The 144,179-nt window shown below is 40.8% G+C and overlaps 6 protein-coding genes across 9 annotated transcripts; 1 reads left to right on the top strand and 5 right to left on the bottom strand.

Moving 5' to 3' along the window:
- Positions 1 to 44,976: 44,976 nt before the first annotated feature.
- Positions 44,977 to 51,477, bottom strand: dus3l (dihydrouridine synthase 3-like). 2 transcript variants are annotated; one of them, XM_080045038.1, is made up of 16 exons: positions 51,401 to 51,477; positions 51,067 to 51,187; positions 49,959 to 50,229; positions 49,516 to 49,867; positions 48,703 to 48,770; positions 48,521 to 48,616; positions 48,358 to 48,399; positions 48,012 to 48,164; positions 47,789 to 47,905; positions 47,373 to 47,438; positions 47,101 to 47,211; positions 46,747 to 46,843; positions 46,486 to 46,561; positions 45,935 to 46,123; positions 45,339 to 45,467; positions 44,977 to 45,235 (listed from the first exon to the last, which is right to left on the bottom strand). In XM_080045038.1, exons 2-16 carry the CDS (start codon positions 51,171 to 51,173, stop codon positions 45,163 to 45,165), a joined length of 1,947 nt encoding a protein of 648 aa, XP_079901164.1. In that variant the 5' UTR covers positions 51,174 to 51,187; positions 51,401 to 51,477; the 3' UTR covers positions 44,977 to 45,162. The 2 variants fall into 2 exon arrangements, with proteins under 2 accessions (XP_079901164.1, XP_079901165.1); XM_080045039.1 differs by lacking the exon at positions 51,067 to 51,187 and having other exon boundaries at positions 51,401 to 51,457.
- Positions 51,478 to 51,824: 347 nt separating this feature from the next.
- mterf1 (mitochondrial transcription termination factor 1) lies at positions 51,825 to 54,401 on the bottom strand. Its single transcript, XM_080045065.1, has 2 exons — positions 54,333 to 54,401; positions 51,825 to 53,480 (listed from the first exon to the last, which is right to left on the bottom strand). Exon 2 carries the CDS (start codon positions 53,432 to 53,434, stop codon positions 52,274 to 52,276), a length of 1,161 nt encoding a protein of 386 aa, XP_079901191.1. The 5' UTR covers positions 53,435 to 53,480; positions 54,333 to 54,401; the 3' UTR covers positions 51,825 to 52,273.
- Positions 54,402 to 58,618: 4,217 nt separating this feature from the next.
- On the top strand, positions 58,619 to 124,183 carry akap9 (A kinase (PRKA) anchor protein 9). 3 transcript variants are annotated; one of them, XM_080046072.1, is made up of 55 exons: positions 58,619 to 58,811; positions 65,559 to 65,774; positions 68,351 to 68,395; positions 69,508 to 69,564; positions 71,897 to 72,046; positions 73,952 to 74,107; positions 75,368 to 75,565; positions 76,717 to 79,626; positions 80,928 to 80,993; positions 83,729 to 83,876; positions 84,087 to 84,157; positions 84,256 to 84,376; positions 84,600 to 84,697; positions 84,937 to 85,042; positions 85,457 to 85,691; positions 86,547 to 86,601; positions 87,520 to 87,828; positions 88,298 to 88,576; positions 90,472 to 90,584; positions 90,882 to 91,078; positions 92,773 to 92,981; positions 97,401 to 97,563; positions 99,790 to 99,884; positions 100,312 to 100,429; positions 101,333 to 101,371; positions 102,292 to 102,524; positions 106,778 to 106,897; positions 109,797 to 109,973; positions 110,491 to 110,595; positions 110,962 to 111,114; positions 111,695 to 111,781; positions 112,234 to 113,262; positions 113,516 to 113,650; positions 113,739 to 113,783; positions 113,871 to 114,011; positions 114,219 to 114,263; positions 114,434 to 115,231; positions 115,912 to 115,969; positions 117,400 to 117,521; positions 117,682 to 117,870; positions 117,962 to 118,129; positions 118,420 to 118,525; positions 118,646 to 118,817; positions 119,091 to 119,241; positions 119,505 to 119,825; positions 120,247 to 120,546; positions 120,645 to 120,844; positions 120,970 to 121,075; positions 121,325 to 121,519; positions 121,666 to 121,869; positions 122,119 to 122,351; positions 122,440 to 122,534; positions 122,630 to 122,789; positions 122,978 to 123,108; positions 123,655 to 124,183. In XM_080046072.1, the coding sequence occupies exons 1-55, from the start codon at positions 58,764 to 58,766 to the stop codon at positions 123,696 to 123,698; spliced, it is 12,225 nt and encodes a 4,074-aa protein (XP_079902198.1). In that variant the 5' UTR covers positions 58,619 to 58,763; the 3' UTR covers positions 123,699 to 124,183. The 3 variants fall into 3 exon arrangements, with proteins under 3 accessions (XP_079902198.1, XP_079902199.1, XP_079902200.1); XM_080046073.1 differs by lacking the exon at positions 101,333 to 101,371; XM_080046074.1 differs by lacking the exon at positions 111,695 to 111,781.
- A 602-nt stretch (positions 124,184 to 124,785) lies between these two features.
- On the bottom strand, positions 124,786 to 129,216 carry cyp51 (cytochrome P450, family 51). The gene is made up of 10 exons (XM_080045045.1): positions 128,930 to 129,216; positions 128,733 to 128,831; positions 128,306 to 128,482; positions 128,023 to 128,149; positions 127,687 to 127,861; positions 127,462 to 127,581; positions 126,967 to 127,162; positions 126,348 to 126,443; positions 126,034 to 126,202; positions 124,786 to 125,629 (listed from the first exon to the last, which is right to left on the bottom strand). The coding sequence occupies exons 1-10, from the start codon at positions 129,092 to 129,094 to the stop codon at positions 125,451 to 125,453; spliced, it is 1,503 nt and encodes a 500-aa protein (XP_079901171.1). The 5' UTR covers positions 129,095 to 129,216; the 3' UTR covers positions 124,786 to 125,450.
- Positions 129,217 to 130,320: 1,104 nt separating this feature from the next.
- Positions 130,321 to 137,840, bottom strand: krit1 (KRIT1 ankyrin repeat containing). Its single transcript, XM_080045138.1, has 17 exons — positions 137,690 to 137,840; positions 136,372 to 136,541; positions 136,091 to 136,244; positions 135,816 to 135,908; positions 135,568 to 135,697; positions 135,246 to 135,489; positions 134,591 to 134,706; positions 134,256 to 134,399; positions 134,011 to 134,167; positions 133,683 to 133,790; positions 132,669 to 132,825; positions 132,232 to 132,383; positions 131,966 to 132,132; positions 131,727 to 131,814; positions 131,399 to 131,605; positions 130,782 to 130,898; positions 130,321 to 130,599 (listed from the first exon to the last, which is right to left on the bottom strand). The coding sequence occupies exons 2-17, from the start codon at positions 136,471 to 136,473 to the stop codon at positions 130,510 to 130,512; spliced, it is 2,226 nt and encodes a 741-aa protein (XP_079901264.1). The 5' UTR covers positions 136,474 to 136,541; positions 137,690 to 137,840; the 3' UTR covers positions 130,321 to 130,509.
- Positions 137,841 to 138,462: 622 nt separating this feature from the next.
- Positions 138,463 to 140,813, bottom strand: rpz2 (rapunzel 2). The gene is made up of 2 exons (XM_080044986.1): positions 140,731 to 140,813; positions 138,463 to 139,552 (listed from the first exon to the last, which is right to left on the bottom strand). Exon 2 carries the CDS (start codon positions 139,497 to 139,499, stop codon positions 138,813 to 138,815), a length of 687 nt encoding a protein of 228 aa, XP_079901112.1. The 5' UTR covers positions 139,500 to 139,552; positions 140,731 to 140,813; the 3' UTR covers positions 138,463 to 138,812.
- Positions 140,814 to 144,179: the final 3,366 nt, after the last annotated feature.

The raw sequence follows: 144,179 nt of genomic DNA, 5'->3' as shown, positions 1-144,179 counted from the left end.
TGCATAATGTGCCTGGGTTATAGAGTAGTGGAAGTTGCTCTACCCACTTGTCCCACACTGTCCCAACAGCTGCCAGCTTGTCTCTCTCCCATATACCAACCCTTGTCTCTCGATTATCAAATCTGATTATCTACGTTACATACGCATACGGATACGGATGGAGCCTTCTGTCCGTACTCTGCGTACTTTACGTCCATATTTCTGCACGTATCCTGCAAGCTTACGGATGCGTACCAAACGGACAGAACGGAGCATTACTACCGAAGATCACGGGGGGCACATAGCCAACAGTTCACTTTCACTTACTGTACATTTGTTTACAAACAAACACAAAAGAAAGACATAATACTTTAGAAAATGTCTTAACTTTTGAGGAGAGGTTTTTGTGAGTTGGTACGAAATTACATACACATTTATCTATCTATGTTGTAGTTACACGGCCGGGGCACAGGGACATAGCCTACAACTACAACAGAGCAGCATGAGCGGGGATCGCACGGGGAAGAATGTCAGCTAGACAGCAGGCTGACGGCAGCAATAGAGAAGTGCCGGAGGTCCGTGCGAGACTAGTTTGTTTGACATGTTGTGATTAATGTCCTCACAGACCCCCGCTGTCTATAATATAGCCTCTAGTTTAGCCTCTTACATCGCTACGGTAGTAGGCCTATAAGCCTATATCGCTAAAGCTGTTTCTTCCATGGACCTATTATAAAATATTTATTCCAGTTAATTCCATGAATTCACTGTTTGACTCTTCTTCTTCCTATTTGAGTAACATTTTACTCTGAGCGGCGCTGCTGCCTACTAATGGTTGATTTACGTAATGTCGATTCCAACATAAGGGACGCATGGAAGTATGAGGGCAGTGACGGATATAACGTTGTAAACGTACGTCTCTATTTACGCACGGAATTGGAGCATAAATGAGCCTTTACTCTGTAGAAAATTTGAAAAGTTTCAAGAGACATTGTGGCTTGAAATATAGCCCTGCCTGTCTCTGCATCCCACAGACTGGCTGTTAATTCATCATTCGACTTATAGACCCCAGCCAGGATGAAGAGCCCCAAATCTAAATGTGTTTTGTCCAGCTCCTTCCACTTCTCCCATTAAAACACGCCTCCCTTCTACATTAGGCATTTCCAGAATACTTTTCTCCCCCACCATGCCAACAGCTGCCCGAAAAAAATTCAAAATAAAATGTAAAAAATAAATAAATAAAATATTTATTATTATCATTATTTATTTATTTTTTGTCTGCGCGGCGCGATGCGCGTGTGCATACGGAGCGCACATGTCAAACAGGGAAACAGACGAGAAAGAACCTTCCTTTATAGGTCCATCGCATACACTGGAGATATTTAGGACTCAGTAACAGGGAGTTGAACAGGAAAAAGTACTGAGCAAAGCTTAGAAAGTTAAAGTCGCTACGTCGCCATTTTTTCTTTTTTGTGCTACCTAACACATAGGGTTTTTTTTGTGTGTTACCTACTACATAGGTTTTTTTGTGCTATTTTTTGTGTTACCTACTACATAGGGTTTTTTTTGTGCTACCTAACACAGGTTTTTTTTGTGCTACCTTTGTGTGAGGTAGCACAAAAAAAACCCTATGTAGTAGGTAACACACAAAAAACCTATGTGTTAGGTAGCACAAAAAAAACAATGTAGTAGGTAACACAAAAAAACCTATGTAGTAGTAGGTAACACAAAAAAAACCTATGTGTTAGGTAGCACAAAAAAACTGTGTTAGGTAGCACAAAAAAAACCTATGTAGTAGGTAACACAAAAAAAACCTATGTAGTAGGTAACACAAAAAAAAACCTATGTAGTAGGTAACACAAAAAAAACCCTATGTGTTAGGTAGCACAAAAAAAACCTAGCTATGTGTTAGGTAGCACAAAAAAAACCCTATGTAGTAGGTAACACAAAGAAAAACCTATGTAGTAGGTAACACATATCTATGTAGTAGGTATGTAGTAGCTACTACAATTTTGTGTACCTTATTGTAAAGTGTTACCGATCTACGTTTAATTGCAAGGCTACATATTTTAAGTATCCTGCCATACACTGTCAGGTCTTTTGAAACTGATGTTTGGATATGATTTTTGGCTGGTTATGTTTTGCTACTTTAATCAATTAAACTATATGCAATAACATACTGTATAGCAGTGGTTCTCAAAGTGCGAAACATATCTGGCGGCCCGCATTGAATTATGATTTTTTTTTTTTTTTTTTTTTTTTTTTATTATTGAAACGCACGGAGGGGATGCGTCCCCCGTAACAATAGAGGGGTCAAAACACTTAAATATCCCTCCTAATTGTTTATATTCCTTCCATAATTATTAATAATAACACCCCTACAGTGTGGACCGTACCATCTTAAACTTGCGAAGTTCGGCTGGCCTCTGCCTCTCATTGCAGACGGCTGGTCAGCCTCCCGCAGTGCAGCAGGCAGTGTAGTGGTCCCAATGTAAGTTGTTAGATAGTGAGCTTGTCAAGCCCAATACGATGCACTTTCTCACCTTCTAGGTGAATTAGATTAGGTGTCTAAGGATGGATGCTAACATTATCTGGTTTCTAACTCTTTTGCCTAAAGTTTAGCTAACAAGCTAACGTTAGCTAGCTGCTGATAGCCATGGAACTATCTGCCTAGTTGACTGCTGATAGCCCACCCTGTTTATTTCCAATGTATAGTGTCATAATAGTCAACACTGCTGCTGCATCATGAGTAGTGAGTACTACAAAAAAACACTCCAAAAGGTGATACGTTTTCAATGTGCAGAAAGTTTTGAACAATAAAGTAGAATAAATATTTGAATGCAATACAGAATGCCTCAGTGCCTTGATTTATATTCCATTAGATGTGTGTCAATGGGAGCTAGTTTTCTTTTCCTTAACATGTCCACCATAAATAAATACAGAAGACACAAATTAGGCTACTGCATAAAAATTAACCAAAATGCACAAAATGAAGTGTTCGAACCTCAAATTTTTCAGGGGGACAACCCCCAGACCCCCGCTTTTAATGTCCCCCCCCAATGTTGAAATGAAACCTAGCCCTTCATTTATTAATTTAAATGTGTTAATTACACATTACTTGATGCAGACCAAAACATGTAAACTGTAAAGACGCAAAGACGCTGGCCATTGAAATGATTTCAGTTTTTTCAATTTTTTTCCTTTGGCGGCCCTCAGTCCAATGTTGGGTTCCTAAATTGACCCTCAGCTATCAAAAGTTTGAGAACCCCTGCTGTATAGGCTATAGAACTTTTCTTAACAATCTAAACAGGCAGGCAGAATAAGCATAGTAGGTGAATACAGAATCATTTAAAACAATAAAATGAAGATAAGAAATAGAAAAGAAACATTTAAGTAAAAGTAAAAGCACAATGACGTGAGAAATAAAAGGGTCAGTAGTTCAAAATATAATTAAACATTTAAATTAGAGAACAGTAGATTTTATGCTAAATGGTGTCAAGAATAAGATCAGAATCATCTTTATATGGCCACATATGTAAACAGAATTGTACTGCTGCTCTAGGTAGCTCTCAATGTACATGTGCACACCAGCATTAAAAGCCCAAACGTATGGCTTCTACAGGAACCCAAAAAAGGGTTTAATAACTGACAGTTAACAGAAACCATGAATTTTTTAACTTCATCTCACATGCCTAAATAGAATCTACTTCAATAGTTTCCATTCAAGCCATCCTTTTTGAACCATCAAACTGTCTCATGTAGAAACAGCCTTGGGGGAATTTAGATATAAACGTTCACATCAGCACATCATTGCCAACTTCCAGCCATGAAGCAATCTGGTAGTAGAATATGGCACATTAACAACCCTTGCATAGTTTGAGCTTGTAGCCATTTCAAAATTCTATATTTAAGTTAGATATTTTATTATTGTAGTTTTAATTGAATTCACAACCCTTAAAATGCTAGCCACTCTATGCAACAAATATACAACTCAAATTAGTGGAATAATTGATCAGATGTCAGAATCAGAATCAGAAAAAGCTTTATTTATCCCAAGAAGGGCAATTTAGTTTACAGTTCCAGTTTGCAGTAAAAAAAATCATTTGAATAAATACTATAAAAAGCAGTACGAGGTAGAAAATAACATAAATAGACAAACAGCAGTCCAACACACAAATTCAACTCACATTCATTTCAACTCAACCCGTCAGAACAACCACCCAGCTACCCTGGTGCTCTCCACCTACTCCTGACCCTTGTGATCATTCAGTAACCTGATGGCTGCAGGAATAAATGAGTGCGAGTACCTCACTGTTCTTGCCCTGATTGAAAGATAGCGCCGCCTGGAGGGCAATAGTGTGAATTCCTCACTGAGGACATGGTCAGGCTGACTCATAATGCATTTGGCTTTCTGGACGGCATGTTTGTTCCACAATGAACGTATGCTCTTCAGCTGGATTCCAGTGATCTTTGAACAGATCTTTACAATGTTATTTAAACTGTTCTGGTCCTTCACTGACAGACAGTTAAACCAGCATGTAAATGAAAAAGTTAAAAGACTCTCAATGAAAGACTGATAAAAAGTTCTCAAAATAACTTTGGAGACACTGATCTCACTTGTGTACTCAAGATCCCAGTAGGATGCATTTTTGTTACTTACTCTTGCAGTTTCAGATGTTTTCTAAATATCTGAAAACCTAATGTCACTTGCTCACAAGCAATGATCGTTCACTTTCCATTCCCTGAAAAACATGGGTCTTGTGGTTCCTAGCCAGAATAACTCAATGTACAGGCGGCATAATTTACTTTTCTGAACAAGTTCAGTACAATCCTTTAACATCCGTTTTAATCAGGTATTTAAATGTTCTCATAGTTGAAGAATAACTTTTGTATATGCACTAGGGCTGTCAAATTAACGTGTTAATTTTGATTAATTAATCACAGAAAAATTAACGCAGATTAATCGCACTTCTATAATGCCCTTTGACCCGGTGCAAAAGTGGTGCGTAGCTGCACCGAGCTGCACCTGAAGCAGACACAGCCCGCGCGGGTGAAAGGGAGAGAGAAGCAGGGGGCCGAGGGCTCTATAGACGGTTTAATTAAGCATGAAGGTAGGAAGACATCTTACTTTATTCTCTCTGTGCATTATTGATTTAGTGGGTGCAACAATGTAGGCTAGGTTCAAAACTCTGTCTGTCTGTCTGCCTGCCTGCCAATATTTTTGCCTATGAGTACTGCCTATGGCAGTGCAGCGCTGTCTGTTGTGGAGACAGAAGTTACGAGAGACGGAGAGAGAGCGAGAGCGAGACTAGCAGGCTATTTAGCCGTTTATAAACAGGTATAAAAGTCATAAAAGTATGCGATTAATTTAGATTAATTAATCACAGAGCCTGTAATTAATTAGATTAATATATTCGCTTGACAGCCCTAATATGCACATAAGCCATTTGTGTCCATATACACATTAGGAAACTTCACATCCATACAATGTAGTCAGGTGTGGACCGCAAGATGACTATGGCATCAGCTATTGGGGATATTATATGGGGGCCTGAGCTTTAAACAACTAAAAGTGGTTCAGAAAGGTACCCTTGTAGCACCATAACACTTCACATTTTAACAAACCCAAGACATCACTGTATTGTAAAAACATTCCTTTATTTCTCATTTAATCATCTTCTTAGTAAGTCTTGGGCTGCCAATCTTCATGCCTAGAAACAGAATAAATGATTAGACATGAGAAAAAAAGTTGTGCAAACATTTGCAAGGTTTAGATCCTTACCTGTCCAAAGCACCATTCTTCACAGTGGCGTTTTGTTTTCAAACAAAGCTCTGTAGAGCACATGAAATAGATCTGTGGGGGGGGGGGGGTGAACCAGGTAAGTGTTCAGTTCAATCTTTTGGTGACAATTTGCCTCTACAAATCTCAAGGCAATTCAAACTGACACTTGGGTTTCTGAACACTTACTTCTTCATCAAGGTACTTGTGAGTCTTTGGATCCAGAAACTGGAAGGCATCGACCTTGAAGCGCCTCCGTCTACCATTGTCAGAGTCAGCGACTTGGAGGATGTGCACAGTTGGGTCATGGGGATTGGCACACCTGAGGCAAACCAAACACATGGATGAGTTGACAGAACAGATCATTTTTTAGCATATTGTTTTCAGACAGTAGTCACTTACCCTTCATAAATGAGGACCAGCACATCAGTTGCTGAGCGAGGGTAAGCTATACAGTAGTTTACAATAATTACTAGTCCTGGTTTTGACACCTCCAGGTACAGTTCAAGAAACACTGGCTGGCCAAGGAGCCGTCTCAAGGGCTGATGGTAAGTGGGATGGAAGCTTAAATATGTGTGATCTGTAGGGAATAGAAAAGGAGCAAACTCACTGTAATGTTCCCTCTGTACAATCTCACCAGCCAAAATTAGAGTATACTATATAAAACTGACCTGTGGCAATTCTCAGTTGAACACCAGTCTTGGAACTGGAATGGACCTTTGAGGGCAAGCTGGACATCGGGGTCTTGACCATGTAGCCAATACTGGCCAGTGCTTGCTTTACAGGGCCCGTTTTGTCATAGCGGCATTCAATCAGGAACCTACGAAATACATGTTGACAGGTGTCTTACCCGTTAACAAGCCACAACTCTCCAGCAGGATCAGATAAATAGCACCATGGGCCTTTACAAGAAACCAGTGCTAAAGTGTGCCCAACCGTATTGTATAAACCACTAACCTGTTTGGTTCACTTCTTGTGATTATGCCATACTTTAGGCTCAGAGCTTTGACAATAGTCTGCACTTCAGCCAGGTAGATCTTAGTTCCACCAACAACCTATCAAGAAACGTCAACTTCTCAGACATGTTGCATTCAAATGAATACTTTGAGATTAATGCAAGCACATTGAAGAGTCAAGTAAAGGACACAACTCACGTAAGAATGTGTGCCACAGTCAGTAATCTTGAACATAAAGATGGCAGCATTGTCATTGACAATGAGTGGGTAACAGTGTGAACCAGGAATGACAAGCTTGGCAGGGTCCACATGGACAGCTGAAGAGTCGGTGCGAATGGCAAAAACAAAATGTTCATCCACAGTGCACACTAAAGTGAGGGGGGGAAAACCATTAGCAGACATTCAAAACAGTTTATAGAAGCTGATTTTACGCTACAGTAAAAAGCAAGCTTTACCTTCCAGGGGGTAGTAGCAGTGGGAGTCACAACTCACACAGCATCCCCACTTCTCACACTCCGAGGGAGATATTCTGGCACCACCACAAGCAATCCTCTCGCCCTGGCTGATGGCACAATCTGAAATGACAGTGACATTTTGAATTTTCTGACATCCCATCTGCAATATAAAAACCCTGAAAGTTATTTTAAATATGCTTAGCTGTATACAGTTACCCACTTGGTGATTTTGACAGCGATGCAGACACTGCAGTGATTGGGTTACTGCACACCAATGTGCGCTTAGGTTGACCGTTTAAGCGAGGTTGACCACTTAAGCGAGGGGACAAATCTGACTTGGGACCGTCCTCACAAGATGGGGTAGCAACTTGCGTTTGACCGAACTCATCAACGTACAACAGCTGCAGGCTGAAGTCTTTCTTCTGGAATAAAGCATTGGGGTTAGACATAACTAAATTCCTTGCAAACAACCACAATCGTTAGTGCATATTGCTCTTGATAACCTACTCGTTTCACGTGGCACCCAGTGAAGGGTATAATCACGGTTTTGTTGAGAGAGTGCACTTCATAACCACAAGACTCTGGTGCATCCATGACCGACAGTGTATCCGCAGAGCCTGGAGGGAAAATAAATAATCATGCACCGAGGAAAAACCAAGACTTTAATTAATCTAGAAAGTCCAAGTACATACCTAAAACTCTCACTTGACTTAGTGAACCTGTCAGCAGAGTTATCTGAAAGCCAACTGAGCTGCAAACAACATCTATCCCAGTGGAACTCTGACTGGTACCGCTGGCTAAATTTCCATAACCTGCGTCACCATCTTCAGCAAGAGGCTCAGAGTCGTCACCGTCGGCTTCAAATTCATCACCGTCGTCAGCTTCCAGAAATTCATTTTCGTCTTCGTCGCTGCTCTCATCTGGAGGAGATAGGGGTAGTAGTTACCCAACACAGATATCTGCAGTCACAAAGCTTCAGCCATTTACTCAAGTTTAGTTTCTTAGGTCTTTGTGGATATGCAGTTGCCAGTGTGGACCAAAACCCTCTCCTGTAGGACCACTTGTCCAGCTCGTTTTAGATATTTTCCATAGGTGATCCAAGTGATCAGCAGCGTGTTATCAAGCTGCTTGGAGTTTATAGTTGATTATTTGAATCAGCTGCATATGAGCAGGGAGAGATCTAAAAAGGACCAAATCGGGCAGGACTGAACACTGGACTAGACAAAGCTCAAAATTAAATGTTTTAAAATAAATCTTGCCAAGCGTACCCAAGTAGGCTAGCCATAACATGCGTTTTGAGCTTAACTTTACATATTCTATAATGCCTTTGTTATTCATCATACCCAACCAAGTAAGGGTACTTTTCTACAGTAGGCCTACCGCTGTGTGACTTACCCATTCCGAAGTCCACTTCGAAACGTCGAGGCTGAAGTTCACTGACGGACTCCCATGCCCGGACTGAAACCAGCAGCAGAGCCCAAGTTAGGAGCACCAATGGAAGCAGCCGCACAACCCTGACACCAGCCATGATCCTGGTTACCGTCTTCCTGCAGGAGCTGGACAACTGAATGCCGACAAGCGCTATAAGTAGGCCTGCTGATTTGCGGTTAATTGATCGCACCTGGCAGCTGTCAATGGGCACCTAACGCTCATTAACGTGTCAAGTGTGCACGTTAGAGAAGCCCTGTTTCTTTCGGCAGGGGGATCTCCTCTCCAGAGTTAAGCTGAACGCACAAACAACCGTACTTTGAGTAAATGTAATATGTAAACTGTATTTAATATCGAACTTGTATTTTATATTGTGTTTTATGTGTAACTGTGTTCTGCTGTCCATCTTGGCCAGGTCTCTCTTGAAAAAGAGATTTTAATCTCAATGAGACTAACCTGGTTAAATAAAGGAAAAATAAAAAAAAAATTAAGATTTAGAAAGGGATGATGAGGGGAATAACAAACTGAGACTAACTTAAAAAGTGCAACAGAGACACTCAGACCTTCTGTGTTCCATCTCCAGTGTTTCCCCTACCATTATAGCCTACAGGCCTGGCGGGCCCACCAGTGATGCCAGGACCTGGACATAAATCAGGGTACCAGAAAAGAAAGGAAAAAAAAGACGGAACTTTCAAGGGCTTTAGACCCCCGGAAAATTCCTTAATATCAGTATTTCTGCCAGCAGAAGTGGATTTTCAATTCAGAGATACTGTGATATTTCATCAAGTTTTGAGGTGTCTTTGTGAGGGTGTTCTGCAAATTATTCTGTATATTTTATCTATTATTTTCTAAGAACATTTGAAAATTACATATTTAGCCTTTAAATGAAGGTGGCAGATGGTTGTTATACTGGTGAGGAAAGCTTCTGGTAGCAGTGCTATCATGGTTACCCCCCCTACAGCATTGGTGTGTCTAAAAGCTTACATTACAGTAAATGTTACAGTAAATGTGTCAAAAAGCAGGTGCAGAGATCTTGCAAGGGAAAAAAAATTCCGCTCGCGCCCTGCACGCACTCGCATCGTCGGTATCTCTGCCCACTATTATTTCCAGTAGCCCACCCTAATCTAACTGGCTAGAACCGGCCCTGTGTACAGGTATGTGTTTATGTAGGAATAAGCGCATCATGCACATTGATACAAGTTCAGTATGAGTAAAGGGGGCCCAATGACAGGACCTTTTCAGGGGCCCAATCATTTGTCTGGGCAGGCCTGCCCACCGGGTGCCACTCCTGTCAGCTAAAAACAGGAAACTAAGGCTACAATTCTCACAGGATCACCAATATTGGACAATAGAAGATTGGAAAATCATGCCTGGTCTGATGAGTCTCGATTTCAGTTACGACATTCAGATGGCAGGTTCAGAATTTGGCGTAAACAACATGAAAGTGTGGATCCATCCTGCCGTGCACCATCAACCATGCCATGTTCAAAGTCACTTAAACACCCTTTCTTCACCATTCTGATGCTCGGTTTAACTTCAGTACATTGTCTGGACCACGTCTACATGCTTAAATGCGTAACATTGCTGCCATGTGATTGGCTGATTAGGTTTTTGTTTTTATAAGCCATTGAAAAGGTGTACTTAACCTTCGATCACACCTAGACACATTTATGTGTTTTGGGATTATAATTTCTAGCATATCTTTTGCATTTGTTGCTTATATTGTTAATAATTTGGCCAGTTTGTGCATTTTTGAGTGTTCTCAATTTTTTTCATTTATACTTTATGTTCTGCCTTTTTTGAACACCCGTACTGCAATTACTCACACCTTCACACCTAAGCACAAAAGTGTGTCCCATTGAAACCCATTCAAATCCTTTGAAATCACAAATTTTGATCCTGCTTGAATAACAAGTATAAAACATGCAATGTCTCATTTCTCCACTTCATTCGAGGCCTGGGGCTTTAAGTGTGTGCTCCGAGGGATTTCCTTGGAGATGACGTCATTTTTACTATATGTGGCAAATGGAGAAATTGGGCGCTTGCACTCTATGCCTCTCCTACTCTCATTACACAAGTTATAAGGCATTATTCTTGTTTTGGTGAGCGAGTAGGTGTGTGTGGGGATGAATGCACGTCAAAGTTTGTGTATGTGCACGCGGGCGCCTTCAGCCTGCACACTTCATTACCGTATGAGCGAATGCATTGAAGCGCAGGTGGCTTTCAAATCGCCTTTATCCATACCATTCCATTCATGTGCATTTTTTTATGCAAAAGTTCAAAGCACCACTATTTTTTTTGTTATAAAATACTTAAAACAGACATCTACCCCTGGCCCTTGCACAACTTTGAAATAAATGAAACTCAGGTCCTTTTTCCGGAACATGAAAGTTACTGCCGCCGTGAGAATCAAAATAGACGCAGAATTTGTTTAGACAGGTGCACAATGCTCCTCTCTACATTAGTAGAGAAGAGAAAAGCTTCTCATTTCGTACCTGGCATCATGGCGAGACGATATAATACCGAGGAAGCGCGGGTAATACTAATCGACACTGACCAAGAGCCCGAGGAGCCCGATCGAGCTCAGCAGCGGACAGAAGAAAAAGCTGCAGATCATTCTGAACTAAAACCGCTGCAAAGGAAGAGTCGGCACAATGGACAAGGTATGTAAAAATTATAGTATTTCATATATTTTTTAGATCTATTCGATTGCTTTTTCTTTTCTTTTTACCTATTTTACTTCTGTGTTTTCTTTGCGTTTTATTAGGGCCCGAGCACCGACCGGTGCGAAGCCCTATTGAAACCGCCAGGATTTTTATTCTTTTTATTTGTAGTCATGTTTGGCACTTTTCACCCCCTTCCCGTCATGCATAACTTTAAAATGTGTTGCGCACCCATCAGACCTGCAAAAAATTGCACATAAATGCAATTTTATGTCATTAGCCAAAATCAACAGGAAGTCGGCCATTTTGGATTTAGTGCCTAAAATCGCCATAATACAAATTTTCACATATCGACGAACTCGTCCCAGAGTTTTTACACCAGGAACGTCGAACCACTTCTCAAATACTCAAGACGCTTGCCCGATGTTAAATTGTGAAAAGATTTCAAAATCACAATAGTACCAGGGAGCTAATGGGGATCAAAGTTGACGTAAACATCATAAATAACGAACCTCATGAAACTTTAATTCATCATAACTTAGGCTGTGTTATACCTAGCTGCACCAAATTTAAACCCCAAATGTATCTTTGCAGGTCCCACAAAAAAGCCTCTTGAAGCCCCGCCCCCAAATCAACAGGAAGTCTTTTAATTTGAAATATGTGAATTTCTGACTCGAAAATCATCACAATGTTAAAAAATGAATAACTCCTAGAAGGATCATATTTAGCAAAACAAAAACTCTAGGGACACTCATCAGACATGGAAGATATACCAAAAAGAAATGTGTTTGATACCGAATAATTATGACGAGATGGAGGCCGATATTCTACAAAATTCCGTCATATGTCATAACTCCACATTACTCTGCAGGATTGCACTTAGATGCACCAAATTTTATACAGCAATGTACAATCCCAGGACAAACAAAAAAGCCTCTTGAAGCCCCGCCCCAAAATCTACAGGAAGTCTTTTAATTTGAAATATTCGCCAAAAAAACAGGAAGTTGGCCTAACTCCACCATACTCCGATCTTCTCAACATTTGATATGCTTAATGAGACCCAAGGCCTAAGTAAGCCCACACAATAATATTAAGAAAAAGTGAGTGCGCCAACTGCTGGGTGTTGTGTTCACTACTGCATTGAATTACTCATACAGTTATTTCAGTTACATTGTACAGCCTCTAGGTGGCGTAGTGAGTCAGACGGTATGAGATAGGGCTAGTTGAGGAGAGAAGAAGAATGTAATGTATGTTGATACAAGAACGGAGATAAAGATGTTGACTGGAAAGTAACGCGTTCGTGTTGGTTATTACTACACACCCAACATAACAAGTGGCGACAAGGATAAAGAAATACAAGAATGGCTTTACTCGGTTTACAACCGCCCTCTGCGTTCCTGGAGTGCCCGGGAGAGCCGAAGATTACGTTCGAGGCTTGGAGGAAGCTATTCGACAACTACTTGCTAGCTATCGGAGGTCAAGAATTTTCCACGGGGAGGAAAAGAGCCCTGCTGATTCACTGTCTGGGAACAGAAGGACAAAGGTTGTACAATACCTTGCCGCTTACTGAGGATACCTACGGTGGTAGCTTACTGGCTTTGCAAACCATTTTCACCCCGAAAGTCAACGTGGTCGCGGAGAGGTACCGTTTTCGGCAGCGCGCTCAAGCTATGGGTGAGTCAACGGATCACTATGTGGCAGCGCTGTGTGAGCTAGTGAAAACGTGCAATTTCAGTGCAATGGAAAATGAAATGCTACTTGATCAGATAGTGGAGAAAACGTGTGTGCCTCGTATACGTGAAAGACTGTTGTTGGAACCTGAGCTAACTCTTGACAAGGCACTTACACTAGCCAGACGAATTGAAATCGCCGTTGCTGATGCAAAAACGTTCATAGAGAGTGGAACGAAACTAGTCTCTGCAGTCTACAGACAGGGAAATAAGAAGGCGGGAAACCCCAAAGACAAGTATAAGCACAAAGGGGGAAAACGGAATGATGCCAGTCAACAATGTTACACATGTGGCTCTGCTGATCACCTTGCTAACGACCAGTCATGCCCAGCTAAAGAAGGTAAATGCAAAACATGTGGGAAGATAGGCCACTATTCCAGAGTGTGCAAATCCTCTGCTAAGTCAGTCAATGAAGTGAGTTTGCCTGAAGTGACTGTCCTAAATGTTGGCAAGAAGACTGATGTCCGAGGAAAATTAATTGGAACTTTCACTCTGGCTACATCAGCTACAAGTACACATACAAGTGACATGTTAGTTGACACAGGATCTGCTGTTTCAATACTACCCGAAAAACTGTACAGAGACAACTTCAGCACAAGTACACTAAGCCCACCTACAGTAAAACTGTTGACATACTCAAGACAGAACCTAAAAGTTTTTGGACGTCTTAAAGCGACAGTAACATACCAACAGAGGACTGCAACTGGATTTTTCAACATTGTAAAGTCTGGTACACCCCTCATTGGGCTGGATCTATGTGAAGACCTCAACATAGAGATTAAAGGAGGAAAGTTGGTGGAACCAACAGTGGACTGTGCCATGCTTTCACAGTTACCTAAGCTCCCTGAAACTACAACCATTTTGGACATTGGACATGCCAAAGGCTTTGTGCATAAGGTGCAGATACGCACAGATGTAAAACCAGTGCAACAAAAACTCAGACGCCTGCCACTTTCTGTACGTGATACCGTCACTGCAGAGCTGAATGAACTGGAAAAGCAGGGAATCATAGAGGGAGTTGATTCATCCGAATGGGTTTCCCCTATTGTAGTCACTAGGAGGAAGAACGGGAAAATCCGCATGTGTGTGGATATGAGAGAACCTAACAAGGCAGTGGTCCCCGACAGCCACCCATTACCACTGATCGAGGACGTACTAACTGCACTGCGTGGGTCAAGGATGTACTCTACCTTGGATCTGAAAAGCGCCTACCATTAACTGGAACTGCATGAGGAGAGCAGAGGTCTCACTGCTTTCATTACACATGAAGGATTGTACAGATACCGCAGAGTTCCTTATGGACTAAGTTCAGCCCCTGCAGCATTCCAGAAAATTATGACAACAATACTCAGTGGATTAAAGGGGGTTAAGTGTTACCTAGATGATGTCATAATCTATGGGCCCTCACAGGAAGAACATGATGCTAACCTGAAAGCTGTAATGAAGCGTATCCAGGAAGCGGGTCTGCAGCTCAACAAGGAAAAATGCCTCTTCAGTCAGACTACACTGACATTCCTGGGCCACAGACTCTCACCTGAAGGCTTACAGCCAAGCGATGGCCATGTGACTGCAATCCTGAATGCGCCTGCTCCTACTGATGCAGCCACCCTGCGCTCATTCCTGGGCCTAAGTGCATGGTATAGCAAATTTATACCTAACTACGCCAGCCTGGTCGAGCCAATGAGAGCTCTGTTGCGGAAGAATACGACATTCAAGTGGAATGATGAAGCACAAAAGAGCTTTGATCAAGTCAAGAACATGGTTGTCAACAGCCCAGCACTGAAACTGTTTGACCCAAACAAACCAACAGTGGTCTCAACTGACGCTTCTGATTACGGACTTGGAGCTGTTTTGACACAGGTAAATGAGGCCGGAGAGGAAGACACAATCGCTTTCGCCTCCCGCAGTTTATCAGATGCTGAAAGAAAGTACTCGATTGTTGAAAAAGAGGCTCTCGCATGTGTCTGGGCTGCTGAAAAGTGGCGTGTGTGGCTCTGGGGAAGGAAGTTCCTGTTACGCACTGACCATCAAGCTCTAACTACACTCCTGACTATCAAGGGAAATAATCGAGCTGGACTTCGAGTTGCCCGGTGGTCTGCTCGCTTAATGGAGTTTGACTATGAGGTCCAGTACAGAGCTGGAACACTGAACAGCATCGCCGACTGCTTATCCAGACTACCACTTCCTGCGACAAACATGGATTATACCGAGACCGTGGAGTCAGTCGCAACAATACTGTACGACATTCAAGCAGTCACTCAGGCGGACTTCAAAGCAGAGAGTAACTCGTGCCCTGTGCTGACCAAACTTCGAGCACAGCTACAAAAGCCTTGGCCAAGACAAAAAAAAGTGCTTGACCATGACCTACAGCCATACTACCTGATACGTGATGAACTGGCAATTTTGGATGACTGCGTGGTCAGAGGCACTCACCGCCTCGTGGTTCCAGGGTCACTGCAGAAAAGGCTCATAGACATTGCACATGAGACTCATCAGGGCATTGTCAGAACAAAACAACGCCTCAGAGAACTTTACTGGTGGCCTAAAATGGACGCGCAAGTTGAATCACTCATCAAAGACTGTACTACATGCAGACAAAATGACATGTCAGTTACTACCTACAATGCCCCACTCCAACCTGTGCCTTTGCCTGATGCCGCATGGGAAAAAGTGTCAATCGACATCGTTGGTCCTTTTGAATCTGCATCAAGAGACTGCAGATATGCCGTAACGCTTGTGGACTACTTCAGCAAATGGCCGGAAGTAGCTTTTGTGGCACAGATTGACATTGCAACAATCATTCAGTTCCTCATAGCAACCTTTTCACGGGAAGGTAATCCAAAGGAGTTAGTGAGTGACAATGGTACTCAGTTCACATCAGCTGAATTCACAAATTTCCTAAAACAAAGAGGAATTGTGCACCTGAAATCATCTCTATATTATCCCCGTGCGAATGGAGAAGTTGAAAGGTTCAACAGAGTGCTCAAAGACTGCCTCCAGACTGCGTCAATCCAAGGGACACCCTGGAAGCCATTCACAAGGTCCTTCCTTATGGATTACAGAGCTACTCCACACTCAACCACTGGAGTGAGCCCCTCACAGCTGCTTCATGGAAGACAAATGAGAACAAAACTCCAAATCATGGATATGACTCATGTCCACGTAAACGAGAATGTGGTGCGTGAACGAGTTAAAAAGATACAGGAATACTCAAAACAGTACACAGACAGGAAGAGGAGTGCAAAGAAGACATCCTTCAACCCTGGTGATCAGGTCAGGATTCGGAAGCCATGGAAGGTAAAGAAAGGAGAACAAAAGTTCACAAAGCCAAGAACTGTGGTGCGGAAGAAAAGCCCATACACCTACCTGTTGGATGATGGCAGAATCTGGAACACATCACACCTTTCTGTACTACCTGAAATGACCACTATGGACAATGACACTGAACAGACCGAACCTGAACGAGAGACAAATGTGTACAGTAGGCCTGAGAGGTGTAGGCAACCGCCTAACTGGGCTAGGGACTATGTCATGTTCTAAAGAAGTTGCATAAACATGCATTTTATTAGTCATTAAAGAAAAGAAAAGAATGCATGCATGAAAATGTTTGGTATGCAATTTACATACTTTTAAATGTTGCTGTAATGGTTGATTGGTTGTCATTTTATTACTTTAAAATGTTATAGGCATCGTGTTACTTGAATCCCATTACAAAAGTAATTTCAAGTTTTGTTATGAAGGAATTTGCCTTTATTGAAAGGGGGAGATGTTGTGTTCACTACTGCATTGAATTACTCATACAGTTATTTCAGTTACATTGTACAGCCTCTAGGTGGCGTAGTGAGTCAGACGGTATGAGATAGGGCTAGTTGAGGAGAGAAGAAGAATGTAATGTATGTTGATACAAGAACGGAGATAAAGATGTTGACTGGAAAGTAACGCGTTCGTGTTGGTTATTACTACACACCCAACATAACACTGGATCAAGTAAATATTGCATGCTACTTATTTACCTCCACGTCCTACACACTTGATCAAATCAACCTCAAAGCAGCTCAGGGAGGTCTGGAGACAGCCACCATGATAACACGGGGAGCTGGTTCAATCGGCTGAGATGCTTTTGCCATAACTTGTTTTCTTCGCCACAAAACATGAAGCACTCTAACTCCTCTATACTCATTCTTCTTTAACAACACTCTAGGATAAACTACACCTTTTAAATTATGAAGCATTGCAGAAAGTTATAATATTAGGGGAGACCAGGGTAAGTAGGCACACTTTTTACTCTAGTGAGAATTGCTCATCACCTAAACATCTTTCAATAGTCATTCCTACATTAAATTGAAGCTTAAGGTGTTGGCTTGAAATGTGAACCCCTCAGTTTTTCTAACTTATTGTAATAAAGAGGAAAATTTACCATCAAAGACACTCTAACACATTGTGACAACCAACCCCATCAAGGGGTCAGTTGTCACACACTATGGGGTTGTTTGTCACAATGTTATCTTTATGGGAAAAATCTTAAAAAGAAGGCAAGAAAGCAGAACTACATTTGAAAGTTTGATTTCATTGTCAAGTTGAAAAATAGGCCTACATAACTTTATACATCTTAACACAAAATGAGCAAGGAATATTAAGACCAACCTACTGTATGTAACAACATAAAGAACAAAACAAATAGGTCTAACAATAATAGCCTACTCAACTAGGATAAACACATTCACTATCTGAGTTACAGTGATGGCAAATGTAGGGTCTGCTCACTTTAACTAAGCAGAGATTGTGTGCCCACTGGTTGCGCATACAACACTTCTCCCTTACCTCCCCTGAATGGGTGCTGGAGAACGTTTCCATACAAACCAAACACAAACTATCCTCTTCATCTGATGAAGATTCCTCCTCCTATCTCTTTCTCTTCTGTTTCATCTTCCCCAGCTGGGGTGGGGTGCAGTAGCCTTGGCAACTGGTCTAGTTTGGGATGCACTGGGTCGTTTTGATTTTGTTGCCCTTTTTCTCTTTTGCATGCTAGCTGCCTTTCCTGCTCAATTCTCTCCTCCTCTGGAGTGTCAGTGAGGATACAGCTTGACATTTTCTTTTGTTATTGGGTTCCTTTCCTGGCTGCACCCTTTGGATAACATGTGACAACCAACCCCCCAAAAAATGTGACGACCAACCCCTACTGGAATTTATTGCTAGCATCAAGGCCAACAACCATCTGACAACTAATTAGCTTGCTAAAAACAATCTAAACTATAGCTTACCCTTCACACTTTGTTAGGGTAACAAGTGTTTTGTTATAAACCCATTTTGTAAACGCCTAGAAGAAAAATACTGAGGAGCTAAATATTTTCAATTTGACATGAAAAACACTAACAGTCCTCTCACCTCAAATGCAGCAGTCTAACTCCAAGGAAGACTATGTAGGTGACCTCCCAGTTGTAGATATTTACATACCAAAATTTAACAGACAGCGCCTTCTGGTTCCGAGATATAACGATTGTGACAACCTACCCGTGTGACAAATTACCCCGCCCTCCCCTATAACACAATGTATGCTTATATAGAGTCTGTACAATTACAAATAAAATCATTTTCATGTTGTCACCTCTATCCACAGAATGTCTGCTATCTTTCAACTTTTCTCTACTTATTTACAGGCTCACTAGATGGCAGTATTGCATTACAAATAGAGGGACTGAAGACTTCGCTTTCATGCTATGTTGGGTAATGGTTAATGCAATGGGACTTTATTTCTCTAACAGTGGAGATAAGCCAAACGTCTTCTAATATTTTATTTAATTGTTTTATTAAATAAAAGTCTTTAGCTACATGTCAGACAAACTTTGATCAAAACAACCTCAAAGCAGCTAAGGGAGGTCTAGAGACAATGATAACACGGGAAGCCAGTTCTATCGGCTCCGTGGCCTTCGTAGTTTCTCGGCGTCATCGCCACGAAACAGGAAGTCGCTGTAATTTCGCTCTGCACTGTTCCATGTGCTCCAAACTTCACCCGCCTGGTAAGAGCCCAGGCCTGAGGACTTCCTCGCATCCATATCAAGCGCGTCGCGGCAACTTCCACACTTCTGGTGACAGGTATTACTGTGCCGCGTGCTGCGAAGAGGAATAGACTGCGGCGCGTTCTCTCACGCGGTCGCCCGGTGCGCCGACGCCGTCCAGGTTTGAGGGCCCGGTCATCACTGCTCGCAGCTTTAATAAGTTATCCTTGTAATTGTCATCGCCAGTGTGCATGAGGAAACCTCAGTGTCTCATGAGTTAAAATAAAGGTTATTGTATTGTATTTTTACAAAATTGTCTCCATTGTCTCTGGTCCCTTTTTGCAGATGATCGCGGCATACAGCCAGGCCTGCCCAGACAAATGACTGGGCCCCTGAAAAGGTCCAGTCATTGGGCCCCCTTTACTCATACTGAACTTGTATCAATGTGCATGATGCGCTTATTCCTACATAAACACATACCTGTACACAGGGCCGGTTCTAGCCAGTTTGATTAAGGTGGGCTACTGGAAATAATAGTGGGCAGAGACAGCGACGATGCGAGCGCGCGCAGGGCGCGAGGGGAAATTTTCTGCTCTTGCAAGATCTCTGCACCTGCTTTTTGGCACATTTACTGTAACATTTCCTGTAATGTAAGCATTTATTACACCAATGCTGTGGGGGGGTTTACCATGATAGCACTGCTACCAGAAGCTTTCCTCATCAGTATAACAACCATCTGCCACCTTCAATTAAAGGCTAAATATGTAATTTAAAATTTTTCTTAGAAAATAATAGATAAAATATACAGAATGATTTCAAAGACACCTCAAAACTTGATGAAATATCACAGTATCTCTGAATTGAAAATGCACTTCTGCTAGCAGAAATACTGATATTAAGGAATTTTCCGGGGGTCTAAAGCCCTTGAAAGTTCCCTTTTTTTTCCTTTCTTTTCTGGTACCCTGATTTATGTCCAGGTCCTGGCATCACTGAGCTTGCTAGGTTAGCTTGCTCATCATCAATGCATGCAACGGTTATGAGGGGGAAAAAACGACCCATGATACTTTTAGTTTTTCAATCCAGTTCTAGCCAGTTTGATTAAGGTGGGCTACTGGATATAATAGTGGGCAGAGACAGCGACGATGCGAGCGCGCACAGGGCGCGAGGGGACATTTTCTGCTCTTGCAGGATCTCTGCACCTGCTTTTTGGCACATTTACTGTAACATTTCCTGTAATGTAAGCTTTTAGACACACCAATGCTGTGGGGGGGTTACCATGATAGCACTGCTACCAGAAGCTTTCCTCATCAGTATAACAACCATCTGCCACCTTCATTTAAAGGCTAAATATGTCATTATAAAATTTTCTTAGAAAATAATAGATAAAATATACAGAATAATTTCAAAGACACCTCAAAACTTGATGAAATATCACAGTATCTCTGAATTGAAAATACACTTCTGCTAGCAGAAATACTGATATTAAGGAATTTTCCGGGGGTCTAAAGCCCTTGAAAGTTCCCTTTTTTTCCTTTCTTTTCTGGTACCCTGATTTATGTCCAGGTCCTGGCATCACTGAGCTTGCTAGGTTAGCTTGCTCATCATCAATGCATGCAACGGTTTTGAGGGGGAAAAAACGACCCATGATACCTTTAGTTTTTCAATATAAAATGTGATATATTTTACCCAAGTAACAATGAATAAAATGTTTTCTTTTATAGAAAGTTCTCGCGTGAATATAGCGTTCATAATAAAGGTTGGCTAAGTTAGGTAAGCTGCAAAAAAAAAAAAAAACATTTAGAAAGCCCTAGAAAGCTTTCCCACTTTCTACCCCGACGGTGGCCCTTGGCACTGTTCTTCAACATCCTGGACATCAGTGCGCTGAACGCTTACATCACATGGATGGCTATTGATCCGGCATGGCACCAGGGGAAATCTCACAAGCGCAGGCTTTTCCTTGTGGAGCTGGGGAAGAGCTTTGTAGGCCCACAGATGGCCCGAAGACAGCGCATCCCACGTGCACCATGGGCCGCCAGCCTGGTTCGAGGGGCTCATGTCAATTAAAGGGTTAATTGAAAAAATACATTTAATATTTGATATATATGGTCAGTTCTGATGTTGGTCTAAAATAAAATGTGTTTTTTTTTTAATAAAAACAATAATTTATTTCATTTTTATAGGCTTATTTATTATGCGCACATAAATGTGCTTTGGTGTGAAAGTGTGATTATTTTATGAAAAGTGACACTGCAAAAATATAGAAAATGCATACAAATAAATGTTGCTGCTAATATTTCACACACACTAGCCTGCAATAACCAAACCATAAATAGTCCAGTTTATATAAAGTTTTTTGAAAATAAATCATATTTTGCATATTTTAAACCAAAAAAAGGAGGTTTTCAATGTCAACTCATGTCAATTAAAGCAGTGGTTTTCAAACTGTGGGGCGCGGGGTTATGGCAGGGGGGCGGGGATGAATATGTGAAATTTAATTTTTTTTTATATTAAGATCACGGCATAGCTGGACAAGAGTTCTTCTGCTTCATTCCTCTCACTGCATTTAAATGCATTCGTTATATTACAGAGAAATAGGTCTAGTTAAAGAAAAAGAGCACCAAGCCCAACCCAGAGGACCCTGCATAAATTTTTAATTTTAAATTAATATTTTTATGGAAAATCCATGTCTTTCTTCAATAGCTTCTAATTCATCAGACCCAGTGTCTCCAAATTATTTGTTCACACAAAATTCCTCATATTTAGCCACTTAATTTTCCTCTCAAAGTGCACCAGATTCATGCATTTCACTTTAAAAAGGTGAAAAAAAATCTCCCGGGGGGACATACCCCCGGACCCCCCTACGAGGGCCTGGTTCTCCACTGGCTACTATTTTCCTCCAGCAGAACATTGGAGGCACTAGCGAAAAAACACTGGGTGTGTGAATGACATTTAACTAGTCAATAATTTGGCCAAGTCTGTCTGCCTATCTTTCTCACTCCGCTGCACACTCAGTCACTACTATTCATGCTTGAAGGAAGCAGGATTAAAACACTGGATTAAGATGTTAAAATGTATTAAAAAATGTGAATTAGAAAAAAAAAATTGGGGGGGGCTCCGCTGAAATTTGTTCTCTGAGGGGGGGCTCACTCTCTCACACTTTGAAAACCCCTGAATTAAAGAATTAAAGGGTTAATTAGAAAAAATACATTAGTATTTGATACGTATGGTTAGTTCTGATGCTGGTCTAAAATAACATGTAATTCTTTTTTTATAAAAACAATTTATTTCATTTTTATAGGCTTATTTCTTATGCGCACAAAAATGTGCTTAGTTGTGAAGATGTGATTATTTTATGAAAAGTGACACTGCATAAATATAGAAAATGCATACAAATAAATGTTGCTGCTAATTTTCACACACACTAGCCTGCAATAACCAAACCATAAAGTCCAGTTTACATAACGTTTATTGAAAAATCATATTTTGCATATTTTAAACCAAAAAAAATGAGGTTTTCAATGTCAACTCATTTCAATTAAAGGGTTATTTAAGAAAACAAATAGTATTTGATATGTATGGTTAGTTCTGATGCTTTTTTTTTGACAATTTATCCTTTTTGAACCATCAAACTTTCCACGTCATGTAAAAAGGGGAATTTAGATATAAACGTTCACATCAGCACATCATTGCCAACTTCCAGCCATGAAGCAATCTGGTAGTAGAATATGGCAGATTAACAACCCTTGCATAGTTTGAGCTTGTAGCCATTTCAAAATTCCATATTTAAGTTAGATATTTTATTATTGTAGTTTTAATTGAATTCACAACCCTTAAAATGCTAGCCACTCTATGCAACAAAGATACAACTCAAATTAGTGGAATAATTGATCAGATGTGTACTCAAGATCCCAGTAAGATTTATCTTTGTAACTTACTCTTGCAGTTTCAGATGTTTTCTAATCATAAATCAACCTAATGTCACTTGCTCACAAGCAATGATCGTTCACTTTCCATTCCCTGAAAAACATGGGTCTTGTGGTTCCTAGCCAGAATAACTCAATGTACAGGCGGCATAATTTACTTTTCTGAACAAATTCAGTACAATCCTTTAACATCCGTTTTAATCAGGTATTTAAATGTTCTCATAGTTGAAGAATAACCTTTGTATATGCACATAAGTATATGCACATAAGCCATTTGTTTTAATTAGGCTATTGTTCTGTTTTATTCAATTGATCTGAATGTTTTAATTGTTGTTGTCTCTTTGTAAGCTTGTTGTGTATTCTCATTGTATATTTTGTATCTGTCTCGACGTCATTGTAAAAGAGGGTAACCCTCAATTGATCTTTCGAGAATAAATAAAGGAAAATGAAAATTTGTGTCCATATACAGGTCCTTCTCATATAATTAGCATATTGTGATAGTTGATTATTTTCCATAATGTAATGATAATTGAACTTTCATATATTTTAGAATCATTGCACAACTGAAATATTTCAGGTCTTTTGTTGTTTTAATACTGATGATTTTGGCATACAGCTCATGAAAACCCCAAATTGCTATCTCAAAATTTGCATATCATGAAAAGGTACTCTAAACGAGCTCTTAACCTAATCATCTGAATCAACTAATTAACTCTAAACACCTGCAAAAGATTCCTGAGGCTTTTAAAAACTCCCAGCCTGGTTCATTACTCAAAACCGCAATCATGGGTAAGACTGCCGACCTGACTGCTGTCCAGAAGGCCATCATTGACACCCTCAAGCAAGAGGGTAAGACCCAGAAAGAAATTTCTGAGCGAATAGGCTGTTCCCAGAGTGCTGTATCAAGGCACCTCAGTGGGAAGGAAAAAGTGTGGCAGAAAACGCTGCACAACCAGAAGAGATTACCGGACCCTGAGGAGGATTGTGGAGAAGGGCCGATTCCAGACCTTGGGGGACCTGCGGAAGCAGTGGACTGAGTCTGGAGTAGAAACATCCAGAGCCACCGTGCACAGGCGTGTGCAGGAAATGCGCTACAGGTGCCGCATTCCCCAGGTCAAGCCACTTTTGAACCAGAAACAGCGGCAGAAGCGCCTGACCTGGGCTACAGAGAAGCAGCACTGGACTGTTGCGCAGTGGTCTAAAGTACTTTTTTCAAATGAAAGCAAATTTTGCATGTCATTCGGAAATCAAGGTGCCAGAGTCTGGAGGAAGACTGGGGAGAAGGAAATGCCAAAATGCCTGAAGTCCAGTGTCAAGTACCCACAGTCAGTGATGCCATGTCAGCTGCTGGTGTTGTTCCACTGTGTTTTATCAAAGGCAGGGTCAATGCAGCTAGCTATCAGGAGATTTTGTAGCACTTCATGCTTCCATCTGCTGAAAAGCTTTATGGAGATTTCATTTTTCCACAAGACCTGGCACCTGCTCACAGTGCCAAAACCACTGGTAAATGGTTTACTGACCATGGTATTACTGTGCTCAATTGGCCTGCCAACTCTCCTGACCTGAACCCCATAGAGAATCTGTGGGATATTGTGAAGAGGAAGTTGAGAGACACCAGACCCAACACTGTGGATGAGCTTAAGGCCGCTATCGAAGCATCCTGGGCCTCCATAACACCTCAGCAGTGCCACAGGCTGATTGCCTCCATGCCACGCCGCATTGAAGCTTTCATTTCTGCGAAAGGATTCCCGACCAAGTATTGAGTGCATAACTGAACATAATTATTTGAAGGTTGACTTTTTTGTATTAAAAACACTTTTCTTTTTAACTTTATCACAATATGCACATTTTTTGAGAAGGACCTGTACACATTAGGAAATTTCACATCCATACAATGTAGTCAGGTGTGGACCGCAAGATGACTATGGCATCAGCTATTGGGGATATTATATGGGGGCCTGAGCTTTAAACAACTAAAAGTGGTTCAGAAAGGTACCCTTGTAGCACCATAACACTTCACATTTTAACAAAAACCCAAGACATCACTGTATTGTAAAAACATTCCTTTAATCATCTTCTTAGTAAGTCTTGGGCTGCCAATCTTCATGCCTAGAAACAGAATAAATGATTAGACATGAGAAAAAAAGTTGTACAAACATTTGCAAGGTTTAGATCCTTACCTGTCCAAAGCACCATTCCTCACAGTGGCGTTTTGTTTTCAAACAAAGCTCCGTAGAGCACATGAAATAGATCTGTGGGGTGGGGGGGAGAGGGGTGAACCAGGTAAGTATTAAGTTCAATCTTTTTATGTCAAATTGCCTCTACAAATCTCAAGGCAATTCAAACTGACACTTGGGTTTCTGAACACTTACTTCTTCATCAAGGTACTTGTGAGTCTTTGGATCCAGAAACTGGAAGGCATCGACCTTGAAGCGCCTCCGTCTACCATTGTCAGAGTCAGCGACTTGGAGGATGTGCACAGTTGGGTCATGGGGATTGGCACACCTAAGGCAAACCAAACATATGGATGAGTTGACAGAACAGATCATTTTTTAGCATATTGTTTTTAGACAGTAGTCACTTACCCTTCATAAATGAGGACCAGCACATCAGTTGCTGAGCGAGGGTAAGCTATACAGTAGTTTACAATAATTACTAGTCCTGGTTTTGACACCTCCAGGTACAGTTCAAGAAACACTGGCTGGCCAAGGAGCCGTCTCAAGGGCTGATGGTAAGTGGGATGGAAGCTTAAATATGTGTGATCTGTAGGGAATAGACAAGGAGCAAACTCACTGTAATGTTACTTCTGTACAATCTCACCAGCCAAAATTAGAGTATACAATATAAAACTGACCTGTGGCAATTCTCAGTTGAACACCAGTCTTGGAACTGGAATGGACCTTTGAGGGCAAGCTGGACATCGGGGTCTTGACCATGTAGCCAATACTGGCCAGTGCTTGCTTTACAGGGCCCGTTTTGTCATAGCGGCATTCAATCAGGAACCTACGAAATACATGTTAACAGGTGTCTTACCCGTTAACAAGCCGCAACTCTCCAGCAGGATCAGATAAATAGCACCATAGGCCTTTACAAGAAACCAGTGCTAAAGTGTGCCCAACTGTATTGTATAAACCACTAACCTGTTTGGTTCACTTCTTGTGATTATGCCATACTTAAGCCTCAGAGCTTTGACAACAGTCTGCACTTCAGCCAGGTAGATCTTAGTTCCACCAACAACCTATCAAGAAACATCAACTTCTCAGACATGTTGCATTCAAATGAATACTGAGATTAATGCAAGCACATTGAAGAGTCAAGTAAAGGACACAACTCACGTAAGAATGTGTGCCACAGTCAGTAATCTTGAACATAAAGATGGCAGCATTGTCATTGACAATGAGTGGGTAACAGTGTGAACCAGGAATGACAAGCTTGGCAGGGTCCACATTGACAGGTGAAGAGTCAGTGCGAATGGCAAAAACAAAATGTTCATCCACAGTGCACACTAAAGTGAGGGGGGGGGGAACCGTTAGCAGACATTCAAAACAGTTTTTAGAAGCTGATTTTACACCACAGTAAAAAGAAAGCTTTACCGTCCACGGGGTAGTAGCAGTGGGAGTCACAACTCACACAGCAGCCCCACTTCTCACACTCTGCGGGAGATATTCCAGCACCACCACAAGCAATCCTCTCGCCCTGGCTGATGGCACAATCTGAAATGACAGTGACATTTTGAATTTTCTGACATCCCATCTGCAATATAAAAACCCTGAAAGTTATTTTAAATATGCTTAGCTGTATACAGTTACCCACTTGGTGATTTTGACAGCGATGCAGACACTGCAGTGATTGGGTTACTGCACACCAATGTGCGCTTAGGTTGACCGTTTAAGCGAGGTTGACCACTTAAGCGAGGGGACAAATCTGACTTGGGACTGTCCTCACAAGATGGGGTAGCAACTTGCGTTTGACCGAACTCATCAACGTACAACAGCTGCAGGCTGAAGTCTTCATTCTGGAATAAATCATTGGGGTTAGACATAACTAAATTCCTTGCAAACGACAATGGTTAGTGCATACGGCTCTTGATCACCTACTTGTTTCACGTGGCACCCAGTGAAGGGTATAATCACGGTTTTGTTGAGAGAGTACACTTCATAACCACAAGACTCTGGTGCATCCATGACCGACAGTATATCCGCAGAGCCTGGAGGGAAAATATATAATCATGCACTGAGGAAAACCAAGACTTTAATTAATCTAGAAAGTCCAAGTACATACCTAAAACTCTCACTTGACTTAGTGAACCTGTCAGCAGAGTTATCTGAAAGCCAACTGAGCTGCAAACAACATCTATCCCAGTGGAACTCTGACTGGTACCGCTGGCTAAATTTCCATAACCTGCGTCACCATCTTCAGCAAGAGGCTCAGAGTCGTCACCGTCAGCTTCAAATTCATCACCGTCAGCTTCCAGAAATTCATTTTCGTCTTCTTCGCTGCTCTCATCTGGAGGAGAGAGGGGTAGTAGTTACCCAACACAGATATCTGCAGTCACAAAGCTTCAGCCATTTACTCAAGTTTAGTTTCTTAGGTCTTTGTGGATATGCAGTTGCTAGTGTGGACCAAAACCCTCTCCTGTAGGACCACTTGTCCAGCTCGTTTTAGATATTTTCCATAGGTGATCCAAGTGATCAGCAGCTTGTTATCAAGCTGCTTGGAGTTTATAGTTGATTATTTGAATCAGCTGCATATGAGCAGGGAGAGATCTAAAAAGGACCAAATCAGGCAGGACTGAACACTGGACTAGACCAAGCTAAAAATTCAATGTTTTAAAATAAATCTTGCCAAGCGTACCCAAGTAGGCTAGCCATAACGTGTTTTGAGCTTAACTTTACATATTCTATAATGCCTTTGTTATTCATCATACCCAACCAAGTAAGGGTACTTTTCTGCAGTAGGCCTACCGCTGTGTGACTTACCCATTCCGAAGTCCACTTTGAAACGTCGAGGCTGAAGTTCACTGACGGACTCCCATGCCCAGACTGAAACCAGCAGCAGAGCCCAAGTTAGGAGCACCAATGGAAGCAGCAGCACAACCCTGACACCAGCCATGATCCTGGTTACCTTCTTCCTGCAGGAGCTGGACAACTGAATGCCGACAAAGCCTCCTGCCGCGCTATAAGTAGGCCTGCTGATTTGCGGTTAATTGATCGCACCTGGCAGCTGTCAATGGGCACCTAACGCTCATTAACGTGTCGAGTGTGCACGTTAGAGAAGCCCTGTTTCTTTCGGCAGGGGGATCTCCTCTCCAGAGGTAAGCTGCACGCACAAACAACTGTACTTTGAGTAAATGTAATATGTAAACTGTATTTAATATCGAACTTGTATTTTGTATTGTGTTTTATGTGTAACTGTGTTCTGCTGTCCATCTTGACCAGGTCTCTCTTGAAAAAGAGATTTTAATCTCAATGAGACTAACCTGGTTAAATAAAGGATAAATAATTAAAAAAAATTTTTTTAAGATTTAGAAAGGGATGATGAGGGGAATAACAAACTGAGACTAACTTAAAAAGTGCAACAGAGACACAAATAAAAAAATAAAATATATATTTTTTTTATTATTATTATTTTGTTGTCTGTGCGCCGCGGCGCGATGCACGTGTGCATACGGAGTGCACATGTCAAACAGGGAAACTGACGAGAAAGAACCTTCCTTTATAGGTCCATGGCATACACTGGAGATATTTAGGACTCAGTAACAGGGAGTTGTGCTGAGCAAAACTTAGAAAGTTAAAGTCGCTACGTCGCCGTGGCAACCAATCTGTATCAACAGCTGAGATAGAGCAGCAAGTTATCTTGAAAACAGCAGGCTACAAGCTTTATTTTTTGGTATTTTCAATGCTACTTTATTTTTATGTTTTAAAGTGAGAACTAGGCTACATGAAATATAATGGTCGGAATACGAAATTTAGCTTATTTTGCACACATTTTGATTGATTGCTAATCATGATAGGCCTATGTAGCCTAGGTAAATTCATTTATTTTAAATGAATATTTGATAAATTAAAGAAAATGTTTCATGATCCAGATTATTCCAGAAATTAATACTAGACAGGACTGACCTGTCTATATTAGGTAATAGTGTTAATTGTATTTTATTTTCATATCCATGTGTTTTTTTTCAATAGTTTATATGGCTTGTGTCTCCAAATTATTCCAGAAAATTGGAAAGGCAGGACATATATGACAGCTGTTTACAGAGCAAAAAAATAAAATCAGATTTAGCTTCTCAAAGTGCACCAGATTGATGCATTTAACTTTAAAAACGTAAAGGTTTTCTTCTGCAAGGGCATGCCCCAAGACCCCACAAGGTCCATTCTCCCCCAGCAGTCTCAAAAAATCCTGAGGGAAACACAAAGTGTACAAACGTACCTAATTTGAAGGCATAACCCTATGCATTAATTTGTAGCGGGCTGTCAAAAGAGGCTCATCCATAATAAGGTTAGTTTTGGTCAATTTCTACTAGAAATTTGGTATGCACGCCGCGCGCATACTCTTTATCAGCTCTTACCACTGGCCCTAAAAAAGATTCTAGGGGAAACACTGATCTCCTCTGTTCCCCCAAGCCTCTCAATGTCCTTGGCTGCCATTTCCATCATTTTCTTGATCTCACCGCGCTTCTCCGGCCAAGCAGACACACTCTGGACTTCCACCCAGTCTGCAAGGCGCTAAAACAAAATCACATAAATGTTACTTTATACACTCACCGGCCACTTTATTAGGTACAGCGGTTCATTTTCTTCTTAACACATATAACTTATCAGCCAATCACAAGGCAGAAACGTAATGCATTTAGGCATGTAGACATGGAAGGGACAACTTATTGAGGTTAAAACCGAGCAACAGAATGAGGAAGAAAGGGGGTTTAAGTGACTTTGAACATGGCAATGTTGATGGTGCCAGAAGGGCTGGTCTGAGTATTTCAGATACTGCTGATCTACTGGGATTTTCACTCTAAACCATCTCTAGGGTTTACAGAGAATGGTCCGAAAAAGAGAAAATATCTTGTGAGCGGCAGTTGTGTGGACGTAAATTGCCTTGTTGAAGTCAGAGGTCAGTGGAGGATGGGCAGACTGATTTGTGATGATAGAAAGGCAACAATAACTCAAATAACCACTCGTTACAACCAGGGTATGCAGGATACCTAGCCTGGCATTCCCAGACCTGCCACTAGGCGCTGGCAAATTAAATTTGCTGCGCGTGTTGGTCTGGACACGCTCCGTTGAAGCTTATCAAGAAAGCCAGAAATCTGGCGGGCGCGCCAGAGCCCCTTATATGGTACTCTGGGGAGGACGTAGCCGGATGACGACAGTGACGTGCATGCGACGTCGAAGCCGTGATAGTAAACATCAGAGATGGCTGCGGATATGTTGTGTGAGTTTGAGACTGCTTTGGCCTCGACCCTTTACGATATGGAAGACGGCACTCAAATCTTTCATTAGCAAGTAAGTGGAATGTTCTATTTTGCCGACCGACAAAGGCAAACGTTTAATTTAACAGTTTAACAGCTGTTCGCTAAACGAAAGGGGCTTACGTCGCCTTGTGCATCGCTCTGATTGGTTGTAGTGCTATCCAACTGCGTGCAGTGGCATTTGAAATGCATGAGTAGGAGCCGCCCCTTGAGTTGGAAATTAGCCTACTATTGATCGTCGCCAGACCCTCTATCGTTCAAGATATCAGGGTCTGGATTTCCAGGCTACAGGATAAGAAAAACACGACCAACCTTGAAGCAGATGGGCTACAGCAGTGGTTCTCAAAGTGCGGGAAGCATATCTGGCGGCCCGCGGCCCGCATTGAATTATGAATTATTTAAAAAAAAAAAAAATTATCATATTTTTTTTTTTATTTTTTTTTTTTTAAACGCACGGAGGGGATGCGTCCCCCGTAACAGTAAAAACAGTACAGGGGTCGAAACACTTATCCCTCCTAATTGTTTGTATTCATTCCCCACTTATTAAACTTGCGAAGTTCGGCTGGCCTCTGCCTCTCGTTGCAGACGGCTGGTCAGCCTCCCGCAGTGCAGCAGGCAGTGTAGTGGTCGCAATGTAAGTTGTTAGATAGTGAGCTTGTCAAGCCCAATACGATGCACTTTCTCACATTCAAGGTGAATTAGATTAGGTCAAGTGTCTAAGGATGGATGCTAACATTATCTGGTTTCTAACTCTTTTGCCTAAAGTTTAGCTAACAAACTAACGTTAGCTAGCTGCTGATAGCCATGGAACTATCTGCCTAGTTGACTGCTGATAGCCCACCCTGTTTATTTCCAATGTATAGTGTCATAATAGTTAACACTGCTGCTGCATCATGAGTAGTGAGTCCTACAAAAAAACACTCCAAAAGGTGATACGTTTTCAATGTGTAGAAAGTTTTGAACAATAAAGTAGAATAAATATTTGAATGCAATACAGAATGCCTCAGTGCCTTGATTTATATTCCATTAGATGTGTGTCAATGGGAGCGAGTTGTCTTTTCCTTAACATTTCCACCATAAATAAATACAGAAGACACAAATTACTGCATAAAAATTAACCAAAATGCACAAAATGAAGTGATCGAACCTCAAATTTTTCTGGGGGACAACCCCCAGACCCCCGCTTTTAATGTGTGTTTCCCAATGTTGAAATGAGACCTAGCCCTTCATTTATTACTTTAAATGTGTTAATTACACAGTATTGGATGCTGACCAATACATGTAAACTGTAAAGACGCAAAGACGCTGGCCATTGAAATTATTTCAGTTTTATAATTTTTTTTCCTTCGGCGGCCCTCGGTCCAATGTTGGGTTCCTAAATTGGCCCTCAGCTATCAAAAGTTTGAGAACCCCTGGGCTACAGCAACAGAAGACCCCACCGGCAGGGCCGCCCATAAGGGGTAGAAAGTGGTAAAGCTTTCTCGGGCCCAGCCACCAGGGGGGGCCCAGAGAGATAAGGAAGGAAAAAAAAGACGGAACTTTCAAGGGCTTTAGACCCCCGGAAAATTCCTTAATATCAGTATTTCTGCCAGCAGAAGTGGATTTTCAATTCAGAGATACTGTGATATTTCATCAAGTTTTGAGGTGTCTTTGTGAGGGTGTTCTGCAAATTATTCTGTATATTTTATCTATTATTTTCTAAGAACATTTGAAAATTACATATTTAGCCTTTAAACGAAGGTGGCAGATGGTTGTTATACTGATGAGGAAAGCTTCTGGTAGCAGTGCTATCATGGTTAACCCTCCCCCCCCCCCCCCCCCCCTACAGCATTGGTGTGTCTAAAAGCTTACATTACAGTAAATGTTACAGTAAATGTGTCAAAAAGCAGGTGCAGAGATCTTGCAAGGGAAAAAAAATTCCGCTCGCGCCCTGCGCGCACACGCATCGTCGGTATCTCTGCCCACTATTTTTTCTAGTAGCCCACCCTAATCTAACTGGCTATAACCGGCCCTGTGTACAGGTATGTGTTTATGTAGGAATAAGCGCATCATGCACATTGATACAAGTTCAGTATGAGTAAAGGGGGCCCAATGACTGGACCTTTTCAGGGGCCCAGTCATTTGTCTGGGCAGGCCTGCCTACCGGGTGCCACTCCTGTCAGCTAAAAACAGGAAACTAAGGCTACAATTCTCACAGGATCACCAATATTGGACAATAGAAGATTGGAAAATCATGCCTGGTCTGATGAGTCTCGATTTCAGTTACGACATTCAGATGGCAGGTTCAGAATTTGGCGTAAACAACATGAAAGTATGGATCCATCCTGCCGTGCACCATCAACCATGCCATGTTCAAAGTCACTTAAACACCCTTTCTTCACCATTCTGATGCTCGGTTTAACTTCAGTACATTGTCTTGACCACGTCTACATGCTTAAATGCGTTAAATTGCTGCCATGTGATTGGCTGATTAGGTTTTTGTTTTTATAAGCCATTGAAAAGGTGAACTTAACCTTCGATCACACCTAGACACATTTATGTGTTTTGGGATTATAATTTCTAGCATATCTTTTTCATTTGCTGCTTATATTGTTAATAATTTGGCCAGTTTGTGCATTTTTGAGTGTTCTCAATTTTTTTCATTTATACTTTATGTTCTGCCTTTTTTGAACACCCGTACTGCAATTACTCACACCTTCACACCTAAGCACAAAAGTGTGTCCCATTGAAACCCATTCAAATCCTTTGAAATCACAAATTTTGATCCTGCTTGAATAACAAGTATAAAACATGCAATGTCTCATTTCTCCACTTCATTCGAGGCCTGGGGCTTTAAGTGTGTGCTCCGAGGGATTTCCTTGGAGATGACGTCATTTTTACTATATGTGGCAAATGGAGAAATTGGGCGCTCGCACTCTATGCCTCTCCTACTCTCGTTACACAAGTTATAAGGCATTATTCTTGTTTTGGTGAGCGAGTAGGTGTGTGTGGGGATGAATGCACGTCAACGTTTGTGTATGTGCACGCGCGCGCCTTCAGCCTACACACTTCATTACCGTATGAGCGAATGCATTGAAGCGCAGGTGACTTTCAAATCGCCTTTATCCATACCATTCCATTCATGTGCATTTTTTTATGCAAAAGTTCAAAGCACCACTATTTTCTTTGTTATAAAATACTTAAAACAGACATCTACCCCTGGCCCTTGCACAACTTTGAAATAAATGAAACTCAGGTCCTTTTCCGGAACATGAAAGTTACTGCCGCCGTGAGCAGTGTTGCCAACTCTTCAGTAAGGAAAGTAGCTATTGGCTGTCCAAAAAGTCGCTAGAAGTCGCCAGATGACGTCATCACCTAATTTGCATATTCGTAGATGACGTCATCGCCTAATTTGCATATTTGTAGACAGGGGGTTTTATACAGTAATATTTGAATAGATGAGGTTCTAGTGTTATGAACGTGACAATCGCATAAACAACCAACGTGGTAATGTTAAGTCTAGCAGTAATCATACATGCTCCTGGTTAGAAAAGCACTGCATAACATTTTGAATTGCACTACTCGTAGACCGTAGAAGAGGTGGGAAAAGCTGCTAACTGCTAATAGTGATGCTAACGGAACACGAGCGGAGAGGTGTATCTCCTGCTCTGACCGCAGCTGGGAGGGGCTGCTGCGCAAGGACCGGGCCGTCTGTCAATGCTCTGTGACGGGGGACGGGCCAGGAGGCTCCCGCTGCTCGTTGAGAAGCGTTAAAAGTGATATTTGCTTCGGCGAAAAAGTCACCAATAACTCCAGAAAAGAAGCTAGATTTGTCGCTTGTCGCTTTTTTGAAAAAAAGTCGCCAAAGGGGTCTGAAAAGTCGCTAAATCTAGCGACAAAGTCGCTAAGTTGGCAACACTGGCCGTGAGAATCAAAATAGACGCAGAATTTGTTTAGACAGGTGCACAATGCTCCTCTCTACATTAGTAGAGAAGAGAAAAGCTTCTCATTTCGTACGTGGCATCATGGCGAGACGATATAATACCGAGGAAGCGCGGGTAATACTAATGGACACAGACCAAGAGCCCGAGGAGCCCGATCGAGCATCGGACTCCGATATGGAGAGGGGGGATAAGGAGCGGACGCTGCCGGGCAGATACGCGTTGAATGCGTTTTGAAAACAGCGTATGCATGGAGGGTGTCAGTCTACACCGGACGAACAGCTGGTGAGCCCGAAGCAGTGACGGAGGGTCGTGCTGGAGCAGACGGAGGACTTGCGACAGGGGCGGTTTTACAGGAGGGCAAGGGGGGGCAGTCTGCGACAACTTTTTTTCCTCATATGGGCTAGCAGAGGAGCTGCTCCAGAGAAGGCTGGCTGTTTGCTTTTACACAGACGCACACTTTGGTGTTGCACGTCCCAAAGCGGGGCTAAAACGTCCTTCTGCTCAGCAGCGGACAGAAGAAAAAGCTGCAGATCATTCTGAACTAAAACCGCTGCAAAGGAAGAGTATGTAAAAATTATAGTATTTCATATATTTTTTAGATCTATTCGATTGCTTTTTCTTTTTTTTTTACCTATTTTACTTCTTTGTTTTCTTTGCGTATTATTAGGGCCCGAGCACCGACCGGTGCGAAGCCCTATTGAAACCGCCAGGATTTTTATTCTTTTTATTTGTAGTCATGTTTGGCACTTTTCACCCCCTTCCCGTCATGCATAACTTGAAAATGTGTTGCGTACCCATCAGACCTGCAAAAAATTGCACATAAATGCAATTTTATGTCATTAGCCAAAATCAACAGGAAGTCGGACATTTTGGATTTAGTGCCTAAAATCGCCATAATACAAATTTTCACATATCGACGAACTCGTCCCAGAGTTTTTACACCAGGAACGTCGAACCACTTCTCAAATACTCAAGAAGCTTGCCCGATGTTAAATTGCGAAAAGATTTCAAAATCACAATAGTACCAGGGAGCTAATGGGGGTCAAAGTTGACATAAACATCATAAATAACGAACCTCATGAAACTTTAATTCATCATAACTTAGGCTGTGTTATACCTAGCTGCACCAAATTTAAACCCCCAATGTATCTTTGCAGGCCCCATAAAAAAGCCTCTTGAAGCCCCGCCCCAAAATCAACAGGAAGTCTTTTAATTTGAAATATGTGAATTTCTGACTCGAAAATCATCACAATGTTAAAAAATTAATAACTCCTAGCAGGAACATATTTAGCAAAACGGAAACTCTAGGGACACTCATCAGACATGGAAGATATAACAAAAAAAAGTTGTTTGATACCGAATAATTATGACGAGATGGAGGCCGATATTCTCCAAAATTCCGTCATATGTCATAACTCCACATTACTCTGCAGGATTGCAGAGTAAAGTGCACACATAACAACTTTTTGTGCAAAAAAAAATATGATAGGGTATGTCCTCCGACATGGAAGATGATATACCCGAAAGCTCGTTTTAATCGGAACCACCGTCTTGCAGCACCGGCACCTCATTCGCCAAAAAACATCAAAAACGGACGCCATGAACCCTTTCCTTGATCATAACTCAGGCTGTGTTACACTTAGATGCACCAAATTTTATACAGCAATGTACAATCCCAGGACAAACAAAAAAGCCTCTTGAAGCCCTGCCCCAAAATCTACAGGAAGTCTTTTAATTTGAAATATTCGCCAAAAAAACAGGAAGTTGGCCTAACTCCACCATACTCTGATCTTCTCAACATTTGATATGCTTAATGAGACCCAAGGCCTGAGTAAGCCAACACAATAATATTAAGAAAAAGTGAGTGCGCCAACTGCTGGGTCAAGTAAATATTGCATGCTACTTGTTTACCGCCACGTCCTACACACTTGATCAAATCAACCTCAAAGCAGCTCAGGGAGGTCTGGAGACAGCCACCATGATAACACGGGAAGCTGGTTCAATCGGCTGAGATGCTTTCGCCATAACTTGGTTTCTTCGCCACAAAACATGAAGACACTCTAACTCCTCTATACTCATTCTTCTTTAACAACACTCTAGGATAAACTACACCTTTTAAATTATGAAGCATTGCAGAAAGTTATAATATTAGGGGAGACTGGGGTAAGTAGGCACACTTTTTACTCTAGTGAGAATTGCTCATCACCTAAACATCTTTCAATAGTCATTCCTACATTAAATTGAAGCTTAAGGTGTTGGCTTGAAATGTGAACCCCTCACTTTTTCTAACTTATTGTAATAAAGAAGAAATGTACCATCAAAGACACTCTAACACATTGTGATTGCATGCTAGCTGCCTTTCCTGCTCAATTCTCTCCTCCTCTGGGGTGTCAGTGAGGATACAGCTTGACATTTTCTTTTGTTATTGGGTTCCTTTCCTGGCTGCACCCTTTGGATAACATGTGACAACCAACCCCCCAAAAAATGTGACGACCAACCCCAACTGGAATTTATTGCTAGCATCAAGGCCAACAACCTAACAACTAATTAGCTTGCTAAAAACAATCTAAACTATAGCTTACCCTTCACACTTTGTTATGGTAACAAGTGTTTTGTTATAAACCCATTGTGTAAAAGCCTAGAAGAAAAATACTGAGGAGCTAAATATTTTCAATTTGACATGAAAAACACTAACAGTCCTCTCACCTCAAATGCAGCAGTCTAACTCCAAGGAAGACTATGTAGGTGACCTCTGATCCCAGTTGTAGATATTTACATACCAAAATTTAACAGACAGCGCCTTCTGGTTCCGAGATATAACGATTGTGACAACCTACCCGTGTGACAAATTACCCCGTTCTCCCCTATAACACAATGTATGCTTATATAGAGTCTGTACAATTACAAATAAAATCATTTTCATGTTGTCACCTCTATCCACAGGATGTCTGCTATCTTTCAACTTTTCTCCACTTATATACAGGCTCACTAGATGGCAGTATTGCATTACAAATAGAGGGACTGAAGACTTCTCTTTCATGCTATGTTGGGTAATGGTTAATGCAATGGGACTTTATTTCTCTAACAGTGGAGATAAGCCAAACGCCTTCTAATATTTTATTTAATTGTTTTATTAAATAAAAGTCTTTAGCTACATGTCAGACAAACTTTGATCAAAACAACCTCAAAGCAGCTAAGGGAGGTCTAGAGACAATGATAACACGGGAAGCCAGATCTATCGGCTCCGTGGCCATCGTTGTTTCTCGGCGTCATCGCCACGAAACAGGAAGTCGCTGTAATTTCGCTATGCACTGTTCCATGTGCTCCAAACTTCACCCGCCTGGTAAGGACTTCCTCGCATCCATATCAAGCGCGTCGCGGCAACTTCCACACTTCTGGTGACAGGTATTACTGTGCCGCATGCTGCGAAGAGGAAGAGACTGCGGCGCGTTCTCTCACGCGGTCGCCCGGAGCGCCGACGCCGGCCAGGTGCGAGGGCCCGGTCATCACTGCTCGCAGTTTTAATAAGTTATCCTTGTAATGGTCATCGCCAGTGTGCATGAGGAAACCTCAGTGTCTCATGAGTTAAAATAAAGGTTATTGTATTGTATTTTTACAAAATTGTCTCTGGTCACTTTTTGCAGATGATCGCGGCATACAGCCAGGCCTGCCCAGACAAATGACTGGGCCCCTGAAAAGGTCCAGTCATTGGGCCCCCTTTACTCATACTGAACTTGTATCAATGTGCATGATGCACTTATTCCTACATAAACACATACCTGTACACAGGGCCGGTTCTAGCCAGTTTGATTAAGGTGGGCTACTGGAAATAATAGTGGGCAGAGAGAGCGACGATGCGAGCGCGCGCAGGGCGCGAGGGGAAATTTTCTGCTCTTGCAAGATCTCTGCACCTGCTTTTTGGCACGTTTACTGTAACATTTCCTGTAATGTAAGCTTTTAGACACACCAATGCTGTGGGGGGGTTTATCATGATAGCACTGCTACCAGAAGCTTTCCTCATCAGTATAACAACCATCTGCCACCTTCATTTAAAGGCTAAATATGTCATTTTAAAATTTTCTTAGAAAATAATAGATAAAATATACAGAATAATTTCAAAGACACTTCAAAACTTGATGAAATATCAGAGTATCTCTGAATTGAAAATACACTTCTGCTAGCAGAAATACTGATATTAAGGAATTTTCCGGGGGTCTAAAGCCCTTGAAAGTTCCCTTTTTTTTCCTTTCTTTTCTGGTACCCTGATTTATGTCCAGGTCCTGGCATCACTGAGCTTGCTAGGTTAGCTTGCTCATCATCAATGCATGCAACGGTTTTGAGGGGGAAAAAACGACCCATGATACTTTTAGTTTTTCAATATAAAATGTGATATATTTTACCCAAGTAACAATGAATAAAATGTTTTCTTTTATAGAAAGTTCTCGTGTGAATATAGCGTTCATAATAAAGGTTGGCTAAGTTAGGTAAGCTGCAAAAAAAAAAAAAATCTAAAATAAAATGTCTTTTTTTGTGCTTTGGTGTGAAAGTGTGATTATTTTATGAAAAGTGACACTGCAAAAATATAGAAAATGCATACAAATAAATGTTGCTGCTAATATTTCACACACACTAGCCTGCAATAACCAAACCATAAATAGTCCAGTTTACATAACGTTTTTTGAAAATAAATCATATTTTGCATATTTTAAACCAAAAAAAGGAGGTTTTCAATGTCAACTCATGTCAATTAAAGCAGTGGTTTTCAAACTGTGGGGCGCCCCCCCCCCCCCTCCCTGGGGGTCGCGGGGTTATGGCAGGGGGGGGGGCGCGGATGGATATGTGAAAAAAGAAACTAAAAAAAATATATATATATTTTTTTTTTATATTAAGATCACGGCATAGCTGGACAAGAGTTCTTCTGCTTCGTTCCTCTCACTGCATTTAAATGCATTCATTATATTACAGAGAAATAGGTCTCGTTAAAGAAAAAGAGCACCAAGCCCAACCCAGAGGACCCTGCATAAATTTTTTAATTTTAAATTAATATTTTTATGGAAAATCCATGTCTTTCTTCAATAGCTTCTAATTCATCAGACCCAGTGTCTCCAAATTATTTGTTCACACAAAATTCCTCATATTTAGCCACTTAATTTTCCTCTCAAAGTGCACCAGATTCATGCATTTCACTTTAAAAAGGTGAAAAAAAATCTCCCAGGAGGGCCTGGTTCTCCACTGGCTACTATTTTCCTCCAGCAGGACATTGGAGGCACTAGCAAAAAAACACTGGGTGTGTGAATGACATTTAACTAGTCAATAATTTGGCCAAGTCTGTCTGCCTATCTTTCTCACTCCGCTGCACACTCAGTCACTACTATTCATGCTTGAAGGAAGCAGGATTAAAACACTGGATTAAGATGTTAAAATGTATTAAAAAATGTGAATTAGAAAAAAAAAATTGGGGGGGCTCCGCTGAAATTTGTTCTCTGAGGGGGGGCTCACTCTCTCACACTTTGAAAACCCCTGAATTAAAGGGTTAATTAAAAAATATATATTTGATACGTATGGTTAGTTCTGATGCTGGTCTAGAATAACATGTAATTTTTTTATAAAAACTATTTATTTTATTTTTATAGGCTTATTTCTTATGCACACAAAAATGTGCTTAGTTGTGAAGATGTGATTATTTTATGAAAAGTGACACTGCATAAATATAAATGTTGCTGCTAATATTTCACACACTAGCCTGCAATAACCAAACCATAATGTCCAGTTTACATAACGTTTTTTGAAAATAAATCATATTTTAAACCAAAAAAAAAAAAAAAAAAAAGTTTTCAATGTCAACTCATGTCAATTAAAGGGTTATTTCAAAAAAAAAACATTAGTATTTGATATGTATGGTTAGTTCTGATGCTGGTCTACAACAATTTTTTTTTTTTTTTTTTTTTTTAAACAATTTATCCTTTTTGAACCATCAAACTTTCCACGTCATGTAGAAACAGCCTTGGGGGAATTTAGATCTAAACATTCACATCAGCACATCATTGCCAACTTCCAGCCATGAAGCAATCTGGTAGTAGAATATGGCACATTAACAACCCTTGCATAGTTTGAGCTTGTAGCCATTTCAAAATTCCATATTTAAGTTAGATATTTTATTATTGTAGTTTTAATTGAATTCACAACCCTTAAAATGCTAGCCACTCTATGCAACTTAAATTAGTGGAATAATTGATCAGATGTTTACTCAAGATCCCAGTAGGATGCATGTTTGTTACTTACTCTTGCAGTTTCAGATGTTTTCTAAATATCATAAAACCTAATGTCACTTGCTCACAAGCAATGATCGTTCACTTTCCATTCCCTGAAAAACATGGGTCTTGTGGTTCCTAGCCAGAATAACTCAATGTACAGGCGGCATAATTTACTTTTCTGAACAAGTTCAGTACAATCCTTTAACATCTGTTTTAGTCCGGTATATAAAATGTTCTCATAGTTGAAGAATAACTTTTGTATATGCACATAAGCCATTTGTGTCCATATACACATTAGGAAATTTCACATCCATACAATGTAGTCAGGTGTGGACCGCAAGATGACTATGGCATCAGCTATTGGGGATATTATATGGGGGCCTGAGCTTTAAACAACTAAAAGTGGTTCAGAAAGGTACCCTTGTAGCACCATAACACTTCACATTTTAACAAAAACCCAAGACATCACTGTATTGTAAAACCTTCCTTTATTTCTCATTTAATCATCTTCTTAGTAAGTCTTGGGCTGCCAATCTTCATGCCTAGAAACAGAATAAATGATTAGACATGAGAAAAAGAATTGTACAAACATTTGCAAGGTTTAGATCCTTACCTGTCCAAAGCACCATTCCTCACAGTGGCGTTTTGTTTTCAAACAAAGCTCCGTAGAGCACATGAAATAGATCTGTGTTTGGGGGGGGGGGGGGTGAACCAGGTAAGTATTAAGTTCAATCTTTTTATGTCAAATTGCCTCTACAAATCTCAAGGCAATTCAAACTGACACTTGGGTTTCTGAACACTTACTTCTTCATCAAGGTACTTGTGAGTCTTTGGATCCAGAAACTGGAAGGCATCGACCTTGAAGCGCCTCCGTCTACCATTGTCAGAGTCAGCGACTTGGAGGATGTGCACAGTTGGGTCATGGGGATTGGCACACCTGAGGCAAACCAAACATATGGATGAGTTGACAGAACAGATCATTTTTTAGCATATCGTTTTCAGACAGTAGTCACTTACCCTTCATAAATGAGGACCAGCACATCAGTTGCTGAGCGAGGGTAAGCTATACAGTAGTTTACAATAATTACTAGTCCTGGTTTTGACACCTCCAGGTACAGTTCAAGAAACACTGGCTGGCCAAGGAGCCGTCTCAAGGGCTGATGGTAAGTGGGATGGAAGCTTAAATATGTGTGATCTGTAGGGAATAGACAAGGAGCAAACTCACTGTAATGTTACTTCTGTACAATCTCACCAGCCAAAATTAGAGTATACAATATAAAACTGACCTGTGGCAATTCTCAGTTGAACACCAGTCTTGGAACTGGAATGGACCTTTGAGGGCAAGCTGGACATCGGGGTCTTGACCATGTAGCCAATACTGGCCAGTGCTTGCTTTACAGGGCCCGTTTTGTCATAGCGGCATTCAATCAGGAACCTACGAAATACATGTTAACAGGTGTCTTACCCGTTAACAAGCCGCAACTCTCCAGCAGGATCAGATAAATAGCACCATAGGCCTTTACAAGAAACCAGTGCTAAAGTGTGCCCAACTGTATTGTATAAACCACTAACCTGTTTGGTTCACTTCTTGTGATTATGCCATACTTAAGCCTCAGAGCTTTGACAACAGTCTGCACTTCAGCCAGGTAGATCTTAGTTCCACCAACAACCTATCAAGAAACATCAACTTCTCAGACATGTTGCATTCAAATGAATACTGAGATTAATGCAAGCACATTGAAGAGTCAAGTAAAGGACACAACTCACGTAAGAATGTGTGCCACAGTCAGTAATCTTGAACATAAAGATGGCAGCATTGTCATTGACAATGACTGGGTAACAGTGTGAACCAGGAATGACAAGCTTGGCAGGGTCCACATGGACAGCTGAAGAGTCGGTGCGAATGGCAAAAACAAAATGTTCATCCACAGTGCACACTAAAGTGAGGGGGGGAAAACCGTTAGCAGACATTCAAAACAGTTTATAGAAGCTGATTTTACGCTACAGTAAAAAGCAAGCTTTACCTTCCAGGGGGTAGTAGCAGTGGGAGTCACAACTCACACAGCAGCCCCACTTCTCACACTCCGAGGGAGATATTCCAGCACCACCACAAGCAATCCTCTCGCCCTGGCTGATGGCACAATCTGAAATGACAGTGACATTTTGAATTTTCTGACATCCCCATCTGCAAAAAAAAAAAAAAAAAAAAAAAAACCCTGAAAGTTATTTTAAATATGCTTAGCTGTATACAGTTACCCACTTGGTGATTTTGACAGCGATGCAGACACTGCAGTGATTGGGTTACTGCACACCAATGTGCGCTTAGGTTGACCGTTTAAGCGAGGTTGACCACTTAAGCGAGGGGACAAATCTGACTTGGGACCGTCCTCACAAGATGGGGTAGCAACTTGCGTTTGACCGAACTCATCAACGTACAACAGCTGCAGGCTGAAGTCTTTATTCTGGAATAAAGCATTGGGGTTAGACATAACTAAATTCCTTGCAAACAACCACAATCGTTAGTGCATATTGCTCTTGATAACCTACTCGTTTCACGTGGCACCCAGTGAAGGGTATAATCACGGTTTTGTTGAGAGAGTACACTTCATAACCACAAGACTCTGGTGCATCCATGACCAACAGTGTATCCGTAGAGCCTGGAGGGAAAATAAATAAACATCATGCACCGAGGAAAAACAAAGACTTTAATTAATCTAGAAAGTCCAAGTACATACCTAAAACTCTCACTTGACTTAGTGAACCTGTCAGCAGAGTTATCTGAAAGCCAACTGAGCTGCAAACAACATCTATCCCAGTGGAACTCTGACTGGTACCGCTGGCTAAATTTCCATAACCTGCGTCACCATCTTCAGCAAGAGGCTCAGAGTCGTCACCGGCGGCTTCAAATTCATCACCGTCGTCAGCTTCCAGAAATTCATTTTCGTCTTCTTCGCTGCTCTCATCTGGAGGAGAGAGGGGTAGTAGTTACCCAACACAGATATCTGCAGTCACAAAGCTTCAGCCATTTACTCAAGTTTAGTTTCTTAGGTCTATGTGGATATGCAGTTGCTAGTGTGGACCAAAACCCTCTCCTGTAGGACCACTTGTCCAGCTCGTTTTAGATATGTTCCATAGGTGATCCAAGTGATCAGCAGCTTGTTATCAAGCTGCTTGGAGTTTATAGTTGATTATTTGAATCAGCTGCATATGAGCAGGGAGAGATCTAAAAAGGACCAAATCAGGCAGGACTGAACACTGGACTAGACCAAGCTAAAAATTCAATGTTTTAAAATAAATCTTGCCAAGCGTACCCATTACAAGTAGGCTAGCCATAACATGCGTTTTGAGCTTAAATTTACATATTCTATAATGCCTTTGTTATTCATCATACCCAACCAAGTAAGGGTACTTTTCTGCAGTAGGCCTACCGCTGTGTGACTTACCCATTCCAAAGTCCACTTCGAAACGTCGAGGCTGAAGTTCAGTGACAGGCTCCCATGCCCGGACTGAAACCAGCAGCAGAGCCCACGTTAGGAGCACTAATGGAAGCAGCAGCACAACCCTGACACCAGCCATGATCCTGGTTACCGTCTTCCTGCAGGAGCTGGACAACTGAATGATGACAAAGCCTCCTGCCGAGCTATAAGTAGGCCTGCTGATTTGCGGTTAATTGATCGCAGCTGTCAATGGGCACCTAACGCTCATTAACGTGTCGAGTGTGCACGTTAGAGAAGCCCTATTTCTCTCTTTTATATTGGTAGTTTTTAAGTAAATTAACCATTATTTTAATTTAAATGTTTCGAATCTTGAACATCAATTTGGATACATAAAATACAATTTAGACTTAAATCAATAGAGATTCTGTAGCCTATGTGCGAATACAGTTTTGGACACTTTGAACACTTGAAACATAGGTCTATACTGTGGAATAACTAGAATATATTTTTTTAGACATGACTTTGAAATAATAAAGAAAATTTTAATTTGACAGTTTCTACTTTTTAGAAACTTGTTGCAGTCATGTTATGATTTAATCATTCTACTGTAAAATGGATTTTCCTTCACAGATTTAATCAACACTGGGGTTTCCTGCATGCACTGCAATATATTTAGAGGACATCCTCACTAAATCAAACATTAAATTAGATTTATTTTTAATACGCAACCATCTAGGCCTACTCCTTTTACTGACACAGATATTGTAGCTCTTTACACTGGGAACTGGCGGTATGGGGTCTTAACATTTGAATTATTTCCACTGATTTTTGTGTCAACTTTTCCACACAATTATTAAACTCAGTTATGTTTTTCAGCAGCATATATATATATTTTGCATAACACCAATGGATTTCTTATCATATATCAGTTAATGATAACTTGAATGATAAATCACAAAGACACAGATATTTCATAGTGTGACAAACAACTTTATTGCATATAGTTCTCAAACTTCCATGTATACTACTACTGCACCACAGGTAAAAATAATGAGACTATTCAATAGTCTATATCATTTTAAACACAAAATTGTCTTATTCTCTCGAGCCAAAAAAATAAAAATAAAAGCCTGGATGTTGTTTTGTTTTTTAGTAGTCAGACAAAGAGAAATCACTTGTAGGCGTTGGCTTTGTGTTTCGGCAAAAAGATGAAATTCTTCGGTACAGGTCCGAGCAGCATTTCACTGGAAAGGGAGACAAATAAGAAGTCATAAGGGCATAATTTTAAAAGATGATTCTAGTGTTGCATAATTTCTAATCACCAATTTAGACCATTTTGTTGCTCACCTTATCCTGACCCAGTCCCCAACGTGTTGACTGGCCATCAATGACTCTAGGTAGTTTCGGCCCATGTAGTACGGAGGTCGCTCATTGATCTTCTGAGGCACTCGCTCCAACAGGCCTACTGGAATATACCTGAGAGAGACACACGATATGTAAGTTATCTGCACTACGCTTGTTATGAAGTATTCAACTTGAAAACCAAATTATGTTCAATGGGGTTTGCCGTTTCATTAATTTTTTCAAAATTGGCCTAATTCACTGAGTGAGGCTGTGCAAGAAGAGCATCCAGTCTTCCCTTACAGGGTTTCCACAGATTTAAATAGATGTGACTATTTACAGTCACATCTTGCAGCCATTTTGAGCCTGTAGTATACGGAGTCACCTATGCTTGAAAATTGCTAAAGTTTATTACTTACAAACAATTTTTTTTTGAAAGGCATCCATTGCCCGACGGGTTTAAACTCTGTTGAGCTGACTTATAACACCATGACTGATACTGTGGCACTACCTTCCAGTACTAGCAGTATTTACGAAATGAGACTGTTTCTGTATCAGATGACAAACAGTGAGGATTATTGCAGTGCGTGTTGTTTGCCAACCTGCACATGAAGGAGAGCCACTCCAGCATGAAGGTGCGGGTCTTCTCCACACCGCGCGTGTCGGAGCCCCAGTGCTCCAGACCAAAGTTGCTGAAATCCCTGAGGACGTCCAGCCGCTCACCGGACGAGATGTCCCAGTGTCTGCTCTCTTTTATTTCAGTGAAGATCCAGGGCTTAATGAGAGCACCTCTGAGGGGAGACAACCACAGCAAAAGTCAAAGGACAATACTGATTCAACATGTTATTCAACTGTCAGATTACACAGATTTACTATCTTCTTACTTATGCAATGCACCAGAGAATCACCACGTAAAAAAACAAATCTAAATCACCATAACACATGCTGGCTGTGATGCATCTACAGTTTATAGCTGACTTTGACTGCCAATTAGCTCCATGGGTCAACCTTCAGGGGTCTGACAATTCACACGCTTATTTATGGGTTTTGTACAAATATAAAGGTGAACATTGCTTACAAATTGTTAAAAAAAAAATTGTCTGTCAGACAATGTGCCTACTTGACAAATATATGCTTGTTATGATGCACTAACCTTGCGATCATTATACCAGAAACTCCAGTCTCTCTGGCTTTCATGGCATCTTCATAAGACAGAATGTCTCCATTACCTGCAAGTACACAGGCAACCTTATTTCATTACATCACCAGCAAGAAATTAACGTTCATAAATGATTAAAAACATTAAGATTTCCAAATTGTACATTAGAGGAGCTTGTTTTTCTAGTGTGTCTTTGCTAAAATTTTGCTAATAGCTGCACTATATGCAGCTGCAATCTTCACTAAATCCACATACCAAACAGTGGGACAGGACTGGCCAGTTTGGAGCAGGTGTTGATATAATCCCAGTCAGCTAACCTGGTGTAGCGCTGCTCTCTGGATCGGCCATGCAACTGCAAAGAAAGCAACAACCTCAGTGGTGCATCAAAACGCTGTAATGCCGGCACTGTGTTTTATTTATTTAAGAATGACCACACAGAAAAACAGACGGAGAAAACAGATCATGTGTGACTGATAAATGGCATTAGTCATGAACTGAATAAAGAAGAAAATAAAGAAAAAATATCAGAACAAATGCCATGCTGCAAAAACCCACCTCTCTCTATTTACGCTTTTCCACGTTTGTCAGTGTTTCGTCTGCAAGACTTACCGTTATCATGGAGACGTCCCATTTCTTCAGCTCAGGGATGAGTTTGTGAGCTATGTTACACTTCTCCTGAACACCAGTGCGGATCTTGACTGTCAAAGGGATGTCAAGGACCTGCGAGGAACAAGAATGTTTGAAATTTCAAGTTTTCATTGAGCCTTTTCATTGGTTTTAATCATGTCTTGTTGAATAGCGTAAATTATTCTCAAACAGAAAACTTTAATCAAAAAAACAAATATGAAGCTTAATATCAGGCACAAAAGATAAACACTTACATAGTTCATTCCCTTGACTATCTGTTCAAACTTTCTGGTGCGTGTCATCAAACCGCAGCCTCCGCCCTAATGAGAGAAAGTGTCACATTGATATCTAAATCCGGGCAAATTCCAGCATCAGTGCTTTGTACACTGGATCATAAAAACAAAGCGCTCACCATGGTATCATGTTAGTTCATCTTACCTGTCCTGCAATATTTTCTTTAATGATTCTATCTTAACCACAGTAGAAGGGTTCTTGCAGAATATTTCTAAGCTTTTATTTTGGAAATAAGATAGGGTGCACTATGATTGGTCCTAATTGAACTGAAGAGGGCACAGAAAGGTAAAAAAAATCTCACACTGTAGCACATGGGTAAACAACATTGGAATTCCTTTAATCTGAATGGGACTACTTGGTTACATAGGGGGTTTACCTTCTTGTAGACAAGGTCAATGGGGCATCCAGAGTTGATGTCCACAAAGTCAACATCAGCGTTGTTGTTGATTAGCTCCGCACACCTCGTCATGGTGTCGGGGAAGCAGCCCTCCACCTGGAGACACAATCTGAACTTGAGAACTGAGGCCACTCTACAAAAATGTCTGAAGTCTACAAGCCATGGCAACAAAGTCATCCTCAACACACTATAATGACAGCACCTGGACGCCAAACACATCTTCACTTTCGTGCCGTTTCAGGAGCGCCCACTCCGACTGCTGGCCCTGCAGCAGGTTTGTGCACATGGCCATCTCCCCACAAGTGATGTCTACACCAAAACGCTTGCACACACGACGGAAAGGCAGATTTCCACACTTAGGAAAGAGAGGAAATTATATAGTCAGGTCAAACCGGTTTCTATTAGCTAACATTTTATATATTTTGGTAGATTACTTTAAAAATTTATAAAAATATAACCATTATCTAGAATGACACTCATTTATTGTGCAGCATTTAGACATAACATCAATAACACATCAGTACTCTATTCAATCTGGTAATACTTACAGTTGTTAGAGGAGCAAGATACAGCTTGTCTTCAAAGTCCACCTTGAACACAGAAATAAAATCAGTCTTTAGATATTACCATACACTTGATTGAATTTGTGAAAATATCCTGTTAAATATGTATTAATATCAGTTGGCATTTATTAATTTGAACAAGACATACCTGTTTCTTCTCACATGGGCGCAACTTGATGATATCCACATCGGTCAGTGGGCCAATCGTCTTCACTGGAGGAGGTTTAGCTGGGCTGGCTTGCAGCTTGACACAAACATATACTTGTAAAACACCAAGCTATGCACTATAAATATACCACTATACTAGTGCTCTAAATAGGAGTTATTTACCTGTGATTCTGCTTCAGCTGGCTGCTCCCCTGCTGCCTTTGCAGACTCCTCAGCTGCACCAGCAGCACCTGGGTGTGTCAAAAATAGAATTAATTGTAACAACACATTTAAAATATCCTGTGCACATTATATACAAATATCATTTTAAATCCATCTTTGTCTTATATATATATCAAACTAAACATTAGATGTGTTTTCAATGAGCAGCAGCAACGAGTACATAGGTAGCTCATGAAACATCTGCTTCACGACAATGACAAATGGATGACAAACATGTGCCAAACTAAATATAAGTCAGCTGATTAAATGAAAGTTTCACAGAGGCTCTCATCAGAGCCATGTCCTTTTCACTGCACTTCTGTCATTTCAAAAGACCAACTACAAATCCTTGTAAGATATAATAGGACTGTCAGCTTCGTGCTTAAAGGTAGAGTCAGAGATTCTAGAGAACGCTTGTTGTCAAAATCACTTTTTTTCAAACACAGCCTAGGATCTGCAAACCGGCATGTTGATAGCTATGGTGGCCCCCTTTGTTTACATACCTGTTTAGAGACCCTAGGTTGTGTATTAAGTGAATTTTTTTCAGCACAGACACAGTATGGATAGGTAGCGGATCGTAAGGAGATATTCACTGACTTTGACGAAAAGTGATTTTGACAACAAACATTCTCAAATCGCTGACTCCACTTTTAAGAAGGAGCAGAAACAGCGGCAGGTTACCAACAGTATTCCTGAAGGAAATATGCGCTGCTGTAATATCATGGATGTGTGTTTTCAACCCAAGTAAATCTAAAACCTCTCCAGTGGTCTTACCATTCCCTTTGGGTTCTTGTTTGTCTCTGTTGTCTGAAAGCGTTTTGAGGTACTCGGATGACTTCTTGAAGGCCACCGCACGCTTCCTCAGGTTGATCTGGAGGTCTTTACTCAAGCTATTCTTCACCACGGTCCTGCCCTCGTAGGCCTTGATCAGTTCCGCGTTCTCCATGGTTTTGAAGTCGGGTGTGGTGTGCGCCTTGGCGAAGCGGCAGGCCACGCCGTACTGACACTTTCCAAACGTGTCGTAGAGGTAGCAGCTCTCCCCGATGTCAGCCGGCTTATCGGCCATGTACTCGGCGACGACGTGGTGAAAGCGGCATTTGTCTCCATAGGCGCACTCCCCTTTGTCCTGCATGGACGAGAAAAGCCTTGACAGTAACTCATCAATCGGGACAGTACTTTATGTGGCGTTGGCGAGCGGTCGTTATAAAGTGGCGTACCTGAATGACGGACGTACACAGCCGTTTTTCATCGTAGGCGCCAGGCTTAGTGTGTGGCCGTGACTTATTCTGTCCGCGTACTCGTTTACCATCTGGTTTTCCTTCTTTATTTCTCTTCTCTGGCTCCAGTTTAAGCATTTTAGCTTCAGGTTCCTCAATGGAAGCCTCCGTCGTCTGTTCACCTTTGTCATTTTCACCGGCCTTTTCTCCCTTTGGACCCCGCCACTCCGAGTCTACAAAGCAGTGAAATTTTTCTTTGGTGGTTAGGAATCTGCAAAATACAACGAGAGAAAAAAAATGCAGTCATCCAGTCAGTTTGGTGGTGTAACTACTTGAGTTACAAATTAACAATAACAATGTAGTGTACAGTCATCACATGTATTTTGACACAGTAGCCAATCACACCTCTGGAATGTTTTTTTTCTTCTGCCAATGTGATGTGAGACTGTAGACAACTAAAAGCCGGGGAAGTATTTGATAATAATCCGACTGCTTTAGCATCACATAAATACCTCTGTCAATGGTGAAATTACAAATGACTGTTGATGCAGACTAGCCAGTCCAAGCAAAAACTGGCGTCCTGTGCAAGAAGCCAGGTGCATTCACAAATAGCTGCTAAGCCTTACTGCTGACTGTGTAGACCTGTTGGCTCCATCAGACAAAGCTGTATGCAGTGAGTGACAGGAGGCAGCATTGACTTTGAGTCCATGCTACTCCACTGGTAAAAAAATAAGAAGAAGATGGATCGATTCACTCTCTAATTTAAAGAGTCTTCTTTTGGTTTGTATGATTTGAACATCAACACACCCCGTCTCATATCTGTTCATGCAAATAATCATATCCACTTAACCATATGCATCTGGTTTGATTTTGTTTCCCTTTACCCTAGCGAGCTCGGTCTAACAACAAAGAAGGGGAAAAGTCTACACATCATACCCACGATTACCCTGATGGAGGCAACATGCTTGCTGATAGACTGAGACGCCCCTGCCTGTCTGTAAACTTTAATTTGCACAATACTTTGCCATGTTTGTAGGGATTTACACCAGTTAACAGTGTGATCTCAATGATTTCTCCCGTGTTAGGGCGCTACATGTATGTCACTTACTGTGGTTTAAGTGCAGCTTCGCCCTTCACAGCTACGTCACTCTTTGTTTTTGCTGTTTCCACCGCCGCGTTTTCCACCACAACGGTTACCTCCGCTGCTTTTTCCATCAGTTATTTTTTATCTGAAACATGTCGACACATCGGGTGATCATTTGGAATCAAACTAAGGTATCCTCGTGTTTGACAGGAGACACTGCATTATCTTCTGATCTCTACAGAACAAAACCTGCATATTTAAATGTACTTAATACATCTTGACTTAACGCTACTTTATTTAACTTCCATATAGTTTGCCTGTCTGATTCAACTTAATTCAAATTGACCATATAACTTACCTGTTATTATGTTCCAAAAGGGTCATATAAAGAAAACAAAACAGAGCAACAAATCCAACAGCGTGAAGAAATGGTTGAGCAACAGTTTGGTGAGGTCCGTGGTGTACACGCCGGCGCTCATTGGTTCCGGATGTTAAAATCAAACATTTAATATATGTCTGAAAGGGATGGAGAAAAATTAGATTATTCAGTTTAATTTAATATTCATAACAAGTTTTGAGTTAAAGGTACCACCAACATTTTCACAAAAACAAACACAAAAAAACGATTAAAACAAGTAGTCAGATTTGCCTTTTATTGCATCTTCAACTTATTTATCGTCAACCATTTGCTGTTAGTTGTACAAAAATAACACTCTTGTTGATAAGCGACGACATACTGTATTTGAGCAAAAGCAAAAATGACAAAACATTTAATTCCAGCTTCTCATTTGAGTATGTGCCTCGAAGATAGTTAATAGAATATTTTTAAGAAAAAATAAACATTTGAGGGCAGACCTTGGGAAATAGGAAATTGTGATTTTCCAAATGATTCCGAAAAACCTTTGGCAGATTAATCAAAAATGAAATATTTGTTGTTATATGAAGCCATACCAGATATAATGAAATATTCCAAAAGCAGTCACTCATCAGAGAAGCCAGAAATAATGTAATAGTTAATACATGAACAAACAAAATCTTTGATTTGATTTGATTTGATACAATTTATTTCAGACATATAAAAAAATAAAATAAAATGAAAAGCATGAAAATACAATAAAAAAATATGTTCAAATGATTTCACAAAATAAATAAAAATAAACAGAAAACATGATTATCCAGAAGCTCCAGTTCAAGTTAAAACACTGAAATAATGAAACAAACAAAGTAACATTTATTCTTCCGGTGGTGCTGTGAGTTTTTCTATCTTTGCCACAAAGCGCTTTCGACTAGAGTCCAGGATGTTTATGCCGTTCTTCTGGAAGTCATATCCCACTCTCTGGAGCTCCTCCAGTCGCCCTGTAATGTTCTGTGTGCTATAGTCTAACACCTTGGGCTTTTCAAGGATCTGCTTCATTGTTATCCCTCCTGTTACGAGACAGTCCAGCTTAGTGCTCAGCGTGTCAGCCCCGATGTACAGAACCATTGGATAGCTGACGATCAGTTTCTTTATGTCTGCTTTCCGACTGCCAAGCAAAACCATCTTATGCTGGAGGCTGTTAAAATTATTTTTCAGGTATTCATTGGAAAGATCCAGGATTTCTGCCCCAGGCCCTTGTAGAAGAGCGAGCAGGTCTGAATCCTTCAACTTCAGAGAAGCTCTCAGGATGTCAATGTTTGCCTTCACTCTCTTGGTGCTTCGGATGAGGATGTAAACGTTTCTGGATATGACGGCTTTGGCAAACTGCTCTGGATTGCTCCCACCGAGTTCAGCGCAGATGTCTTCCAAAAACTCCACCATCTGCTTATTGAGCTCCAGACTGTTGGAGAACGTCCGCGGCGCTGTGGTCAGCAGCCGATGGAGATCTTTGGTGTTCATTCCCAGTGAGGTCAGAAAGTCTATGTTCTTCTCCAAGTTATAATTATCACTGGACCGGAAGAACGACTCAGGTGAGCGATCCAGGATGCTCACAATTTCCGCATCGGTCGAAAAGATGTTCCTCCACAACGCCCAGCGCTGTTCCAAGTGATCCAACGAGCGGGTGATGGCACGGGGATAGCGGGATATGATGCCAGCAATAGCTTTGCGGCTGGCACCTTTGCCTTTCAGAAACTTAGCGAGACCGTGTTCATTAGTGAAGGCTTTACGGAGCACCCCAGGCTGACGCAGTCGTGCCATCCTCACATCCACTCCCATGAGGTTCAGATTCTCCAGCAGAGATTCATTCTCTGGGTTCACTGGCGGCTTTGGCTCAACACTTTCTGTGGTAGCATTGCAAAGCATTCTGGGAAGGCAGGTTGGTGTTAACTGGACTGGAATGAACCCAAAGCTGCGCTGCAACATCACTGCTCGATGGATTCTGAGGAGAGCCCTCAGTCCACGTACTGCTGCCATTTTTAACAACGGCTATACTGTATCTTCACTGCAAGTTTTAGTGAACCTATAAGAAAAGAAAGGGACATGGTATATTAAAAAAGAGACAGGACTTCAGTGTTTAGCCACTTGTGCACACCAGCATAATGTTGGTAATAACTAATCAGTCAAAATTTTCTTTTATTTATCCTCGAGAGATCAATTGAGGGGTGACCATCATTTTCAATGATGTCGAGTCAAGCAAATGCAAAGCAAAAACAACAATAGATAAATAATATACAATGCAAATAGGCTACATCAAATACACAACAGCTGATAAAGAGAAACCAACAACAAAACACAATTGTAATTATGAGGACATCTTTGAAGGTAAAATGTTGTAAGCTATTAACCAGTGTTAAGGAGGTTGAATACGTTCTCAGATGTTATTATTACTTTGAAATAAAAGTGGCATTTACTTAAGTAAAAGCACAGTAATTATCGTAAATAGTAAGGTACGAACATTGGCCCCTGACAGTGTTCACACATTTTATACTGTTAAAACTGCATTTTAAAAATATAAATTGTAGGCTACTTAAGTTTATAACTACGTGAAGTGAGGGCTGATGTCAAGCCTGACAAAACTGTACTGCTCTTATTTACAGCTTACATGTAGCATACTTCATACAAAGTTATTTATTAGGCCAACATCTGACATAAACGTGACGTATCTTTTTACGTCGTATACGTTCTCGTGCTCTCGTATCGTTACTTTCATTTTAGTCTCGCAAAGCCAGACCAAACTACAGCAAGTAGTGTACTTTCATTTTGATTCGTCCCTAATTCTGGCCAACCACTGTTACAGTTTTTACCATCTATTATCACTTCATCAATACAGCCCGCGTTCGTCTTCTTCTATAAATTGAATAAAAAAACATACCATATGTGCTATGTTTGGTTTTTCTCTGTTGACCGCCGACATGCTGGTGAGCGGAGCATTATTGACAGCACGGGCAATAAAAATGAGCGAACCGAGAGGGCACATTCAACTTCTCACCCTCGCGAGATTTTCTCGTCTGCTAGCGCCATCTAGCGTTTCGGAGTTTAGACCATGGTTTACTTTAGACGAATTCTCTATTCACTTCCAACCACTAGGTGGAGGCAAAGGGCTTTAATTTACGAACAGGTTATACACTCAAAATAAAATCCCAAAAAGATAGGCCTAACTTAATGTATTGCCTACAGATGATAGGCTAGTAGAATAAAAAAGTTTCTAATTGTCACCGGATAGAAGAATATAGCCTTGTTACCATTACAAAGGCTAGCCTATAATTAGGAACAGTTTCAAAAAAGAGGCTGTTTGGATTGACAGTAGGCCTATATGCAACAACCAAACAATGTTTGCAGGGCTGCAAGTAGGGTTATAAATAATTAGGTTACAACATAGCTACTAATGTTCTTTGTCTGTGAATATTTATTTTCTAACTATGATTAAATTACCCTTTTCATCATATTTCTTAACATTGTAGCTTCATAATTATAGCCTAAATGTTTCAAGGCTATCTCGACATCGCTGTGATGTAGTTCTGAAGAAATAGGCTATTTAATTAATTACATTTTTTATTTTATTTTATATTATTAGCCTAAAATTTGTAAAATAGCCTTATAATCAAAGGCTAAAATATACTGGAATCAGCATGGAATCAGTGAAAGGGCAAAACCTCTGTGTTCTCAGTGGAGACAACCTAAAATAATTGCATTGTAAACAAGTCGTTTACTTAAAAATACCTTTCTTAGCTGTATTAAGATAGCCTACCTGGCAGCTTAATATTTTACAATATAATTATACAAATACTAAGATGTGGAGTACATTGGATTCTGCATTAGACATTAATACTTAATTATCAAAGACAAACAGCTGACGATATTGAGGTGCAAGAGAGCCTTTGCCATGTGTTGTGGCTCACGACTCCAAAACCAATGACCCATTACCACTCTTCACCGATGAGTCCCACCACTCATGAATATTTAAACAGACCACAGTGATATCTTCATTCTGTATTATGAGCTTTCACTCGCCTAAATGAAAGGGAGTGTGGTGTTGGAATTGATACAGTTTCCTCCACGATACAGTGGACTCAATTTTATTTTCAACAGGACATTGATGACAGGATAAGTATCTGTCATTACCACACCCAGTTCCACGTTTCTCACAAAAGCAGTTTCGTCATTATTTGCATAGTGATGTGACAGTGTGCAGCTCTAAGGGCCTGTATTTCTGTCTGTTTCAATCATTTTAAGAGTACAACAAATGATTGAAGGAGAAAAGCACAAGACAAAAGAAACAAAGCCCATGGGAAAAAAAATATTTTTGTATGAGAACATTCACACATGATACATCTTGTATACGAATACTTTATAGTGGCTTATATGCTTCCATGGCCATATCTTACATTAAGTTACCAGTTGAATATCTACATTAAGCTACAACTATAATGCAATCGATTGCAGATAGTTACCATGGCATGCTAGAAAAATCATCCTAGAGAACAATATAAGTACTTGTCTTAACTTTTAAATAACATATTCATGGGATTTTCTTAAAGAAAAAATAAAGAAAAAGCTAAATGGTTTAAGTTTATCCAGATAGTGCTTTTTTAAATCTAGACATTCTTTATGCAACTGATTAAATTCAATAAATAATTTTCTATATAATTGAGTTGGCACAAAACAACAGGCCTGCAATAGTATGACATATTTGCTGTATCCATACCCTGATCTACACATTTGTCTTGAAGCTGTATAAGAAGTGTTTATTTTATTTTTGTCCTCCCAACTAACTACAATACATGTAGAATTTATAGTAGGCCTAATTGTACATCAGTTGTTCTAGACTGAATGAGTTTGAGATTCTTAAACCCTAATAAATTGTCCATCGAGTGGCACTCTTTCCCCTCAGCATAGTCTTGTGAAAATTACGGATATCTAAATGTGTTTACATATATCCATCATTATCTTTTGCTATATTTCCGTCCATTTTACTTGTCTGATTCCATTTTAATTTGAGTGTGCATATTTTCTCACCCATTTTGAAGTTCTTGGAAATATTTAGTGAATTTGTATGTCCCTTCACTCATGAATATGTCTGCTATTGTGTTTCTTATATTAAATGGAACTCTGTCCTAAACCATTTGTTGTGGTCAACTCGATAAAGTTGCTTGGGTAACTGCTGACACATTACTCCTTCTGTGAATCAATAATTCAGAAACTGCAGACACTTTCAAATGCTCTGTAGTGCCTGGGGTTCCTTTAGGCACAAACAGGTGGGATCAAATTAGTAAGAATGTCCAAAAGAAGATGGGTGGAATTCAAAATCTCCCAGACTATAAGCTGTTCAGCTCCTGTCTGCCGAAGACACAGACCATCCTCTCCTGCTGCTGCTTCTGGTATGTTTTTAATGAGCCTAATTAATGTGAATCCAGCAGGTGTTCTGTGAAAAAGGAGACAAGGCTATGACTCTTGTAGAGTACTTTAATTTAAGATGTTTTTTAAATGAACCTTTGTTCAGTTCACCAGGACCATCGCTTAAATTGAGGACAATGATTGTGTAGTTTATTTGGAAACATTTCCAATTTTGAGGTTCACATTCTACAAATGCACACACATTACAAAAGCTTAGATATTAAAATCGGAGTAATCCTTTCCATTCTCTGAAGTATTTTTCCACCATCTATATACAGTATATGCTGGGTGAAATTAGGCTTCATAAAGTAACAATAACGTTTATTTGTATACATAACGATTTATCAGATGTGTGCTTTACTCGAAATATATAAAACAAGAAGAGGAATAATGGGAGGCCAAGAAATGTAACAGCTTTTTCTCAAATCCTTGCTACTGCTCTGGTTATCACTGGTTTCAGAGTCTCATGTAGAAGAATGAATGAATGTGATTGTAGGATATTTATTTCATCACTTCTGTACTCTGTAATCCGTATTCTTAAAATGTTTTCTTCAGAACATATGATCACAAGGAAAGTTATAATGATAATCTATACATAGGATAGCTATTTGTAGACTTAAGATCAAAGTAATCTAAATTTTGGCCATATCGTATATTGCCTCCATCTGTCTCAGAAACTGATGCCAGTCTCTCATGTTTCATGTTGTCCCATTCAGCCAGGGAAGCTCAAATGTTTCCTTTTCAAAGGAGTGTATGTTTTAAATATGCTCTGACAAGGCTGATCAAGTAGGCTACCATACTGTAAAATGTGTGCCGATGGCTGAAGCCATTAATATGGTGGGCGAAAAAAATATTTGAAATGGACCATATTTAATGTTGAAAAATAAACATTTCTACTTGTAAAACTCTGGCACCATGTAATATAGTTACCACCATAGAGACTGAGCAGACGTTTTTAGGCAGTATTCAGGTGTGCATTATGATTAAATTCAATTCATGACATTATGGAAAAACGTCAGATATGTTGATTATATTGCTAAATTAATTGCCGTACATTAAGAAAGGATTCTCCCATCCATGTCCACGTTGCCTCTACAAATTCTTTCCTCCAAACCTCAGAGTTCAAAAGATGAGAAAAGTAAGAAAGTAAATAGGCCTACAACAAAATAACAGATCCATGTGTTGTAGCCTATTTATTAAGCTTTTCATAGTCTCCGACTAGGCTATTGTTATTTGGCTACAGTGGTAGAATGTAGCCTAATTAAATTTGATGTCACTTCAACATGCTTCAACTCCAGAGAAATACAAGGGTATACACTTGATTTACGTGGATGCATCTATCATTGGTCATATGTGGTCAGTATAGCCTATCACTCTGAATCTGGCTATTTTTCCATAATTAATTATTTTACTTTTAATATGCTATTAAGTAGCAACCATGTGGTTGTTAAAACTTAGGCCTTATAGAATATTTTCTATTTCTACTTTTACTTCTACTTCTGGTTTTACATTTAAATTAGAGATGTCATTACCCTTTCTACTCCTGATCCAAACCATTAACTGTGATCCAAACTAGCAGTGGCGTTGAGCGTGAGATGATAATATTCGTAATATTGGACAGCGTTTTTGTCATTGAGTAACCGCGATATTTCCGACAGCACGTGAAGGCAACACTAGAGTATGGAATGCCACGGGGCGTGGCCGTGAAGGCACCTACTCGACGTCATCATAGCCGTGTCCCATGTTTACGTGGAAAACATGGCGGCGGACTACCGACAAGGAGACAGAACCTAGTAAAGCGCGAAGAGGGAGGGAAGAGCCAGTCGGTTGACATTTAACCGTTAGTTTTAGTTTTAGACTTTTCGCATGAAGCCGTTTCCCTCTTGTTTTAGCCACAGGGACCGCGGCCATGGAAGACGAGGAGAGGCAGAAGAAGCTGGAGGCCGGCAAAGCAAAGGTAGGATTTCTCAGTTTTTTAAAGGTTAGCATAACTCCCTAACACTGTTACGATTGGTTTTAAGTAGAAACCATATGTTGTTCACTGCTGGTTTTCTCACAGCTGGGTCTGTCAGCTGTTTATTTGGATACCCCCCTCCCCTTCCTATAGGCTACCCCTCTCACCTGTCAGACCCCTGACACGCGCCCCTGTTTGACAGCCGGGGGTGTTAGCATTGTATCCGCTAGCCATAGGCTCCTTTGTCATGCTGCATCATGTGCAACGTTACTACAGTGTTTGATTACACTTTTCTTAAATCTCGAGTGTGCAGACAATGCTGATTAAACACCCCAAAAAGTCAGGTTGTCACATGACGACACATCCTTATCAGAGGCTTATGCAGGGCCACCTGGGGTGGAGAGAGGCTTACAGGCTGGTGGAACAGGATATACAGGACATAACCCCACCTGCTACAGCAAACAGGACAAAACTTATGCTAAATTGGCTTTTTTATTAACCATCAGCATCAACATGTAGATCAGGAGGCATCCAATAAGTAATGCGAAGGAGCATAGTGCTGAACCTCAATTGCTCATGCTCGTGTCATTTTCATTAATTTTGTCACGGACATGAAAGTTGTTGCACTCGATAAATGAGAGTGGAATATGTGGTACCATGCTCTGTCTGAGACATGTTTATTATAAGCCTTTTGTAGCTTTGGCTGGTTATAGGTATTGTGTAGCCTTGCAGAATCAGAATCAGAAATACTTTATTGATCCCTGTGGGGAATGTCAGTTTCGTTACAGATGCTCCCATGGACGAAACTTTGGGGGTTGTAAAAGATAATTTATAGTATGAAGATAACAGCCACTGAACATATGTGCCTAATTGGATAAAGCATGAAAATGCATAATGTCAAAAGTCACAAATAGTATTTTATTAACTGTTCAGTACTCTCAAAATGAGGTATTTGTCCAGCTATGATTCCCTATATACACACATACTGGTGCTCTGGCTTTCAGGTTAGCACAGTGGGAAAGGAAAGCCCACCTCTGTGTATGGCTTTGGCATCTTGGTTTATAAATGGGCCCTCTGTACTGCAGGACTTTTTGACTGCTGTTTTTTTACACAGCACCGTGTCACCATGCCCTTGCATGCAGGGGAGAAACTTCAGAAGATATTTAGCTGAATAACACGTTGATAATGGTCAGAAGGGATATCCAAGACATCTTTTTATTTTTTATTAAAGACTTAGATTGGATCGTATAAACTTAGATTGACTCTAAGCTGATGTGTATTTGAGTGATGGCATCACCTTTTGCCTGTCTAAACCTTCAGACAGAATCTTAAAACAAGTGGTTTTTAGATAAATAATTCATAATTTATTTGTCTGTCTGGCTTACGTTTTGTCTCAAAACTCTCATATATTGATTTTGGTGATAGTTGCGAAGATGTACAGTAGCTGCTGTGATTTTTCCAGTGTAATAATACCAATGGCGGTGATGCCTCATGCCTCTTCAATGTGTTACTTACTTGAATCAAGAGTCCTGTTGATGTCTAAGCAAATGGGGAACTGTCAATCATCTATTGTAGCCTAGCCTGCCCATTGAGTAAAAACTAGACAATGATCAAAGCCTAAACTGTGGGCTGCTGTTGCCAGGCTATTGTTGCAAACCATTAGCTGCAGCTGTATTGTTGCTTTCACTTTTCTCTGTAGCAAAGTGGATATGTATATGGATACATTGACAAGTGCATTAGCAGTATTCTGGAGTTATTCCTGCAAGAGTGTGGCTCAGTTCTCTCTCCAGTTACAAACATGGTAAGGCTTTGAGTTGCCTTTTTGAGACATGGTGACAGTGATTTTGTGTTGGTTCAAAGAAGCTAACAGACTCAGATATGGCACCTACCTTTAGAATCAACAAGGAGTAGAAGCTGACTCTAACATGATGCCTTTGTTACTTCCTTTCTACCAATCTCTTTCATCTTTCAGGTCGCACTGTCCCAGACTGTTCAGATGTGTCAATGAGACCTCACCTTATAGTGCCCTCACTGGAAGAAAGGGTGTTAATTGTGTGTTGTTTTGGCGGTGGCCCTTAAAGGTTGAGATGTTGGCTTCTTGTGTTTTTCGTGCAGGGTTCTCGGTTACACAATTCACTTTTAATCAGGGCTGGGTATCGTCAAGGACTTCGCGATACGATACGTATCACGATACACTGGTCACGATACGATATAATCACGATATATCACGATATATTGCGTATCTTGATATATCACGATATATTGCGATATTCCATAAACAAGTTGCCTTGTCAAACATAACGGCACAATATATTGATAATTGCACAGACAAATGAAGTCAATACTATTTCATTCACAACTTCCTTTACTGTTTTCTTCCTTTTTTTTTGGTTTTGGCATATGATCAAACACTGCTGCAGCTGCCATAACATCAAAATAACAAATCCAATTCACTCTTGTACTAACTGTACAGGACACACTGAAAATGAAAACACATCAGTGTGCTTTTGTGGCACAGTGAATCTTAAGTGTTCTTATAAACAAAACTGATTTAACTTCAATAGTCAGTATCCTATATAGACTCAGGCCTGACAGCAGACATGGGTTTGAATCTGACCCGTGGTTGTTCTCTGCATTTCATTCCCTCTCTGCCCCATTTCATATCTGTATATCTGCACTGTCAATAAAGCCTTGAAAAGCAAAAGCAAAAGCAAAAAAAAAAAAAAAATTAATAAAAAAAAATCGATTTTTGGTTATAAAAATCGATACTGATATCGCGAAACTAAGTATCGCAATATATCGATATTTCGATATTTTGACACAGCCCTACTTTTAATGTAGATGTTTTTTTTTATCCCTTTGTCTGGATCCATCTCACCCTGTCTGTCCATTAGTCCGTCACACACCGTATGTTGAAAAGATCTTCAGGGAATTACATGTGCCAGCCCATTTGCTGCTCCAGCATGTTCAGAATGCTTGTGATTGGTTCAAGGGGACAGCAGCAGTGCAGTATTTTTTTTTAATTTGGCCCAAGGGGATAAACAGGTCTTTTCATGGCACACGTTTTCGTTCCTCTGCTTCTTTTATCATGTGTCTCCTGGTCACTGATCAAAGTGTTTCCGTAATTATTATGATTATAATGAATTATTTTAACAAATAGTATGATTTGTGATTCTTCACTTGTGCTTCCGTTTTTGCTAGTGGCAGGTAACTGTGATGCTAAATCGATGCTGTAATGTCTTATGTGCATAACAAGGAGGTTTTTTTGGGTTAACTAAGACAGGCTAAAGGTAAGTGTCACTGTCAGGCAGCATTGGAGGTTCTCACGACAGCAAAGTTACAAGTTGATCTACTTAGCTCAAGCTTGAGTGGTTAATCCTTTAGGTGACTAAAGTTATTGTGAATGTTTCCTGCAAAGCTCTGTGTGATAAATATTTGATGAATTCAGCTTATGAATTGACACTGGAAAGTTTTACTTTCAGGCCGCAGTTATTAACGTCCTTAAATGTTTGAATATATAACAAAGGATTAGTTGGAAGCTCTTGCAGTGTCAAGCTGTGCGTCTTGAGAAGGGATTGCCAGTTGATTAATTGAATGTGATGTTGTCCATTTTTAATTAGCTATAACCTGGATGAGGACAACATGAACTCACTGTGCAGTTCTAGAAACCTTTGTTAGGAAAGGGAGCCCCTTCCACACTTACAATTTTTTTTTTGTTTACTTGCAGAAATACAAAGCAAAGTGGCTGGGCTTTTCTGTGAATATGAGAGATTTCTTTAATTAATTAATTAATTTCTCTTTAGGATAAGATCTACTATGTGTGTACTTCCAATACAACCCATCCATACAAATGTTTGTGCCAATAGTTCTGTTTGTTTTAAGATAGAGATTTAGCACTTGGGGAAGGGGCGTGGGGGGTACACACCAGAAGGCTTTTTGCATTTTTTTTGCAAGTTTGTTGCAGATTCTGTGTTCCATCTGTTTGGTCAAGTGTTACAGTCTGGTCTGCACCTAATTTCAAATCTTGAAACTCACACAATTGTCTAGATAAATTGTACTTTGAACCAACTACAGAAAACAACCACAATATTCTACTTGTAGTGACTGTAGGAAGCCTAGGACATAATATTTAAGATGTGTACTGTACATGCAATACTCGTCATATTAATTAGATTCCACAGGATGTTGCACCTACAGTAAATGCCATGCAGTAGCAGCAGCAATAATAATAATAATAATAATAATAATAATAATAATAATAATAATAATAATAATAATAATAAATTGTATTTGTAATGCACGCTTATATTACTAGAATCTCAAAGTGCTAAACCATCTCCTTAGACATTTCTCTGTTGTTTTTTTCTGGGTGTTTGGAGAGGATACTGGGAGCATGATGATACGCCTTGAAAAGGCAAAGGCCTGAAACTGATATCAAAAGGTCTTGAAAGAATTGCTTGTGAGAGAAACAAGGGCATCCATGAATTGGCGCTCTGCTGATTTAACTGAACCAAATTTCAATATACACATACAAAGCTTAACCAATGAAATGACTCTAACTTGCCACTCACAACAGTTTAAACTCTACAGTATGTATGTGAGAAGCACATGCTCCCCTTGCTGCACAGGTCTTGAACCAGTTGCCGCCTACATAGCATCAGCTGTTGCTTTGTTTTCTGGGCTCTTAGCTATTGTTGAATGCTAACAGAAATGTGTGTAAAGTACAGGATTTCTGTCCTACACTTGCTGACCGTGGACTAACCCAATGTTGCTCAGAGACACATGACATTGGTTCAAGTGTCCTGCAGTATCGCTCTAGTATTTTTAGCAGTGTGTCTCACAGGCATCGAACAAACAGGAACCACATTGTTACTTTTATTTAATGACGCATTTCTCAAGCAACTGTTTTCAGTATATTAAGCATCACATGTAACTACCTTTTCAGCCTAAAACAGACTTGTGCATTCTGTAGGCTGAGAAACAAGTGTCATGATCCTCATCACACAAAGCTCTAGTATGTTTTTAGATCAACCAAAACTGTTAAAGATAAGGTTTCCTTATGTAATATTTTTTGCACTTTTAGGTGCAAAAATTACTGTGATGACAATTTTATCTTCTTTTATGTACAATACAAACAACCTAGTCTTTATGGTTATTATATTTTATACCTGCTTTATTTATACACCTCTGGATATAGTACATTTTAAAGCACTGACAGTACCAAAATATGTTCTACTACAGATTTGATTAAATAACCAGAGAGCAATTTATTTTCTTTACTTAATCATCAATTTGAAAGTCTGACCAATTGAAGTACTTTAATGCTTTCACACACTCATTTCACTTAATGATTCCAGCTGGGCATCATAATTCTTAATACACCCAGACTTATTAAAGTCACCTCAAATTTCCAAGTAAAGATCGTGACATCCTTTCCATCGACTTACAATCGAGAGTGTGACACCCCTAGTAAACACACATCTGAGCTCATGCTGACTATCAAAACATAGATTTCTTTATAGCTGTTACTCAGCTACTACAGTATACATAGAAAAGCCTGTGTATGAAATATGTCTGTGTAAATGTTTTCAGACAGCAGATTGTGATACACCTACGTAGTCTCTGTTGTTTCCCCAGATGGTGACGCAGCTAGACAGTCTTTCAGTCTTCCATATGCTCAGACAGCTACTGCTTTGCTCTGCCCAAGCCAACTAGGGCAGCCTGCTATGATAAGCAGCTCAAGCAGAGGCCAGGGTTCCTGAGGCTTCTCTCACGGGGATGTTCTGCATATCGGAACGGCAGCTAGTGTGTAACTCTGATTGAGGCATAATTAATGGATGTTTTTCTTTCAGTGTATTCACTAGATTTTCCATCATGTACTAGCATTCTCTCATATGTCATTCTGTGGGCCCTGGCATTTTATAGATAATGCTTCTCTGGAATCTCAGATAGATGGATTTTGTATATATTTGGCTGAGGGGCGGGGAGTGTGTGGAGGTGCAGAGGCGCAGATCTGAAGCCCTTTGAGCTTTTAAAGCTGCTCAGCGTTGTAGGTGGGGTTATTGCTGCGTAACCACGACACCCACTCTCAGCTCTGTTGTGTCGGACTCTGCAGCATCATCACAATCCACAACTAGACCTGGGAAACAGGGCTCACTTTTCTGATGACAAGCTATGGAGGTCATTTAGCACACAATCACTCAAATTGATTGAATAGATGAAAAAGTTATATGAATCTTTGAAATACACAGCACAATGTTTTGGTGCTGAATAAAGCAAATTATAAAAAATTTGAAAAGGCTACAAAATTGCAATAGGCTGTTTTGGACAGGTAATTGACATAGTTTCAAAACTAATCCCTTTAGTCTGGATTAGCAGCACCTGGCACAGCAAGAGGCATGTGTCGGGGCATAATGACACAGGGAGGGAGGACTCGCTCGGAGCGGGGAAAGACGCCTTTTTGGGACACACAATGTTTCGCTTGAATTGCACCAAACTGCTTGGACAAAGAGTAGGTTCATTGGTTTAAAAAAAATCTTTTGTAGGGATTATAATCTGTTTTCAAAATTTGTGAATTAGACTAAAGCAGTTGGTTCATTAGGGTCGGATACACAACAAGTGAATGGACTATCAAAACAATTAAAAGGATGTTTTTTTGGTTGGAAGTGGTTGCTCATGTTTTTTAAGGATCATCATTGATGAAGAAAGTGTAATATTGTTAATCCTTGACCCTGCCTCTTACCTCTCCAGTTGGCTGAGTACCGCCAGAGAAAAGCTCACGCGGACTCCCAGAAGAAACAGAAGAAGAAGAAGAAAAAGAAGAGCGAGGACTCTGAGGAGGATTCACAGGGCAGGGTGGAGGTCGAGCCGGATGGATCACAGGACCCACCCACCACCCAGTTTAACTTCTCCAGGACACTGCGGAGCGGAGAGACGGTCAAGCATGACCAGACCTACACCATAGAGGTTAGACGCTCACACACCTGCTCATAAAAGCTTATTTTCTAACTGGTGATTACTGTTGCCAAGTACAGAACACCAATCTATTTATACCTTTTTTTATGCAGATGACCCTAGCTTAGTGTTAATGGACACAATTTGACACTGGTTTTAGTGCAACAGATGCATGATAACAAAAAATTATGATGATTTGCCTCCAATTAGAAAACTGATTACAACACATCCGCTGCAAAATTAAAAATATGTAATTCAGGAAGGAGTTGTGGGTGCTACCTGTGGTGCAGTGTGATTTTATTAATTAATGTCTGTCCACCCCAAGTATTCTTTTTAAGCCTTCAATTTTGCATGATTAATATTACAAGAGACTGATTCAAAGTTGTGGATCTATGTGAAAATGATCAATGTCGTCTCCAGAGTTTGGTTTCTGTTTGCTATCAGAGCTTTAATGAGCTGGCTGTAGCTGTCATGACAACGAGCCCCTCTGGGTGCACAGAGCACTGATGTAGGATTTTAAGCAGCAAAGACTAAATAAAAGTTTTATTTCATTCAGAATTTTGAAGTGCAATGTATATTAAATGAAGAAGAGTCCAAGCTGTGATGGAGAACTGCAGCCTTTTTTGTGTTGCATTATTGAGTCACACAGTTTAACCAAAAAACACACATTAAAACAAATGATGTGAGACCTTTACACCTCATTAAAAGGACATTTACTTTGACATATAAGAATACAATGTCCAACAATACATTCATAATGATAACTTTGGATGGATTCTCACAACTATAACAAAATTAAAATGACTCAAATCTAATAACTGAAACCATTATTTATTTACAAAATGTATCATAGAATTTGTATCCTCAGAGTAAAGTTTAACCTCTTCAAACTGCTTTTGAAATATTTTGGAGCACGTATCTTCTCAGTGGTTTTGTATTTATCATGCCGTCTCTTTAATCAATGTTCAATCTCTATGTTACGAAACTCCAGCAAGGAAGTACTTTGGTTTTATTTACAGAGGATACTCTCTGTTGTATTGTTTGATTTTCAGAGTTTCTGAAACTTTATTTGGTTGACTGATACCTTGGGGCAGCCAATTGAATGTTTTCTGTTTCTCATAAAAACATTTATGACCATCAAGCCTGCAGTGAATTGTTGTAGGATGAATGGAAAAGTTTTAGCCTGAACATATCCTTGTCTCAATAATAAATATTCAGCAACCTGCATTATTCTGCAGAAAATCAGCGTCTAAAATGCGCAGCGAGCCAAAGGCCCTTACACATTTATTTTTTTGTCCTTCGTCATTCAAGCCCTCTCTGCCTCTTTTTTACCAGCGCGGTGCAGCCAGTCTTTCCTTGAACCGACTGTACATTTGTTGCAGCCCAGGCCCAACAAAATACCAGTTGCCATGGAAACAGACAATTGGCTTTAAACAGGTTGAGATGCGTCGGCCTGTGTGCGACCAATTCCTGCTGTGGCCTTGGAGCACTTTTCTTTTCTGAATGAAGGTGGATTGTATGCACGAATGGTTTGTTTGTGCACGGCGAGTTATTTTACCTTGGGAGCGACCCACATCTTCTCTGTTACAATAGGCTGTGGGACATGGGAGCTATTATGTATGAAATACGTGGATGTTAAAATTGTGAGCCATATATGTCAATTATCCATGCAGATAAATGATTTCACTCTTAAACAGTTAAGTGTTTTCTTTTTATTCTCATGGCAGGCTGGTCACAAAGCTTGGTTCTGCTCAGACATCTTGTACTGATGCTGCTTTCTATGAGCAGGAGCAAGTGGTTGCTGTGGAAACACGAAAAAGTTTTCCATTCTCAAGTCTTTCTCGGGAGCCTGCAAGAGATTGTAATTACGAGCATAAGGGGTTTTGACGCATTGATGCCCCTTGAGTCTGATCGTCAACGAGGTTGTTATAAAAACGTTCACATAACATATGTTGCATGTTACCGATATTCTTCTTCTTCTTGCTGCTAACAATTTGAGGCTATATTCAAAGGTCCGTATTGATTTGAAGCAAAACCTGCCATTTTCTCTGGTGTTGTGGCCCCATACAGTTTTTCAATTCATGACTCAGGAATTAACCTGACAAAAGGCTTCCGTAATGGCCGTCATTACCCTGTTGGAGTGAGAAAGGAGCTGTGCAGCAGAAGTAGGTTAAACCGTGTTTGAATCCTGAGCACCTCCTGAAATACGACATAAGTCAGGCATTGTTTCAGTTCGTTATTGTTTCAGTTTGTTATAAATAGTTTGAATATTTAATATGTGCATTTGTAATTGGATTATACAGTAGATTGAAAGACTTCTCGGACTGTTATTATGTAGTCTTTCTATGTGAGGATCACTTTTAATTAAAAAGCAAACAAAAAAACACATTTTACCACAACTAATTTAACTGTGTACCGGTACATATTTGACTGAAATTGCATGAAATTGTAATTGAGTCTTGATTCCTGATGTGTGTGACACGTCCTACCATGTACTTAACTTGCTATGTTTGTCTTGTTTTTATGCTTTAAAATCAGGAATTTTATGTGGTTGAGTTATACTGTGTTGAAAATCTTCTCTTTTGCAGCCGGAGAGTGAGATGTCCACTACGGCTGAAGATTGTTCCTCAGAGGTGAGACAACCCTTCTGATAAAATATGACATGAACCTACAATTTTCTTTAAGATTATTTTATTATAAGACAGTTTGGAGAGACAGATGAAATGGGGTAGAGAGGGGACTGACACACAGAACGACCATGGGCCGGATTCGTACCCATGGTCTGCTACTTCTGAGGACTGAGCCTCTATTAGGGGGTGCTCTAAACACTACAGAACGAGCGCCCCCTTAATTTTTTTTTGCAGTAACTTTGAATGTTTAAGTTAACCCTGGTGCATCTTGAACATGAAAGCGTTCTCACAGTGAAGCTCCTTTTGCCGTTTAATGACATTTTTGAGGATTTTTTTTTATGGATAATAGCTTTTTCTTGTGACTAAATGGAAAAACTATGCTCCACTCCACCTTTTGTAAATGCACTTTTTATGAAAGTTATTCTTCATTTACATGTTGCTTGGAATCCCGGTAGACTGCATATACTTGTTTTAATTAGAAATGGTACTGCAGACTGGAAAGCAGAGAAAATAAAGATGAAGCAGATAACTGTGGTCTGTCAGCACATTTCTCCAGAGGCAAACTACTGGTCAGATGGTAACGATATCGAATGCTGCTCAAATTTGGTGGTTTAATCACTAAAGGTCAACAGCAAAGTGAGCAAACCTAGCTACTGATTTTCAGGAAAATTAATTCACTCTGGACTGGGTTTTGTATATGAGAAATTCTAATGAAATAAAGTTATCACTAATATCATTATTTTTCTGTGAGCTAGTCATATAAAAAACAATCTGTTGTGCTCTTAACAATCTGGAATTTGTTTAACTTTTCTTGCAGATTTTTCTGTGATTTTCTTTCTAATGTTGTACATGTTTAAATGCTATGAATGATTGTTGTATGAGTAAGACTTTTTTCTTTTTCTTTTTTAAAACTAAATGTTAGAAAATCGGAATCAGTAAAAGGATGATTTTAGACCGGCATTTAAGATAATTTGTTTAGGTAATGACTCATACAAGCAACATACTGTACTTCCGCAACGCAAATCTACCAGTTGATAACTTCTGAAAGTAATGTCGGCTTTTCTTTCACGCTTCCTGAATCTTAATGTTTCATTGACAGCATTGTGAATTAACAGGTTAATGGGTGCCATGATGAGATGAGCCTAATGCTGCCTTCAAAGGATTGTATCTGGGTACAGTAATCCGATCAAGCAGTTCTTTCTGCTCTGCTTTTGACTCCGCTAGCAAACCAACTGGCTGCTGGACGTTACTCTGTGTCTGCTTATACTTTAGTCCTCTGCAAGATTTCCTGTAACCCACTAACCAAGCCTGTTGTATGCTCCACTTAATTGAATATAGCCTATGCCTACATGTTATCTGAAAACTGAAAAAAATCTTGTTTTGTTATAAATGAGAAATGGCTGAGAAGTTTAGGATTGAGCAGGGCTTTTTGAGATTTTAGGAAATTTCATTAGGTTCATAATACTTTTTATTCCTTGTGTGGGATGAAACCTGGAAATGATTTCCCTAATGACCAGCTTTCAACATCATAGCAGATGTCAGCCTCTTATAAAGAGAAAGTGTAATAACAGTGATATGAAAGCATTTCTGTCTTTTTTGTTGAAGTTGTACAGTTTGGTAGTTCGGTCAGACACATTTCGAGATAATAAAATAAGTTAAAGGGAGACATAGATATAGACTCATTTGAACAAAGTTCAATTCATAATAAGTTTTGCCTGTGCTATTTGTCAACTGAAGATTGTATTCTTAATAATCTTGCAAGAAAGAAATGTCTTAGTTGGCATCTGCGAAATTGAAGAAAACTGGGAAAAGGGAGAATATGTTTACTTTAGCAGTTTTTGACCAAGAACAGACTTGAATTCACTATACTTACGCCTTTTCTTGTGTTCAGGGGCCTCATTTATAAAGCTTTGCGTGGGATTCACGTGGAAGCTGGCGTACGGAAGAAATGTAGGATGTACGTGCGAACAAAAATATTCGGATTTATAAAACAGTGCGCACTCACGTCCTACGCCTGTTTCCCTTTATAAATCACAATCTACTCTAAATGTGGCGCAGCCTTTGCGGGCTTCACGTACCGCCCATATTTACCCATACATAGTCATCGACACGCCCGAATTAATATCATTTACTGAGTGCATGAAGGCGGTAGTGGCAATCGCCGACTGAAAGGGAAATGGAAAAATAAACTCCACACGGTGTGGATCACTGCGGTCACCCCGAAGTACCCGTTGGAGAAGTGGCGAACAGGGAAAATATAGTTTGGTGGCAGTGTGAGCGTAAAGGCGATAGAGTGCAGCCTGTGGCGATCTCTGTGAACGCTGTGGCCGAAATAAAAAGAAGTGATCCGACATAAAAGTGGACGCAAACAAGTGCATATCCTCACACAACAGTGTTTGTGCCACGAGCGGGGGGCACTGAGACCCCCCATGAGATACAGATTCGGAGAATTCATCCCGGGGCAGTGACGGGCGGCGGAGGGTTAATAATAAACTTCACAGTCCCTTTCAAAACACAATTGCGACGTGCTTAAACACAAAGAAAAACACATAGATAAAACGGACTAAAAGCCGTGAAAAAAATCACAGTAGCCTATGTGATGTACAGTAGGCTTATCATTAGTGTATGAAAAGGTGCACTCCTGTCTGCCTGACTGAGGCATCGAGAACAGCGTCAGTGTAAAAGTAATAGGCTGTATTCCACCTCAATATTATCAGAATTAATTCCACAACATGCAGATAGGTTATTCTTTAATAACTGCAGAGCTTATTCGAACGTTGCTATTTTGTTTTTATTTGCACTCATATGTCTCCGTTTGTAGGCTATTTAAGATCCTAATTCGTTTTGTTTTTGTTGGTATCACTCCATGGAAAAATCCGTGGAGGCATTTGTTCATTAGTTGTAAGAATGGCTTCATCCGTTTTGCAAAGGAACTCCCAATATATGATAGACCTACATGGCTTATAATAGGCCTATCTGGATACATTTTACACAAACACATTCGTTCTCGCACTTCATACATGTGCCGACGGAGTCGCCGTTTCTCCTTACTCCACTTTCTGTGCGTACGCATGGGTCAGAGTTTGCGTGGAGGACCGCACATCTCCCGTCAAGTTTGGTTTTTATAAATCCCAATATTTGCTTAGAAATTGGCGTGCGCCCTCTTCTGGGCGTACGCAACGTTTATAAATGAGGCCCCTGGTGTTTATTTGAATTGAATTGCCTTGCAGGCTCTATTAACTCTATTAAATAACTAACATTAGACTTTACCTAAACTGCTTTGGGTTATTCGCTTCGAAATTGCATTTTGTCCAGTATCTAAAAAAGTACCGGTTTTAAAACGGTAAGAGTTAACATTAACATATCGCTAACACCTTCTCTCATGTGGCTCATTGGCTCTCGTATCTGTCTGCTGTGGCTCTTAGATGGTGACTAAATGCAAAACTCAACTTGGCTTTCCCAAAACCCTGTTAATGCTATAAAATCGTTCATTTCCCCGTTCAGGAGGATGTGGAGCCCCTGCAACACGTAACAAAGGGGGGTGCGATGCAGGATATTGAGGATGCACTAGCCGCTAAGACCAAAGCAGTGGAGGAGCTCAGTCGAGAGCTTGAAGAAATAAGGGCTGCTTTTGGCACGGATGAAGTACAGCAGGTAAATTGTTTAGAGCAGTGGTTTTCAAACTGTGGAGTTGTGGCAGGGGGGGGGGGGGATGCCTCAGTTTCCCATGCACTGTGTATAGTCTATAGCCTATTTCAGCCTTGTCTGTGGAAATAAAGATAGCTGGACAAGAGTTCTTCTGCTTCGTTCCTCTCACTGCATTTAAATGCATTCACTATATTACAGAGAAATATGTCTCGTTAAAGAAAAAGAGCTCCAAGCCCAATCCAGAGGACCCCGCATAATATTTTATTTTAAATAAATATTTTTATAGAAAATCCATGTGTCTTTCTTCAATAGCTTCTTATTCATCCGACCCAGTGTCTCCAAAATATTTGTTCACACAAAATTCCTCAGATTTAGCCTCTATTTTCCTCTGAAAGTGCACCAGATTCATAGCCTGGAAATCCAGACCCTGATATCTTGAACGATAGAGGGTCTGGCGACGATCAATAGTAATTTCCAACTCAAGGGGCGGCTCCTACTCGTGCATTTCAAATGCCACTGCACGCAGTTGGATAGCACTACAACCAATCAGAGCGATGCACAAGGCGACGTAAGCCCCTTTCGTTTAGCGAACAGCTGTTAAACTGTTAAATTAAACGTTTTCCGTTGTCGGTCGGCAAAATAGAACATTCCACTTACTTGCTAATGAAAGATTTGAGTGCCGTCCTCCAAATCGTTAAGGGTCGAGGCCAAAGCAGTCTCAAACTCACACAACATATCCGCAGCCATCTCTGATGTTTACTATCACGGCTTCGACGTCGCATGCACGTCACTGTCGTTATCCGGTTACGTCCTCCCCAGAGTACCATATAAGGGGCTCTGGCGCGCCCATATCAGATAGAACCAATTGAAACGTGAGACCCAGATTTCTGGTTTTCTTGATAAGCTTCAACGGAGCGTGTCCAGACCAACACGCAGCAAATTTAATTTGCCAGCGCCTAGTGGCAGGTCTGGGAATGCCAGGCTACCAGATTCATGCATTTCACTTCAAAAAGGTAAAACAATATCTCCCGGAGGGGCATACCCCCGGACTCCCCTAGGAGGGTCAGGATCTCTGCTGGCTACTAATTTCACCCAGCAGGACATTGGAGGCATTAGCGAAAAAACACTGGGTGGGTGAATGACATTTAACAATAGTCAATAATTTGGGCAAGTCTTTCTGCCTATCTCTCTCACTCCATTTCACACTCAGTCACTACTATCCATGCTTAAAGGAAGCAGGATTAAACCACTGGATAAAGATGTTCGAATGTATTTTAAAAAAGCTAAGCAAAAACATACTTCGATAAAGATGATAAAATGTTTAAAGAAATGTGTTTAAAAATGCACAAAGATGTTTAGAATGTTTCAAAAATATGTTTAAAATGTGTAAAATAATGATAAGATCTTTCAAAACACACAGGGATTTTGAACATTTTTTTTGGGGGGGGGGGTTCTGCTGAAATTTGTTCTCTGAGGGGGGGGCTCACTCTCTCACACTTTGAAAACCCCTGGTTTAGAGTAAAAATATTGTTAGAATTGGAGCATTTCTTTAGCATTCATGTTCATCTACATAAAGACAACGTCTTCTACCAGTGCCTTTAAAAAATCCTTAAAGTGGAGATTACAAATGTTCAAGTAAAAAAGCTTTCAGGTGCACACATGTAGGCCTATTTGAAATAGTTTAAGGTGGTAAGGGTGGAAACTTTATGAAAAAGCTCTAGGCCTATAACCTTAACAACCAGCTCATAACTCACTTATTCATCCCACCCTTTAAGGTTCAGCCTTACGAATATGTTTTCTTTTATTGCCGTTTTGCTCTTTCTCCTCATTTTGTCATCTCTTAACGTAGGCTACTATTAATGCTTACACTGTCAATAAGGTGACTATTTAAAAAGCATTTTACTTTTATAGCTGCAGGATTTCGAGGCTGCTCTGAAGCAGCGAGATGGCATCATCACCCAGCTCACAGCCAACCTTCAGCAGGCTCGTAAAGAGAAAGATGAGATCATGAAGGAATTCCTGGCACTGACCGAGCAAAGCCAAAAACTACAGATTCAGTTCCAGCAGGTGGGAACTCAGAAAGTTTTTAAATTTAAAATAGCCTATGTCAATAGTACAGTAGAGTCCCTTACACGGCACTAGCTGATAATGCTGTCTTCTCCTGATTAGTCGATAATGGCATTCGACGGTCCGTTATTTCTCGACGGCCGCTGGATAACCCAATAGTATCCAGCTGCAGCCCCGGAGAACAATACTGAGTCGGGGCGGGAGTAGCCTACTGAGTCGGGGCGGAAGAAAATACAAATAAATTTCGAACGTTATTTAGACAAATTATATTGTTTTGGCGATTAAGTTCAGGCATCACAGCTGGGTGGTTAGGGCAAGGGGATAGGGAGAGGTTATAATATATATAGAGAACATTAGATTATGTTCACGCATCACAGCTGGGTGGTTAGGGTTAGGGCAAGGGGACAGGGAGAGGTTAGAATATAGATAGAACATTAGATTAGCCACGGCGCTAGCTCCACTCGGCTAACGGAACACCGCGGCGGCCATCTTTAGAAGGTCACGTCAAACAATAAAAAAGACCGCAGACCGATAGGCTACTAGCCCAGACACAGTACTCCCGCCCCGACTCAGTTCTCCCGGGGCTGCAGCTAGACTCTACTCGGATAACTCGCCGTTGCTACGGGTAACGGACTGTTGCCACGTACCTACGGACGTTAGGCTACCGCTACACTAATCCTTGAAAAAAAAAACGCAATACTTATTCAAAATGTCTTAAGTTTGTGGAGAAAAGGGAACTTCAGAGTCTTTGTTTAATGTTTGAAAGGACTGCAGTCAAAACGACGTGACTCACGTGAGTAAATTTGGCCCTTGACCACGGAATTACACCATTGCTATGGAGAAAGTTCCGAACCTAGCGTAAACTAGCGGTCTATTGTTTGTGGTCTACCATAAGCAATAAAAAGTTTCTAAATCAATAAAAAAAAAAAACTTAAATAAATATTTTGGTTCAATTAATGAATGTATCTGGCCCAACATTCACTACAGTAGTAAAGTTTGTCCACAGAGTTGCATAGTTACTGTTTCTATTGAAGAAGTTTCGTAGCTTTTGTAGACCTTGCATAAGCAGTATAATCATTTCTAAATTAATTTTGACTCAATTAATTAATTTAGTTGTCTCTGTCGAGAAATAAGGATCGACAACTTGAACAGGAGCCTGACGCGTAGCGGATCCGTTCGCTAGCCTGATACCTAAATGATCGCTTACATAATATTGTTATAATATAATAGTATGTAAAAAATTAAAATAAAAAATCCCAGCTGCAGGCGGGCGAGACGCTGAGGAACACCAGCCACAGCAGCACAGCAGCGGATCTTCTGCAGACCAGGCAGCAGCTCGTGCAGCACCAACAGCAGCTGGATGAGATGAACACGGAGGTCCGGAAGAACCAGGAGAGGAACAGTGAGCAACTGGCCCAAATCAGCCAGCTCCAGCAGGAGCTCAGTGAGATGGAGATGGTAAGAAGTGGTTTTTTTTCTACATTATGCACTACGAGAATAAAGTTGTAATGCAATGTCGAGATTAAACTGAACAGTTTTATGTTGGAAAGATATTGACAGATTTGAACTTGGTAGCAGGTTGATGGAAGAAGACGCAGTTTGAGGCAGATGAGGAGGTCTTCAGGAACAATTCTTTTATTTAAACAACAAAACTCATCCTGCAGTCAAAACAAAGCCAATTAAATGTTAAAGTGTTGTAGCCAAAAAACGAATAGAGGTACATGCATAAAAGAAGAAGCTATGAAGAATTCCTGTAAGCTAAAAGACCTGTTTTTTCCTGCATTGTGGCGGCCTTTAACCTGCAAATCTAAGTGAGCTGATTGGTCCTTAGGTCAGTAAGCTCCGCCTCTCCTAACTCCTGATTGGTGGACCTTAACTAACTCCAGAGGACATCTGTGTTAATCAATCCCTAGAGGCGATACCCCGTGGGGCGCCAAGAAGTCTGATTCAGTAACTTTAGGACAATCCCTTTAGCCAGGGGCCAATAAATTAGCTGTTAAATCTTAACCAGACTGTCCTAAATTGCCCCCACAGAAGATCATCTCAGAGTCTCCCTTTGTGTGCAATTTAAATGATCTACAGATCAGCCTGCAGGCTTCCTCAACTTAAGCAATCCACATTCCTAACTCTGGTCCCTGCAAGATGAGACTAACTCAGTGTCGTGTCCTCCTGAAGCAGTATAGCTTAATATAAAATGTTTAGTAACATAATACACTACAATTGATAATTCATAAGCTAAACTTTATTAAAACACAAATGATAAATCTTTGATATCCTCATAAGGCAGATCATGTGCTACAACTTAACGTTCAATACCATCACTCTTATAGGCTATAAAGTTTTGCTTATGAGTTCTGTAAGTTCCCATCTATCAACATTTTTCCAGCTTTACCCACTGCCATGGTCTCGAAACTTTAAAGTCTTTTTTGGCATTGTATTTATTCTTTATTCTAAAAATGTTTGTATTTTGTCGAACTGCTAAGTGAGAAAAAGATAATTTTCTTTCTCTCCCCTGGCCATAATACTGATGTTCTGTTAAACATAAACGATTATACAGCATAATGTCAATGTTGGCCCTGAACAATTTTTTAATTGGTTTTTATTTGTAGTCGGGGAGAAGATCAGAAGAACTGCTCACACAAAGGATAAATGAAAAGGACCTGCTGCTAGCTGCTGAACAAGAAAATAATATTTTGAGTCGTGATCAGTCGCTGAAAGAACTTAGAGCATCTTTTGCACAAACACTGGAAGAGAAAAATCTGATCCTTTCAGAACAAACTGCAGTAATAGCTGAGCATGAGCGTTCGTTGACCCTGCTCAGAGAGGAACTCACTCATGTGGGACAGTCTACTGATGAGAATATTGTGCACTGGTCAGATGAGAAAGACTTGGTTATAGCGGAGCAAGAGAAAGTCATTTCTGAGCGGGACGGCTCTCTTTCCCAGCTCGAGGATGAGCTTGAGTCCTCTGAAAAACGCCTGCGTGACGCCCAACAGCGAATGGCTGCAAAAGAATCGGAGCTTGAAAGATGCATGGATGGGTTGGAAAACACCAAGTCTGACTTAGAAAGCTGTAAAAGTGAATTAGGGAGTGTAAAATTAGAATTGGAGAAAGAGAGAATGGAGTTCGGAAACTGTAAAAGCGAAATAGAGAGTGTTAAATTACACTTAGAGAATGAGAGAATGGAGTTTGAAAGCTGTAAGAGTGAACTATTAACCTCCAGACAGAAAGAGCGAATGTCATCTAATGAAATCATGCAGCTCATGGGCACGGTAGAGGACCTGCAGAAGCGTTGTCACCAGGACAGCCTTTCTGAATGTGACTCAATCCAGAAAATTCAGGAAGAGACTGTGAGGAAGCTGGAACTTCTCAGGGCAGAGCTGGACGAGATGTATGGACAGCAAATAGTCCAGATGAAGCAGGAGCTAAGGTTGCAGCATTCGGAGCAAGTGGAACAAATGACTGAGCAACATCGCGTTGAGCTTGAGCTTCTGAAAGCACAACAACTGTCTCAAAGCTCTGTTAGCACCGCTGAGGTGGACACTCTCAATGCTACGATCAGAAAGCTTCATGAAACATTAGAGCAATCCCAAGCAATGCAAGACAAAGCCAGACACGAGCTAGGCCAAGTCGCCCAAGAGAAGTCCAACCTGCAGGCCAAGGTTGAGGATCTTCTCCAGGATCTCCGTTCTTCTAAAGAAAAAGTGGAGCAGGTCTCCCACAGTCTTGTCTCTCAGGAAAGCCAACGAGGTGAACTGCAGCGCCTCCAGGGGACCATTGACGATCTGAGGAGCGAGCTCGCTGCTGCTCAGGAAGCGGCACAAGAGGCCGACGCAAAGCACGATTCTGAAGTAACCAACTACAAGATCAAGCTGGAGATGCTGGAGAGGGAGAAAGACGCTGTGCTCGACCGCATGGCAGAGTCACAGGAAGCAGAGCTGGAGCGACTAAGGACTCAGCTTCTGTTCAGCCACGAGGAAGAGCTTGTCAATCTTAGGGAAGATTTGCAAAGGGAGAGCTTCCTCAACACTGAAAATCTTCTCAATGAAGCCGCCATCAAACACGAGAGAGTGATGGACGAGCTTCACATTGGTTACGATGAAAAACTGCATCTGTTACGAAAAGAGAAGACGAGTTTCGCCACAGAGCGGGATGAACTTTTGCACCAAATTCTTGGACTAAAAGAAGATCTGAAGCTTGCTATGCACAGCTCCAAAGCAGACGAACTCGTCCACCAGCTCCAGGAGCTTCAGGTTGAGCTTGAGGAACTGAAAAGGGGTGGAGAAGATCGAGCTCGACTGGAAAACCAAATTCAGACGTTACTGAGAAAGACAGAGGTGCTTGAAAACCAGACAAAAGAGAAAGAACAAAGTTGGGAGAATAAATGGAATGAGCAGCAATCAGAAAAGGAGACGTTGAAGGAGTCTAATAGCACTTTGAAAGGAGAGTTGGACTCAAACATTCTTCAAATTGAGACACTGGCAGCAGAGAACAGGGAAATACAGCAACAAGTAGCTGAGCTCAGGGAAGAAATTGAAATGCAGAAGACGACTTTCTCTTTTGCTGAAAAGAATTTCGAGGTAAACTATCAGGAGCTGAAGGAGGAGTACACGTGCCTTATTGAGGCGAAGACGCGGTTAGAAGAGAGGACGCTGAAGGAGACACTTGATTTCGAGGCTAAAATCACCAGCCTGCAGACACAGATTCGGGAGCTGGAGGAGAGCAGCGGAGATATCAAAATGGAGGACACAAATACGGATCGGTCGGAACAAGCTGCGACTGAAAAGGATACTACTGAGCTAATGGAGAAGCTTAATGTTACTTTGAGTGAGAAGGAGAGCCTGGCTGGGAGGCTTTCCCAAGTTACAGAACAACTAATGGTTACAGTGAGCAAAGTGGGACAGCTTGAAGAAGAGCTGACGAATGCGAGACGAGAAAATGCAAAGGTCATCGCCCAAAATGAAACCCTCGGGAAAGAACTGGAAAAGAAGCAAGAGATTAGGAGAGAGCCGACGAGAGGGCAGGCTGCCCAGAGAAAGCCCCGGCAAGGAGAGCAAGCTGAGGAGCACCACCTTCAGATTGAGTCTTTGCGGGAGGAGGTAACGTCTCTACAGTCCCTCTTACAGGCAGCTGAATCAGAAAGAGACAGCAGCCGGGAGCTCCAGAAGCTTTGTCAGACTTCAGCCCCAGCTACAGCGGGGGAGGGACCTGTTGAAGGACGATCCTCCCCGCTCAAGTCCACAGCCTCAGGGTCAAGCCGGCGCAAGAGACGGCAGAGGTCCAAACAGGAGCGCAAACTGTCAGACTGCAGAGAAGAAAAACTAAGGGAGGAGGACGAGGAGGCAGCGGCAGAGGCAGAAGAGGAGAGAGCCACAAGTGCTGCTGCTGCTGCAGAGCCGGAGATGCAGCCTCAGAGTGAGAGCCAGTTTATGTCATGTTTACGAGAGAGGGCCGGTGAGGAGGACTCCACTGACGGGTACCAGGGAGACGGAGGAGGCACAGACTACATCAGCAGAGAGGTAGGCTCTCACAATGCATCCACTGCACCACTCTTCTCCAGTCATAAAGCCTTTTTCTCTGTCTTTTTTCGAGTTTTGATGAAATAACATGTTTGATTAAATGATTTAAAGGGCTCTTCAGACAAAAACTGTGCATGTGTAATGAAAGCTGAGTTGAAATTGCCTGCTTGAAACCCTTTGCACATTTTGATGCTTTGATGTTTGATTTCATTATTAGCTTCATCAGAAATGTGTGGATGGCATTCATAGCCAGATCAAGCCTCAACGTGGAAAAGAATATGACTGAGGCATTTCAGCACTGACATGTTTTCTCCCTAGTAACTAACAGTCATGATTGCAAATTGCCTTGTGTCTGCAGGCTTGCTCCCGAAAGGTAGCAATGAGCAGTGCAGTCAGTGAGACGTTTGTGTTAACAGATTGCCATATGTTTTTAATTTCATTCAAATGGTTCAGCGACATTACAGTGAGCGGATTTATTGTGGGTAGAATAATGTAAACAAGTATAAAACACACAAACACGCACAGCCTGCTCATAACGGTGATACAGTGTCAAGACTCCATTGATATTATGCACAAAATTAATTTCAAAGGGGGACTATACAGTATTTATAAACTGCTTTATTTGCACGCTGGTTCTCCTCAACCTATTTAGTAAGTTTATGTTCTATTGTGTAAGTGCTGAGAAGAAATCAAAATTAATGTTATGTAGAAATGTGTACATTCTAGTTTCTTTCCATCCTGCAGGGAGTGAAGGGTTTGAGGTGAGAAGCCATTTTACCCCAGTGTCACTTATGTGCCTGTGTCACTTAAAACTGTGTTTCAATAACACCAGGCAAATGATAGTGTACAGAGTATGTCTGCTATTTCATACCTGTGTTTCTGCCATTTCATACCTGTATTTCGTATCACTTTCGTCACCTCCTGGGTTGGAACATATACACACACACACACACACACACGAAAAACGACAAAAAAACCTTAAGCAGGTATTTTCTAATGCAGTTATGTGTTTAGTCAAACACACAGTCACCAAGTTCTTATAATGCAGTTAGAATATCTTAACCCTCCAAATATAATTGAAGTAAAGGCAAACTAGATGATCTTCAGTCCTTTTGTTGTATAATATAGCTGATTATTGGAAAAATTATAGTGTTTCTGCACTTACTGTCTATTTACTTTCTGCTCCCCCCCAGGAAGTGATGGTGCATCTTGTCTGTCTGTCCATCATTGTCATATTTTTCTACATTTTTTCTTTAATTTTTAAGAAATTACAATCTTTTTCTTTTGCTTGTTTTTTTTAGGTGAGCCGACATGGGACGGGACATCACACAGAGCTTGTCATGGATGAGGAAAAGACTAATGATCATGTAAATGTCACTTAAGCTCACATCCTGCCTTTTGATTTTCAGTGTCAGTAGATGCTGTGATACATCATACACTGCGGTGTATCACTGAATAAATAGGTGCTTCTACAGCTGAAATACAATCTGTTTTCTTATCTGAAAAATCCTTATATTGGACTCTCTTTAGTGCAAAAACATGTTTTCTCCAAGATTTCTCCCTTCCGTCTGAGGAATATCACGTGTTCATTATTACATGCGTGTTCCTGAGATGTTGTTCATTTGTAGTATCAGCATGCAATGATAGTACTGACAATAATAAAGAGGGAAGAAGTTTGAGAGGGAGTCAATTAGGGCTGGCCCGAATTATTCGAATACTTGTTTGGAAAATTAGTATTCGGAGCTTAAATTAGTATTCGGAGCTTGGTTTTTTTTTTTTTTTTTTTTTTTATATATACACTCAACAAAAATATAAACGCAACACTTTTGTTTTTGCTCCCATTTTTCATGAGATGGACTTAAAGATCTAAAATTCATTCCAGATACACAATTGTACCATTTCTCTCAAACATTGTTCACAAATCTGTCTAAATGTGTGATAGTGAGCACTTCTGCTTTGCTGAGATAATCTATCCCACCTCACAGGTGTGCCACATCAAGATGCTGATCTGACATCATGATTAGTGCACAGGTGTGCCTTAGACTGTCCACAATAAAAGGCCACCCTGAAATGTGCAGTTTTGTCTCACAGCAAAATGCCACAGATGCCACAAGCATTGAGGGAGTGTGCAATTGGCATGCTGACAGCAGGAATGTCAACCAGATCTGTTGCTCGTGCATTGAATGTTCATTTCTCCACCATAAGCCGTCTCCAGCAACTTCGCACAGCCATTGAAGAGGAGTGGACCAACATTCCACAGGCCACAATTGACAATCTGATAAACTCTATGCGAAGAAGATGTGTTGCACTGCATGAGGCAAATGGTGGTCACACCAGATACTGACTGGTTCTGAGTCCCCAGACCCCCAATAAAGCAAAAAAATGCACATTTGAGAGTGGCCTTTCATTGTGGACAGTCTAAGGCACACCTGTGCACTAATCATGATGTCAGATCAGCATCTTGATGTGGCACACCTGTGAGGTGGGATGGATTATCTCAGCAAAGCAGAAGTGCTCACTATCACACATTTAGACAGATTTGTGAACAATGTTTGAGAGAAATGGTACAATTGTGTATCTGGAATGAATTTTAGATCTTTAAGTCCATCTCATGAAAAATGGGAGCAAAAACAAAAGTGTTGCGTTTATATTTTTGTTGAGTGTATATATATATTTATTTATTTATTTTTTATTTTTCAATTTTTTTTTTTGCAAGAAGCTAGTACTGCAATATAATGTCATCAAATAATTTTATATTTGGATATAAAAGTTAGTAATATTGTAGTAGTAGTAGTAGTAGTATTGCTCATTTAGGAGGATATTACATCACTAAGTGTCATAGCGCATCCATTACTTCACCTCCGAGCGCGTAAATCTTCAACAAAATATGCAGATAATGTCGAAATCGGTTCCAGGGAGTATATAGGGATTGTTAATGTTTTTTTTTTTTTTGTTTTTTTTTTTTATGTTGCTTTTGATAGTGTGTTTTTCTGGAACGAATATTCGCTCGGAAAAACCAACGAATATTCAAAGCCTGAAAAATGGCATTCGGGCCAGCCCTAGAGTCAATTGTTGAAAACGTCTTTCTAAGCGTGTCATGATTTCACACAGTGAGGTTTAACACAGGAGGATCCTTGACAGTGCCCCGAGACAGCTGTCGGATTGAAAGAAATTCCCTGCAGCGAAGAGAACTGTTTACGCGCTGCAGAGGAGGGCAAACTATCTGTACTTTACTTGACTCGTGTGGACCACTTGTGAATTACATTCCTACTAAAAAAAATTCTAGATATGTGAAAGTAAATGAATGACACAAATGATCTTAAATCACTTCTATGTGTTATCTTATAATAAATCTGCAGCAGTGGTTCCTGCACGACTGCTAAGTAATGTTATTTTAGTAATTTCCCTTTTAGTAATGGTTATGATTTTGAGTAAACTTTTCATCGCAGAAGTAATTATATTGTTGTTTGTTGCTATGCGTGTAGCAGCGGCACAACACAGCTTCAAATTGTTTGTCAGGCACCGTCCGTCTCTCCGTCTGCATGTTTCAAGCAGCAACATCTGAGCAATTTGAGGTTTGAAAGGACTCTTATGCTGTCAGACCCAGTGCGGATGAGAAGATTGTCTCATAAACAAAGCCTTTCAAATACAGCCTAATTAACATGTAGAGTGCAATTTAAAAACATCTCGCATCAAAGGTGACAGAATCACTATTTCATAATTATGTAACCGTATCAAATTTGTGCTAATGCATAATGCATAAAAAGAGGAGGAGGCCTTTTGTTCTCGGTTACACAAGTGATAATAGACGACCTCTCATCCTGAACACAGGTGGGCATAAAAATAGGATTGGTAGGATAATGTTTTATAATCATTTATCTCCCCTGATTATTAAACAGATGTAGTATGCAGCATCAATTAATATATGATAAATTATAGGTAAACTTTTTTAAATGTTCCAATAGTTTTAGTACATCATTTTGTTGTGTCACTCATAGATATCTTGTTGAAAGTCTTTTAGAAATACTAAGACAAACACTCCCAATATAAACTCAAATCAGAAAATGTGTTAACGTGATGTTTTAATTCCCCTGTGTTTAAGGGTGAGTGCAGGCTGCAGATGGAGGCCCAGCGCATCAGCCTGTCTCAGATCCACGCTGCCCAATTGGAGCTGCTTCAGGAGGATAAGGGCGCACGCACACACTCTATGGGGCTAAATTTGCCGAACCCGGAAGATCACGTTGACCGGGGTGTGTAGATGTGTAGACAGTTTTTCTTTTGTGTGCATTTGTGTTTGTGGCAAAGCAGCGGTCCCCTCCTCAAGAGAGGCTTCTGATTCATCATTCATAATGGATGAAAAAAGATGTATCTAGCTTTGACAGCTCATGACTTTGTCAGAGGTTGTGTTTGACATATTAAACTTGAATCGAATTACTATTTCTTGCTTATCTGTATTTCAGATTATCCAAAAATCTTCAAATACCACAACATGTTACAAGCTGTGTCGGAGGAATGCAGTGAGATCATTCAGGTTATTATTGAAGACAAATTCTAAAATAATTTAATCAATGAATCGATGTTGCCAAGTTAACTTGGCATTTTCCATGTCTCTGTCTGCACCGTGTTCAGTGTTTTCGAAAGGCATTTGGAGAGGAGTTCTTGGAGAATGTTGATGCAGCGAGCCTGATGCCCCCTTCAGCTGAAAGTCCAGAAACTAGTGAATGCACCTCTATTGTAATGGAGGCCAGAGGTAATTTGTCTCGTCAGTGAAACTATTAATTACACTTTAAAAAAAATATTAAATATAGTGTATTTCCGGTGTAAGTAACACTATTGGCCATTTTTTTTAAATAAAGAAATTGGCTTATATTTCCACAAATTCAAATAGATTAAAATCATTACATTTTTCTCAATTGAGATCATTAAAATGTAATCTAATTTTTTTTTTTAACAAATTGCCTTCTCCTATGCAGAGCTCTACAGAGATCTCCAGCAGGTAAGGGAGAGGATCGAGCAGGAACATCTTCGACTGTCACAGCTCCAGGTTCTGTTGAGAGCTGATGGGAATAAGGTAAAAACTACACTACATGCTGGTTTTGAGTATGTTGTCAGTTCACGTTTCCTAAATAACAGAGACTCATGTACACTTTGTCAATGTGTATACAAAAAAAAATATATACTTTTGATTTTTGAGGCATTGTGTATGAATGTATGCAACGTATACAAACAGTTGTCCACCAGATATTGTATGTAGTGTGAAATTTGCTGACTAAAGAATCAGAAACACACTAATATCTGTTGGTCTCCTAGATGATGGAACTGCAGACAGCATACGATGAGCTGAAGAGCAGCAGCGAGAAGCAGATCTCAGAGCTGTGTTTGCAAGTTGCCAGCTTCAGGAGCTCCACAAACAAAGGTAAATGTGGAGAAATGAAAACATTTCAATATTTTGTAGTGTTTTTCTGTGTTCTCAAGCCGATCACTATTAAGCCATAATGATAACTATAAGTAACGGCCACTCACTTTGTGTAGTACATCTTTACATCTGTGGTCAATAGCGAACACAAGTCAAACTGCATGATTCAAATAAGTCATACTTCACTAAAGACCTTCAACAGCAAAAAAAAAACGTGCACAAAATTGATTTTCATTATTCAGTTTTTTTTCTCGGTTATTTGCTCAGTTTTCACTAGAGGCTGTTGTTTGTTGCCTCAGTGACCAGTTTTCCCCAACAGGAACATTAAAGTTTCATCCAATTCATTCTAATCTTAAAACACGATCCAGTTGAGCATATTGCGTTTCACATTTCACTCCTCTCTTTGTCGGTTAGATCTGGCGGTTCGGGCTGTTGCTCCATCTATCGGCCTCACTGAGGAAGTACAGAGGCTGAGGGCCGAGGAGCAGCAGAAGAAGCTGCAGCTGGAGGAGAGTCACAGACAAGAGATGGAGCGTCTCAGATCTCACTACCAGCAGCAGGCAGCCGAGACCGAGGAGCGCTACATCACCCAGCTGCTCGTACTACAGCAGCGGCTACAGGAGGTCACGGGAGATCAGACCCACTTCAGGTGGTGACACTGCAAATATAAATGAATTCTTTCTTTACATTTTTTCTATTGAAAATAAATATGCACAATTAAAGGTACGGCATATCTCACCGTATCAAATGAATACAAAGGCCATCATTTCTGCCTTTTTTTTATTTATTTTATTTTGAGATATTTCCAACAACTTTAGAAGCACCCATACACATAACTTGTGTTTAAAAGTTTTTCTTCACTTATTGACAGTTACAGTGCCTGTGTAATGAGAACATCAGACTGAGCAACATGATCTTATACTGATAATGTCTAATAAAAGCTGTTCTGTACATCGTGTGTAGCATGTGAAAGCCACCTGACCCACTTCAGTTGACGACAACAGTTTAACCCATGACATATTCACTGAATATGCTGTTCTGAATTTGACCTTTTTAAGCATGCAAAATCCATTAAGTGCCAAGAGTATGTGTATCACCAGTTGCTCACCTAATACAAATATGCTGGGTTAGAGCAAAATTACATATTTCCACTCAATGTAAGCCCGTATTGTTAACTGTGTTTTTTGTACATTTGGAATTCATATGTCACTGTTAATGTCTGTTAATAACACAGAAATATTTAGACTTATATGTAGGCTCTTGATTTTAGTTTTTTACTTGACTGATATGAAAGCAGTTTGGCATCTCTCATTCATCATATCGCTGTCAGATTTGTTGTCAATGGCATTCTAGTATTTTTCATGGTCTTTATGGGTACTTTTTTTTTTAAATACCATTTTTATCAACCCTAAAAAGATAGAAATAAAGCTCTTGTGGCTAACACTATTGAGGCTGTAGAACAAATGATTTTAACATCACCTTTTTTCTCTTTCTGCCTGTCCAGTGTCCCTGAGTCCAGCTCTGAGACGATGGAGCAGCACGGAGAGGAACCACTAAAGGTTTGGCAGCAATATTTTACCATCATCTGAATCTTCCGTGTCACAGGCATCACATCTTACTCCAAGCTGAAACGTGTACATGCATTAAGGCTCTATGACATTAGGGCGGGCAGGAGGGAGGCAGACGCAGCCTTTAGGCAATAACGTGCCCTAAATCCCCGGCTTTGCCCCAGAAGAAGCATCATCAACGGCCCTACGTCTTAACGATTTAAAAGGGTCGGACGTTATATAATCTGCCATTTTAGCGATTTTGCTCGTGAACCAAGAGGACTTACTCTAGTGTTTGTCGGCCGCTTGAAAGGAGGATTCTTTCTCGCGTGAATGAGCTGCTCTCCATTTACCCATCCATCTCTCTCACTCACATCTCCTCCAACTTCCATCGTGTCTTAGTTTGTCTGTATCCGCGTCCAGTCTCATAGTTCCAGCAGCACATATAGTTGTGAGTCTTACACCCTCATGCAGAGATCAGAGGGGAAGATGGGAGAGTCGAAGATTGAGAGAAACACAGGGGGAGCGAGAACGGGAGCTGAGAAGAAATTGTCCGAGATAAACTTTAAAACACTGTGTGTTTAGATTGGAAATGTTAGTCTTTAGGCGGGTGGTACTGCTGACGAAGCTTGAATGACTGTGAAACAAACAAGACAGGGATTCATCCCAGGACAGAGTGGTAGTGTGTTAATGTTATGCAGAACATTTCTTAATCGCCTTATAATCCCTGGGGGGCGAAGAGAACAAAACAGTGTATTTTATAACGGTCTAAGGGTGGGTGGGGTTTAGCCACAGTAAAGAGGACGCATTTGTTTCAGGAACAGTCCTGAGGAACTTTGTTTTATAACTTTTTTTATCTTCTTCATTGAAACACTCTCCAGCTACTGTTACCTGATACGTTAGTTTTCATTCTATAATAACGTATCGCAGGACCTAGGCGAGATGGAGTTGTCAGAGGGAGGTGTGGAGCTGCGCTGGACTGCCGGGTCTGCGGGCCTGACGACACAGCTCCAGGCACTGAGGAAAGCTCTCTACCACAAGTATGTCCAAGAAGTGAGCGCCCTTAAAGAGCAGCACAGCAGGGAGCTGAGGAGGCTGAGGGAAGAACGAGAGCGGGAGAGGAGAAGAGACGAGAGAGGAGAGAAGGAGCTCAACGGTGTCAACGGCCTCGGGGCAGCAGAGCAAGTCACGCTGGAAGAGAGACAAGACTGGGAGAGAGTGGAGGAAGAAGTGGCCAAGGTAGGAGACGATGTGTTTTATATTTTTCTAGTTAGTATCAATAAAACTAATAATAGAAGACACATGCAGTACGTTTAATTGATAGGAAAGGATAAGGTTTGAGAAGGCAGGTCTGACAAAATTACCTAAAGATGCTACAAGGCTCTCGGCAAACAACATTTTCTACTTTCATCTGATGTTTCATAGACCAAACAATCAAGCCGGTTATTTGAGAAAAATAGGGAGCAGAATAGTCTTTAATGAAAATGAGCGCTAGATACAGTACATTAATTTTATCTATTATCTATGGAAAAACCTGTTTGAATGGGGAAACACAAATAACAGGGAAGAATCACTGAGTCATTCTAAAACATGTGATCCCAGAATTGCTAATAATATTGATTCTGCACTCTCCGATCTCTGTGTCTCTGTATCAAACGCAGTCCTATGACACATTATATATTTTTTTGGATCCATATTTTCCGACCAGGCAATAGTTCAGATGTCCGTGGAGTTTGCGCAGCAGACGGAGCGGGCTCGGATCAACAAGCGTGCCGGCCAGAGGAGCGCCTCCATGCAGACCCAGTCGGATGAAGGGAGGGTGGAGGAGAGGGAGACGATAGAGGAGCAGTCTGCCAGGGCTTCTCTCACCTCGGGTGCCTGGCTGGAGGAAGTGGAGAAGGAGAGACTGGAGAGGGAGCTGGAGGAGAGGAACGCAGAGATCCTAAAGTTAAAAGAGGAGCTGCAGAAAACCGAATCAGGACCCGAGGTCAGAGACTGAGCCGTCTAACCGCACTCCACACATTTTATTCATTTCATCTGTGACAATGCATTACTGCCGTGTCATTCATTTTCAGATGCACTGTGTCGCACTGCAGGTGTTGCATCGATTACTCACTCATTGATTTGTGAATGCCCAAACTGATATTAATATTATTTTCCCTGGCTTTTTACCTGCTCACTGTGGTTTTGTTTTAACCAAATCATGGACTCAAGGTTACTTTAACCTTATTTGTTTATTGTTGTTAATTAAACCAGTTTAACTTGTTGTGTTTGAGCAGAAATATGCAGCTACTTGTTTTTTTTCCACTCTTTCTACATGCTTGGAAACAGTTATCATAAAAATCATACATTACCACTACCCGTAGTTTATCTCACAACCACTTTACATGATTTAACAGGAAGAGTGTATGTTCATACTGTATAGACTGTCAGAATATAAAAATGTTGATTCTCAATCGTGCACGCTTCCTCATATACTGCGTGCTCTGGTTTCCTCAGGTTGAGTTGGGATTATTATTTTAAATCATTCCTCGTGTCTTGAAGAGCTAATCCCAGGGCCTGCTAGGCTTTCACTAACCATTTATTGCATGATTAGGCTTTAACTGTATGATAGCAGCGGCTGTCAGGTTCAGTTTATTTTGTGAGAGGGGTTGCTCCGCTCTTGGAAGTGCTTCAGTAAGAAAAGAAAAGTTCCTAAACTTCGGTAATTGGCTCAGATGAGTTTTAATGATGCCTCAGTACTTTATTGGCAACACTCATTTGACTTTTACATTCATTATGTGATTTCCTCCTAAATGTCCCTGAATGGTCTCATTTTGGTAAAAACTAGAACCAGCAGATACCAAGGTGAACATTGCAGAGTTGATTCATAGAACATAAACAGGGAAGGTTGATAAACCTAACATAGAAAGCAACATGGATGTTTCATTAAAACTTATAGCTTATATTTTTGACAAAATTCAAACTTTTTCTAGACCCAAAAAGATATGGATGAAGCTGTTTTAGCTTGTAACTTCTGACAGTTTAGGTTCTCAAGTTTACAAAACAAGTTATGAAACATTAATTATTTTTAAGAGGTGGTGTTTTTAGAACATCAGTTTAAAGCAATAAATTATTTTCTTTAGCGAATCTTCTCTTTTTTATTGTAAAAATGTCAATATGCTAATGCTTAATTCCAATTTACTTTGTTCTGTAACTTTAAATCTGTTCAAACATATAAAAGGAAATATAAAGAATTAGCATATTACGTATGTAAATTGTGATGGAATAAGCACAAGAAACATATTTTATTATAATGAAAATCCAATGCTATATTACCACAAAAAGTGGATTAAAAAATTATTGTAAATCTGAACATTTCTGTCTGAAAAATAAATACATTCTTTAACTGTAAATTGTAAACCAGCGTCATTCAGAACATACACTCTCTGTGTAAAGTGTTCCGTTGACTGAAGTTCAGTTTCAGGCTCACTCATTTACTCTTCCTGCACAGTGCAGTGTCTGGGAGTGAAGCTACTTGAGAAGCAGAGCTGCATTTGCTCTGTTCTCCCAGCAGGTGGAGCTTTCGCCTCTGCCAGTCTCTTTGCCTCAGGTGCACCTGTTGCTATAGCAGCACAAAGATAGCAGTGTTTCTCTCGGCTCCAAGGGATTCAGTAGTGCGTCTTTGTGTTTGTGTGTGCGTCTATGTGCTCGTTAAAAAAAAGGGCAGTGTGTCTATGTGAGCCTCGCTGCGCCTTATTTGAATTCACTTTCCCTAATGGTCATGGTCACACATGCTGTCACTCTGTCGTTTGCTGTCCAGAGTTTTCAGGAGTCTGTTTATCCAACTACAACTTTGCAATGACTGGGCTGCTGTCTGTGTTTTCTCTCCTGCCCGTCCAGGCCTTGAAGAAGAGACATGACAGTCAAGAAGAAGTTCAGGAAGAGGAAGATCCGGGTGGGTCGGAAACTGGAGGCAAATTGACATTGCGTGAAGATGGAGGGAGCTCTGAAAGGTATCATAACAAAAGCTTAAGTCACACTGTTCCCTAACAAATCATATAAGCATTGTATAGCGTTCTTCCTTCATGATAACCTTTCTGTTTGTGTTGAACTATATAAATCAGAGAGAGACTCAAATATTATTTCCAATAAATGTTTGGTTTTATGGTAATAACGTTTTTAGCCTTTTAGGTAATAGCCTTTCTTTTTCGCCATCCGTCATTATCTTTTTGCATAGCAGTACAAACGCTCAGGGTAAGAAGCTTCTTCATACCGTTTCTTTTGACATATTCTGTTTTTGCTTCTTTCAGAAATGTCTTGCGAAAAGCCAACGAGAAACTTACTCAGGTGCTAGTCGACGTCCTGAAGACTACAGCAGCGGCGGAGGAAACGATAAGCCTCCACATGCAGAGTCTGTGTGCCGCCTCCAGTGATGGGCAGCAGGAGACCGCGCCCCCCTCCACCGGGCAGAGGGTTGACACGGAGCCCGTCAGACCTTATGCTGCAGGCAAGTAGCATCAGGTCTAAGGATTAGTTCAGTGTAAATGCTGGTGTCTGTGTTTGGGCAACAGGTTCAACAGTCCACCCACCTCAATATGTTGATTCAGATATTGGTAGATAGCTGGAGGTGAGATTTTTGAAGTTTAGCAAGCAAGCAACAGGGAAGGCATCAGAAAATGTACAGTGTAACCATGTTTATGCTCACTATACAAAGCATTAGAGAGAACTTTAAAAATATTTCTGTGCCCTGCAACAAAGAGGGGATCCTCCTCTCTTCTTCACCATCAGTTAGTCAACAATATGTTTGCTCCCATACGGTTGTCACACACTAATTCTTCTTCATCAGATGCAAATAACAGCATGAAGAGTTTGTCCTGTTGTCCAGTTGTCAGCTTTAACAGTCCTTTGAATGGTTCAGTGTAACTAAGGGTTGTGACTCCGCGGGAGCTTAAGATAACAAAGTCTCATGTAAACACGCAAATCTTTATACTTAGCACCTTTAACTTAAACTGCTTTCTGCTACAGACTTTACAGTATGAAATCTATAAATAGATATCAATTCAATATTAGGGAGAACAAGTGTTGCCCAGTTACAATAACTTCTCACCCATTTACTCTTTTCTCATAAATTGAAGTAACTTTTTGATACTTGGTCGATGGTAACTGCTGGTTTAATCACGTGCATGCAGCATTCAAATTATGGTTGGTGCTCTTTAAGTTTCATTCCTGTTTGATAATTTGAATGTGAAGGGAACACTGCGCTTTATCTAATCATATTTTATGTAAATAACTTTCAAATGACGTTCAGCATAGATACCTTGGTCAAACACACAAAACAACCAAATATGGTGGTGTGATTGTAGTGTTCTCTTTCACTTCATGCCACAGAACTGTACTACTAATAGAGATACTACAGGACTGTAGGTGTATTGCGCTTGGTACATTTTGTTTATAATGTTTGAGGGTTTTTTACCTCAAATAATTTCTTCCATAATATCGGTGGTTGTATGTACAGTAACTAATTATATTTGTCCATAAAAACACAATTTACAAATTGCGATGGTTAGACTGAATAAAACTCAAGAACAACACCCAATAACCATACTGTTGTCAGCATAACAACTTGATTTGCCTCTATGATTTTAAACCTCCTCTGCTCAACCTGTGTGACTGCATGTCAATATTGTTAATTAATAATATAAAGAATGTAATGCAGTGCAAAGTTTGACCTATAGTGCTTGCTGCTGCTGTTATGATATTCCTCTGAGGATGTCTGAGTGTGGTTACACAGTTGAATAACTAATGGCTGATTATGTCATTTAAACTAGCTTAAAGGCACAACTGTGTCAGGGCAGTGCCAGTGTACTCATTTGAACTGGATTATGCATGCTCCTGTACCCATATTATGGGCTTGTATTAAGCCCTGCATTGCATCCAGTTGTACTTGTACTACACCAAGCATTACACCAATGTATTTTGTCATAGGAGCTTGACATGGTTTTGATTAGCTAAATATTTACTGTTCCAGCAGCATCGTCCATGGCTTTGCTGATTTGTTCTCTTGTAGCATCTTGGTTTATTTAACTCAAGACAGAGCATGCAGAACATCTGCACGCTTCTAATGGAAGCTGTAATAGACCTATTGGTCACAAATAAATGACTGTGTAATAAGGTATGTGTGTGATATGTTTCTCTCTACAGAGAGCGAGTTCAGCACAGGCGATGTGAGTTTGTGGTCCCAGGAGACGGAGTCTGGCGAGGGTCTGGAGGTGTCCCAGCAGATGATGGAAAGCCTGCTGCTTGGGGCGGGGGCACAGCTGGAGAACGAGGAATATCTGAGGGGCATCAGCAGCCGACTTCAAACTGCTCTGGAGAAAATGCTGATGACCATCTCCGACACCAGTAACCAGGTACAAACTGAACACTTTTTTTTTTTAAATAAAAATAACATATAATCAAGTAGAATAAAGTGAAACAAAATGGCTATGTGGCTAGGCATGATTCACTGTAAGGTATTAAAACAATAAATAGTTTGTAAATGCATGTCTTTCAATAGTTTACATTAGTGACAATGCCAAAGGTACGTCTCTGTATCAAAGCAAAACAATTACTTTAGTTAACAGAACGTAAACATGTCTTTACACCTTTGTATCATAAATATATATATTTATTCCTTACTGTTAAATGCATCAGTAGTAAATGTTTTGGGGAAAAAAGTTTATTCCCTTTCTTGCAGAGAGTGAAATCAATCAATTATTAATGCCAATTCACTGTTTTAAACTTCTTCTTGACAAAGAAAAACATACATATTTCATTTAAATTAAAATTAAGTTGAAAAGGTACCAGACTTACAAAGGTTTTGATAATATAATCAAAGAACAACTTCACCAGTCTGAGAATCTAACCAAACATTTGATGCCAACTTTCAATACCTCAATGCTATTCAATAAAACCAATCTCTTGTTTATAGTCCTTTCTCAGGTGAAATGGGCTCTTTGCAGGTTGAGATTTCAGAAAAAAACCTTCATGAACAGTCCTCTGTGTGTGCGTGCCTAAGGTTACCAATAAAAAGAAAGCTCTAGTCACACATTTGGGCTTTGTCAAAACATTTAAATACACACACTCAACACAGTTAACCCCCACTGTGAGTTTCTACGCCTGTTCACGGAGGCATAATGGGGGATGAGACTGCAGAATTCGGCTGACAACAATGTTGGCCTGTCTAGAATTCACACACAAAAGAGCTGCCTCATTCCCAATGGTTGCCTATAGATACGAGCTGTATTTACACTGAGCTTTTGTCTGGTCCATCAGCCTAACATAGTCTGTTCTGAAAATTCAACTCCACCCTCCATAACACACCCCCTCCCCCCCTTGGAGTTGTAGTCCATAGTAGTGCTCCCGCTGTGTGTCCAGTGTCAGCCCACAGGGATGGGGGCCAGTTTATCTAGGCCAATGTGTGTATTACTATAACTGACTGCGCAGCACATCTTCCCTTTGGCTGCAATTCAGGCATTACTCATGCTAGGATGGGTTTTTATCTTGGCAATCTAAAAATACCTTTAAATACATTTCAGCCCCAGAATCACTGTTGTTCCTGCATCCATCTACTTAACTGCGCATGTTGGTTGAACGTTTTGTAATAAATTATTTGGGTGTTTTTTTTTCAGTTTCAGTATTTTGATTGCAATACACCCACTCTCTACCATTTTCTCCATGTTTTTGTTTTAAACTTAATTTATCTTGTATAATAGAAAATTATCTGAGTAATGATTTGTACCACAGTGGGGTAATTGTGCCTTTCTTTGCTATTTTCTGACATTTTATAAACCAAAACCAGTAAATAAAATCCTTAAAGAATAAAATAATTGTTAGTAGACCCACTGTAGTTTTTACAAACAGATTACATGTTTTCATAGTTTATGTCTCCACCAAGTACACACGATTAACAGCACAATAAACTTGTAATCAGCAGAGCTTCTAATGGTTTGTTCAATGGTTTTCTTGCTGCTATTGATCTGTTATACATTAGTCTTGTCAGTGAGCGGTGCTGGATCACCGAGGTCTTGCCTGTGAAGCATCGTTGTAAACAGAGATTGATGTAACAAGGCCGGTCAAGAATGTTAAGTGTCTTTGTTAAACTACTGCTGTAAATTATTTGCCCGGAGAATACGTTTTGCTCAGTCACTTCTTACCTGCCGGTGAGACGCCTCAGTGAGAAATAGTTCATGTGCAGTGAGTATGACAGAGACAGTAGGTGGGAAGGAAAGGCGGAGTGTCAGAGCAACTTAATTGCTTTCTTTCTGTGGTTACATAGGGAGGGAATCCGGTTCAACAACTTTTTGTGGGAAGGGCATGTGTTGTCTGTGAGTTATTTGTGATCTATTTGCAAACTTACCTGGCCCACTGGCTCTAATGATTTAAGCCACACCTGCTCCCCTCCCACTTTTGCTGAACATTATCCTGCTGTGTGCGATCAATGTAGGAAGTGGAAGACAAGCCCTCTCTTCCTGAGAGGTGAAAACTGTCCTAGAAGAATGAGATTTAATCTTTTTTTCCTCCATTTTTAAAGCACGTGGGTAGACAGAGGCAAAGTGAGTGTAGGATAGTGACAGTAGCCTGCCTGGGGTAAGTAAACCTTGCCTGACAGGAGAGACATCCGGCTCCAGTGAGTAATATTATGGTGTGATGAAGGGGGCATGCGTGGAAAGGGAATGTCATGAATCCTAGAAGGAAGTAAAAAAATGAAACGGACTTCAGACACGAACGCTGTCGTTTCACCCTCTGCTGGCTACCACTCGGACTAAACAATTTAAAGGGGGGCCCCTGGGAGGCTTCCCTGCAGGTCGGGGTTGCTACGGCGGCATAGTATTGTTAATGAATCTCCGGGGAGAGGGAGAGAGAGACCAGAGAGGGAGAGGAGAGCAAGCCGGAGCAGACGTGGGGGTGTGAGCTTGACACAGCGGCATGATATGGTTTCACTCTGAAGAAAGAAGGTCAGGGAGAACAGACAGAGGTCTTCAAAGAGGACGCAAAGAGAAGAAATGCTGGCCTTTGTGTTTCCACACCTCCTGTGGTCATGTCCAGGAATGCCTTTTAAGCTGCTGCAAAGAGATGAGACTTCCACCTGCTGCCCAAGATGACAGTTTTTGGTTGGACCAGAAAACTCTCACCGATTGCCTGAATGTTCCTCTCACACAATATTTACCTGGAGCTAGTTCTACCTCCAGCAGGCAGAATGTAATTGAGATGACGTGAAAGTCACCCTTTGCCGTTTTTGTTTACTCTTCTTGTGTGCATGGGAGACACATAGACACTGTTGCTTGGAGCTATCCACAACATAGCTCACTCTTTCCTTTTCCCACTGGACTTTATTCTCATTTGCATTGGCGCAGCTCAGCCGATAATCATGTCAAACAGAAACCTAATTTGATGATGCCAGGAAAGAAGCTTTGGCATTAAAAAAAAAGAAAGGTTGGAAGTTCTCCGATCTTTGCCATGGAATCATATAGCACATACAGGAACGCCACTATGCAAGGCAGCAAGTGGGTGGAAGGAGAGGACCAGGATGTGTACGAGGTGGAATCCCGTGTACCCCTTCCCAGACCTTTTCCACTATGCACCGTCTTGAACGACAAAAATGCCGTGGTGGTGCACACCACAATCTCGCATGTCGCTCACAAGGCTAATGGTCACCTTCTTAAGGTTGTCTCCAGAATTTCCCTGCCCACTCCTCCTTATACAGTAAGTTTACAACCACAACCGTTTTTTGATATGTAGAGATTCTGTGCATTGGAGGGAGCGAACTGTACTGTTGGTTAATATTTTATAGACACACTTTCTCAGCCTTGTTTTTTATGTAGAACAGGTCTACATGCAGATGTGATGTAAGTCCATGTCATTCAACGTAGCAGCACGTCAGCTCTGTCTGAAACAGTACGTGTGAGATTATATGGCAGCGTCCCATTACCACTTCCTGGTTCCTATAACGATACAACAAGACCTTTGCTCAGGGAGATATGGAAATCTGTGGAAAGTGTCTGTGGGATGAATGTCGGCGTGCTGACGGGTTATTGCATTATGATGATTTCATAGCTGTGCCAAAAGGAAAATATGCCTTCTGTCACATGCACAGAAGGCCATAAAAAGAAATGTAATATCATAATCTCACTGCATTTTCAGTTACGTTTGCGCTTAACCTCATTTTGTTATTGACTTTTGTACAAGGATTATTTTCTTTTTTTGCAATGCCAGATGCCCGTCTCAAAAACAAAAATTATTTTAATTGATTTTATTGCCAGGTAATTTTACATATACAAGGAATTTGCTGTGGTCAGATGGTGAAGACAATACAAATATAATTAAATTAAAAATAGAGAAAATAATAATAAATAATAATTTGGGGTGAATCATCATTGGTATTCTAAAATCTAGCTCACATATTAAGTTGACAAAATCTGTTTTCCAAATGGTTTTCTGAATGGTTGAAATCAATATCTTGATATTAAAAATTATATATATTTTCATGTTAAGTATATCTAATGTTATTGTAACTGTGTGTACATTATGTTTAACATGGAACAAAAATAATGTGTAAATGGACACCATTATACACTAAACCTTTTATATGTAGAAAATAATAGTTTCAATAACTAGAGCAGTTGTAAATATATGATTAATTCAAAATGAAATAATTAAAGCAAAACAAACTGGAGCCTTCAATTCCCTTAAACTCTGCACCTACAATTTTTTACTTTCTGTTATACATTCACGTCTCAAACCCAAGAGCGAGATAATTCTGGTGATCTGTTCCCTCTCCCCCCTGTCAGCTTGAACATGCTCGGATGACCCAGACTGAACTGATGCGGGAATCCTTCCGCCACAACCAAGAGTTCAACGATCTGCTGCAGAAGCAGGAGGAGCTGCAGGAGAGGCTGACCGAGGAGGGCCGCACACGCGAACAGCTGGCTCTGGAGCTTCACCGCGCTGAAGGTGGGTTCTTCTGTCTTTTTGAACATGAAAAATATGTGTCATCAAGCTTCTGAAAGCCATCTTCTCGCATTTATTTCTCTACCGACTCTAATTGATGGTGTCACAATGTGTTTCTGTACGTCAGAATGATCACAGATAACAGAGAGCATAAGGTGCTGGAGTGAAAATGCATGTCTGCGTGTGTTAGGGGGAAGGGGGTGTTACAGGGAGTGATGGGATCAGCTGTCTGAAAGGGAGAGTAAAGGAGTGTGAGGCCATCTGGTGTGAGAAATCCACAAATTGTAATTTCCAGCCTGCCTCTGATGTGGGATTGAGCGTATGATTGCGCGTGTGCAGGTTTGTATCTGAAGGTGGAGGCATTTGTGGAGAACTAAGTGAAATCGTGAACCTTAATTCACTGGCCAGTTTTTGACATCAGTTTTAAGTGCTGTGGGAGATTTGGCTGGAGGGTGGGGGAAGCAGCAGCAGCAGCTAACTTCATGTCAGAGACAGCTGGTCCATGAGAGTCAACTGTTAGAACCACGTCCGCTCACTTCATACACTTAACCCAGTCGACTGGGCTGAATTTAGATCCCACAAACAATTTGGCAAATGTACAGAACAGTCTTTTCTCTCTCTGGCTTTGTGTCCATACCGAACAATGGTGAGTTTTAGAGATTTTCCTAATCTTTTTTTTTTTTAACTACTTAGTAGTATCCTATTATGATGTTTGTTTTCTGTAATCCTACAGAGGTGCTGAAGAACAGCAAATATTTTCTGTCAAGAAAATCCTTATAGTTTTGCAACATAAGCTATCAAAGAAAGATTGTGGCAAGCTGTAAATAAAATTGCTTTACAGAGAACTGATGCTACTAAAACTTTATTAATTTGCCTATTCTTTATTTATTTAACAGTTAACTGAATTCTCACATTTTAGAAAGAAACCTCAGAATATTTACTATTTTTACTATTACTATTTACTATTTTACTATTCCTTTTTACTACCAAATTTAATGAAACGATGAATCAGTTTTCAAAATAGTAGCTGTTTGTCTACTAATCCATGAATTGACTAATTGCTGCAGCTCTAAGAGAGTAAATGTTGATCCATGTAAGTGAGTTACAGAGCAGCTGTTCCTACCTGGTCATGTCTCATTATGCTATTTCTTCATTAGCCCATAGGGAGTGTAGCTTGTGTCTTTTGGACATCGACTTGTGCAAATGCCAAATAAGTTAAACGGATATAATTCTACTCCTATTGTGTGGATGATCCATGCAGGTAAAATCTTAGGGTGCGGCCCTTTCAAACTGGTTTTGAATGAACCCTAGAGACAGACTTTACCTGGGAAAAAAATATCCTTTCGTGATTGACAGAACGTGTTATGTTTGTGAAAACACTAAACTGGATGAAAAGTTTGCTCTTGTTGTGTTTCGACCAAGAGGAAAAAGGCTAAGCTGGACAATTTAAATGTGGAGTTATTGTCAAAGAGTAAATGTGATTATAGTTTCCCCAAGAGAGCTTTGTGTAGTTAGTGGACAGTGTTTGGCTATTAATCATGTGCATGTGATAGCTGTGTATCATAGATGGATCCCTCCTTCTGCAAACTTTACACACAGCCGTAGTTCCTGCTCCGATGTCTGAAATAATAGTTACCTCCTGACAACACTGGTGACATTTACTGTCGGCACGCCTCGTTTTAAATGACAAGCAGAGCTCACCAAATCTACATTGGCTACAAACCTTTACCTTTTAAACTGGTCTCATTCTAAGCCAAAGTTTCAATAAATGAGTAAATAATTTGTAACCAGTGTGTCGGTGTCTGCATACCTTCCATCTGGTAACTATGAACTGAATGCCATCCTGGTTCTTCATGCCTGCTGACCCGTAACACAGCGATGGAGCATTTCATTGTGTTTATGGCTCAGTCTTGCTTGTAGTTCACGTCAAGCAAAATGGGTCAGACGTGCTTAGTTGTGCTCTACTCTGCATTTGCATGCATGTCTCTGCGTGTATGTATGTGTTTGGTAGCTGTGGTGTTGTCGGTAACCTCAGATTTTTTTTATCTCGTTGTCAAGTGTGTGTGTGTGTGTGTGTCTGTGTCTGACTGGCTCTCAAAGTAATTCTTAATTATTTTGTTGTGCAGGAATAAGGAATAATGCAAAAGAAACTTCATTAGAAGGGAAATCCTGACTTGATGTTTCAGTACCGTTCATAACCTTGCCTCCCTTGCTTTTGTCCACATTCAGGTCTAATTGATGGCTACACAGACGAACGGGCAGCGGTGGATGAGCGGCTGCGTCAGAAGGAAGAACTCCAGCTGAGCCTCCAGCAAGAGCTGCAGGTGAGGCATTCCAGCTGCAGAGAGGAGATAAAATAATTACCCTTTTTTGCAAGATGGCACATGACTTTGCAACGTTTAAAGGCAGATTCTTTTGGCACAGTTCAATAATGACTCTATGAATTATCTGAACTGAAAATCTCAATTTTAATTATGTTTAGCCTCAAATTCTTGTATCATCATGTAAGCTATTGATCCAGGCTATAGCACTTAAACGTAAAGGATATAATATTCTTTATAATATTTTTGTTATCATCATTAAGTCCAAAACCAACAATAGCTTGATCCTATCATCAACTACTGTATGTCTGTGTAGCCTTTGGTAAAGCTTTGCAATTAGGTCAACATAGAATATCACCAGCTTTATCATTTAAAGTTATAGTTGAGTTTTTTGTGCCACTCTGTAACTAAATGTCGTTGCTCCCTGCAGGTGACTAGTAGCCGGTTGCAGGAGTTGGAGCAGGAGAGGCTTCAGATGCAGGAAGAGCGAGAGCTGCTGTCACGGCAACAAGACGTCATGAGGGAGCAGGCTGGGCCCCGCGAGCTTCGTACGTATACCAGAATCCCCTTATCAATAGAAATACAAAAATATACACAGATATCCAATGGCCTACTCACAGGAAGTTAACATACTTACAATTGAAAGGGGAATGTTAGGAAAATTTAAGTTGTGGTAGTTTTACTGAATAAAAAGGTTTTCATGTTTTCTTTTAACAAGGCTCAAGTTTCAAATTAAAGTTTGTATGGTAAAAGAAAGTCAAAAACTTCTCAACTGATCTAAACCTTAATTGTTTTTTGATTTTCACACAGGACAGCTAAATTCAGTGTGAATTATTAACCAATAGTCATTGTCAGCAACATGTCATACAGTAGCTGTTGTTATAAAGCTGTATAGGCCTATTGAATTATTTAGGTATTGTAGTTCTTGTTGCTCTGTCCCAATAAAAGATTATAACAGAAATGGCCGCTCCATAGTTGGGCTGCTTGGTCAGTTGCAGGAATTGAGACCACGGTTCAAAAAGTCATTAGAATATGTATTCAGTGTGAAAATGCTGAGGCTACTCTTATCTTCATTTCTTAAACACTTCCTCCCAGGAGTTGTGCCACCTGTCATACAGTACAGTTATTTGCCAAGAAGCTTGACAACAGCTCATTTTTATCTGCTAATGTTGTATCATAACCTCTGTATTATAAATAAAGGTTTCCCATGAGTACATTATCTGATTAAATGGTAAGTATCCTGAGTCTAAGGGTTTAAACAAAACGGGCTGTTTCATATTTTTCTTTCTTTTTACAGCATCCTTTCTACAGCCTTAACCTCCCACTGAGAAAACAGACACACAAGCACTGCCAATCTATCTTCATCTTTTTTTCTATTCTAAGAGTTTTCCTGTTCATGAAAAAAAAAACAAGAGCATGTTACATTCCTGTGCTTTCTTATTCTCCTGTAGGCCTAGTTGAAGCTGCAATGGTTGCAGCACCTGAAGCAGGTGTGTCCACTTTGAGCATGGCTCAGTCCTATTCTTCTCTATGTTCTTATACTTGTCCACTGTAGCCGAGCGACAGTTACATCTCTCTTACCCTGATCCAGCAACTCACCAACAAAGCTTGGAGCTTGCTTGCTATGGGCTCACAAACTCAATCACTAACCTTTGCTTCAGCTTCTTTAATTTTGATTGATTTCTGTCCTGGTTTGTCATTTTTTAAAGTCTTGGAGTCAATGTTAGCACTCATTTTAGCATGGTGAAATGAAAATAAATCTTCAGGCATTTAAATGTAGTCATTATTTCCTAATTGTCAATCATCTATGCTCTGAATCGAGGCATATTTTTCAATCCATTTATATATATATATTGTGCTTACAGCAATTCTTTGAGCACGAGAGATGATTGGCGGTTCAGGAAGTCCCTCTCCCCCCTGCCTGTAAATGCTTATTGGGCATGGATATAGCTATGTCTGGGCTGTCCACATGTTTGTTCTGTCATTTGCACTCTCTCGCCTTGTTCCTTTTGCACTAATCCTGTGGGCTTTGATCTTTGGGTAAACCGGTGTGGGTTGTTCACTGGTGGCAGCGGAAGGGCACAGAGGCATCTTGTTGGGGGATCACGTTTGTTAACATGCGGCATTCTGTTTGGGAAATCAACTGAGATGATGGAAGAGTCTGAAGTCAGCCAGATAAAGCTGTTAAAGTGACCACAACATTTCAAGTCGATGATTTTGGCAAAAATACGCATGACATCTAATCTTACACACACTCACACAGACTTCAGGCTCTTCCGTAGATTCATCTCAGCATCCTGTCCGTCACTGAATCAAACCCGAATGAATAATTAACTTAACTTCAGCCACCTTCAGTTAACAGGCGGTGATAGCTAACCACTCCCCCCTCCATCTCCTATGTATTGTTTAGACCTGTTGGATGAGACGGAGAAGCTGATGAAGGAGAAGGTGGAGGTCCAGCGTCAGGCGGAGAAGGAGAACACAGACCTCCTGAAGCAGGCAAAGATTCTGGAGGCGGAGCTTGAGGAGCAGGTCAACAAGGTGATCGAGCTGGAGCACGCCAAGAGGACGGAGACCGGAGACCTGCAGCAGCAGATCCAAGCACTGGAGAAGCAGCTGGACAAGAACAGGAGGTTCCTCGATGTAAGTGGCGAAGAGAACAAGGTCTTGTGTCTTGTAGATGTGCAGTTTGTCCGTGGCAGTTTTACTCCGTATTAAAAGTTAGGCATACCCTTGACATCAGTGACAAAAGTAATGTGTTTTTATTCCTATTATTTCCAATTTCCAGCTCTCTGATGCAATTACTAGCTGCTTTTCATCGTATTTAATCACCGCACATTAAATATTTTCGGGTTTTAGTTCAACTTTTCTTTGGCAGAAAATATTTGAATTTGAAGAATCACCTTGGGCTTAAGTAAATATTAAAATTTTCGGTCTAGTACTGACCAAACTATTCATTGATTAATCAAGGAAATGATCTGCAGATTCATGGATAATCAGTTATTTGCAGCACTGGTGATCAATATCTTATTATTAAAGGGCATAGCCATATACCTAGGGGGCAAACCCCCATTTTTTTTTTTTAAACAGACATGGAGCGTTGTAAAAGGTTGTTCACCAGAAATTATATCCAGGACCTTCCAGGATCCCAACCTGGGTGGACAACCTGGTCAACTAGCTGCTGGAAAGCTACAGCGGGCCGATAGAGCAAATCAGAACCACTGTTTAAGCGAATGGGGGTGGGCTTGTAGGGAATTTTTTAAACTTATAGATATAATTATGAAACTTTGCAAGTTGATTACTGACATTAAAACAACAACTTTTTGTATTACAGTATTTTCCAAAAAGTTTGAATAAATATGAGAAATCATCAATATCTTACTAATGATGCGTACATTTGCATATCTGCAAAGCCCCAAAATCTAGATGTTGGACAAAAGCAGGGTCAATTTGTTTTTAAATTTTGAAAACAAAATAAGTGTCCAACTGCCTGAAGCTTTTCCTAATCACAGTTCAAATTTGATCAATAACCCATATAAAATGAGTTTTTTACAAAGTTTTTTCCAAGGGAATGTCTAGCCGTTTCCTAAAATACCAGCTGGAGACTCCAAAAGGACACTTTTGGTCCATGGCACATGAAATGTAACTGTGTAAAAAATTAATTTTCTATGGTTGATCAAATTTGAACTGTGGTTAGGAAAGGCTTCAGGCAGTTGGACACTTGTTTTGTTTTCAAAATTTAAAAACAAATTGACTTTGTTTTCGTCCAACATCTAGATTTTGGGGCTTTGCAGATATGCAAATTTACGCATCATTATTAAGATATTGATGATTTTTCATATTTATTTAAACATTTTGGAAAATACTGTAATACAAAAAGTTTTTGTTTTAATGTCAGTAATCAACTGGCAATGTTTCACAATGATATCTATACGTTTAAAAAATTCCCCATTAGCCCATCCCCATTCACTTAAAGAGATCCTATTCTACTACTTTTCTGGTCTTAATTTCTTGTTAAAAACTGCTATAGAGCAAGCTGACACGAATCACATCACAAAAAACTATGTAGATTTTCGGGACACTCTTCCTCTTACCCTAGCGAGCACAGCAGTCTTTCTCTACACACTGCTTTGAGCTTCTCCCCCCTGCTGCAAACCCCACTCCGTTGTGATTGGTTACCTTCCTTCCAGCAGCGGGAGATTTTCAGGAAGGTGGGGGCATGCAGCCGGAGCTTGCCTGAACAGCATTACCATACATGGAAACATCCGGGTGCGTGACTCAAACTACCCGGAAATTTGAACAAGTTATTTCTCGACCGGCTGCCATAGTGTTTAGTGCTCTGCATAGCCACCCCAGACGGTCAGCAGGGAATACGTCGAAATGCATGTACGTAATTATTTGATACGCTAGTATGGTTAAACGTGACTATAAATCATTATAACAACGTTTATAGGTCATAAAAGTCGAAAAGTATCATAGGTCCTCTTTAAACAGTGGTTCTGATTTGCTATGTCGGTCCTCTGTAGCTTTCCAGCAGCTTGTTGACAAGGTTGTCCACCCAGGTTGTAATCGTGGAAGGTCCTAGATGTCATTTTTGGTGAACAACCTTTTACAACGCTCCATGTCCATAAAATCACTTTGCTCCTTGGGTAATAGTGGCATGTAACGAATGAACCTATTTTAAAGCTCATTACAATATGTTTCTCATTTGGTATGTAATAATGATGACCGTTTCTTGTGACTGGATATATTGTAGGAGAGACAATATTTCAGTACCTTTATGTTGTCCGCATCTTAGCAGACAAATATCTAAACAGTCACACTAATTAATACTACTAGACCAGGACAAAGAGAACTGCAAACAATCAACTTTGCTAAAGGCTAAATAATTTCATGGTTCTGGGGGTGGAAAACCTACGTCATATTTCACTCATGCTCTAATGAGCTGTGTTCCCATCGATATAATTGGTCCACTTGGCCACCAGTAGCTGGCACATAATTGTCTGGATGTGGTTTAAACGCTTCTTTCTCTATTCTGTCCTGTTGATGTCAGTTACACACAATTGTGAAATTAGCAAATTTGTATTTTTTCTAATGAAATGATTTGCCCATATACCATAGATATGTTATTCTGGTGTGTGCAGTTAAAATGGATTCTTCTTTGAAAGCTGCTTGTGCATCATGTTTGTTTAGTTTTTGATTAAAGCTATACTGTACGATCTGAGAGAGCTAGCATGATTTGAAATTAGCTTGTCCTCGGAGTTCCGTTTAACTCCTCCCTCTCCCCTCGGGACTCCCTCCCCCACCCCTCGACACACAGCCGTGCACGAGCGCTGCTGGCTGCACTTCCCAATTGCACTGTTTACCAGTGATTGTTAACATTTAACTCACACACACAAACACTCACACATAGGCTACATGCAGAAAAGGCCCCAAAGTTTATAGGTTACAGTGTTGTTATTTCTTATAGAGTGTTGAGATGAGTTTTGTTCAGTGTGGATGACAGTATAGCTGTCAGTTAGTGGCCGTGACGTCAGTCGGCCGGAGGGTCTGTCTAGTAAGTTTCCTTTTCTCTTCTCTCTCGGTCAGGTGTGTGAGCGCGCATGTTGCCGCAGTAGTCGACACAGTTGAAACGTGTATGTGAATCACCCGTGTGTGAGTAGGCCTAAGTACATGCAGTCCCGATCGCTGTTATAAGTTACAGTTTATGGATGTTATTGACGGCCGCGATTCGCAGGTCGCAACAGCTGTTCTAACGTCTCCTCACGAGCGGAATGTAAGCCTGTGTCTCTTTTCCTGCGATCTATGCTGCTGTGCCTGTGAAAGAAGGAAAATAAAGAGCGGAAAAACCATACTCCTCTTCTCATGCTTATAGTCTGACGTTTTTGGCCTTAAGTGGTGTTCTGGCCGACACCTCTGAAGTGAAACCAGTGATAAGCAGATCAGCGCGGTACCGGTAGGCGACATCCACCAGTTTCCTCCCCTACACTAGGCTACATGATGAAAGATACAGAGCAGTAGCCTACTTAAAAATATAGCCTACTTTTTAATCTTTGGGTTTTGGGGAAAGTAGCAAGTCTTGTCAAGTCAAAAGGCTCAAGTCACGAGTCATTGATGTTAAAGTCCAAGTCAAGTTGCAAGTCTCTTTACATTTTGTCAAGTCGAGTCTCAAGTCATCAAATTCATGACTCGAGTCTAGTCCACACCTCTGGTAACGTCTGTGTAGGTTCCATTGTGTAAGCTTGTTATGCTACTTCCACTAGGTCTAGTCCACTGCCAGGTAGCCTACTACGATATGGCACAAACGCTTTCTCTGCCCTCCGTGAACGCGCTCAGGCTCGCACACAGAGGGGAGAGAACGCGCAGGATTGTGATTGGTTCTTTAGATACGGGTCCATCGTCTCCGATTGGTCAGCATTTTAACAGGTTTATAGAAGGTACAGAATTTGGGGGTTTTTCGTTTCTTTTTCATTGCCCATAAGTCATTTATTGCTGTTGGGGTGTAAAAAGCACTTTTCACAACATATTAAAAAGTGCATATTGCAGATAATCTCCTATGATGCCTTTAATTACCAAGGCATGAAATACTCACACATGGTAACTGGGATAATGTTATCCTGTAAAGATTTTCTCTAATCAACTGAATTGGCCATTAAAGTGTACTACCTCCTTCAGTTCAGATTTCCTACACTTCAGACTTGTGCAGCACAACATTGACTAGATGAAAAACTGTAAATAGTTGGACGAAAATTTCTTTCACAGCCTCCGATGATTAAAAATGTCTCATTGAGAATGAAATAGGTAAATTAAATGTATCTTTTCAAAGTGCACTTTTTTTTAAAAGATCTGATGATTTAATGCATCTGTCTCCGCTCTGTCTTCATCTTGCCGTCCAGGAACAAGCTGTGGACCGAGAACACGAGAGAGATTTCTTCCAGCAGGAGATCCAGAAGCTTGAGCAACAGGTGAAGAATCCACAGAAGCTTCAAGCCGGCTCTGAGAAAAGAAACCAAGAGGTAAAGGGAGAAAGCTCTGTGCACCACTAGAGGAGCTGACATTAATGTAGATGCTTCCTTTTTCTAACATTACACTGTTGAACATCAGAACAATAGAGCTGGTATGTGTGCAGCCTCGGAAAATGATACCAAACAGTCGCGTAGATGAAAGCGTGAGAAAAAGTGGGTTAATGTTTATCCTTGTGATCCCTCATAAATCTTGTAATAGTGGGTTTTATTTGCAAAATCATTAAAAACACACAATTCAGTGGGAGTGTAGGATTTACTGGTTTAATAAACACTTCTTTGCTACTGCTGTTACTCAAATACCACATGTTAATGTAGCTTGAAGTGGCCCAAATCAATGTTTTTATATTGAAAATAGATTGGAGGAAATGTGAAAGGCAGCATCGTATTATCACCCTCTCACTCTGCAGCTCAAGATTTACTGTTTTGGTTCACTCTCAATGCTCTCATCAACTAAGCTAAGCTAGCAGCTAGAAGCTCACAAAAGACCCACCGTAAGCTACCCGCTACAATTTTAGCAGCTATAACGCTAGATATTTCCATCCAAACGTAAATTAATGTTGCTCTGTATCTGCTGGAAGTGTAGCAACATTTTGTCAAAATCAGCTTTTTATGGTTATGATTAAACCATGTTGTGTTTTTTATAACTTGTTCCACTGCCCCCAAGTGGCCACAAATTATTAATGTTGCTTTGAAGTTTCTGTCACAGATACAACTGAACACACATTAGACCTGCACAATGAAGGATCTTGGCTTCCATGGATACAGTTGCTATGCCATTGTAACCTTTGATTTCCGCAGCTGTCGAAAATCAGTTTGCAATAACTTCTGGCATGTGGTCCTGTCTTGAATCACTGTTTTAAAATTTGGTGGTCGCATTTTAACAATCTATTTAATGTACCAAAGGAACCATTGAGGAGTATTTGACTGTAAGAGAATCATGTCTTAACCTGCTTTCTTTAAACTGCATCAAACAGCAGAACAATATTTCTGTTTGTGAATCAGACTAATTCCCCACAGTAGTTACAGCTGTCAGTTTTTCTAATCTTTGGTCTCATTACTTTTTGGCTTCTCAAGTATTTCAACATTGTCATTTTTTATCCTATCAACATGTAGCCTCCGGTTCAATCCAGGCAAAGATAAATGTACCTTTGAAGAACATTGTTGTCAAGGTGTTGCATCACATTTAAAGCGCTAATTAAGTCGTCAACCAATCTGTTGAATCTTCACACATCACAAAGGAATTTACCAGTAAGGTATTACACCCTGTGTATTGTTAGGGAATCTTGTCTATTACAAAACGTACCAAACCGTTCAGTTAAACTAGTTTTCCTTTAGAAAATACATTTAGAAAAATAGTTGTTTCATCAGGGGAAGTTCTTAATGTTCCTGACCAGACCACAGCAGCATTGAGATCACAGTAACCAGTTTGTTCCCTCCTAAATTAGTTTCATCTTTGATTTATACTACACAGTAATATCCCACAGATAACCCTCTAATATTCCTAAGATTTTCCACAAACTCCTGCTGCATTTTCATCGCTATGTGCTTTTTTTCTTCCTCTGCTTCACCCTCAAACTCTCCATCCTCTGATCCTTTATGCCTCCGCCTTCTCTCTCCCATGGCTATTACAGGTGGATGGAGTGACCTCTAAGGTATTGCTTCTAGCTATACATAGAAATAAAGTGTCCCTCCCCAGAGAGCATTTAGTGCATTTTAGTAATCCCTGCCCAAACCCTGTAGCAATTATCAGCCTGTCCGTCTCTCTCGCTTTCTCCTGTTTGATCCCTCTCTGCTGCATATTTTTTTAATTTTGACTTCAAAACAGTGTAATTTCTCACTCCTTCCTTTCGTCTCTCCCTTCAGAGACATAATGTAAAAATTACCCAAAGAACGGTTAACAAAGTGCCATAAAAGTAAGGCATATAATACAAATATTACAGAAGTATCCTCGCTAACTAGGATTGTTTTTTCATCCAAATAACCAACGTTTTTGGAATTGTTAGTTTTTCTATGATGCAATAAAAAGTAAAATATTACATCAATAGAGTATATTTACAAACTGTAGTTTGTAAATCAAACCATTTAACTATTTATTTTACACATTACAAATGTTTTGAAGGTAAGCATGTGTCTATCAAAGTTTTTCTGAAATATCTAGCAAGAAATTGGACAAAAAAAACACATAAATTGTGTTGTAATTTCATGCATAAAGAACCACAAGGGATACTCTGGTAATGTAAAGCTCAAAGAAATATAAATAGCCCGTTCAGTGCTGAAGTGTTATCATGGGGAGTCCACCCTACACTCTAGTCACATTAATATTTAATGAAGGGCTGCCAGTGAGGGGGTGTATTCCATCTGCCTTACTACAGTGTCATTTTTATAATTTATTTTTTGAGTAGACGCTCAGTTTAATGTGGAATATCATCCTTAGAAATTCATTTCTGAGATAAATCCTGTACAACCCTCCTCCTGTTGACCATCCTCCCTCCCCTTCATTGATCTGCTGATGTTTTTGCGTCTCACAGATGGAGCAGTTACCTGCCAGCGGTCCTCCTGGTAAATGCTCTGTGGTTTGTGTCGCCCTGAATGAAGTATCTCTCTTTCCCCACTCTGTGCCTGCACCTCTTTTCACTCTCTGCCCCCTCCTTTCTCAGGTGGATCAGCTGACCTCACAGCTAGCTGAACATGTATCAGCTATGCTGTTAGCAAGTGGTGTCTGAAAGCGAATCCCATTAAACAATCTCCCCCCACCTCTCTCTCTCTCTGCTCCCCTCATATTTTTCTCTTTCTCTCTCTCTCCCTCTATCTTCCTCTCTCTCTCTCTCTCTCTCTCTCTCTCTCTCTCTCTCTCTCTCTCTCTCTCTCTCTCTCTATCACTCACTACCAGGTGGACCAGCTGACCTCCCAGCTGAAGGAGAAGGCGGATTGGTGCAGTGAGCTGCTGCTCAGCTCGGAGCAGCTGAGTCGTGATTTGGGAGAGCGCGACGAAGAGATTGACAAGCTGGAGAGCCGCATCCGCGAGCTGGAGCAGGCCCTGCTGGCCAGCGCTGATTCCCTGGAGAAGGTAAGGAGGGGGGGGGGGGGGGATGAAGGATGTGCCGGAGACTGAGTCAGAGACGGCAAGAGAGAACAGGGCTTCATGAACAATAGCTGTGGAGCATGGTAGAGGGTGTGTGTGACAGGATCTAGATGAGGTGACGGCTAGGGGAGGAACGGGAGGAGGGTTGGGACGACCAGAGAGGGAGAACAATGTGTGGGTGGGTCCACTTCAGCAGCCCAGGCAGTTTGCTGTTGGTGATGACACTGAGCTATGGCTAGCAACTGTCAAGATTGCCCCCCAGTGTCCGTGGAGGGCTGTGGTGAGAGAACAAAAAGAGCATTGTAGAAAAGGTTTATAACTGCTTCCCAGCTTACAAATGGCACTGAGTTAATGTCACACGATGAAGCATAACAACGCGGTAGCAGGGACAATGTGCATTTTTAGCTTGCATCATTATAAATTAGTTTAATCACACAAGTTTGCTCCTTCCCGCCACTGCATGTTGTAAATAACTGCTGTTTCTCTCATTTTTGTCTCGCAGGTTGAACAAAAGAAGCAGCATGCATCCATCACAGAGGCAAGAGAGTCCACACTGGAAGCTCAGTTACAGACAGAGAGAGAAGCTCTGGAGCGGAAGGAGAAGGAGGTAGTGTGCTGCTCAGTTTGTGCTTTGAGGTTTTCCAAGCATTGTGACAAGAGTAATGCCTCATGCTCAAAACAATATGTATTTAAATGCTCAATATTCTAATCCAACCAAGATCAATAGGGAAGGAAATGTCTTTTATGAATAAATATGTGGTTTGGAAACAGTGTGTAGGCATGATATCAATGTTTTTTAAATATTCTTGCAACTAATGTGGATATTAATAGGCTTCTTCGTCTTGCAAAAAGTATTGTGTTGGAAGGGAGGAACAACATTAATTTTTTCATGTATGAGTACACAAGTACACAAACAATGGCAATAAAGAACCTTGAACCTAAAGGGCTGGTCATGTTTCCCTGTGGACCTTAGATCGTTAACCTGGAAGAGCAGCTGGAGCAGTTCAAAGAGGAGCTGGAGAACAAGAGCGAAGAGGTGCAGCAGTTTCAAATGCAGCTGGAGATCCAGAGGAAGGAGATCAGCAGCCAACAGGAATACCTAGAAACAAGGGAATGCATGATCCAGGTAAACTGCCATTTCACAGTATCTTTACAGAAGATTGTAAAGTCCAAAAATGGTTCGGTCTGATTCTCTGTGTGTGAACTGTAGTCACAATGGCTTCTTAAGAACTGTGGATATCATTGGCAGACGCACGATGGCCACTTATTGTGTTCTAAATGTTTGATTTTGTACTTGTATTCTCAGTGTTTGTTTAATTAATAAATTTTTCTACTGAAGAACAAAAGATAAACCTTCGACAAAAATGTTGAATGATGTGATATTGCCGGATAGGTTTCTTCTTCAGGTACATAAATATTCAAGTAGTCTGTCGTATTCACACAACTAAAAACTGCCACCATCAGTGGTATATTTTTTTTACACTTCAGCTCACAAATTACAAAAAGGCTTTGGTTAAAATGCTCTCTTTAAAAATAAGATGTTTGCTCTTTTTTTTGCTATCTTTAGTTCCGCACATTTTTTTTTTCTCTGCCATGCAAGACTCACTGCCTCTGCCGGCACGTTTCTTGTGGCGGACTCTGACTGGACCTTTGCGTGACGTGTTTAATTAATAGCCATCACATTATAATCTCTTGACTTTTTGAAGGTGATGGAGAAGAAGGACAGTGAAATAGCACTTCTTAATGAACAGATCACTAAGCTCCAACACATGGAAACAGCCTCTGATAACAAGGTAACACAATATGCATATACGAAAAAGAAAAAAGTCTGTTTCGTATATGCATAGCTCTGTGGTAGTGCATCACTGTGTGTGTTCATTGGTTTCATGTGCGCTTTTATTTTGGTTGGCTCCATTTTAGTTTTTTTTTATTGCATTGGTTTTGCTTGTTTTGTCTGGGTAAGTAGTAGTTCCACAGCACCATCGTTTTTGTGAGGTGATCATGTGCTCATCTGAGGTGGCTTATGAATTAAACCTCTGAGTCTCTAAATACTGAGACATACTACATGCTTTACAGTCTGATCAACTTTTAGAAGATGAAAAAAAAGCCAATTAAAAAACCTCATCATCCGGGCCCAAATAATCTCTTTATTGACATAGACTCAGAGGTTGAGCAATGGGATAGCTATGGACTCCTCAAATCTGCTTTTTTGACGGTTTAATAATGCCTGTATGTTTCTCTTTAGGCCATTGATGGGAGGGATGAGCTGATCAAAGACCTGGAGTCTCAGGTGGAGTGCCTGCGGAGCGAACAGGAACGCTTGAAGAGGAATAACGAGGAGGAGCTGGACCAGCTGAATGCAGTCATAGACAAACTTCAGCAGGAACTGGCCAATATGGACCATAAGCCACCTACAGAGGAAGACGAGGGCACCAGGGCTGAGCCAGAGGGTGACGTGTGGGGGCCCAGTAAAGAGGAGTACGATGAGATGAAGCAGAGAATGGACCTGGCCACCAAAGAGGTTGATTCGCTCAAAGCGGAGCACACTAAGCTGTTGGAGACATATCTGCGCTTGAAGGAGAACGCACAGGCTCTGGCTGAAACCGAAAAACTGGAGAGCTCCGAGGCCGAACTTGAAGCTGCTCTCAGAGACAAAACTGCCAGCTTTGTAGTCATGCAGGCCCAAGTGCATGCTTTGGAGCAGAATGCAACATCCAGAGTGGAAGAGTTGGACGTCCGCATTCGGGAACTTGAGGAGGCGCTCGATGAGAAGGACTCCGAGTTGAGCCGCTGTCGCCTCCTTGTGGAGCAAACTCAAAGCTACGTAGACAGTCTCCAACAGAATGTCTCCAATCTGGAGAAAGATCTGAGGGACAAAATGGCTACGGCGCTCGTCAGCCAGGCCACACTGGAGGCCTTCCAACATCAGCATTCACAAGCATCCAAAGAAAAGCAGGAGCAGCAGAGACACGCTGGGCCACATGTGGAGCCAAACGTCTATGACTTTGGAGACTTTGCTATTCCCAGAATGGACTTCAGTGGAGCTGGTCAAGCTAGACAAGCGCCCACGGGGAAGGTGGTGCACCTGACGCAGAGGCTTCGGGAGCTGGAGGTGGGACTCAGCGGCATGCAGAAGGACCAGGAGCTCCAGAAGCAGCTGCTCTCTAGTTCTGAGGAGGAGGTGCTGGAGTACGAGAGGAGGCTTTCTGTGCTCATGGATCTGCTCAGTCAGATGAAGACCGGCACACACCAGAGGACATCAGTTACGGTTGGGGTAAGAGTTTGGCCAATGAGTGATAAAGGAATAATTCAGCATTCTGAGCGTGGCCAAGAGGAAGGAGAGATCTCCTTTTAAAGTTCCAATCCATCAATTTGTTATTTTGTTGATAATGTTACATATAACTTAAACTGAATGAAATCTTTATTGGAGTCTGCACCTTTTTATTAATAATACTGAGTTTAGCATTTGCAATCATGTCTCAGGCTGTGCTTTAATACGTTTGCACCTTTGTGAACTTTTTCATCAGGCCTCTGCTGATGGCCAGCTGCCTGTGTCGGAGGTTCTTCGGGAGTTGAAGGAGGTCAGAGAAGAGGCATCGGCCACCAAAGAGAAGCTCCACAGCTCCACAGAGAGCTGCACACGACTCCAAGACGAGCTCCGAGTATGTGAATGTCTCTTTGTTAACATGTTTTGTGAAAGTGTTTTTCTAATGTTTTGTGAGACTGATGAACATGTGCTATACTTTCCAGGAAAAAACGGTCACAATAGAAATACTACAGGACCAACTTCAAAAGGCAGGGACAAACTTTTTATTATTACTAATATCGTTTCTATACACTCTATTTTTGCTTGTCTAATGTTTAAACTGTGTGTCACTGTAGCTGTCATCTGGAGGCAGAGAGGAGACAAAGGTTTCTGAGCTTCAAGAGGAATTAACTACGGCTCGAAACGAGGCTGCTACCACCAAAGAGGAGCTGAGCAGCTGCAGGGAGAGCTTGGAGAAGATGCAGGAGCTGCTGCAGGTACGGCGCCAGTTGGACATTTAAAAACTTTACGATCAATTTACACTGCAACATTTATTTTGTTGGTGTAAGGGAATTGAGCTCATGTAGTTGATATTTAAATATATATTTTCTTATTTGTGGAAATACATTTATTTTATTTTTGCTTTCTTTATTTTTTGGTACAAACTATCAGGTTTTATTCATTCGTAAAATTGTGTTTTTTAGGAGCGGGAAATGGCCATTGCTCACCTTAAAGCAGAACTTTTCCAAGTAAGTCAGCAATGTTTTAACTTAATTTTGGCATTGAAATGTGAAGTACAGTATTATGTAAGTGTATTTATAAGTCTGATAAAGTTAATGTTTATCATGACGGCATCATGTTCTTTTACGATATCCGTCCCGATGTAAAGTATTTGACCCCCTGCTCAATCGTCCTCAAGGTAAAAGCGGAAGAAGACAGAGGCAATGCGGCAGAGCTTCTCCAGGAGCTCAGAAGCGACGCAGCGTCCACCAAAGAAGAACTCAGCAGCTACAAGCAGCACAGTGAGAAACTTCAGGAGGACCTGCAAGTCGGTGAGGTTTCCATTTCTAAACTGGAAGCAGAACTCCAGGAGATGATAAAGAATGTGAATGCCGCCAAAGAAGAGCTCAGCAGCTACAGGCAGCACAATGAGAAACTACAGGATGAACTGCACGTCCGTGAGCTCTCCATATCTAAGCTCAAAGAGGAGCTTCAGGAGGTACGGACAGTCATGATGAGGACAGCAGGATCTAGCCCTCCATCTCCTTCTCCCTCTCCGTCTCCTCAGCCTCCCTCCTCTGCCTCTTCCACCTCTCAGCCCAAAAGGAAAGTGAGCAAACAGCCGGCCGCTAAGGGCAGCAGTGCCAAAGAAAAAACATCTCTCTCCAGGAAGAACTCCGCCCCATCCAGCCTGTCCTCCAACAGATCTCGACTAAACAGCTCTGAGCAGCAACACGTGGCCATAGTGCATTCGTCAACGCAGACCGAACCCCTCCAAATGTCCGACCTCGGACCAGAGAGCAAGGACGAGGTGGAGGAGGTGATCGGAGAGTTCCAGGAGAAGATTGTTCAGATGCAGGAGCTCCACGCGGCGGAGATCCTGGACATGGAAGCTCGGCAGATTTCAGAGAGCGAGAGCCTTCGCAGGGACGCACAGGCTCTGGAGGACGAGTGTAAGGCCCTGAAGGCTGTCATCGATAAGCTGCGCTCTACTGAGGTGAGTGCAAGAAACAATGTCCCAAACCTGTACCACATTCACTCTATACATACTGGTTACATACAGGACTTAATACTAGGTTTGGCAGCAAGTATACAAATATAAGTATATTTTATACTATCAGGATATAACTGCAACTTTGACAAGCTCATACCTGTTAAAGTTCACAAAGAGATACACAATGTTTTACCTAGGTTTCTCCTCCTTCTGCTACGTTCATTCTGTTTCACATACTGCTGGTTGATACATTATTTTAGTAGCTGCGGGGCTAGAACTAATGATTTTCACTGTCATTATTAATTCAGTCTCTGTCAGTAATTGTGAAAAATGCCCAGCACATGTTCCCTTTATTTTGTCAGAGCAACATCCCATAAACCAAATATGTTGAATATGTATATAATAATAAACAGTAATTAAAGATAACAAATCTACACATTTGAGAAGCTGAAATGAGGAAATGTTTCATAGTTTAACTTGATAAATTCAATCAAATGCATGCCAATTCATTTTCATTGTCTAAGCCATGAATAGTTTCAGCTTGCCTTTGTCAGCATTTTCACATAATGTACAGTAGCTCAGGGATGTGAAGGTGTTGCATACTGTAGACCCATGTGCTGTATTATTATTTAGTTTTATAGTAAAAGAAGGATCTAAATAATTTTTAATTCAATCTTTTCTAGGCTCATCCATCAAGACAAGACCGTCCTACATCACAGTTAAAAGATGGCTACACAAGTGGTAAGATCCACATGTCCTTTTCTTTGCTCCTTTGTTTACACTATTGCTTTACAATTGTTTAAGTCTAATAAACCATTGTCATGTCAATGCAGTTGAAGCACTGAACCTTGAAAACACCTGAACCTATCCATTAAGTACACAGGAATACTCTACTGCAGTGGTTCTCAACCGGTGGGGCGCGCCCCCCGGGGGGGCGCGGACACTCTACCGGGGGGGCGCGAGGGAGATGGGAAAAAAAAAAAATCTTAATTTTTTTTTTTTTTTTTTTTGTAATTTCAATTTTTTTCCTGATATGTAGCCTAGTTCAGAGATGATATGTATTTTTTTTCTTTCTTAACTTTTTTTGATAGGTAGTTGCCAAGTCCATCACACAAACACTCCAATCCACTGATATGAGATCAGTTTGCAATTTTCAAGTACTGAATTAATGGTAGGACTGTGGCCACTAGAACTGGTCTCTGGTCAGCAAAGGTCTTGAAAACAGCATAAGTGTGCTTGCGACATGCGTGCCACCCATGCATGTGTATGGGCACGTGTCCCAGCAGATTTTTGAAATCTGAATAAAAAAATTTAAGTTTGTAGTTAGCAAGTGTAACATGTTCTTTGGGCAGAATTTCATAAATAAAGGTTTATTTTTTTAGCAAGATATTTGGTCAAAAGCTAGTTGTCATCCGTCCCTCTGTCCAGTTGTTAGGCATCTGGCTGCTAGCAAGTTATGTTGTCTTGCTAATTTGACTATTCATCTGAACTGAAATAAATATTGACTTTTTCCTTTATTATCTTCGCCAGAATGCACCAGAATGCTTAGATTACATGTTAAAAACACAAAAAAATCTTCTGGGGGGGATGCCCCCAGACCCCCTTTCAGGGGTTTAGTTTTCTGACAAACATTACAATGGATACTAACATGATTTGGGCATTTGGGATTATAAATCATCTTTGAATTGGTTGTACAGCATATCACATGCTATTCATTCAGGGGTGCGATGGCCACCCCACTCTAGCTCTGTGGCCCACCTTGGCCACCCCCAGTCAAAATTTCCTGGAATCGCCACTGAGACACACACAACTCTGCGTTCAGGCTGCACAGCACATAAATCTATCTATCTATCTATCTATCTATCTATCTATCTATCTATCTATCTATCTATCTATCTATCTATCTATCTATCTATCTATCTATCTATCTATCTATCTATCTATCTATCTATCTATCTATCTATCTATCTATCTATCTATCTATCTATCTGTGTAGGGTGGTGTGTGGGGGTGGGGGGGGGGGGGTTGTCAGGGTCGGTGGGGGGGCCCAACTGCAATGACCCAGCTTTGGGGGGGCCCAGCTTGCAGAAGGTTGAGAACCCCTGCTCTACTGTATTGTTGTTCAGCATTTTCAGTATTTTGTTTCAAGACAATGTTTGTTCCTCTTGCAGACAGCAGCTCAGACTACAGCCAGCGAACTGGATTTGACGTCCCGAGTTTGCAGCAGGAGTTTAGAACGACTCCAGAGGGCGCCAGGAGAGAGACTGATGATGCACTGCCTGATCGTATCAAGGTACAACCTGCACTTATTATAAAAGTTATCCTAGAGCTCAGCAACATGTAATGTATATTTGCAGAATGAGACTTGAATTTGAATTATTGATACACAAAATAAGTTAATATTTTCTGGTCTTTTTCTTACTATTAAATAATAATGTTGCCTCTTTCTATAGACGTTGCTGCGTGAGGTGCATCAAGAGGGCATGCAGGTGCTCTCTCTATCAGAGCTCCCTGTCTCTGAGGGCGAAGTGGGAAGCCAGTTCAACGTCCAAGGCTGGATGAAGGAAAGAGACGCGTTGCTAGCGACTTTGGAGTCTCTCAAAGGCCTCATCACCCAGATGCAGACACACAGAGAAACACAGGTTAGTCAGAGTTCAAAGGTCAAATGGAGAATTCCTCCACTGTTTGTGTGCTGGCCTCTTTTTAATCAGCGTGTCTGTCCACTTACTTCAGACGTCTGGCGGTGTGGACTGGCGTGGCGAGCTGCTGGACGCGGTGCGGCAGGTGTTTGTGAGAGAGCGCAGTGTGCTGAAGAGCGCCCTGTACAGCCAGCTGGACCTGCTGGACACCAGCGACGCCATCATCCACCTCAACCAGCTGGAGCGCAGACTGGCCGAACAGGTCAGAGAAAAACTGCTGAATCTGTAATCTGGCAATTCACTCCAATTTAAGATTACTCATTAGTGTTCACTGTTTTACACATACGTTTGAGGAGGAAACCAGTTAAGATGTACTGTAGCTAAAATAATAAGACATTTGGATTTAGTCATTTATTTAGGATGTAAAATTAAAATATATAGAAAAGTATTATAGTAGTTTCCTCTTTTATTCACTTTAGCAAAAAATTAATATTTTTTTAGAACTTTTTAAAACAAAAGCTTCAAAATGCTGTATTTGTAATCCTGTTCCAGGAAGCCCAGCACAGAGACGCTATGGGTTCGCTTCGCACTGCAGACCGGTCCAGTCTAGTCACTGAGATTCATCAGCTCCGTCGCCAACTAGAGCAACTTCATCAAGGTGAACCCGTCAAAAACATTCACCTTGTGACGTCTTCCAGACTTGTTCTTATTTGCGTACCATTGTAATATTCTTAGAGTGAGGGAAGAGTATCAATGTTTTTTCATTGTCATCCCTCAGGTGCCCAGTCTGCTGTGTCGTTGGCTGGTGAATGTAGCGTGAAGGAGCAGAGGGCGGGAGGAGCCGATGGAGAGGCCGAGGAGCTGAAGGCTGAACTGTCACAAACTAAACTGGAGCTGGAGACGACGCTCAAGGCTCAACACAAACACCTCAGAGAGCTAGACACACTCAGGTAAGACATGACACCTGGATACATTTCTACAACTTCAAAAGTAAAAATACGTGCTATAACATAGGTATTCCAGTGATCAGAAACTTGATGATATCACCATTTTAAAGGCTTTTACATATGTTGAAATGTTAAGCTATATATGGGAAATATGAGAGTGAGGGAGGGAAATATGTGCAACAAAGTTCCCAGGCCTGAACAACAAACCTTAAAACAATTCTATATGACAAAAATATCCGTGACCTCTCATCTCATTAATATGATCTCTGTCAACAGGGCAGAGGTTTCGCAGAAGGCGGCTGAGGTGGACGCGTTGAGCGACCAGCTGACAGAGGAGAGAAAGACAAGCAGAGATCTCCAATGGGCCGCGGAGAAGGAAAAGTGTCGAATTGGGAGAAATGAGGAGAGTAAACGAGAAGAACTGGAGGTAAGAGCCTTCAGATAGGCCACTGTGGTATTTGAATTATATAGCTGGTATCTGAACTATGGGGGCTACAAATTAGCTTTATATAGATGCCATATATATAGAAAAAGATGAATAAATTGATGAGTGTAGGACAGGTGCAGTAATACTGAGTTATTTGGATTTAAAACCAATTAAAAATGCAGGTCACAGCATTATAATTCACTTTTTTCACTTCTACTGGTGATGTTGTTTTACTACTGTTTTATTACTTATTTCTCTCCCAGGACCTGCAGCTCTCTCTGGAGGAGCAGAAAAGCCAGGCGGCCCAGCTGACCCTGACCCTGGATCAGGAGCGCCAGGTTTCCTCTCAGTTCTCCCAGCATGCCGAGCAGGAGCGTCTGAGCCTCCAGAGACGCCTGCAGGAGCTCCAGGTCCAGCTGGACACGGTGCGAGCCAAGGCCCAGGAATTGAGCATTGCTCTGGGGAGGGAGAGGGAGCTGCGGACGGGGGTCTCCTCTGACAGCGGCCCCTCCAGCCACCAGGCCGAGGAAGCAGAGAGTCTGCTGGAGAGGCTGCAGAGGGAGCTGGATGACAAACATGCACAGGTGGGATGTTTGTGGCACTCACTCTTAAATCAGACATGGTGCCTTGCAATAAAGATTTTTCAGATGATGCCAAAATACACCTAACTACACACTGCACCTTTAATGTTTTGCTTCACAACTGATCAGTTTAGAGTTTCCAGCTTTCACATGGAGGAAAGATTCTACTTGTTTCTGTAAAAAAATACAGCCAACACTTGCACTCTCAACCTGATCCACAAACATTTAAATAGATCATTTCAATCCTTGCTGAATTTTCATCAGGTCCAAAAGCACTTTGAGTGATATTATTTGTATCCTCTTACTACAGAAACTGTTAACAGCTCGGATGCAGAAATACTTTATTGATGGCTAATGTCTGTCTTCATCAGTAAAATCAACTTAATCTTAATTCTGTATTTGTCATCATTCCTTTTTTCCCCAGGTGGTGCATCTCCTCAGCCAGGTGGAGGCCCAGAAGCTGGAGGTGGTACGAAAGGAGGAGGAACTAAACCTGGGGAGTCAGAGGTCCAGACGGGACCAGGAGGCGCTGCAGGAGGCCCGGGCCCAGCAAGAGAGGCTGGAAGCTCGAGTGTCTGAGGCCGAGGAACAGCTGGAGAGAGAGAGGGAGAGGAGGAAGAGTTTAGAAGAGGAGAAGGAGGGACTGGAGGAGAGGTTACACCAGTTAGGAGGAGAGAGAGGAGACCGGGACGGGAGCGGACCACTACAGGGGGATGACCACAGTGTGAGTTACAGACTGCCAGTCACATGCTCTTTCAGAAATCCTGGCGTCTTTTGTCCACTCAGTTTCATGACAAAGCTGTGTTGTTATTATCTGAACAGCAGGCTTTCACCAGCCGTACCAAAGACTGGGTGATCCAGCAGAAGAGTGGGAACGTTCAGTCAGCAAGCTCCGGTGCTTCTCCAACAGGCATTACCAGCGGACTGCACCAGGGTCCTTGGCGCACAACGGACAAGATACTGAGCAAACTGCACCTCATTTCATCCAAGGTCCGCAGCATGGCGAGCAAGAACACTGGCAGGTAATTAAAGGGGCTTTAATCATCAATATTTTTATATAAAAAATTGACAAGTTTCATTGTATGCAGGATTTATGAGGAATTAGCTGATTGTTTGTCATTTGTACATTTGCCCATGTTGTGTACAGGCTGACTGCAGAGGTCGACAGCGAAGAGTTATCATGGGTGCAGTCCAATGTTGATGAGGTCATCACTATGCTGCAGAAATCCCCTGGTCTACCCTCTGTCCCCGAGGTCAAAAATTATTTAAAAAAAATCTACATTTTCTGGATTTTGTTAAGGTTAAATAGATGATATACGTAAATATGCAAGACCAATTACTTGCCAAAAAAATAACAGACTACCTTGGCTACTTCTGGAAAAAAATCATTGTCAAAAGAAGAATTTCCATTTTCGCTGATGAGCTCTATTCAGATGTTTGTTTATTTCTGCGTCTGTTGGGCTCTTAATATTGACCACACATGGTCGTGTGTTTCCCCACAGAGTGTTTCCCTGGTAGCGGGAGGCTCCTCCAGCTCCTCCAACTCGCTGACAGAGCGGCTGCTGAGGCAGAACGCTGAGCTAACGGGTTTCGTCAGTCGTCTGACTGAAGAGAAGAACGACCTAAGGAACCTCACGCTCCGATTGGAGGAGGAGCTCCGACGCTACAGACAGACTGGACAGGGCACGGGCCACAGTGTGAGTACAAGGCCGCAAATACTACTAATGGAGATGAATGCACTGATTGTCTCTTTCAAACATAAAGTGTTGCTTGTGGAATGAGAAAGAAATATTTCGATGCAGAAGACTTTGACTTATTGTCATTGTTTCATCTCCTTCTGCAGTTCAGCAGCAGGAGAAGCGTGTCAAAGGAGGACTCGGCTGGTATGCTGCTTTCCCAGGAACGAGAGGCTTGGATTAGAGAGAAGGTCCGTCTGGAGAAAGCTTTACATCTGGCCCAGGCCCAGGTGGCCCGACTCAGGGGAGAGATCAGGACTGACGCCCTGCGAGAGATAACTGGACCCGAGGCTGACAATGCTGCACTGAAGGTCAGCTTAAAACGGCCTATAGTTCACTGTAATTCAGGGGTTTGTAGTCAGTTGGATTTTACTTAAGGTGTAGTCAGCCATTCTGGAGAATGATTGTTGTCAAAAACCTTTTTGAGGAGATATTCACTTATTTTGACAAAAATGTGTTTTGTCAACAAGCTCCAGAATCGCTGACTCCACCTTTAACCAGGAGAATGACTGCTGTTAAGACGGGCTCATCCGTTTACTCCTTTTTCCTTTGCCTTTCAGAGAATGTACGGGAAGTACTTGAGGTCAGAAAGCTTCCGCAAAGCGCTGGTCTACCAGAAGAAGTATCTGCTGTTGCTGCTGGGCGGCTTCCAGGAGTGTGAGGAAGCCACGCTGTCACTGCTCGTCAGGATGGGCGGCCGGCCGGCGCTCACAGGCCTGGACTCTGTCAACCAGCGGCGCCCTGGGCTGATGCGCTTCCGCTCTGCTGTCCGAGTCTCTATCGCCATCTCCAGGTAGGCAGCTGTAGCTTCCTGATGTCATCAATGGATGAGATTATAACTTTTATTTTATGAAACTAAAACGGACACAATTTCTATTCAGGATGCGTTTCCTAGTCAAGCGATGGCACAAGGCGACGGGGGTAAACTCCACTACCTCCGGCAGTGTGAACAAGAATGGATCTGGACAGATATTAGGTAAACTAAACATGTCATGTGTTTTTTTGGCTTCTGCATGATGGAGAGTATCATTTAGAAGCTGTGCTTATCATGTTTTCATTCATCTCTCTCAGGTACAGAGGTAAGAGACTCACCTTATCTCCACCCGGGCGGCGTGGACATGTACAGAGACAGAGACAGAGGAGGAGGAGGAGGAGGAGGAGGGGTGTCCAGCAGCAGGGGGCGCAGTGGAAGAGAATCGCCCAGATCGACCGTCTCCTGCACACAACACAGGTGCAATATTAATGAGGGCTGTGACTAAAAATCCTCATACAAAGTATTTCAAGATGAGTCAATAACATGATCATATCAAGATAATAATAAATATAAGAAATCCTTCAGTTGTTAATATTAATTGCAGACCTGTAAGTAGTGAAACATAGTATGAGTTGTGTTACTGAGAGACTGATGTGTCTGTGTAGGTTTCACACGCCCGGAGACCACGGGGCGCTCACCTGTTCCCACCTGCAGAGCTATGACCCCGACCGAGCGCTCACCGACTACATCTCCAGACTGGAGGCACTGCAGAGGAGGCTGGGCAGTGTGACATCAGGTAACACCTAACAGTACGCTACTAGATAGCAATTATTTCAGCTTATTGTATACATTATGTACTGGCCTTTATAGTCGGCTATTCTGTCTAGAAAGATCAGACAGATGACATCAATAGCAACTTTTTAAATCCCTTCTTAAAACATTCTTTCTTTTACACTTTAGATGATATGTTGCTAGATTTTTGTTAAATCAAACTATATAGAATTTAAATGTATAAATCACAGAATAAACTAGTTGTATTTGTAAGTCAAAAAACTCCTCATCCTAAAAGTATCACTTAGCTATGATTACCAGAATTGTAATTATTGTGTATATTCTACCATCATTAACAACAACAAAAAATATCCACATTTAACGGCTCCATTTCGCACAAACATACACATCGCTTAAACAGCTGCCTCTTCATTTCTGTGCAATTTGCATAGAAAATCAAATCTAAATCAGGATGTGGTTTGTTTCCTAATCAGTATCCCATTATTTCCACTTGTTTTGCTTATTAACTCTTAAATCATTTTGACATTACTAACTTTGATTTCGTCTGCAGGTGCTTCTTCATATGCTCAATTGCACTTTGGCTTGAGAAGATAGATGCCGTCGAATTACTGTGGCTTGAAGAAACTCAGTTGCCTTTTCTCGTGCTGAGCGCTCTGCAGTTTTGTTCAGTCTGGTTTGAACTGTGTATCTCCATTTGGACCAAAACACGTTTTTTTAAATAAGTGTACGACATGTTGTATTCGGGCTTTTTTGTCGCCAGCACTTGAAAAACAGCGATGTTTGTAATTTAATATGCCTCTTTGTTGTGGATGAACTTCAATCATGTATATTTGTCTAATGCTAATTTAAAACCTTTGGGATTAATTTATATGTTTGTGTTGTATGGGTGGAGCGTTATTTAGAGAATGTTTGGGTTTATTGTTAAGGAGGCTGCTGCTGGATGTTCTACACTACACTGTGTTTTGTTTAGGCCAGACAGACTACAGAGGACATTTGTAGAGAACGTATTTTTGTAAAGTGTAGGAGCTTTGAATTTTCTGGGTATTTTGTCAAAAACTGAAATAAAGAGGATTACATTATATGAAACAGTTGTGTATTTTTCATTTCTTGTTTATCCACCGACTAAAATATTAATATATTTTTCAAAGAAACATGAAAACTGTAAGGGTAAAGCATTTTAAAGCTGTCCTTTTATCCAAGATAGTTACAGTTTTTAACGGCAGGTTTGCATCAATAAATTTGGCTTAAGTGTAGACAGTAGTAATACAGTGTGAAAATACTCTATTCATTGTAGAAGTCCTGTATTCATAATGTTACTCAAGTACAAAAGTACTAATGCATAATGATTTGTGATATGATATGTAAGGATAATCCCATTTCAGAACAATGTGCGGTATTGAATTATGATCATTGATTTATCCGTGGTATAGGTGGAGCATATTTTAACTACTTTATATACTGCTGGGTAGCTTAATCTTTAATAAAACATTAAAATGTAGAAGTTGATATATATTTCCTATTATAATAATATGAATCTGCAGAGAAAAAACTAATGTCAAATTAAAGTATGAGTAAAAAGTACAATATTTCCAAAATGTAGAGCGGTAGAAGTCTTAAGTTTCTTAAAATGCTCAAATAAATTACAAAATCACATTCCACCACAGGCTGGTGAGATTTTGGAAAGTTTTTTTTTATTTAAAGAATCATGAACGGAATTGTATAACTTTTTCGGCAACAACAAAAAAGGAAACACAAATAGGACAAAATAAATCAAAATTATTTTCTGTAACATTTAAAACAAAGTTCAAAGTTTGAATCAAGTCCCGTTAGAATCAGCACAGCATTCACACTAGATCAGTCCGTGCTCGTTAACACAATGAGGTCCAGCCAAAGACTATACAGTATATGCGCAAATTAAAACAATAACATTCAGGGGGTCTATATAAAAGAGGGTCCAGCTAAGTAGTCTCTTATTAGTTATCAAGTAGCTCAATCAAAGACTGTCTACTTGGTTGAACAGTTTAACTACCGATTCATTCACTCAACTCCATCGAGGCCCCTGTATTACTGACCTATTTCTGTTTAGAAGAATTTCCATTGTGAATGTTGACGTCATACATTCAGTGTAATTATCTCTGGAAACAGTCTGAAATATTCCTGTATTAATGTTGACATTCAGAAATGATTAAAAGGGCTGTAAAAAGGACTTGAAGAAAAAGGCTGCAGTTTAAAGCAGAGCAAAGTGCATTCGTCCAAGTGTTCCTAAATTGAAGTCCCAGGAAGTCAGAGCTTCTCTTCCAATGCTCTTGGATGTTTGACCAGGCTTCCTCTTCTCTTTCTTCTCCTTCACTGTGTTCTCCTCTTGTATCTGATGACGGGGTTGTGAGGCGTGTGAATCATGGTGGTGTAGTTGATGGTGGGGAAATATCCGTCCACCAGGTCAAAGTCGTACATGCGCAGTAAAGTGGACCAGATGGTTTTGATCTGAACGTAGGCGAAGTTCTCCCCGATGCAGCGATGGCGCCCTGAAGAGCACACGACAAACAGTTGGTATGATTAATTTTGGTGTTTTTTTATGTTTATCACTGCATATTAATTGTAATAAGCAACTTTGTACATAAGTTAATTTGTTGAGTGCTCGTTATTAAAGTTACAGCTAATATGGAAAATATTTTGTAGACAGAAAACTAAAAGACTTTTGAAACCATGTTCATTTCAAAAGAGTTTTATTATTATATTTTATTTAGATAATTCACATAATTTATCGTGTTAATTATTGACAAATTTGAATTATTGAGGACTGAATTACATCAGAGAGACAGAAATGAACATGCAATCTACTGCAAGTGATTATACTGCGCATTAACTGCTCAATCATTTAAAAAAGAAAATTGTAAATTGGGTTAAGAACATTACAGATCTTTCTTACCGGCTCCAAACGGCACATAGGCAAACTTCTCTCCTGCGGCGGGGTTGTCGTTGAGGTAGCGGTCGGGGCTGAACTCCATCCTCTCTGTCCATGTGTCGTGCAGACGGTGGTTGACGGTCGGGGATACGCAGACCTGATGGCCCACAGGGATGGTGTATCCCGCCGCAGTCTGACGGAGCAGAAAGAAATGGAGAATTCAAATTAATTATTATTAATAGGGGGGACTATTTTTTTGCTACCAGAACATGACTGGATGTGATTCAGGGCATGTGTTGGTGAGGAACAAATATAGTTGAGCAGCCAGGTGTTCTTACCTGAAGGGAGCGAGCCATCCTCATCATGGTCATGATGGGCGGGCGGAGACGCAGCGTCTCTTTCAAGCAGCGCTCCAACAAGCTCAGATCTTTTAGCTGAGAACAACAACAGGACAATATTAGGATTAATAAGAGCCGAACAGCACAGTTTAACCAATGGATAATTCAACCACAAGGGTTTTGTGACATTGTGTATACTGTAAAGACATCAGTCCTTTATTACGCAGCCAATGATGTTGATGATATTTCAGGTAAATCTTTTTGTGTGTACTTTCTTTAGATAAATATAGATACTTGTGTTGTTATTATCGACTATAGCAATGTTACTGCAGTTGCCTGAACTGCATCTTGAATAAGAATACATCACACGTTTAAATGTTTGTTATTGCAATGCATTCCTCCAACCACTGGGAAGAGCACCTCTTTGTTCGGCTGTACAGTTAAGTTGTTATAGATAAAAAAGGGGATTTAAAAGATTATTTTGAAGATACTTTAATATATTTTTATTCCATCCACAAAATGTTGTTGATAATTGCTATTATTACACTGCTGTCATTGTGGCCCATATAATATAATCTATTGCATGAGCAAGGGGCCGACATTGCACACATATTCTTACCTGATCCAGGTCAAGTGGGGGCAGCTGATCTCCACACACAGCCCTCTGCTCGGCCCAGCAGCGCTCCTGCAGAGCCTTGTCTTTGGCCAGGTAGAAACCCAACCACGCGCTTGTGGTGGAGGAGGTGTGCTGTCCCGCCAGCAAGAGACCAATCAACATGCCAGCGATCTCGTCATCGCTCAGGGGTCTACCGTCTCTGCAGGGAGAAAAAAAGTCATTCTTAGGTCTGATAGTTTTTTTTATGCTATGAATTTTTAAGCACATATTAAGACTTTTTGGTGATCCCTTTTCCAGTTCTGACAATATAAACTCTCTTTAAATGTCTAATTGCAATCACAATGTGATAAGTTTTTCCCATCCTGTTTCATCCAAAGGAGTCCCAAGGCTTTGGAGACACACGATTAAATGTCAGAATGTATCATATGACCCATTTAAACATGAGAAGTGACAAAGCATACTGGTTCATGTCTTTGGAAAACTGGACAACTGTCATACTTGTAGGTGGCGTCGATGAGGGTCTGCAGGATGTCATCCACTTTCTCTCCCGATTGCCTGCGCTTCTGAATCACTTTGAAGAAGATGTTCTTGATCTCTCTGTGAGCTCTGTCCCTTTTCCTAAAAAAAGTTCCACATCTTTGAATAACTGTTCCAGTGTCATAGGACTTGTGTGTGTCTGTCTGTCTGTCTGTCTGTCTGTACGTCTGGGTTTGTTGGTACTACCTGAAGCTAGGCAGAGGCAGCCAGCCGGGCAGGAGCCAGGCTTCGTGACTGAATCCTCCGTCCAGGTCTGCGTAGAGTTGGGCCACTCTCTCATTCAGCATGCTGCGGCATTCCTTACCGTGGAGACAGCTGCTCGCCGTCAGGATGATGAGCTCAGACAGAGCCTCGAACAGGTCTGAGACAGGCAAACAATATACATACTTATTCATCTGAAATCCCTTTTAAATAGTTATAAATAGGTATCAACAACCTTACCATATCTAGGTATAAATGATTGACCAAAACAAACGGGAGTGAATCTGATTAGAAGTGATTCATGTTACTAATCAATCTTACTGCTCTCCCCGCTGTCTCCCCATCTCTGGAAATACTCTATGGTCTCTGCCTCGATGATTTTCACGTGTTCCTTAAATCGAGCAATGTTCAGTCCGGTCTTCAACATCTTCTTTTGTTCCAGAAAGATCTGCAAACATGTTAAAGAGAACACATCTTGTATAAGAGCTGATTTGATACAACAGCAATTGATTTTCTAGGAATTATTAACTTAACTGGATTGGACTCTTTCCCTTGCATGTAGATTTTTTTAGTAAAGGTTATTTTACAGTTAAGGTGGACTCACAGGGTTCGGGACATCATAAGCGACTCCTTTGCCAAACACTGGTGTGGTCAGTCTGGAGTAGACGTCCTCAGCGTTCAGATCCTCATTTTTGCTGTTGAACATGAGCGTTGCGGCTTCACTGCCCAGCAGGTAAGTGAAAGTGCTGCCCACCATTGTGAAGCTGAATACAGGGCCGTACTGTGGGCAGACAGCAGAGACATAAAGGTTAAAAGATGCACTATTTTAGCTTGAACCCCACCCCCCCCCCCCCCAAAAAAAGTTAGAAAGTGGTAAAAACCAAAGTCAGATCAAATATGTGCATGGGTGAATCACTGTGTTAAAATAGGACTACCCTTACTGTCTGAGTCTTTGTATGAGTGCAAAAAAAACATGTTGTAACTTAAACATAAAAGTTGCAGATAAATAGCTTCAATTCCATGATACTTACTTTATCATAAGCATTTTCAAGAAATTCAATGGGGCTCTTCCCAAATGCAATGGCATGACCCAGGAAGGGTATACTGGAGGGAATGTAAGGAGGGTATTTCTGCAAAACAAAGAACAGAATTAACACAGTTGGTGATGATGAGTACAAATTGACATAACATTTTTAACAATTGAATTTCGGTTTCTCAGCTGACCTACCACATCTTTGTCGTCATGGGACTGTTGGAGAAGCTTCTTGGAAATAAATCCCAGGGTAAGAGTGATTACAGAGGCTGCCAGCACCACGGAGGTCAGATTGTCGTTCATTTTCCCAACAGTTATCCCGAGCAGTTTAGTGCTCATTTCATAAAAATGCATAGACATTTTTAACGTCTTCCTGTTGGACCTGTCCTCGCTCTAAAAAATAAATGGTTTCACAGGCTCACTAAAGCCTGGAAGTTAGAAGTAAAGGGCACTAATTTAAAGAATACCTCCTTCAGCCGGTCTGATGTTCATGTTTCAGGAGCATCGGTAATATTTCCCTAACATCTCTACCTGTCACAGCCGGTCCTGCCCCCGCCTGACCAACAGAGGCTTCCCATTGGCTGCAGAGAGCGTGTCCGTCAAGCAGCCAACGCTGTGATTGGCTGCCGGTGCCTGAACCCATGTCTTGCTATATGATGTCACAGCAGTGAGACGAACAGGGTCTGCACCATCGATTGAAGAATATTCGATAGACATGTATCATCAAAATTGTTAATTTGGCTGTGTACATTATATAATATATTCAACACGATTTATCAAAACTATCAGTTGTGTGGTCCAGTGCATAAAAGGCTAATCAATAAGTTATAGGCCTAGACAACATATTACAGAAGTTTGCAAATTGTTGCAAATTGTCATCCCAAAAACGAATGACGTCCATAAAAAAAGCTTTGATGAATGGACTGAGTGATCTTCAAATGCATTTTTAAACCAAGAGATGCTTAAAAATTTGGATATTAGGTTGTATAATCAGACTATTTCATTAATGGACATATGATCCACACAAGAATTAATCAATATATCAATGCTCGATTGTGGCATTGATCCAAGGTCATTCATTTTATATTATTTATAAAGTATCTTGTTTACTTTAGAACTGAAATATTTGCTTCTTTTAATACAATTACAGACAAAGTGATCAGTTTAATACTACTATAAACCAATTTGTTACATGGTTGCATCCTCTCAATTAGTGTTTTTGTAGAGTAATGTTTATAGTATTTATGAGGGGTAAAAATGTACTAACTAATCTCCAATTGACTAACAACTAAATGAAATGGCTATATCCCAAAAACTAGGAGTTATATCCAATGTTTGGCAGCAATGGATTCAAAGCCACTCTTAATTGTAACTTTTGATTTTGTCGTGTAGCCAAATTGACAGTTTCTTCATCAAATTTTGTGTTTCCACCACCTCTAACAAAAAAAATCTGTTGGGCTCAACAAAGTAAATACGGTCGTTATTAATGAATAGGCCAATATTCACAACACATGCTGACACATCCTTGTTCATACACCAATCAGTTTATTAAAACAAAACATTAAATAAAAATATTTACATGCACTCAAAAATATATGACTCGTCAAAATACACAATGTGAAGCTGTAAGAGATGTCTGTAAGCCTAACGTACAAAATGAGGCGTTTGTGGAGAGGCCGGCTTTGCTCTTCATCCAGAGTTATTGCAGTCAGTAAGAAAAAGAACCTGCGCTGGGCTCTTTGGCAGCTGTGCTTTTTATTCTGTTTATTCCTTATTCAGCCGTAGGCGTATTTGTCCGTTACGCTTTTATCAGACGGAGTCATCTGTCCACTTAACTTCATCAAAAGCTTCACGATAAGGCCAGCCTGTAAGGATAATAACAACCAGCATTTTATATTTCTAATTAGCAAAAATAATTTCAACATGTAAAGACTTTATCTGCACTGTCATCAAAATATTCAGCTTCATAATAAATAAACCTTTTTGTTTATTGTTAAGAATAGACAGTGTAGTATACTTTAAATGTTTTGGGAAACATTAAAGTTACCTGTTTCGTGTGCACAATGAAGTTCATTTTATTGTCACCACTATGGATCTGAAAGTACTGGTCGGCGTGTCCAAGCTGCCACATGAATGTGCTGTACTCCAAGCTGATGAGAAGGACCTGGAGACACAGAGACAAAGGAAAATGATCACATTGAAACTTCACACCACTTTGTTCCATTAAAAACGCAAAACAAAGAAAGGAGAAAACCCCATGTGGATTAAGTTCTGGGGTTATATCATTTTTATAAACCTGTATTGGTTGGAAAAAACATCTTATTCCACAAAGGATGACATAATTATATATAGCCAGTCAGCATTACATTCTTCATTAAAGCTATGCTATTCAAATACATTTCTAAGGATTATGTGGAGAACAGAATATCCTGAATAAAACCCTGATCACTACTTAAGACTGTTGGCATTCAAGCTTTAAATAAGTTTGGACACATGAGGGTGAGTATTAACACATTTTTTCTTTCCTTTCTTCTGAAGTAAAATGCACCCTCCCTGTACATGTTTAAACTCAACTTAAAATGCTTTACATGTCCAAATCATGTGGAAACATTTGGTGCATGGCTAAAGTTTAAAAAACATAAAATAAAAAGATTGAACGATTACCTTGGTCTCCATATTCATGAGGTGCAGCCCCTTGGTGTTGACCCCGACATAGACGCGGATGACCTTGTGGTTGCTGGCACTGGCCTTGGTGTAGACCTGGCCCGTGAAGAAGGCCGCTCCGTAGGTGGGGATGTCCCAGCAGTTCTGCAGGAAGAGCCGCTGCAGGTGGTGCATCTCTTTGCTCACGCCCTCACTGGTGCTCAGGGCCTAGTCCAAGAGGGAGAGAGAAGTCAGTGAAGACAGCAGTGGGAATTATTTAATGGCTGGGAGGATTTTTTATTTTTTTTATTATTATTATTTTTTTACAATGGAAAAACTTGGAGCGCACCTTGTATTCATGCAGGATCCTGTTGGTCCAGTGGTATGCTTTGCTTTTCACTTTGGATATCGGAACGATGGATTTCAAGTTTTCCTCACTGTTGAGATATAAAACACAGAAAAATGCAGCTTTGTAATTCATACACCAACTCACAAAAGTGACTTCACCTCATCACAGACAAATGTTAACATATATAGGCTCAGTGCAATATGTATTTGAGCGTAATATGAGTTGAAACAGTGTTTTACTTGAGAAAGCCTTGCTTGTGCTTCTTGCTCTCGTAGCTGCCGTAGATGATCTGCAGGAGGAGGCTGGCCAGAGTGATGAGCTTGCTGTCGGGAGCAGGAAAGTAACCTTTGAGGAGGGAGTGACGCGCCTCGTCAAACAGGATGAGGATGGCCAGAGGATCCTCCACCTGGAACAAAACAGTGAGAACCAAGGCAATCATCGTCCCACACACTATGAACTATATATCAAGTAAGTAGCTCCTTGTACGATATAAAAACTAGCATACCTTTTTCTCCGCTTCCAGAGGCATCCGGACGTCCCTGCGAAGGAAGAGCTGAGGCGTTTCCCTTTGAGGATCCAGTACCGTCAGGTCCGTCACGATCTCCGTCCAGATCCGCAAGTGCTGCAAGGGCTTATGGTACGGCTTCAGCTGCAGGTCTGAAGACACAAAAAAAACACCACTGTTACAGCAATATTATTTATTCTTTGCAATGATAACATGCAAACAAAAACAATTACACAAAACGTTGAGAAATTCTGAGGTTTAAAGATGCACATTGTTGAATGGATTTAGTCTCCACATACTATTGAATCTTTTAGTATTATAGCCACTGAATCATAAAAAGCACCATGCAAACATTTGATCAAACTTTTCTGGATATAGTAAAGGCTTGATAACACCCTCTGTAGTTGACCTTCTGGTCACTGTGTTGGTGAACTCACGGAGGTTCTCAGAGCAGATCCAGATGGTGAAGTACTGCTGTGTGTCCTGCGAGAGACGCATGCCCTCCATGATCTGCTGCACCGTCGTGTTGTTTCCGTGCTTCAGCTCCACCGAGCGATACGAGCCGTCCATGCGGTAGATACGCACCTTCTCGTACTGTAGAACGCACAAACACACAAACAGTATTTACCATTAAGAAAACCAAATTAAGCAGTAAAGTCCCTTTTTTTTATTGAAAGCATCTCCTGGAGATAGCACCATCTATTGACCAGAAGACCTCACTTCAAAACAAATCACTTTTCTCCACATCTTTTTTTGCCCCCACAGACTGATCTTATACAGTATATGTAAGGAGGGGCTGTTAGAGCATTATAATTCCATAGTAAAAACATGAATACTACAGCTCTATGTAAGATGATGATGTGAGATTGATCTAATCTAAAAATCTAATCATTTCCATTGCAATTTGGTGTGGTGTTTGAAATAGGAATACTGTTGGAGCTATTCAGTTGTACGATTTAATTATAAAACATTTGTTTAGTTTGGTGGCTTGATGTAAGATAATTTGATTATTTAAATGTTTATTTTCTCGTTTGCATTATAAGTTAAAGTTAATTTGAGTTTGTCTATGCTTTTGTTTTGCAATTAGTGGCCAGCTGTGGCGCACCAGGTGTCTATATATAGAGGTAGGCGGGCATGGGTAAGACAGGCACTGGGTAGGGTCATGGTTTTTTACCAGCTGTACGAGAGAGACAAAGGAGATGAAGCGGCCAGTTCCACGCTGTTGTACATGTGCTTTGTTTGCTTGTAAAGATCGGAAAATAAACCTTCAAAACGCAAATTCCTGTCTGGACAGTGGACTCTTTTCCCTACCCTGCGTAAGATTCGTCCCCCTAGTGCCTCAGTGGCTATTTTGATTACGTTGTTTTGTTTGATTTCAAGTTATTGTTTTATTGAGGACAAATGGCCATTACAAATACATTGCTAGTATTAGAATCTGATGTGTGACTCACGGGTTTGCCGCTGGTTTGTTGCAGAAGCTTCACCGTCTCCTCCCATTCGTTCTGTTTGTTCTCCTCACACACTTGCAGAGGGGATCTCTTCTGCTGGTCTTCTATGTGCTGTCGGTGTAAAGTCAGTATCCATATATACTGTACAAGTTATTATCTTCCACAGTCCAGTGTGACCAAATCTTCAATTTCTTAAGCTGTGAACATCACAGTATCATCATTATTGGCCTCCTGTTTATCATGAGCAATGTGCATCGCTGAAAGGGCACGTTTAAATTCAATTAAGCAAATCACATCAAAAGGAAGGAAAATAAGACGTCATGTTCCATACCCGGTCGATCTCGGGGTGCTTCAGCAAGAGTTGCACTATCTCCGCGTGGCCTCCTCTGGCCGCAAAGTGCAGCGGGGAGCTGAGCTGGCCGTTGAGCAAGTTTGGATTACAGTTCCCTTTGTCCAGTAACAGCTTGGTTGCCTCCACTTTACCGTGCCTGGATGGAAGGGAACGAAACTTCTCATCGACTCATCCTTTACAAGAACTAAAAAAGCCAAAAAATGTGAGACGAGCGTGGGACTCACCAGCAGGAGTAATGAATGGGAGCCCAGTGGTCGCTGTCCAGCTGCTTGACTGAGAAAGCGCTGTCAAGCAACTTTGAGAGCAGATCTGTGTCGCCTTCACAGGCACTGCGGTGGAGGGGGAAGTCGTCCACCCACTGACGCTCCCTGTATAGGATTTGATGAAAATACTTAATATTTTACACTTCATGATGTATGGTTGAAAAGGAAAAGGATTAGGGGGAGGGATGTCCAGAAAATGGGATCCCCTCTAGGGGAGAGATGAGACACGAAACGGAACAGTTTTTGACAGAAGGTGGAGCAGTAACAATGTGGTTCATGTAAGAATAACCCCTCACTTGTCTTCTGTCACACAGTTCGGACCGTGTTGCCACTTCTCCCTCTTGGGGATCTGGATCTTGGAGTAGTCAGGTACTCCGAGCCCAAAGTAAGGGTTGATAATAACTTTGTCCACCTGCAAACAAAAAATGCCAGATATACAGGCAGGAATTCAAATCTCCCATGGGAACTGACATTAAAATATGTCAATTCCATTAAAGGTGCAGGGTATACTTAAGGTGTATTTTAGCATCATCTAGTGGTGAAAGTTCTAGATTGCAACGCTATGTGTCTACCGCTCCTGTTCAGAGAATTAACTGAAGCTAAGAAAAAAACGGTATAATCCACTGCTGCCTCAAGTCTTTCCACAATACAAAGTGATGCGGTGAAGATGTTTTCAGTTATCCAACAGGTGCATTTCCATCGGACACCATGTGCTACTGTAACGTGGCGGCGCAACAGAACTATGTAGATATAAAAGGCTCATTCTAAGTTAATAAATTAATAATAACATATATAATAACAACTTTTTTTTTCAAGCGATTATACACTTATTAAAACATACGTTATGTGTCATATATTCCAATTCTAACAATTTTGTTCTGAAATACCCCAATTTTCTTTGACAAACTGTGCGTTTAAGTATCTCCTGGCGCTAAAGAACTGCTGGCTCACCCGGTTGGTGTATTGCAGGTCAGAGCCATAGAGCGGGTTGAGGATGCACATGTCGGCCTTCTCCAGTGACATCATCTTGCTCTTGATCTCCAGGGCGGTGTAGCCCATGTGCAGCCCCTCATCACTCAGTTTGCCCTCGCTGGTGTAGGCCGGGTTACTGACGTTGGTCTTCACGCGCTCCACGGGCGCCGGTCTGAATAGAGCTGGGATAGCGTGAGGTACGGTGTGCTGCTCCGCTAACCATCTATTGTAGGTCAAAGAGGAAAAGTTAAAGCTTTGTTTACTCCCGGAGCGTAATCAATATATATATATCTATCCTCACTTGTCTAAGGCCAAGAGCATCTTGGAGGTGATGGAGCAGAAGTGAGCGCTGGTCTCGCTGCACACCCGCATGATGTCCTGGAAGCAGTAGAAGTTTGGGCTCCCGGCGCTGTACACAGGCTTGCTGTTGTCTGTTCAGAGCGATATATATCATTAACATACAGTATTTATTTTCGAACTTGAACATATTTTTAACTATATCTGAATCATCGGTTTGGTAAAACAGATTATTTGTTCTTTTCTACTCACCTTTAACACTGACCGGTACAACAAAAAGTGAGGCCTCTTTCCCTTCATTGTCCCCATCGAGGAGGAATTTCTTCATATGCACCACACGCTTTCCTGAAATCCAAAATTATCGATGAGTGGTTCCAGATTAACTAAACTCAAGAGGCGGGTGCAGCAGCCTGTGACATATCATAAGATGACTATTCCTCTTGTCACAAGCCAAAAAGGTTTGCGAGCCGGAGGTTTGAATGAGGAAAAAGACAACAGTGTGAATGTAATAAACGTCCCAAACTCACCTATGGAGCTTTGGTTGGATGTGGGTCTGACTGTTTCGTCAACATAATCCAATATGGATTTGGATCTTTCTCTTCCTGCTTGGATCTTGGTGGACAGGAGGACTTTCTTCCTTTTCTTCTCCTTCCCCTCGAGAGGCACTTCAATCAGCAGGATCTTTACAGGAACCAGACGAAACATGGAGTTAAAAACAACTGGACTGGAAAGGTGGTTAACTATGGTGGAAATGTAGCAAAGACACAATTGACATTAACTAAGAAAAGCTTTAGTAAGACTGGTTTACCTCATAGGCTTTGGCTCTGTACTCCTTCGAGCTAAGGCTCACTTGACTCTTTGGGCGAATGACAGCGACAAACACATCCTCCAGGCAGTCCTCGTTGCCCATACTGCTGACTTTTTCTCAGTCCCGACAAAACATTCTACAAGAGGGCCAAATGCTGTGGAGAGGCATCCCTGAAACACAAGACCAAAGGGGGGAGTAAATGTTATTGCGGTGGTTGAGATGAAATATGCTGTTGAGTTCCAGCTTGTCTACAGCAAGGTTAAGGCTAGGCAAAACTAAAAATTCATATACATTTTTTTTAATTAAACAGTCTCTAGGTTCAATGTGAGGATTAGCTGTTTTTCTCTGTCCTTCCTCGTTGATAATAATTGTTCAGGCTTTTAACTGGTGGTCAGGAAAAAAAAGGAATTTAATGTGGTCAATGCAGGCCTTTACAAAATTGTTACAATTTTGTCATTTGAGGCAGTACAATGTGTTGAATAATTGAGACTATATGCGTCTGATAAATCAATAATCAATAATGAAAATAATTGTTATTTGAATCTCTGATCTAAATTAGGACTGAGTGCTGGTCATATATAAATAAATAGGTAATATCTCATTACCTTAGAGGGGTCAATTAACTTATCACTACTTTTAAACATGTTAGTTTGAGGTAGGATAGCCTTATGGTTGGAATGCATTAAAACTATAATACTTTTTTAACTATTTTGTAATACTCTTCTATAGGCTGCTACTAGTGTATAGGCCTACTACTTATACTATTCATTCATGTTTAGGCTGCCGCAACTAACTGTGATGCTTGATATTGTAAAATTATTGTTACACCTGTAATGCCTTGTGACTGTGGTTACTACATCATAGGCTATTATAGATTATTAGAATTGGCAACTGTATGCCTTACGAACTTATTATAGGCTAATAATGCACATCGCAGTTATCTGCAAAACAGTACAAGCTTCAGGATTTATCTTTTGTTTGAAGATATACAAATCAATAAAGTAAAACAAGAGAGTATGTAACAGAGCCGACTGTGTCAAAATTAATAAGCCTCCGTCCAGAAATCAACTTGTTGAGTTCAAAGGGTTGGTCACGCCCCGGAAACCAGACTCTCTGTTGTTTTTAAACAGTTATTACATATTTAAAACATATATAAACCATATTTAAGACTACACCCCGTTCAGCCAAACACAAACGCTGTTATATTTCCTCGTCCACAACCAGAACAGTAAACTTTTTGCACTGAATCAGCAGCTGTAGCCGGGATGCTACACTCCTCATCATCGCTTTTCTTCGCTCGTTAACAGCTCAAACTTACCGACTTTCCCTTGCAACGACCTGACACCGCTTCTCCCGTCTCTACGGTTAGTTGGGCTTTGTTAAATGTATCTGCCCTCAGCCGTAGACAGCAGCAGGTAAAGCTCTGGGGCGGATATTTGTTTTTTGAAGCAGCGACAGGCCTGTAACTTCTCGGGGCACAGACAGAGGAGTCGCGTTACGTTTCATTGCAGGCAGCAACGGTCGGAAAACAGAGAACTCTGGCGGTGAGGGGGACTCAGTGCTCTGTCCTGCTGCAGCTTGTATTAGGTTACTTCTACGTTTGTTAACCATATCTTACCCGATAATAACAGCTAATTTGTGAAATAATGTTAATAATCTATAGTCTAGTTAATAATTAAATTAATATTTTAGCAACAACTCCGGGAAGTTATGTCTCCCAGTCCCAGCCAAGAAATATACACACTTAAATGTCAATTGTTAACTTAGCTTACACTGTTCTTTTTATATATATAATTAATGAATTTATATAAATATTTTAATTTATAAGCCTGAGAGGTAGGCCAACTGTTTCCGTCAGGTTGACAGGTATCTTTCTACCTGGTATAATTTGAAAATGAAAGGAAGGAATGGAATTGACTTGTTTGACTGCAAAGTGTATTGTTTACCTGGTGAAGCAGTTTCTGTTTCAAAACTGCTTTCCTATAGATGACCTTATTACACATTTTACAGACCTGAACCACATGTTTTATTTTATATATCAATTGTTGGTTTTAGTTGAGATGAAATGGATTTCACAAACAAACAACTTGATCAACTAATAGCTTGAACACTTTAATCGAAGAGATTGTATAAAACTTCAGCATATATTGACATGTAACAGAAAGCAGCTAAAACAAGTAGTGGTCTCTTTGGAACAAAAAAAAATAACATATTGACACAATAACTAAAACGCTGCAATAAGAATATTGAATATGGAGCTGCCTGCACCCATGGGCTGCTCCTGAAGTGCTCAACTGAAAACATTGCTTTGGTTTTATTTATATTTATATATATTATAACTAAATTTGCATTTCTTTCATCGGTCCCCAGCTGAGAATACACTTGGTTCCCAGTGTCGTTGCCACAGAAACCCAGAGGACGCCCTCTCTCTCTCTGACGGTTCAGGAGGATTTGTCTTTGCACTGACTGAGCACCTCCTGCATCTTCTCCTGGATCTCCAGCACCCTCTTGGCCCACTTCTCCCGCACCTCGTCTTCGTCGTCCTCGGTGACGGCCGTGTAGCCCATGAGGGCGATCAGGCCCATGTGGAACAGGTGGGCGATGTGTGAACAGCGCCGCTCCATGATCTCCCGGTCTCCACCACAGTTCTCCAGGTAAACCCTGAGCAGGGCCCTTCCGAACAGTGGCTTGGTTCCCATGACGCCTCTGTAGTACACATCCAGGCTCAGGTCACTCTTGTCTCTCTCGTAGATCTTCTCAAAGGTCTCCATGTAGCGCTGGGCGTTGTCGGGATCTTTCTTGGCCTGCGCCAACATGCTGTTGAAGGCGCCGTACTGGTGCTTGATGTACTCCTCGTACTTGCCGTAGGTTTCGTTGACCTCGTCGATGCGGATCTTCCTCAGGCAGTGCTGGTTCTTCTGGGAGATGCTCTCCAGCTTGGTGTGGATGGCCTGGAAGTCCTCGTCCTGCTCGTGGGCCTCCTCGTCCACCAGGCCCTTGCGAGCCACCCCGACCAGGGAGGCCACTATGCCGAAGAGGGGGTCGATGGAGGAGGCGAAGCCGGACACCTTCTCCACGCAGCACAGCACCTTGGCTGCAGTTTTCCTGATCTGTGCTGCGTCTGCCATCACTGCTGCTCTTCTTCTGCCACGGTGGAGTTCACACAAAGTGAGTCAAGAGGCTGGAGAGATAACAAATGTTTAAAAATGTGTCCGTTCTCTGCATGGCAGCTGCAGTTTTAACTATAGGTTTGTCACAGGGGGTCTCACATGTTGCTTTTTCTCAAAACTAAGGCTAATGACTAACGCTCATGTCACCAGCTGCTGCACTGCTGCCATAGTGCAGAAGGTGTCATCTTACACTCTTATAACTAGCAACAGGTCGATATGGGGGTTACTATTATCTGCAGTGATACACATAGCAGCAAAATGTGAGCAAATAGGAAACTACCGTATATAGGTATCACAGTAATTAATAATTTCATAATTGATTAATCTGTCAATATTTTTTTATGGGTGAGGGTGTATAAAATCTCTTAAAATAGTTAAAGAACAAATGCTGATCACAACCAACCAAAGCCCAAATGTTTACATATTTAAAATTCCCTTTTATTTTTTTTGTCCAACCGAAAGATATTTAGTTTGATAACTTAAACACAAATAAAAACTGCAAATAATCACACATGATACGCTGCTGGACCCACTTACTTTTGTAATTGTAATTTAAATTAATCAAAATTGTTGCCTGTTAATTTTTGCCAATCAATTAATCAAATCAAATTGTTGCTCCTAAAGAGGATTTTTTTTTTGTCCCTCCACATTGAGTAAAAAATGAAGCATATATTGTTTTTGGAAATATTTTCATGAAAAAGGCACTTAAGTGCAGTATTACAGATGGCATATCAGAAATCTGCAACTAGTTTGAGACCACACACCCAAATCCAAAGTATGAGATCCATTTTTCTCATAGTTTTGACATTGATCATGCCTCAAGGTTCTGCTGAAAAATACCTCCGGGACAACAGTGGGTGTGTCTTTGTACTAAGTAACACAGGATAATCTGGAAGTAAAGAATGTGTTTTGGGTCGTGACCTTGAATCTATCAATTTAAAACAAAAATCAATTTAACACCTTTAACTATAACTCTGAATTTTTTTTTACTATGTTTGTGTTCAAGCCCTATGGTTCAAGCCTCACGCCTATCTCTCTCATTTCCTGATTCCCAAAAACAACAACACACGCACATCAACCATCTTTCATGTCCATTGTATCAGTCCCAGCTGACTCAGCTATCGCACAGAGTTTAAACATCCTTCAGATCACAGATTAAAAAACACTGGGAGGACATATGTTTACTCACCAGAGATGAAAAACCGTTGGTATCACACACTCTACTGAAGCCGTATGAATTTCTCCTCCACCATTTTCCTCCTTAGTCAAATAAGCACAGCCCCCTTCATGCCAAATAAGGGAGTGAACACAAGGAAGTGACTCATACATCCCCCGTGCCGATTGGACGGGTGGAGTTCCTGTCCGCAGGCCCCAACCACAGGCTGCAGCAGAGGCAATGAATGACAGGGTTTCCTTTTCATTGTGGTGTTTTTAATCATACAAAGGTCCCCACACCTTCCAAACCAGATAGGTGACAAGATACCATACTAGATTATCTTGAAACACAAGTTAAAGACAGCTGCATGTTTTAGTTTATAACCAGGAAACAGAATTGTATCACAGATACCGATGTGAAGAAGAATATATTTATTTGGTGTGCCTGCATAGCAAAGCACTAAGGAAACTTTACCTTTTTTTTTAAACATTTCCAACTGAACCTGAACACAGCAACGTTGATAATAGTCCATCATGTTATGTCTGGACCGATACATCATTACAAGTCATTACACAGGGATCTAGTAAAGAGTCACTTTGCCCCAAATTAATATGAAAACAGATAGATTTCTGGACAAAGTTTGGAAATAAAATGGAATAGATGAATGGACTTAGTTTGCAGTCAAAGGTGCAGTGTGTAATATGACATCATCAAGAAAGTTCTACAAAGTTCTAGAATGCAACGCTCCCTGGGTAACCCCAACCCTTTCGAATAATAACAGAGGCTACAGTGGCCTTCAAGGACAAGAACAATTCTAAATTTTAAACAATGCACCTGATGACATTCCAACTATGACACTTTAAAGATGGCGGCACTAGGCCTTGGTCCAAAATATGCAGAAATATGGACATACAGTATATGAGACCCTTTCTAAGGGAAAAATAAATAATTAAAAAAAAATGCTCAGCTATTATGCACTAAATTAAATGTACTTATGGATATTATAATTGCTTTCTACAAAATCTGCTAGGAAATAAAACCCAAAATTATACACACTGCAGGTTTAAATTAAAGCAATACATTAGATTTTTTTAAAACCTTACTTTACTGATATGAATGTCAGTCATGTAGGGACCGTTTTCATAATGATTGTGTGGAAATTTACCAGCAGTTGTTGGCATTCAATACGAAGAAGCTATATTATATACTGTATAAACATATAGATTGCACTATATAGAAGATAAGCATGAAAAGCGTTTTTTTTTTTTATGGGGGAGAGTTTGTGTTGTGTATGCGTGTCCTTTAATTTCAGCAACAAATTACTAACCCATGTCAGTCTTTAATATGTCTTATATAAAGCTTTATATGAGATTTAATTGTCCTAATATTATAAATTGAGTGTGATTATATTTTGTTTGATTCTGTATTTATGTTTTTCTGATTAAGCTTCATGTGCACTTTGTATAAAGCGCCATCTGCATGTATTGGCATGTAACTCAAGGACGCTGCAATAGACTAATTCCTTAGAACCAAAATATTTATTAAAATAAGAATTATGCAGAAGTTAAAGTGCACAAGCTTTTTAGTGTAACTGTATTGTTCTATGCTTTGCTGATTGATTGATTTAGCAGCACTTTCTTTCTCTGTTTATCAAGATTCTTCTGCAACTTCATCTGAATATCCTCTACCATATGTCCCCCTTATAGATTTCATCCTCATCATCTCTGGTAATAGCTATGTGGGCTAGGATTGTGGCAAGGCAGGGTAAGTTCATTTTTAACGTTAAACCGTTTATGCATTTCATACATAAAGGCAATTTAAAATGTAAACGTAATGTATCATGGCTTTTGTACCAGTAGAAGTAGGCTACTAACACTTAAAGCTATACGTTTTTGAAAAAGTATCACTTTAAGGCCATCTGGTGGTAGGATGAAGAATTACATTTTAGTACAGCGATAAATGCATGTGCACTCAAACTATTCCTCCTCATCAGTTGCCTGCACACCAAGTTCCTTTAGGTTAATATAATAATTTCGACTACATTAAATGTATAAAGTGGAGTAAATGAGCAGTATTGTTGATACAGAGGCACTTTTCCATCTTAAAGTTTATTTTATTAAAATGTTTAATGTTTTCAGTGCCCTGTTAAAAGGCAAGCGCTATTAGCTCTTAAAATTCACCTACTGTAGATTAACTAAGTGAATGCTGTGAGATGCATTTATTTTATTTGATCAAAAATGCAGGAATGTAAATTCTGTGCACTCTGGGTACAAAATCTGTACGAACAGCTAAACAAATATTATTCTGCATGCAGAACCAGGTCTGTTATGTAATATGTGTCATCCCACATATTGGTACAAGAAAAGAAAAAACTTTCCATGTGCAAAAATCACACACACACACACACACACACACACACACACACACACACACACACACACACACACACACACACACAAACACACACAAACACAGAAATACTCTCCATGAATCCTCAGTGCTGAGAATTCACACAGATTCAGCCTGGGAGTCCTTTTCTGCAGAACAGCTGCAATTACATGAATTATTCTGTGGGATGCTAATCCAAAAATATATGTATTTCAAACTAACATCATGTTGGCAATAAAGATAGTTCATTTACTTATGGTGTCAAACAATTGTTTTATATAGCAAAATAAAACAAATCCACTTTTACTTAAATATCACAAACTTAATTTTCAACAACTTTTTAGCACTTTTGCTGGAGAGTGAGGAACAAAATCTGCATTAATTCTCATCATGGCAGCTTATTTCATAATGTTATGTTTAATGAAGTTTGTCTACAGTACATTTGATGCTTTGTCAAAGTTTTAATTTGTACTTAACCTGAGAGAGAAGATAAACTGGAGCACACTGATCAGCTTGCAGCGTCTAGTTTGCAAGAAGACATGAGTGGACAGCAGCTGTGTCTTCTTTAGAGTTTACCTGAAGAGCAAGTTGATCTCTGTGATCTAGTTTCACACCTTTCTGTCTCAAAAGCAACAGATTTAGTATGCCCTCGCTGGATGACGAGGAAAAAGCCTCAAAACAAACGACCAGATACATTTGTGAGGGGTTTCAAAGTTCAACACCTTCACTTTTCAAGCAAACAACATTAAGCACAATTTCATGCAATGTGCTGTTTTTTATGAATATTTGTAGCCTATTCATATATTATTTTTGGAACATGTATGGTTCTTTGTGATGTAAAATGCAAGACCATATAAAATCTTTTAGAGAAGACAAGCTTTTCTGAAGTAAATATATAATATACAGTACGTTTACTTTGTTGGTTATTTGATATTTCTGTTATTTTGTCCATAGCGTATAATTTGATTGACACTTCACAGTGAGCCAAACTAAAACTCAAATAATGCTTAATTTTATAGTTGTTTGTCAATAAAATAGCCGCTTTTAGACAAAATATATTTGTGTACTGTACACCTTACTGTATTCATTCTTTA

Source organism: Ammodytes marinus (assembly GCF_949987685.1).
Source record: "Ammodytes marinus genome assembly, chromosome: 17".
Classification (NCBI taxonomy): Eukaryota; Metazoa; Chordata; class Actinopteri; order Uranoscopiformes; family Ammodytidae; genus Ammodytes; species Ammodytes marinus.
Note: the sequence above shows the minus strand (reverse complement) of the source record. Positions and strands in the feature narration are given on the sequence as shown.

What these genes read in the sequence shown, in the direction of transcription:
- dus3l (XM_080045038.1), bottom strand. Translation starts at nt 51,173, where the DNA reads ATGGAAAAAGCAGCGGAGGTAACCGTTGTGGTGGAAAACGCGGCGGTG. An exon ending in CAGTCCTGTCCCACTGTTTG is followed by an intron (nt 46,562 to 46,746) that starts GTATGTGGATTT and finishes GTGTACTTGCAG; the next exon opens with GTAATGGAGACATTCTGTCT. An exon ending in TCTGGTATAATGATCGCAAG is followed by an intron (nt 46,124 to 46,485) that starts GTTAGTGCATCA and finishes GTCTCCCCTCAG; the next exon opens with AGGTGCTCTCATTAAGCCCT.
- mterf1 (XM_080045065.1), bottom strand. Translation starts at nt 53,434, where the DNA reads ATGGCAGCAGTACGTGGACTGAGGGCTCTCCTCAGAATCCATCGAGCA.
- akap9 (XM_080046072.1), top strand. Translation starts at nt 58,764, where the DNA reads ATGGAAGACGAGGAGAGGCAGAAGAAGCTGGAGGCCGGCAAAGCAAAG. An exon ending in GCACGGATGAAGTACAGCAG is followed by an intron (nt 72,047 to 73,951) that starts GTAAATTGTTTA and finishes TTACTTTTATAG; the next exon opens with CTGCAGGATTTCGAGGCTGC. An exon ending in TCTCCGACACCAGTAACCAG is followed by an intron (nt 92,982 to 97,400) that starts GTACAAACTGAA and finishes CCCCCCTGTCAG; the next exon opens with CTTGAACATGCTCGGATGAC.
- cyp51 (XM_080045045.1), bottom strand. Translation starts at nt 129,094, where the DNA reads ATGTCTATGCATTTTTATGAAATGAGCACTAAACTGCTCGGGATAACT. An exon ending in TTGAAAATGCTTATGATAAA is followed by an intron (nt 128,483 to 128,732) that starts GTAAGTATCATG and finishes GTCTGCCCACAG; the next exon opens with TACGGCCCTGTATTCAGCTT. An exon ending in GGGAGACAGCGGGGAGAGCA is followed by an intron (nt 127,862 to 128,022) that starts GTAAGATTGATT and finishes TGCCTGTCTCAG; the next exon opens with ACCTGTTCGAGGCTCTGTCT.
- krit1 (XM_080045138.1), bottom strand. Translation starts at nt 136,473, where the DNA reads ATGGGCAACGAGGACTGCCTGGAGGATGTGTTTGTCGCTGTCATTCGC. An exon ending in AACTGTGTGACAGAAGACAA is followed by an intron (nt 134,400 to 134,590) that starts GTGAGGGGTTAT and finishes AATCCTATACAG; the next exon opens with GGAGCGTCAGTGGGTGGACG. An exon ending in TCATTGTGCACACGAAACAG is followed by an intron (nt 130,600 to 130,781) that starts GTAACTTTAATG and finishes TTATCCTTACAG; the next exon opens with GCTGGCCTTATCGTGAAGCT.
- rpz2 (XM_080044986.1), bottom strand. Translation starts at nt 139,499, where the DNA reads ATGGCAGACGCAGCACAGATCAGGAAAACTGCAGCCAAGGTGCTGTGC.